The 144,179-nt window shown below is 47.0% G+C and overlaps 1 protein-coding gene across 8 annotated transcripts; it reads left to right on the top strand.

The window, feature by feature from the left end:
* Nucleotides 1–44,214: 44,214 nt before the first annotated feature.
* Nucleotides 44,215–122,480, top strand: LOC105476684 (StAR related lipid transfer domain containing 8). 8 transcript variants are annotated; one of them, XM_011732829.3, is made up of 15 exons: nucleotides 44,215–44,475; nucleotides 61,925–61,958; nucleotides 109,396–109,467; nucleotides 111,797–111,878; nucleotides 112,865–112,928; nucleotides 113,707–115,118; nucleotides 115,714–115,887; nucleotides 116,753–116,912; nucleotides 117,413–117,611; nucleotides 118,032–118,242; nucleotides 118,542–118,656; nucleotides 118,917–119,141; nucleotides 120,115–120,332; nucleotides 120,434–120,610; nucleotides 120,793–122,479. In XM_011732829.3, exons 1-15 carry the CDS (start codon nucleotides 44,431–44,433, stop codon nucleotides 120,908–120,910), a joined length of 3,306 nt encoding a protein of 1,101 aa, XP_011731131.2. In that variant the 5' UTR covers nucleotides 44,215–44,430; the 3' UTR covers nucleotides 120,911–122,479. The 8 variants fall into 8 exon arrangements, with proteins under 8 accessions (XP_011731131.2, XP_011731130.2, XP_011731127.2 ...); XM_011732828.3 differs by having other exon boundaries at nucleotides 44,332–44,475; nucleotides 113,695–115,118; nucleotides 120,793–122,480; XM_011732825.3 differs by lacking the exons at nucleotides 44,215–44,475; nucleotides 61,925–61,958 and adding an exon at nucleotides 82,893–83,058 and having other exon boundaries at nucleotides 113,695–115,118.
* The last annotated feature ends 21,699 nt before the right edge of the window (nucleotides 122,481–144,179 follow it).

Raw genomic sequence — 144,179 nt, 5'->3', positions numbered from 1 at the left:
AAGATATCACCTAGTGCCTGTTAAGATGGCCATTATTAAAACAAACAAAACGACAGGAAATACCAATTGTTGGTGAGGATGTGGAGAAATTGGAACTCTGCATTGTTGGTGGGAATGTAAAATGGTGCCACTGCTATAAATAAGAGTATGGAAACTCCTAAAAAAAATTAAAAACAGAACTACTACATAATCCAGCAATCCTACTTCTGCGTATCTATCTAAAAAATCAGAAGCAGGATCTCAAAGAGATATTTGCGCTCATATGTTCATTGCAGCATTATTCACAATAGCCAAGGGGTCAAAACAACCTAAATAACTATTGATGGATGACTGGATTAAAAACATGTGGTATACACACACAATGGAATATTATTTAGCCTTTTAAAATAAGGAAATTTTGTTATATGCTACAGTACAGATGAATCTTGAGGACATTATACCAAGTGAAATAAGCTAGTCATAGGACATATACTGCACAATTCCTCTTGCATGTGGTATTTAAAGCAGTCAAACATATAGAATCAGGGAGTAGAATAATGGTGGCTGGAGGCTTGGGAAAAGGGAAAATGTGAAGTTGCTGTTCAATGGGTGTTGAGTTTTCTTCTGCAGGATGAAAAATTTCTAGAGATGTGTTGTACAGCAATGTGTATATAGTTAATAATACTGTACTGCACACTTAATAATTTGTTAGGAGTATAGATCTCAAGAGATTTTACCACAATAAAAAGAAAACAGAATAATTTCATTTATAATAGCATCCAAAGAATAAAATACTTATGAGTAAAATTTTGAAAGATGCGGAAGACATGTACATTGAGAATTATAAAACACCATTGAAATAAGTTAAATGATGACCTAGGTAAACGAAAACAAATGCCATTCTCATGGATTGAAAGACTTAATATTATTAATATGGCAATAATCCCCAAATTATAGTACATAGATACAATGGAATATTATTCAGCCATAAAAAGAAAGTAGGTAGTGTTACATGCTGCAAGATGGATGAACCTTTATAATATACTCAGTGAAAGAAGCCAGACACAAAAGGCCTCATATTGTATGATTCCATTCATATAAAATGTCCAGAATAGGGAAATCCATAGAGATAGAGAGTAGATTAGTGGTTTCCAGGGGATGGGGAGGTAGGAATTGAAACTAGTTGCTGGGGGCGGAGCAAGATGGCCGAATAGGAGCAGCTCCAGTCTCCAACTCCCAGCGCGAGCGACACAGAAGACCGGTGATTTCTGCATTTTCAACTGAGGTACTGGGTTCATCTCACTGGGGAGTGCTGGACGATCGGTGCTGGTCAGCTTCTGCAGCCCGACCAGCGAGAGCTGAAGCAGGGCAAGGCATTGCCTCACCTGGGAAGTGCAAGGGGGAAGGGAGTCCCTTTTCCTAGCCAGGGGAACTGAAACACACAACACCTGGAAAATCGGGTAACTCCCACCCCAATACTGCGCTTTAAGCAAACAGGCACACCAGGAGATCATATCCCACACCCGGACGGGAGGGTCCCACACCCACGGAGCCTCCCTTATTGCTAGCGCAGCAGTCTGTGATCTACCGGCAAGGCAGCAGCGAGGCTGGGGGAGGGGCGCCCGCCATTGCTGAGGCTTAAGTAGGTAAACAAAGCTGCTGGGAAGCTCGAACTGGGTGGAGCTCACAGCAGCTCAAGGAAACCTGCCTGTCTCTGTAGACTCCACCTCTGGGGACAGGGCACAGTAAACTAAACAAACGCAGCAGACACCTCTGCAGATGCAAACCACTCTGTCTGACAGCTTTGAAGAGAGCAGTGGATCTCCCAACACGGAGGTTGAGATCTGAGAACGGACAGACTCCCTGCTCAAGTGGGTCCCTGACCCCTGAGTAGCCTAACTGGGAGACATCCCCCACTAGGGGCAGTCTGACACCCCACACCTCACAGGGAGGAGTACACCCCTGAGAGGAAGCTTCCAAAGCAAGAATCAGACAGGTACACTCGCTGTTCAGAAATATTCTATCTTCTGCAGCCTCTGCTGCTGATACCCAGGCAAACAGGGTCTGGAGTGGACCTCAGGCAATCTCCAACAGACCTACAGCTGAGGGTCCTGACTGTTAGAAGGAAAACTATCAAACAGGAAGGACACCTACACCAAAACCCCATCAGTACATCACCATCATCAAAGACCAGAGGCAGATAAAACCACAAAGATGGGGAAAAAGCAGGGCTGAAAAGCTGGAAATTCAAAAAATAAGAGCGCATCTCCCCCGGCAAAGGAGCGCAGCTCATCGCCAGCAACGGATCAAAGCTGGACGGAGAATGACTTTGACGAGATGAGAGAAGAAGGCTTCAGTCCATCAAATTTCTCAGAGCTAAAGGAGGAATTACGTACCCAGCGCAAAGAAACTAAAAATCTTGAAAAAAAAGTGGAAGAATTGATGGCTAGAGTAATTAATGCAGAGAAGGTCCTAAACGAAATGAAAGAGATGAAAACCATGACACGAGAAATACGTGACAAATGCACAAGCTTCAGTAACCGACTCGATCAACTGGAAGAAAGAGTATCAGCGATTGAGGATCAAATGAATGAAATGAAGCGAGAAGAAAAACCAAAAGAAAAAAGAAGAAAAAGAAATGAACAAAGCCTGCAAGAAGTATGGGATTATGTAAAAAGACCAAATCTACGTCTGATTGGGGTGCCTGAAAGTGAGGGGGAAAATGGAACCAAGTTGGAAAACACTCTTCAGGATATCATCCAGGAGAACTTCCCCAATCTAGTAGGGCAGGCCAACATTCAAATCCAGGAAATACAGAGAACGCCACAAAGATACTCCTCGAGAAGAGCAACTCCAAGACACATAATTGCCAGATTCACCAAAGTTGAAATGAAGGAAAAAATCTTAAGGGCAGCCAGAGAGAAAGGTCGGGTTACCCACAAAGGGAAACCCATCAGACTAACAGCAGATCTCTCAGCAGAAACTCTACAAGCCAGAAGAGAGTGGGGGCCAATATTCAACATTCTTAAAGAAAAGAATTTTAAACCCAGAATTTCATATCCAGCCAAACTAAGTTTCATAAGTAAAGGAGAAATAAAATCCTTTACAGATAAGCAAATGCTTAGAGATTTTGTCACCACTAGGCCTGCCTTACAAGAGACCCTGAAGGAAGCACTAAACATGGAAAGGAACAACCGGTACCAGCCATTGCAAAAACATGCCAAAATGTAAAGACCATCGAGGCTAGGAAGAAACTGCATCAACTAACGAGCAAAATAACCAGTTAATATCATAATGGCAGGATCAAGTTCACACATAACAATATTAACCTTAAATGTAAATGGACTAAATGCTCCAATGAAAAGACACAGACTGGCAAACTGGATAAAGAGTCAAGACCCATCAGTCTGCTGTATTCAGGAGACCCATCTCACACGCAGAGACATACATAGGCTCAAAATAAAGCGATGGAGGAAGATTTACCAATCAAATGGAGAACAAAAAAAAGCAGGGGTTGCAATCCTAGTCTCTGATAAAACAGACTTTAAACCATCAAAGATCAAAAGAGACAAAGAAGGCCATTACATAATGGTAAAGGGATCAATTCAACAGGAAGAGCTAACTATCCTAAATATATATGCACCCAATACAGGAGCAACCAGATTCATAAAGCAAGTCCTTAGAGACTTACAAAGAGACTTAGACTCCCATACAATAATAATGGGAGACTTCAACACTCCACTGTCAACATTAGACAGATCAACGAGACAGAAAGTTAACAAGGATATCGAGGAATTGAACTCATCTCTGCAGCAAGCAGACCTAATAGACATCTATAGAACTCTCTACCCCAAATCAACAGAATATACATTCTTCTCAGCACCACATCGTACTTACTCCAAAATCGACCACGTAATTGGAAGTAAAGCACTCCTCAGCAAATGTACAAGAACAGAAATTATAACAAACTGTCTCTCAGACCACAGTGCAATCAAACTAGAACTCAGGACTAAGAAACTCAATCAAAACCGCTCAACTACATGGAAACTGAACAACCTGCTCCTGAATGACTACTGGGTACATAACGAAATGAAGGCAGAAATAAAGATGTTCTTTGAAACCAATGAGAACAAAGATACAACATACCAGAATCTCTGGGACACATTTAAAGCAGTGTGTAGAGGGAAATTTATAGCACTAAATGCCCACAAGAGAAAGCAGGAAAGATCTAAAATTGACACTCTAACATCTCAATTAAAAGAACTAGAGAAGCAAGAGCAAACACATTCGAAAGCTAGCAGAAGGCAAGAAATAACTAAGATCAGAGCAGAACTGAAGGAGATAGAGACACAAAAAACCCTCCAAAAAATCAATGAATCCAGGAGTTGGTTTTTTGAAAAGATCAACAAAATTGACAGACCACTAGTCAGACTAATAAAGAAGAAAAGAGAGAAGAATCAAATCGACGCAGTTAAAAATGATAAAGGGGATATCACCACCGACCCCACAGAAATACAAACTACCATCAGAGAATACTATAAACACCTCTACGCAAATAAACTGGAAAATCTAGAAGAAATGGATAATTTCCTGGACACTTACACTCTTCCAAGACTAAACCAGGAAGAAGTTGAATCCCTGAATAGACCAATAGCAGGCTCTGAAATTGAGGCAAAAATTAATAGCCTACCAACCAAAAAAAGTCCAGGACCAGATGGATTCACAGCTGAATTCTACCAGAGGTACAAGGAGGAGTTGGTACCATTCCTTCTGAAACTATTCCAATCAATAGAAAAAGAGGGAATCCTCCCTAACTCATTTTATGAGGCCAATATCATCCTGATACCAAAGCCTGGCAGAGACACAACAAAAAAAGAGAATTTTAGACCAATATCCCTGATGAACATCGATGCAAAAATCCTCAATAAAATACTGGCAAACCGGATTCAGCAACACATCAAAAAGCTTATCCACCATGATCAAGTGGGCTTCATCCCTGGGATGCAAGGCTGGTTCAACATTCGCAAATCAATAAACATAATCCAGCATATAAACAGAACCAAAGACAAGAACCACATGATTATCTCAATAGATGCAGAAAAGGCTTTTGACAAAATTCAACAGCCCTTCATGCTAAAAACGCTCAATAAATTCGGTATTGATGGAACGTACCTCAAAATAATAAGAGCTATTTATGACAAACCCACAGCCAATATCATACTGAATGGGCAAAAACTGGAAAAATTCCCTTTGAAAACTGACACAAGACAGGGATGCCCTCTCTCACCACTCCTATTCAACATAGTGTTGGAAGTTCTGGCTAGGGCAATCAGGCAAGAGAAAGAAATCAAGGGTATCCAGTTAGGAAAAGAAGAAGTCAAATTGTCCCTGTTTGCAGATGACATGATTGTATATTTAGAAAACCCCATTGTCTCAGCCCAAAATCTCCTTAAGCTGATAAGCAACTTCAGCAAAGTCTCAGGATACAAAATTAATGTGCAAAAATCACAAGCATTCTTATACACCAGTAACAGACAAACAGAGAGCCAAATCAGGAATGAACTTCCATTCACAATTGCTTCAAAGAGAATAAAATACCTAGGAATCCAACTTACAAGGGATGTAAAGGACCTCTTCAAGGAGAACTACAAACCACTGCTCAGTGAAATCAAAGAGGACACAAACAAATGGAAGAACATACCATGCTCATGGATAGGAAGAATCAATATCGTGAAAATGGCCATACTGCCCAAGGTAATTTATAGATTCAATGCCATCCCCATCAAGCTACCAATGAGTTTCTTCACAGAATTGGAAAAAACTGCTTTAAAGTTCATATGGAACCAAAAAAGAGCCCGCATCTCCAAGACAATCCTAAGTCAAAAGAACAAAGCTGGAGGCGTCACGCTACCTGACTTCAAACTATACTACAAGGCTACAGTAACCAAAACAGCATGGTACTGGTACCAAAACAGAGATATAGACCAATGGAACAGAACAGAGTCCTCAGAAATAATACCACACATCTACAGCCATCTGATCTTTGACAAACCTGAGAGAAACAAGAAATGGGGAAAGGATTCCCTATTTAATAAATGGTGCTGGGAAAATTGGCTAGCCATAAGTAGAAAGCTGAAACTGGATCCTTTCCTTACTCCTTATACGAAAATTAATTCAAGATGGATTAGAGACTTAAATGTTAGACCTAATACCATAAAAACCCTAAAGGAAAACCTAGGTAGTACCATTCAGGACATAGGCATGGGCAAAGATTTCATGTCTAAAACACCAAAAGCAACGGCAGCAAAAGCCAAAATTGACAAATGGGATCTAATTAAACTAAAGAGCTTCTGCACAGCAAAAGACACTACCATCAGAGTGAACAGGCAACCTACAGAATGGGAGAAAATTTTTGCAATCTACTCATCTGACAAAGGGCTAATATCCAGAACCTACAAAGAACTCAAACAAATTTACAAGAAAAAAACAAACAACCCCATCAAAAAGTGGGCAAAGGATATGAACAGACATTTCTCAAAAGAAGACATTCATACAGCCAACAGACACATGAAAAAATGCTCATCATCACTGGCCATCAGAGAAATGCAAATCAAAACCACAATGAGATACCATCTCACACCAGTTAGAATGGCGATCATTAAAAAGTCAGGAAACAACAGGTGCTGGAGAGGATGTGGAGAAATAGGAACACTTTTACACTGTTGGTGGGATTGTAAACTAGTTCAACCATTATGGAAAACAGTATGGCGATTCCTCAAGGATCTAGAACTAGATGTACCATATGACCCAGCCATCCCATTACTGGGTATATACCCAAAGGATTATAAATTATGCTGCTATAAAGACACATGCACACGTATGTTTATTGCAGCACTATTCACAATAGCAAAGACTTGGAATCAACCCAAATGTCCATCAGTGACAGATTGGATTAAGAAAATGTGTCACATATACACCATGGAATACTATGCAGCCATCAAAAAGGATGAGTTTGAGTCCTTTGTAGGGACTTGGATGCAGCTGGAATCCATCATTCTTAGCAAACTATCACAAGAACAGAAAACCAAACACCGCATGTTCTCACTCATAGGTGGGAACTGAACAATGAGATCACTCGGACTCAGGAAGGGGAACATCACACACCGGGGCCTATCATGGGGAGGGGGGAGGGGGGAAGGGGGAGGGATTGCATTGGGAGTTATACCTGATGTAAATGACGAGTTGATGGGTGCAGCACACCAACAAGGCACAAGTATACATATGTAACAAACCTGCACGTTATGCACATGTACCCTACAACTTAAAGTATAATAATAATAAATAAATTTAAAAAAAAAAAAGAAACTAGTTGCTAACAAATCTGGTGATTATTCTTGTGATGTAAATATTCTGGTATTATATAGTGGTGATGATTGCACCTAATGAATATACTGAAAACCACTGAAGTGCAAACTTTAAAATTGTAAATTTTATATTATGTGCATTATATCTCAGTTAAAAAAACACTATGAGATACCTTAACACAGCCACCAGAACGGTTAATATTAAAAACGTTCCAACACCAAATATTATGAATGATGTGGAGCAACTGGAAATCTCATGCACTGGTGGGAATGTAAAATGGTACAACCACTTTACAAAATTTGACAGTTCTTTTGCAGTTAAACATATGCATTTCCTATGACCCAGGAATCTACACCTAAGTTGTTACTCATGAAGAATTTAAACATATGTGCCTGCAAAGACTTGTAGACAAATACTCATAGCTGATTTATTCATAATAGCCACCATCTGGAAATAATCCACATGTCCATAACTTTACAGACTGTGATGTATTCATACAATAGATACTACTCAGCGATAAAAGGAATGAAATTATACATGTAACAATATGAATGAAGCTATAACATACAATGAGTAAAAATTTATACATTGTTTAATTTATATGAAATTCTAGATTATACACTATGTTATTTCATTTCTATAAAAATGTAGAACAGGCAAAACTATTTTATGTTAGGGAAAATCGGTGATTTCTCTACAGGACTGGAGCAGGGCATTGTTGGAGAAAGGTTATTAGGGAACTTTCTGAGGTGATGCTAACATTTTATATTTTGATGAGGTTTGGGTTACACAGATGTATGCATTTTCCAAAATTTAGTGAATGTACAATATGATTTGTGCGTTTCATTTTATGTATTTTTTTGAGACAGGGTATTTGTCTGTCACCCAGGCTGAAATGAAGTGGCATGATCATGGTTCACTGCAGCCTTGACCTCCCAGGCTCAAGTAATCCTTCTAGCTCAGCCTTCTGAGTCACTGGGACTAGAGGTGTGTGCCACCACGCCTGGCTAATTTTTTAATTTTTCTTTTTGTAGCGACGGGGTTTTGCTGTGTCCCAGACTGGTCCCAGACTCCTGGGCTCAAGTCAAGTGATCCTCCTGTCTCAGCCTCCCAAAGTGCTGGGATGCTGGGATTACAGACGTGAGCCACCACACTTGGTGTCATTTAATATACATTTCTAATAAAAAGCTAATCAGTATTGAACTCTAGTTAATCATATGCATGCTGATGTGTTTACAGGGAAATGTGCTGATGTCTGCAACTTACTCTGAAATGAAGCAAAACATAAGGTGAATTAATAGACAGCTAGACAGACATATGATACAGCAACTATAGCAAACTATTCATGTTAGAATCAAAGTGATGAGTATTCACATGTTTATCATAATGCTTTCTGATTTTAATGTGTGTTTGAAAAAAATCATCATAAAATGTCAGCAAAAAATCCAGACTTAGATACATCCTTATGAAGTTCCATACCCTCAATGAGAGGATCCTACAATCTCCTGGAAACAAAACAAAAACAAAACACAAATATGGACCAAACATAGGACCAAAAATTAAAATGGCACCAAAATAAGATCGGTATTGGACCTCTCCTTAGTAACTGTGGGTAACAGAAGTCAGTGGAGAAATTCCCTCAGAATTCTGGGGAAATTAGAGTCTTGCTCTGTCGCCAAGGCTGGAGTGCAGTGGCACCATCTCAGCTCACGGCAACCTCCACCTCCCAGGTTTAAGCGATTCTTCCACCTCAGTCTCCGAGTAGCTGGGATTACAGGCACCTGCCACCATGCCTGGCTAATTTGTTTTTGTATTTTTAGTAGAGATTTGTTTTCGCCATGTTGGCCAGGATGGTCTCAAACCCCTGACCTCAGGTGATCCGCCCGCCTTGGCCTCCCAAACAGCTGGGATTACAGGCGTGAGCCACTGCACCCAGCCAGGTTTACCTATCTTTGAATTTATCACTAACAAAAGCTATAAGATTATTTACATAATGGATTAGAATAATCAGTTGCCCAGGCATAGTGGCAAATCATCTCATGACTGTGAGGGGAACACAGCCTTGGAATAAATTTGATATTATGGAGAGAGGCAGAAAGACCCCAAAACTTCGGTGTTACCATGTAATCACTGACAAACCAACCTTTAAGCTTGCCTTCTCTATGGACTTTCTCTTATGTAACCTAATGTATTTCCTCATTGTTTAAATTAAGTTAAGCTCTTTGTTGCTTGGAGCCAAAGCATCCTATCTGATACAAAAAGCATGCCTTACTTTTGTCAAAAAAAAAAAAGTGAGTAACTTCAAGAAATACAAAAGAGATGTACGAGAAAGTCATGAGCTAGATAGGAAGCAATCCATGTAGAATAAGAAAAGAGAATTTATTTGGTATTGATGATCAGAACATTCTTCAAATAGCATGGTTTTAGAGACATACAATTAGATTTCCTTCTCTGTGGGCTCAATTACACTACATGATTCTGCAGTGAACAATATTAGTATAATCCTAATAGTGTAAATACTGTTGTTTTTAGTATTTTATAAATACTAAGCAAAAGTTTAAGCAGCATAATTATAACTATAGAAAAATTTAAGTGCCATAAATCTGGAGAGTTATAAAATTTTATCTGACATAGATTCTGGAGGTAGAGGGAGGATAGGGAATGAGGGAAAGTGAGGAGTTTAAATTATCTTATGTAAAGAGAGACAAATGATAATCTCTAAGGTGAAGACTGCCTGAGTTCCAGTACTGGCTCTACCACTTACTTGCTTTGTGAACTTGGGCAAATTATTTAATCTCTCTGTGCCTCAATTTCCTTATCTATAAAATGAGGAAAATTATGGTACCTACATCACAAGATTGTTAGTAAGAGAAGTAAATTAATATTGCTCTACAGGGCTTAAAAGAATATCTGTCATTTAGTAAGTGTTCAGTAAATATAAGTACTATTGTTTCTGTTATTTATCCAGAAACTGTGGTTAAAGTATGCTATTGAAAGTTATAAAAGTAATTCATAGGAGAATTTAAAATAATATTAACTCTAAAAATATGGGAGATAGGAGTAATGTAAATGAGCTAATTTCTTACCTTTCTTACCTTGGGTAAGGTACGAGTTATTAAAACAAAGAAATAGATAAGCATATTATTTAAGGTTATAGAGTAAACCACTTGAAGAATTAAAACTAAAAATGGTTAAAGATAGCTAACTCGGGGATGTGAGCCAGGAAGAAGAGCCAGAGATTTTACTTTTAATTTCATATACTCTGTTTTGTTTGAAAATTTTCACTATTTGAATGCATTACCAATGTAAAAGCCTAATCTAATAAAATACAGCTTTTATTTTCAAGTGGCTGGCTCTCTTGTTAGGCAGTAGGTGCTAAAATGAGGGTTATGTTTTTCTTTCTTTTTTAAAATTATACTTTAAGTCATGGGATACATGTGTAAAACGTGCAGGTTTGTTACATAGGTTTACACATACCATGGTGGTTTGCTGCACCCATCAACCCATCATCTACATTAGGTATTTATCCTAATGCTATCCCTCCCCTAGTCCCTCGCCTCCTGACAGGCCCCGGTGTGTGATGTTCCCCTCCCTGTGTCCATGTGTTCTCATTGTTCAACTCCCACTTATGAGCGAGTACACGCAGTGTTTGTTTTTCTGTTCCTGTGTTAGTTTGCTGAGAATGATGGTTTCCAGCTTCATCCATGTCCCTGCAGAGGATGTGAACTCATTCTTTTTTATGGCTGCATAGTATTCCATGGTGTATATGTGGCACATTTTCTTTATCCAGTCTATCATTGATTGGCATTTGGGTTGGTTCCAAGTCTTTGCTATTGTGAATAGTGCTGCAATAAACATACGTGTGCATGTGTCATTATAGCAGAATAATTTATAATCCTTTGGGTATATACCCAGTAATGGGATTGCTGGGTCAAATGGATTTCTGGTTCCACATCCTTGAGGAATTGCCACATTGTCTTCTAAAGAGCTTCTGCACAGCAAAAGAAACTATCATCAGGGTGAACAGGCAACCTATCGAATGGGAGAAAATTTTTGCAATCTACCCATCTGACAAAGGGCTAATATCCAGAATCTACAAAGAACTTAAACAAATTTACAAGAAAAAACAACCCCATCAAAAAGTGGGTGAAGGCTACGAGCAGACACTTCTCAAAAGAAGACATTTATGTGGCCAACAAACATATGAAAAAAACACTCATCATCACTGGTCGTTAGAGAAATGCAAATCAAAACCACAATGAGATACCATCTCACACCAGTTACAATGGCAATCATTAAAAAGTCAGGAAACAAAAGATGCTGGAGAGGATGTGGAGAAATAGGGATGCTTTTACACTGTTGGTAGGAGTGCAAATTGGTTCAAACTTTTTTTCATTTTTTAAACTTTTTTTTCTGTCCCTTGTCTACCCTAAACTTTTTATTTTATTTATTTATTTAATTTCTTTTGAGACATAGTCTCACTCTGTTGCCCAGGCTGGAGTGCAGTGACATGATCTCAGCTCACTGCAACCTCTGGCTCACAGGTTCAAGCAATTCTCATGCCTGAGCCTCCCAAGTAGCTGGGATTACAGGTGTGTGCCACCACACCTGGCTAATTTTTGTATTTTCAGTAGAGACAGGGTTTCATTATGTTGGCCAGACAGGTCTTGAACTCCTGACCTCAAGTGATCCACCCGCCTCAACCTCCCAAAGTGCTGGGATTACAGGCATGAGCCACCATGCCCGGCCAAACCTTTCATTTTGAAATAATTATAGATTCACAAGAAGACACAGAGATAGCACATTCAAAAGAAGACGCAAAGATAGTACTGATTTCATTTTACTTAACTATAGAACAACCAGAAAACTGAAATTGGTCAAGACAAGGAAACTGAAATTGGTACAACACTTGTGTATAATTCTGTGTCTCTTTTTTTCTCATGTATATATTTGTGTAACCATCACAGTAATTAAGAGACAGAACTATTTCATCACCACAAAACCTCCTTCATATTATCCTTTATAGTTACATACACCTCTTTGCCACATCCCTAAACTCTGGCAACCACTAACACTAAACTGTTCTCCATCTATGTAATTTTGTTATTTCAAGAATGTTATATACATGGAATCATGCAGTGTGATCTTTTGATATGGGCCCTTTACATTCAGCACAATATCCTTCAGATCCATTTGAGTTTTTGTGTGTATCAATAGTTCATTCCTTTTCAGTGCTGAATAGTAGTCCCTGGTGTATGTCTTAGTCCATTTTGTGTTGCTATAAAGGAATACCTGAGGCTGGGTAATTTATAAGAGGTTTTATTTGGCTCACAGTTCTGCAGGCTGTACAAGAGGTGTGGTGCCAGCATTCACCTCTACTGAGGACTTCAGGATGTTTCCACTCATGGCAGAAGGTGAAGGGGAACCAGCCTGTACATAAATCACATGGTGACAAAGGAAGAAAGAGAGAAGGTGAACATGCCAGGTTCTTCTTAATAACCAGCTCTTGTGGAACTAATAGTGAGAACTCACCCTCCCTCCCAGAGGGGGCATTAATCTATTCACAAGGGATCTGCCCCCATAATACAAACACCTCCCACTAGGCCCCACTCCCAACAACTGGGATATAATATCAACATGAGATTTGGAGGGGGCAAACATCTCGGGGTGTTCAATCTTTTGGCTTCCCTGAGGCCACACTGGAAGAATTGTCTTGGGCCACACATAAAATACAGTAACACTAACGATAGCTGATTAGCTTTAAAAACGTCGCTAAAAAAATCTCATAATGTTTTAAGAAAGTTTATGAATTTCTGTTGGGCTGCATTCAAAGCTGTCCTGGACCTTATGTAGCCCATGGGCCATGGGTTGGACAAACTCGATCTAAACTATAGGAGTATAGACATGCCACAGCTTGATTAACCATTTACCTATTGAAGGACATTTGGTTGTTTCCAGTTTTTGGCTATCATAAATAAAGCCACTATTAACCATCATATGCAGGTTTTGTGTGAATGTAAATGTTCGTTTTTCTGGGATAGATCCCCAGCAGTACAGTGGCTAGGTCATGTGGTAATTATATGTTATACTTTTGAGAAACTGCCAAACTATTTTTCAGAGCAGCTGTACTATATTAAATTTTCACCAGCAATGTTTGAATGATCCAATTTCTCTGCATCCTTTCCAAAATTTGGTATTGTCACTGTTTTTCATTTTGTCTACTCCAATAAGTGTGTAGTGATATCTCGTTGTGATTTTAATTTGCATTTCCCTAATAGCTAGTGAAGTTAAATATATTTTCGTGTAGGATTTTTGCCATCTGCTTACCTTCTTTATTGCAGCATTTGTTCAAATCGTTTGCCCATTTTCAAATTGGATGTTTGTTTTCTTGTTCAGTTTTGAGAGATCTTTATATATCCTACATATGAGATCTTTGCAAGATTGGCATCTTGCAAGCATTTTCTCCTAGTTTTTAACTTCTCTCTTAATCTTCTTAGCAGAATGTCTCTCACAGACTAAAAGTTTTAAATTTTAATGAAGTCCAATTTATACATTTTTAAATAGATTGTGCTTTTGGTGTCATGTCAAAAAATTCTTCATCAGTCACTAGGTCCCAAAGATTACTGATAGCTTTATGTTTTGTATTTAAATCTTGATCTATTTTGATTTCAGTTTTATTTTTTGTCTATGGATATGCAGTTGTTCCAGCATCATTTATTGAAAATGCTATCCTTCTTCCATTAAATTTATTTGCACCTTTTCCAAAAATCAGTTGAGCATAATTTTTCACTTCTATTTATGGGTTCCCTGTTTTGTTCCATTCATCTATATGCATCTCCCTCTGCAAGCACCACACTTTCTTGATTCCTCTAGCTATATTGTAAGCCTTACAATTGGGTAGAATAATTCCTCCTACTTTATTCTTCTTTGTCAAGATTGTTTTAGTTATTCTACGGCTTGTGCCTCTGTGCATAAATTTTAGAATAAGCTTGATTATAAAAAAGTTTTGTTGAGATTTGACAGGAATTGTCAAATCTCAACAAAATTGTCAACTAACCTATAAATCAGTTTAGGGAGAATTGATGTCTTTAGTCTGTTGAATCTTCCAATCCATCAGCACAATATTTCTCTCCATTTATTAAGATATTCCTTAATCTCTTCATCAGTGTTTTCTTTTTTAGAGACAGAGTCTTGCTCTGTTGCCCAGGCTGGAGTGCAGTGGTGCAATCATAGTTCAATGTAACCTTGAACTTCTAGGCTGAAGTTGTCCTCCTGCCTCAGCCTTCCACAGGCACTCACCACCATGCCTGACTTTTTTTGGGCGGGGGGGTGGGAGTGGTAGAGACAAGGACACACTATGTTGCTTAAGCTGGTTTCAAACTCCTGGCCCCAAGCAGTCCTCCTGCCTCGGCCTCCGAAAGTGCTTGGATTATAGGCATGACCATTGCACTTGGTCTGTTTTGTATTTTTCAGCATATAAATCCTATACATGTACTTTTGCTTGTTTGTTTGAGACAGGGTCTTGCTGTCACCCAGGTTGGAGTGCTATGGTGCAATAACGGCTCACTGCAATCTTGACCTCCTAGGCTCAAGCAATCCTTTTATCTCCCCAGTAGCTGGGACTACGGGGCACGCCACCATGTCTGTCTAATTTTAATTATTATTATTATTTTTTTAAGTAGAGAGGAGGTCTCATTATGTTGCCCAGGCTGATCTTGAACTCCTGGACTCAAGCAATCTCACCACCTTGGCCTCCCAAAGTGTTGAGTTTATAGGCATGAACCAATGTGTACAGCCTTACATATGTTTTTTTGAACTTATACTTAATAAAATTTAAATACGTGTTTCAAGTTTACTTATCTTAAATTGGCATACACAATTTCAAATATTGCTTCAACATACTTATTTCATTTCTTTTGGAAATGTACCCAAAAGTGGGTTGCTGGATCATATGGTAGTTATAATTTTAATTTTTTGAGGAACCTCCATACTGTTTTCCATATTGGTTGTACTGATTTACATCTCCACTAATAGTATACAAGGTTCTCTTTTCTCTATATCCTTGCCAATATTTTTTAAATCTTTAATTAAAAAATTCTTTCATTTTAGTGTTTGTGAGTACTTAGCAGGTACATGAGATGTTTTGATACAGGTATGCGACGTGTAATCACATCATGTAAAATGAGGTATCCATTCCCTCAAGTTTTTATCCTTTGTGTTACAAGCAATCCAAGTATATTATTAGTTATTTAAAAATGTACAATTCGGCTTTCGGAGGCCGAGGCAGGCGGATCATGAGGTCAGGAGATCGAGACCATCCTGGCTAACACGTTGAAACCCCGTCTCTACTAAAAATACAAAAAATTAGCCGGGTATGGTGGCAGGCGCCTGTAGTCCCAGCTACTCGGGAGGCTGAGGCAGGAGAATGGCGTGAACCCTGGAGGCGGAGCTTGCAGTGAGCCGAGATCGCGCCACTGCACTCCAGCCTGGGCGACAGAGTGAGACTCCGTCTCAAAAAAAAAAAAAAAAAAAAAAAAAAGAAAGAAAAAGAAAAGGAAAATAAAAAATGTACAATTAGGCTGGGCGCAGTGACTCACGCCTGTAATCCCAGCACTTTGGGAGGCCTAGGTGGGTGAATCACTTGAGGCCAGGAGTTTGAGACCAAACTGGGCAACATGGTGAAACCCCATCTCTACTAAAAATACAAAAATTAGCTAGGCATGGTGTTGCGCACTTGTAATCACAGCTACTTGAGAGTTTGAGGCATGAGAATTGCTTGAACCTGGGAGGCGAAGGTTTCAGTGAGCCAAGATTGTGCCACTGCACTCCAGCCTGGGTGACAGAGCAAGACTTGGTCTCAACAACAACAACAAAATAATAAAAAATAAAATAAAATGTACAATTAAATTATTACTGACTATACTCACTTGTGGTGCTTTCATATACTAGGCCTTATTCATTCTTTTTATTATTTTTTACTCATTAACCATCCTCACCTCATCCACAACCCTCCACTACCCTTCCTGGCCTCTGGTAACCATCCTTCTATTCTCTAGCTCCATGAGTTCCATTGTTTTGATTTTCAGACCCCCAAAAGAAGTGAGAACATGTGATGTTTGTCTTTCTGTGTCTGGCTTATTTCACTTAGCATAATGACCTCCAGTTTCATCCAAGTCATTGTAAATGGCTGGATCTCCTTCTTTTTAATGGCGGAATGGTACTCAATTGTGCAAAGTACCACATTTACTTTATTTGTCTGCTGATGGACACTTAAGTTGCTTCTGAATCTTGGCTATTGTGAACAGTGCTGCAACAAACATAGGAGTGCAGATATCTCTGGTATACTGATTTTCTCCCTCCCCACCCCTCCCCTCCCCTTCCCTCCCCTCCCCTTCCCTTCCTGTCCTCTTTTTGAGACAGAATCTTTTTTTTTTTTTAATTTATTTATTATTATTATACTTTAAGTTGTAGGGTACATGTGCATAACGTGCAGGTTTGTTACATATGTATACTTGTGCCTTGTTGGTGTGCTGCACCCATCAACTCGTCATTTACATCAGGTATAACTCCCAATGCAATCCCTCCCCCTTCCCCCCTCCCCCCTCCCCATGATAGGCCCCGGTGTGTGATGTTCCCCTTCCTGAGTCCGAGTGATCTCATTGTTCAGTTCCCACCTATGAGTGAGAACATGCGGTGTTTGGTTTTCTGTTCTTGTGATAGTTTGCTAAGAATGATGGTTTCCAGCTGCATCCATGTCCCTACAAAGGACACAAACTCATCCTTTTTGATGGCTGCATAGTATTCCATGGTGTATATGTGCCACATTTTCTTAATCCAATCTGTCACTGATGGACATTTGGGTTGATTCCAAGTCTTTGCTATTGTGAATAGTGCCGCAATAAACATACGTGTGCATGTGTCTTTATAGCAGCATAATTTATAATCCTTTGGGTATATACCCAGTAATGGGATGGCTGGGTCATATGGTACATCTAGTTCTAGATCCTTGAGGAATCGCCATACTGTTTTCCATAATGGTTGAACTAGTTTACAATCCCACCAACAGTGTAAAAGTGTTCCTATTTCTCCACATCCTCTCCAGCACCTGTTGTTTCCTGACTTTTTAATGATCGCCATTCTAACTGGTGTGAGATGGTATCTCATTGTTTGAGACAGAATCTTGCTCTGTCACCCAGGCTGGAGTACAGCGGCATGATCTTGGTTCACTACAACCTCCACCTCCCGGGTTCCAGTGATTCTCCTGCCTCAGCCTCCCGAGTAGCTGGGACTACAGGCACCTGCCACCATGCCTAGCTAATTTTTTGTATTTTTAGTAGAGACGGGGTTTCACCCTGTTAGCCAGGATGGCCTCGATTGTGATCCATCTCCCTCAGCCTCCCAAAGTGCTAGGATTACAGGCGTGAGCCACCACACCTGTCATGGTTTCTTTTCTTTTGGGTATATATCCAGCAGTAGGATTGCTGGATCATATGGTAGCCCAATTTTTAGTTTTTTGAGGAACCTCCAACTGTTCTCCATAGTAGTTGTACTAATTAACATTACCACCAACAGTGTACAAGGGTTCCCTTATCTCCACATCCTCGTCAGCATTTGTTATTGTTTGTCTTTTGGATAAAGCCATTTCAACTGGAGTGATGATGAGATCTCATTGTAGTTTTGATTTGCATTTCTCTGATGATCAGTGATGTTGGACACCTTTACTTATGTCTGTTTGCCATTTGTAAGTCTTCTTTTGAGAAATGTCTATCCAAACCTTTTGCCCAGTTTTTAATGGTATTATTAGGTTTTTTCCTACAGAATTGTTTGAACACATCTATATTCTGTTTATTAATCCCTTATCAGATACATAGTTTGCAAATATTTTCTCCCATTCTGTGGGTTGTCTCTTCACTTTGTTGATTGTACCTTTGGCTGTACAGAAGCTGTTTCACTTGATGTGATCCCATTTGTCTATTTTGCTTTGGTTGCCTGGGCTTGTGGGGTATTACTCAATAAATTTTTGCCCAGACCAATGTTCTGGAGAGTTTCCCCAATGTTTACTTCTAGTAGTTTCATGGTGTGAGGCCTTAGATTTAAGTCTTTAATCCATTTTGATTTGATTTTTGTATATGGTGGGAGATAGGAGTCTAGTTTCATTCTTCTGCATATGGATATCCAGTTTTCCCAGCACCATTTATTGAAGGGACTATCTTTTCCCCAGTGTACATTCTTGGCAACTTTGTCGAAAATGAGTTCACTGTAGGTGTGTGGATATGGTTTTGGGTTCTCTATTCTGTTCCATTTGTCTATGTGTCTGTTTTTATGCCAGTACCATGCTGTTTTGGTTACTTACAGCTCTTCAGTATAATTTGAAGTCAGGTAATGTGATTCCCCCAGTTCTATTCTTTTTGCTCAGGATAACTTTGGCAATTCTGGGTCTTTTGTGGTTCCACATAAATTTTAGGATTGCTTTCTTCTATTTCTGTGAAGAATGTCATTGACATTTTGATAGGGATTGCATTGAATCTGTAGATTGCTTTGAGTAGTATGAACATTTTAACAATATTGATTCTTCCAATCTACAAACACGGAATATCTTTCCATTTGTTTGGTGTCCTCTTCAATTTCTTTCATCAATGCTTCATTATAGAGATCATTTGCCAAAGATGATTAACCAAAGATGATATGATTAGTCATTAACCAAAGATGATATGATTAATCATTAACCAAAGATGATATGATCTTTGGTTAATGACTAGATATTTAATTTTATTTGTGGCTATTGTACATGGATTACTTTTTAAATTTCTTTTTCAGATTGTTTACTATTGTCATACAGAAATGGTACTGATTTTTTATGTTGATTTTGTATCCTGCAACTTTACTGAATTTATCAGTTCTAGTAGTTTTACAGTGGAGTCTTTAGGTTTTTTCAAATGTAAGATGATATGACCTGCAAACAAGGATAATTTGACTTCTTCTTTTCCAGCTTGGATGCCCTTTCTTTCTCTTGTCTCATTGCTCTAGTTAGAACTCCCAGTGCTATGTTGAATAACAGTGGTGAAAGTGGACATTCTTGTTGTGTTCCAGATGTTAGAGGAAAGACTTTCAGTCTTTCCCCATTCAGTATGATACCTACATGTGTGTTTGTCATATATGGCTTTTGTTATGTTGAGATATGTTCCTTCTATTCCCAGTTTTCTGAGGATTTTTTATCATGAAGGAGTGTTAAATTTTAATAAATGCTTTTCAGCATCAATTGAAATGATCATATGGTATTTCTTCTTCATTCTGTTGATATAATGTATTATATTGATTGATATGCATATGTTGAACCATCCTTGAATCCCAGGGATAAAACCCACTTGATCGTGATAAATGATCTTCTTAATGTATTATTGAATTCAGTTTGCTAGTATTTTGTTGAGGATTTTTGCATCAATATTCATGAGAGATATAGGCCTGTAGTGATCCTTTTTTTGATGTATCCTTGGTTTTGGTATCAGGGTAATACTGGCCTCGTAGGATGAGTTTGGAAGTATTCCCTCCTCCTCTATTTCTTGGAATGGTTTGAGTAGGATTGGTATCAGTTTTTCTTTAAATGTTTGGTAGAATTCAGCCATGAAGCCAACAGGTCCTGGGCTTTTCTCTACCGGGAGACGTTTTATTTCTGCTTTGATCTTGTTACTTGTTATTGGTTTGTTCAGGTTTGGGATTTCTTCCTGGTTCAATCTTGGTAGGTTGTATGTGTGTAGGAATTTGTCCATCTTTTTTTTAGATTTTCCAATTTATTGGCATGTAGTTACCCATAGCAGCCACTAATAATCCCTTGAATTTCTGCAGTATCAGTTTCAATGTCTCCTTTTTCAATTCTGATTTCATTTATTTTCGTCTTCTCTCCTTTTTTCTAAGTCTGGCTAAAATTCATCGATTTTGTTTATCTTTTCAAAAAAAACAACTTTCTGTTTCATTGAGATTTTGTATTCTTTTCTTCCTTTCAAATTCATTTATTTCTGCTCTGATCTTTATTATTTCTTTTCTTCTACTAATGTTGAGTTTGGCTTGCTCTTGCCTTTCTAGTTCTTTAGATGCATTATTAGGTTATTTATTTGAAGTTTTTCTTTTTTGATGTAGGTGCTTGCAGCTATACATTTCCCTCTTAGTATGGCTTTTGCTGTATCCCATAGGGTTTAGTGTGTTATCTTTCTGTTGTCATTAATTTCAACAAATTTTTCAATTTTCTTCTTAATTTCTTTATTGACCCACTGGTCACTCAGGAGCATATTGTTTAATTTCCATGTATCTGTATAGTTTCCAAAATTCCTCTTGTTATTGATTTCTAGTTTTATTCCATTGTGGTCAGAGAAGATACTTCATGTGATTTTCAATTTTTTGAATATGTTAAGACTTGTTTTGTGACCTAACGTATGGCCTATCCTTGAGAATGATTCATGTGTTGAGGAAAAGAATATGTATTCTGCCGCAATGGATGAAATGCTCTGTAAATATCTATTAGGTCCATTTGTTGCATAGTGCAGATTTTCTGGTGTTTCTTTGTTGATCATCTGTCTGGAAGATCTGTCCAATGCTGAAAGTAGGGTGTTGAAGTCTCCAGCTATTATTGTATTGAAGCCTGTCACCTTAGCTCTAACAATATTTGTTTTATATATCTGGGTGCTTCAGTGATGGGTGCATATATATTTAAGATTGTTATATCCTCTTACAGAATTGACACTTTCATCATTATATAATGATCTTCTTTGTCCTTTCTTATAGTTTTTGTCTTGAAATCTATTCTGTCTGGTATAAATACAGCCACTCCTGCTTTCATTTTGGTTTTCTTTGGCATGGAATATCTTTTTTTATCCCTTTATTTTCAGCCTATGTGTGTCTTTATAGGTAAAGTGTATTTCTTGTAGGCAACAGGTCATTGGTTTTGTTTTCGTTTGTTTGGTTTTTTGTTGTTGTTGTTGTTGTTGTTGTTTTTGAAATGGAGTCTTGCTCTGTCTCCCAGGCTGGAGAGTGCAGTGGCATGATCTCGGCTCATTGCAACCTCTGCTTCCCAGGTTCAAGTGATTCTCTTGCCCCAGCCTCTTAAGTAGCTGGGATTACAGGCATGCACCATGATGCCCCGCTATTTTTTGTATTTCTAGTAGAGACGGGGTTTCACCATGTTGGCCAGGCTGGTCTCGAACTCATAACATCAAGTGATCTGCCCATTCTGGCCTTCCAAAGTGCTGGGATTACAGGCGTGAGTCACCACAAGATCTTGGTTTTTATCCTTTCAGCCACTCTATTTCTTTTGATTCAAGAGGTTAGTACATTTTCATTCAGTGTTATTATTGATAAGTAAGGACTTTCTGCCATTTTGTTATTTGTTTTCTGGTTGTTTTGTAGTCTTCTCTTCTTTATTTCCTTTTAGTGAAGGTGACTTTTCTCTGGAGATATGATTTAGTTGCTTGCGTTTTATCTTTTTGTGCATACATTTTATATTTTTTGGTTTGAGGTTTCCATGAGACTTGTAAATACTATCTAATAACACATTATTTAAGCTGATAACAACACTGTTTTTATAAATAAGCAAATAAACAAACGAAGAAAAGTAATGAAGACTTTTTGCTTTTACTTCTTCCCCTGATTTTTAACCTTTTGTTATTTCTATTTATATCTTCTTGTCTGTGTCGTGAGAAGTTGTTGTAGTTATTATTTTTTATTAGTTCATTGTTTAGTCTTTGTACTTAAGAGTAGTTTACACACCACAGTCACAGTGTCATAATATTCTGTGTTTTTCTGTGCACTCACTATTACCAGTGAGTTTTGTACCTTCAGATGATTTTCTATTGCTCATTAACATCATTTTCTAATTGATGTACTACCTTTAGCATTTCTTCTACAACAGGTCTGATGATCTTTCATCTTTTTGATAATAGCCATTCTAACAGGTAGGAAGTGATATCTAATTGTGGTTTTAATTTGCATTTTCCTGATGATTAATGATATTGAACATTTTTTTCATATACCTGTTGACCATTTGTACGTCTTCTTTTGAGAAATTTCTATTCAAGTCCTTTGGACATATTTTAATAGGGTTATTTGTGTTCTTACTTCTGAGTTGAGTTTCTTAAATATTTTGGATATTAACCCTTTATCAGATACGTGCTTTACAAATACATTCTCCCAATTTGTAGGTTGTTTCTTCATGCTGTTGATTGTTTCCTTTGCTTCACAGAGGCTTTTTTATTTTATGTTATCCTGCCTATTTTTGCTTTTGTTGTCTGTGCTTTTGGGATCATATCCAAAAAATCATTGTCCAGACCAAGGTCATGGAGGTTTTCTCCTGTTTTCTTATAGGAATTTTATAGTTTCAGGTCTTAGGTTTAAGTCTTTAATCTGAGTTGAGTTTTGTACATGGTGTGAGATGAGGGTCTAATTTCATTCTTCTGGATGTAGCAATTGCACTATTTTACATTCCCACCAACAATATACAAGGATTCCAGTTGCTATTATCTTTTTTTTTTTTTTTTTTTTTTTAGACAGAGTCTCACTGTGACACTCATGCTGGAGTGCAATGGTGTGATCTCAGCTTATTGCAACCTCTGCTTCCCAGGTTCAAGTGATTCTCCTGCCTCAGCCTCCAGAGTAGCACTACCATGCCTGGGTAGTTTTTGTATTTTTAGTAGAGATAGGGTTTCACCATATTGACCAGATGGTGGCTTACACCTGTAATCACAGCACTTTGGGAGGTCGAGGTGGGTGGATCACTTGAGGTCAGGAGCTATTGTCTTTTTTATTCTAGCTACCCTAGTAGGTGTGAAGAATATCACATAGTAGTTTTGATTTACATTTTCCTAATGACTAGTAATGTTAAGCATCTTTCTATATGTTTATTGGCCATTCATATATTTTCTTTGGGGAAACACCTATCCAAATCCTTTGCCCATTTTTATAGTAGATTATTTGTCTTTTTGTTGTTGAGTTGTAAGAGTTCTTTATATATTCTGGATAGTAGATCTTATCCAATATGATTGGCTAGTATTCTCCATTCTGTGTGTTGTCTTCAGTATCTTGATAGTGTCTTTTGATGCATAAAAGTTTTAAATTTTGATAAAACCAAATTCATTTATGTTTTCCTTTGGTTCCTTGTGCTTTTGGTGTCATATCTAAGAAACTATTGCCTGATCCAAGGACACTCAGATTTACATATATGTATTATTCTGAGAGTTTTATAGTTTTTGCCCTTACATTTAAATCCTTGATTATTTTGATTTAATTTTTGTATAGGTGTGAGCTAAAGATTCAACTTAATTCTTTTGCATGTGGATATCCATTTGCGCCTGCACTATTTGTTGAAAAGACCACTTTTTTTCCATTGAATATTATTGGCACCTTTGCCTAAAAGGTATCTCAATTATATTACATTGGTCTATGTATCTTTCTTTCTTTCTTTCTTTCTTTTTTTTTTTTTAAGACAGGGTCTCACTCTGTCATCCAGCCTGGAGTGCAGTGGTGTGATCATAGCTCACTGCAGCCTTGGCCTTTTGGGCTCAAGTGATCCTTCCACCTCAGCCTCCTGAGTAGCTGGGACTACAGGTGCACAACACCATGCCCAGCTAATTGTTTGTTCTTTTTTGTAGAGACAGGGGTATCGCTATGTTGCTCAGGCTGATCTCATACTACTGGACTCAAGTGATCTGCCTGCCCTGGCCTCCCAAAATGCTGGGATTACAGGCGTGAGCCACGACACCCAGCCTATGTATCTATCTTGATTCCAGTCCTATATTATCCTTTTCTCCAAAATTTGTTTATATTAAATCAAGAAATAAAATTATATGTATTTATCATGTGTAACATGATATTTTGAAGTATATATACATTGTAGAATGATTAAATCTAGCTACTTATAATATGCATTACCTCACATAGTTATCATTTTTGTAGTGAGAACATTTAGCATCCACTCTCTTAGCATTTTTCAAGAATACAATATATCATCATTAACTTGTAGCAGAAATAGAGAGTAGAATGGTGGTTACAAGAGGCTGAGGGAGTTGTGGGGGAAGGTTGGGCAAATGTTAGTCAAAGGATACAAAATTACAGTCTTATACTATCTTTATTACTATAGCTTTGTAGTAAATTTCAAAATCAGGAAGTCAAATTTCTGTAACTTTTTTTTTTCTTTTCTCAAGATTGCTTTGGCTCTTCTGAGTCTTCCATTTTCATATAAATTTTCAAATCAGCTTGTCAATTTCTGCAATAAAGGCAGCCAGGATTTTTATAAGGATCGCATCTAATCTTTAGATCAATAGGGAATATTGCCCTTTTAACATTATTAAATTTTCTAGTTCATAAACATGAGATATCTTTTCATTTATTAGGTACTTAATTTCTATTAATTGATTAATTAATTTATATATTTTAGAGCTGGGGTCTCACTCTGTCACTCAGGCTGGAGTGCAGTGCCACAATTACGGCTCATAGCAGCCTCAACCTCTTGGGCTCAAGCAATCCTTCCAACTCAGCCTCCTGAGTAGCTAGGACTACAAGCATGCACCAACACACCTGGCTATTTTTTTTTCTTTTCTTTTTTTTCTTTTTCTTTTTTCTTTTTTTTTTTTTTGTAGACAGGTTCTTACTATGTTGCCTAGGTTGGTCTTGAACTCCTGGGTTCAAGTAATCCTCCTACTTCAGCCTCTGAAGTGCTGGGATTACAGTTGTGAACCCCTGTGATGAGCCCTTATGTTCCTAATTAGGAATTAATTCCTAATTCCTAATTTAATGATTTTTTCATGAAAGGGAACTGAATTTTTGTCTAATCTTTTTCTTCAATTTTTTAGATGATCATATGGTTTCTGTTCTTCATTTTATCCGTATGGTGTGTTTCATGCACTGATTTTTATATATTAAACCAACCTTACATTCCTGGGATGAATCCCACTTACTCATTCTTTTTGTTGTTTTGTTTTTGAGTTGGGGTCTCACTGTATTGTCCAGTCTGGAGTGAGTGGTGCAATCATGGCTCACTATAACCTTGCCCTCCTGGGCTCAAGCTATCTGCTGGGACCACAGGCTTACACTTCCACGCTGGGCTAACCTTTTGATTTTTTTAGAGACGAGGTCTCACTATGTTGTCCAGACTGGTCTCAAACTCCTGGACTCAGCAATTCTCTCATCTTAGCCTCCCAAAGTGCTGGGACTACAGGCATGAGCCACTGCACCCATCCATTCATTGTTAATCATCCTTTTTATATGTTGCTGGCTCGGTTTGTTAGTATTTGGTTTGGGATTTTTGCATCTATATCCATAAGGAATATTGTTCTGTAACTTTGTTCTTATGATGTCTTTTTCTGGTTTTGGTATCAGGGTAATACTGGCCTCATAGAATGAGCTGGGAAGCATTACTTCTTCTTTGATTTATTGGAAACATTTTTAAAGGATTCGTGTTAATTTTTCATTAAATATTTGGTAGAATTAACTGTTGAAACAATTTTGGTCCTGAGCTTTTCTTTGTAGAATTTTTTTTATTATTAATTCAATAACTTTGCTTGTTATAGATCCATTCAGATTTTCTCTTTATTTTTTTCAGTTCTTTTTGGTAGTTTGTGTCTTTTTAGAAATTTGTCTAGTTCATCTAAGTTGTCTAATACTTTTGGCATAGAGTTGTTCATAGTATTCCATTATGGTATGGTTAATATTGAGTGTCCACTTGATTGGATTGAAGGATGCAAAGTATTGTTCCTGGGTGTGTCTGTAATGGGATTGCCAAAGGAGATTAACATTTGAGTCAGTGGACTGGGAGAGGCAGAACCACCCTCAATCTGGTGGGCACCATCTAATCAGCTGCCAGTACGGCTAGAATACAGCAGTCAGAACAACGTGGAAGGACTTGACTTGCTGAGTCTTCCAGCCTTCATCTCTCTCCCATGCTGGATGCTTCCCGTCCTCGAACACTGGACTCCAAGTTCTTCAGCTTTTGGACTCTTGGACTTACACCAGTGGTTTGCCAGGGTCTCTTGGGTCTTCAACCACAGACTGAAGGCTGCACTGTTGGCTTCCCTACTTTTGGGGCTTTGGGATTCGGATGGGCTTCCTTGCTCCTCAGCTTGCAGACAGCCTACTGTGCGATTTCACCTTGTGATCATGTGAGTCAATTCTCGTAATAAACTCTCCTTCATATATACATCTATCCTATTAGTTCTGTCCCTCTAGAGAACCCCAATATACCTTATAATCCCTTTTGTTTCTGTAAAGTTGGTAGTAACATCCTCTTTTTTATTTCTGATTTTATTAGTGTTCTCTCTCTGCTTCCCCCTCTCCCTAATCTGTCCAGTTAAAGGTTTGCCATTATTTTTGACCTTCAAAGAACCAACTTTTGGTTTTGCCCCAGGGCACCCTGGAAGGAGGAGCTCTGTGCTGAGCTCAGAGCCCTGGGCTGGCAGTGAGGGACTCTAGAGCACAGGCCCAGCCAGGTCCAGGCCAGAGGAGATTAAGGGGTCACTTAACCTCTCTGCCCTTGCCCTCCCTAAGCTCAGACACAGAGGTGTGGGGCAGCTCATGACTGCCTCCTGGCACTTGGACTGGGCAGGTGGAGCTGGATAACCCAGGCCTGGCTCTTTCCCAGACATGTGGGGGCCTGTCATCTCCCCTGAACCAACACCAGGCAATATGCCAGCCTGAGGGAAGGCCGGGCCCCAACATCCACTCTAGACTCCTGGGCCATGACAGTGCCACAGGTCCCATTTCATACCCAGGATGGGCCTCCGGACTGACCTTACTGGCTTATCTCCAAGGGGCCAGAGGTTTTCTGCTACAGGCAGATGGAGCACCCCCCATACGCCTCCGGGAAGTCTGTCTGCCCAGCCCTAACAAATAGGTGGGGTCACCCTGGACAGAGCACTTGGTGACCGTGGTGGCACAGACGGTCAGAGCAGGATGTCCACCCCAGCGCCCCACCGCATTCCTGCCCTCTAGAAGAAGGTCACAACGTGCAGAGGGGAGATGAGCAAAGACAAGACCGCCTCTGACACAACCCCGCACCCCACACACAGCAGGCGAGGACAGGAGCACTCCTCTCCGCCCAGCTTAGTCTCAGTCCTCAGCCCTGCAGCTTGCTCCTCCCTGGCTAGGCCCACTTTCCTCATCTGGAAAAAAACGGGGTGGGCCCTGGTTCTAGGGTCCCTTCCTTCCAGAATGCTCTGCCTCTATGAGCTCCTCTGTGTGTTCCCATGGGGGTGGGGCATCTGCAAGTCCAGCATGCACAGGGCTTCTGCAGAGCATAGGGGTGGGGGTGGCATGATAGTCCTCTGAGGATGGGGGGTACCTGGGGCCAGGGGAGGAAAGTGAGAAAAAGGAAGGGTGGGGAGCCTGAGGGGAAAGGCAGGAAAAGGGAGGGCTGAGGCTAAGCCATCCCACTCCTGGAGCCCTGGTCTCTGCCCCCAGCATTGCTCCCAGCTCACTCTGGGGCTATGGGTACCCAGAGTCCTTGAACAGCCCTCAGGATCCTGCCTCCTTGCCTGGGATCCTTTCAAGTGTCCCTCCAGGGTTGCAGCTCCCAAGGAAAATACCTGGGAAGGGGGGGAGGATCCGGGGAAGCAGAAAGAGAGGCTCTTCCTTCCCACTCACAGGCTCCATCGTCAGCCCCCGCCAAGGCCTGACCTCACACTGCCACCAGACCTGGCGCCCTGGAAGCTGGAGGGCTGCTTGTGGAGAGATGTGTGGCTTTTACACACCCTGTCCCCAGCCTGGCCCAGCTCAGCCCTGCGGAGAGGGGTCTCTAGGGCCTGACAATGTCATTTCAGGCTGGCTGAGCCTGCCCCTGGCAAACCACTCCCCCGTCTCCTGACAGGCCCCAGGATGACATTGGAAAAGGGCATGGGATGTGTTTGGATGGTTGAGGGCCACTCAGCAAAGGGTTTGGCTTAGTCTTGGAACTCCTCTGCCTTCTCAGCAGGCCCTTCCCTAAGCACAGTTCCCCCCATTCCCTTCCATACCCACACACTTACTAAGTAAGAGTTCTGATTCACCCTCAGTCAGGGCTAGAACTTCCCCACACCCATGCATCAGCTGGTCCCGTAACATCAGTAGGCATGGGCATATACCAGGATATGCGGCACATCTCATGGAAGTGTCACTTCTTTATGTTATTCACCACATACTTTTCACGTACACTATAAGCAGGTCTCCACATGGCACCTTGTGTGTATTTTCACCTTTATTTTGTGGAAACTGAAGCTTAGAGGCATGAATGTGAATGGCAGAGCTGGGCTATGACTCCCAAGGCCACACAAACTTGATTCCAGGCTCAGAGCCAGAGGGAGATGGGGAGCGTATGGTTTGCTGGAGCTGTCTGTGAACCTCTCTTCTCCCTCCGTATGAGATTTCCTCGTCCTGTGGTGTAGATTGGCAGAGAGCCTGGATCTGTGGAGATGGCTCCAGGTTGGGGCTGCAGGACTGTACCCTTCCTCCGTTCTTCTCCTTTTCCTTGATTAGCCCTAGGTCTGGCTCTTACACTCTGATCATGAAAGCAGGATAGAAAAGGTGGAATGGGAAACAAATCATGGAAGAAAGCTGCAAACAGTCCAAAAGGCAGCATTCCTCCACGGGTAAGCAAAATGGAATGATCTGATTATTACACAAGGTGGCCTGTAGTATAAAATAATTTACTGCAAAGTGAAATGCCTTTTTGAAAAGTTCCAGATGAAGAATAAAAACAAAACAGGCTCAAATATGTTCAAAATTCCAAAAAGTTAGAAAGTGGAAGGCTCTGTGAAGTGATTCTCTCTTTCTTTTTCTCCTTCTACCAAGAACTTTCCATCAATCTTCCCTGCAAATTAATGCTGTGCAACAATAAAGGATACTTTTAAAAGTGCTTCTTATAGTATAGGGGGTTCTCCTGTTTTATTTTGAAAAAGAAATGTCTGGGAGACCAGAATGGAATGATAGAATGAGCTGTGTCTTGAATCCATAAGGAAGCCTTAGTTTGAGCTCTAGCTCTGACACTAACCTGCTCTGTTAGCCAGGTCAGTTCCCTCTGGGTCACTGTGAAATGGGAGTGACGGGGGAGATGGTAGACTAAGTGATCCTTAAAGTCTGTTCTGGTTCTGTAGGTGATGCTCAGCCTGTCTCTTCTATCAAGAGTATAGTTTACTTGTTACAAAATTGAAGCATTGGGTTACATTACCTTGAAGGCCTCTGCCAGTTCTTTCATTTGTGGCCTGAGATGAGGAGATATTCCTGGCTCAGCTGTCTCCTTTACCAGCTCCCCACATGAGGCACCATGCTGGATAGCTGGTCCTTGAAGCTGAGGAAGAACTCCAGAAGAATGGGGTGTGGGTGTGTCCAGGCAAGAAAGGGAGGAAGAATTATGGCATGGTGTGGGAACTGCAGAATGCAGAGGAAGACAGATGGGTTCAAAATCTAGCTCCACTACTTCCCAGATGTTGTGATTTTAAGCAAGTCACATGACCTTTCTTAGCCTTAAACAGCCATGCTCTTCAAACTTTCATGTGCATGGGAAGAACCTGGGGAATCCTGTGAAAATGCAAGTTCTGATTCAAAGGTCTGGTTTGGGACCTGAGATTCCACACTTGTAACAAGCCCCTAGCACATTGAGGAGGAAGTGGCTAGGTGACCTCACTGGGACCATGTACCCTGAGATGATTACTTCTTTCTTGAACAAATGATTGAGTGCTAACCTTTGTTTTTCTTCTTCAACTCAAAGGCAGAGCCTAGTAGTGAGGAGAAAAGGGAAGGGACAAGGGAGTGGTGACGGAGCTGCAGTATGAATGGAATGAAGTCCTATCTGTAAAGGCCTCTCCTATCCATAGAATTCTCCCCTTTCCTGATTTATTTTTATTTATTTATTTTTTTTTTTTTTGAGACGGAGCCTTGCTCTTCTCACCCATGCTGAAGTGCAGTGGTGCGATCTCGGCTCACTGCAACCTCCACCTCCCAGGTTCAAGCTATTCTCCTGCCTCAGCCTCCTGAGTAGCTGGGACTACAGACGCCCGCCACCATGCCCAGGTAATTTTTGTAGTTTTAGTAGAGATGGGGTTTCGTCATGTTGGCCAGGCTGGTCTCGAGCTCCTGACCTCAGGTAATCCACCCTTTCCTGATCTTTGAGGGTTCCAGCCAGCATGGGGTGAAGCGAGGCACTCAGAGAAATGGGCTGTTTACCATCTCCCTACCAGCTGACTTGGTCAGTTCATTCATTTCCTTATTCATTCACTAATCCATTTAACCACCCCCTCCCCCACCCCATATGGCAGATGCACCTGAGAATAATAAATTAAGCATACCCTGAGAATGACCCTATGGTCTAAGAAGAATGTGTGCTCAGAGTTCCAAGCTAAGGAATCCAGGAGTGGCCAACCCGGAGATTCATTTCTTATCTATGAGGAACATCTCTGAACCCCTGGCCCAATTCTTGGAACACAGGACATGCAAGGAACCGAGGCCCTTTGTTTTGGGTTAGACGGAGGTTGCTAGGGGAAGAGTGCAAAGTAAAAATGCTGTATAAACTGCATGCTTTTTACAAACGGTATTGGTTTTCCTGTCAAGCCCACCACTCCTGGACCACCCTGTATGTAAATCTCCAATAAACCCTATGTCTTGTTTACCGGATCCAGCTCTCTTCTGTGGCCTCTCGGACACAGCGCCATCGCTACTGGAGTCAATAGGGGTCTGGCTTGACCCCCACTCAGTAAAAATTTACTAAGTATACTCTATTTCAAGCCGTGTGATGAGCACATTCATTCAGAAATGAATCAGATATAGCCTCATCCCTCAAGAAGCTCACAGACTAACAAATAAGTTGCAATTCAGTATGATACATTTTATAACACAATATTAACAAGATGAAACAGATTCATGAAGGAGGGGGATGTTTACCATTTCTGGGTATAGGATGATGCTTAGAAAGGCTTCATAGGGTAGGAGGTGATACTTAAGATGGGACTTGATGTAAGAGTATTTGTCATGCAGATACAGTGGAAATACATTCCAGGCAGAGAGAGGCACCAGCATGCACAAAGGCATTTACTAGTGTGTTAGGCAACCATGAATGGGTGGAATATGGTATGTATTAGTTTGGATGCTTTCAATCGCAAGTGAGTGGATATCCAACTAAAAGTATGATGAACACACGAACACATTGGCTTATTACCTCACATGATAGGTAGTCCAAAGGTAGGTGGTTCCCAGGCAGGTTCAGTGGCTCAGTGATGATGTCATCAAAGATTCAGAGGGTTTCTTATCCTTCTGTTCAATCATCCTTGATTTGTCAATGACATGCCTCTCTTTTTTTTAATTAAAAAAAATTTTTTAGAGATAGGGCCTTGCTCCATCACCCAGACTGGAATGCAGTGGCACAATCTTTGATCTGTCTTTTTGATTGCAAGATGGTTATTGTGTTGCATGCAGGCTCAACCACATACAGTGAAGAATGAGAGGACCCCTTCATTCCATGTGTGTTCTTTTTTTTTTTTTTTTTTTTTTTTTGAGACGGAGTCTCGCTCTGCCGCCCAGGCTGGAGTGCAGTGGCCGGATCTCAGCTCACTGCAAGCTCCGCCTCCTGGGTTCACGCCATTCTCCTACCTCAGCCTACCGAGTAGCTGGGACTACAGGCGCCCGCCACCGCGCCCGGCTAATTTTTTGTATTTTTAGTAGAGACGGGGTTTCACCGTGATAGCCAGGATGGTCTCGATCTCCTGACCTCATGATCCGCCCGTCTCGGCTTCCCAAAGTGCTGGGATTACAGGCTTGAGCCACCGCGCCCGGCCCCATGTGTGTTCTTACAGCAGGCAGGAAAACCTTTCCCGGAAGCTCCCCATCAGACATTCCTTTCCCATGCCCTAAATTCAAGAAAGACTAGAAAGGTAAGTTTATGGCATTTTTAGTCTTTATAGTGGGAAGTGTACCACAAGGAAGGGATGGCAGGACAAAAGTCTGAAGAAGTCAGGTCCCGAAGACCCTGTTTGCCTGGCTAAGAATTTTGCATTTTCTTATGCAGGCTATTGGAGAGAAACTGGATCACAGTAGTAATACAATCAAATCTGCATTTTGGAAAGATCATATTGCTAGATATATACATATGTGTGAAAATATATAGAAAAGGCCTGGATGACCAATGTCAAATGATGATTATCTCTGAGGAGGGGAGTGGGTTGGCAGAGGTGAAGGGGGATGTGCACTTTTTACTCTTTAGCAATTATTCCCAATGGGGGGAAATTTTGCCACCCAGGGGATATTTGCCCATGTCTGTAGATGTTTCTTAGTTATCACAACTGGGAAAGTGCTACTGGCATCTAGTGGGCAGAGACCAGGGATGTTGCTAAACATCCTGCAAGACATTGGACAGCCCTCACAACAAAGAATTATCCAGTCCCAAATGTCAATAGTGCTGAGGACAAAAAAAAAAACCCAGTCTAAAGAAGTCTATAGACTTCTTTATTGTTGATACTATTTGCTACAAAAAAGCTACTCATGTAGTATTTATATTTTTAAAGTGTTTAAAAGCCGAATTGCCTTACCCACAATTTGTAAGCAGTGTTGGAAAGCAGATTGGAGGGGTGGAGGATGGAGGCTGGAGGCAGGGAGAAGAGTTAGCAGGCTGTTGTAATATTTAACTGAATGGCTTATTTTTTATGCTGCCAGATGAAGTCCCTCTCCTCCCAAGAGCCTCTGTGTGGGAGGGCAGTAAGTCCCTCTCCCCACTAGTGGCCCGACCTAGTGCAGCTTGGCCTCCTTCTCTGAGGACCTCGGGTGGACCCAAGGAACCCATCCCATCCCAACACTGTGGCAATATATGCTCACCTTTGATGCCCAAATGACTTGACCTTCCGGACAATTAGGCCCCACTGGAGTGCATAATTCCAAATTACAGGATTCTAGGAGGAAATAACACATTTCCATGGTGTTTTTCAATTTAAAAAAATTAGATGCATTGACTTATTTAGTCCTCAGGATTAAGAACAGCTGAAGACCAGTGAGAACAGTACTGAATTGTACCCAGGTGTTTGTATATTTAAAAGTCAAGTGTGAGTTTCATTTGATTTAAATGTTTAACTTAGTAGAGGCTGATGTTAAAACCAAGCTGCTCTCATAGAGTTCCAGTCTTCTGAAAAAGGTATACATGAGTTGAAAAGCACAACGCTTTCCTTGTCTCAGTTCACCTCTCCCATAGCCAGCTTAGCTACTGGGACTACGATAAATCCCCCCTCCATTTGCATAGCACTCACAGAGCCTCAGTTGCTCTGATATCCTTTTTATCATATCATCATAAAAATAACCACTTAGGAGGTGCACAGGACATAGACTTTTTTCCAGATTTTTCAGAAGAGGAGACCTGGAATGATGCAGCCTGGAGTGATGCAGAGATTTGCCCAAGATTTCCCAGCTATCAGGGGCTGGGCTAGGACTATGAGGTACGCCTACTGCCTCTAAGCCTAGTCTTCCTTCCCTTCTAATATAAGGGTCTGATTTTCTACATATTTACTTTTTGTGTTTATAGTTTGTCTTCCCCACTGGAATGTAAGCTTCAGGAGGGCAGAGGCTGTGTTGGTCTCATTTACTATTGTGTTCTCAGTGAGTAGAACAGTGTCTGGCATATAATGGTAAATATTTGTTTAATGAATGAATGAAATGTATACATGTGAGAATTGAACTCCACAAAGAAGTGCTTTGTCCAAAATCCCATGGCCAGGCTATGTCCTTCTTCCTCCTAACTGCCAGAACAGTGCTTTCCCTGCTCGCATGGGGTCAGGACTTAGCTCTAAAACTACTCTCTGTCAATTTGGGGGCCAGGACACTAGAAGAGGGACATGAGGCTTGGTGGTCAGGTCCCAGTGCCAACAAGATGATGGCAATTATTGCAGTCTTGAGAAAGGCCACTGTGCCTTTGATAGAGGAAAGCTCTGGTTTTGGCCACAAGCTGAGCCCCAAGGCCACTCAGTAGTCTGGGGAACTGAGGTCATCCATGGAAAGTGTTTAGAGTGGTATCTGGCACACAGTAAGAACTCAATGCATGTTAGCCGTGGTTGTGGTTATTTTGTTAGAATTCATCATTATACTTTCTTCTTATTGTTCTGTTGTTATTTATTTTATTTTCACCATCCTCATCACTGCTCTTATTACTTAGTTTGCTTTTTTCTCCTTCCATGTACTCCATGCATTTTTCTTCCTCCAGCTCTATGGATTGATGGTATATAGAGAAATGGAAGCATATCAGCCTAGCAATGGCTTGTTCCGGGTCTCATGATTCATCAAGTCACCAAGAAGGCCACAGCTTCACAGCTCAGGGCTTGCTTTTGCTGCGGCTGGGCCTCTTGGGAAGCCTTCTTGCCACTACAGCATGGTCTGAGTCAAGCTGTACAAGCTGTGTTGTGTCAAATATGGGGGGGCAGGCACTTTTGGACTGACTTTTGCCCTGTGGGATGTCTACTAACTAACCTTGCCTGGTGCCCGGTTGCTGCTCATCTCCTTCCCCCATTGCTGAGAACTTCTGAGCCCCGCTTCAGGCCTAACTCCATCTCTGGCCCCCATGCTGACACTGGGAAGCCCTGGGCCCACCTGCTGGCCTCCACATCAGACTCTTGCCATGATTTGGCACTGGCCCTATGCCCTGGTTCTAGTCACTGGGCTCTGACCGGAAACAATAGCCAAGTCCCCACCTTGCCCACACCAGCTCTGATCTTTGGGTTCCATCCATGGTAAAGTGATAGCTGAGCTCTAGTTTGCTATTGCCGATCCTCTCACAGACTTAAGTCTGGTCCCTTTTCCTCCAGCAAGGTCTTGCTGCCACCTGCCCCTGCACACACCCCACTCCCTGCCCGCCCCAACTGTCTCCTAGAGTATTTGGCATCACCCATCCCTGGACTCCTCATCAGTTGCTGTGTCCTCCCCAAGACATTGTGTGAGACTGAAAACTTCTGCTGTTCCCTTGGGTGTCCCCACTTCTGGCTATTGCCTCAGCTCTCTAGAGAGCCTGTTCTATCTGTTCTGCCTGCCTGACTGCAAGTATAGCAAAGCCTGCCCAGGTCCTTCCATCTCTCAGGGCATCTGGGCTTGCTTCAGCAAACTGTGGCCATGATAACCCATAATAGGAAATCTGACTACCCACCAAGCCTAGCACAGGCTCCCAGCATTAGCTGACACTAACTCGGGCTCTCCCTGAGCTCTGTTAGGTCTTGAGACATGCCATTGGGCCATCCAGGGGCCCTAAGAGGAGGCCTAGAGTGTCACTGACCCAGACCTTGCTCCAAGCCAGTCTGTTTCTTTCTCCTGCCCCGTTTCTCAGCCCCCCTCTCCCGGTATTTGACTCCTCCCTTCCCCCCACACACCCTGCTCTCTCAGCCCTGCCAGGTTCTGGCTGACCTGTCAGAGCCAAGACGACAGCCCTGATACCAAAGCATTTGGTGCCACCACCTTGTGCAGAAATTGCTCACGTGCTGGGCTGTTGATAACCTACAATCCTACTGACAGATGCTTAGGGGATTCAGCCTCCAGTTGCCACCACTTCCTGTGAGGCCCAGCAGGATTGGCCTGTTGGCAAGTGGGCCTCTTGGAGAGGTAAAGTGGGTTGGCCCACGGTGGAGGCTGCCAGGTCTGGCTAGGAAACATAGCAGAGCCTGGTCTTCGGGGATCTCATATCCCCTGCCCTGACTCTAATTCTCAGTATAACAAGCTGGTTGGAGTAGGAGCCACAGGAGCTATGAGGTGCTGAGTTGGCCTACTTATGGGCAGTAGCCACTGTGGCGGGAGGCAGAGGCCTTGTGTTCCTGAGCTGGGAAGTCGACATTTCCCACCTCAGTCCCTGCTGTGGAAGACCAGACTTTCTAACAGCAGTAATTTCACTTCTCCAAGGAGTATCTCATATCTTTTCTAGAGATCATGCTTAGGCCTGCCTCAGTTTCAGGCCGTTGGTCTTGATGGTCCTGTGACACACTGACCACCAGTCTCCATCCCATCCCAAGAAACTCCTACAAGGCAAGGGACATTTTGCACACACACACAAAAATGATCAGCTACCTCCTATCTGCCAGAACTCCCTGTAGTATGGGCATTTGACATGGGGCCTTCTGGAAGCTGGGAGAGGAATGGAAGGGGAGTCCCAAAGTCTTTTATAGAAATGGTTGGGCCTCACTGGTGAGGGAAACTGAGGGAAAGAAGGGACTCAGGGACTTGATAGTATAAAGGTATAGCCTACCTCTCTGGTATGATCACTCTTGAACCAGTCACAAAGAATATTGAAGCTAGAAGGATACTTAGAGCCACCTAGCCCATTGGTTTTCAAACTTAGATGTTCATCAGAATCACCAGAGAACCAGATTCTTCTCCCTAAGGTTCGGATTCAGGAAATTTGGGGAAGAGTCTGGGAATGTACACTTTGGAATATAGTTGTGCACTGGGTTTAGGAACCATTGGTCTAGTCCAGTGCTCTCACATTACAGGTAGGGGAAACTGAGGCTCAGAGAGGCAAGTTTGCAAAATCATCCGGCAATGACCTAACCTGATGTTGAGAGTTCTGTATGATCTGATTTCAATCTGCCCTTTCTCATTCTAGCTTCTCATTTATGCATTCTTGGGGTTGCTGTATAAAATATAGGACCCCAGTTAAAGGTGAGTTTCAGACACACTTGTATTAAAATTTATCTGAAGTCCAACTTTAACTGGGCACCTTGTACTTTTATTTGCTCAGTATTGTGATCCTATGAACCCTATACTGGAGACATCTTGAATGAACTTCTTCATATGTAATTTCTGAATTCCTACTTTTAGACCTTTGCTTATGCTGTTTCTTCTGTCAAGAATACTCACCCCATCACTTCCCCAAAACCTGCTCATCTATCAACACGAATGTCACCTCTTCCCTCAAGCTTTCTTATTCCTTGAGTTGACCCTCATCTAGCTTCCAATAACACTTTCTCTGACTCTCTGCTTCCACCCCCTCATGCTGTATTTTGGATCAAGGCTGTTTGTCTGGTTGGCTTAACTCTCCTGTGGAGCATGAGTCAGCCCTTTGCCAGGGTGGGGGTCATATTTGAACAGTCAGCAAAGTGTAAAAGAATGGGCTCTGGAGTGGGGTGGCTTTTGCTTGAACCCCAGTTCTGTCACCTACCAGCTGTGTGACCTTGAGCAAGATTTCTTACCTCTCTGGGACTCAGTTTTCTCATCCGTGAAATGAAAATTATAAGAGTAATTTCTTCATAATGTTACTGTGAAAACTAAATGAGAGTGCTTAGAATTGAAAGAGTACACAAAAATGCCCAATAAATCTTAGCAATTGTTATAAATCATAATCATAATCATAATCATCATCATCATCATCATCATCATCATCATCATCATCATCTCTGTATTCTCAGCGCCAAGCACAGAGTGCTAATCAGTAAGGTCTACTGAATGAACACATGGGTGAAAGTAAAAGGCCTGGATATAAGATCCTGTGACCTATTAGCAGAAGGCGCTAGATGCTAATGTGTATAGCTCTGCATTGAAAATACACATGCCTTGGAAAATCATGTTCCCTCAGGAGGAAGTTTCTGCCCTTGAGGAGCTGCGTAAAATACCATATTTCTCTCTAGGAGAATAAGCTGTTGTTTGGAGATTGTTACACAAATGTTTGTCTCGTAGGAGCACTTCTATGCTTCTATTCTCTACAGTAATGATTGGAAATGGAAATCAAGACTTACGCCTTTCACAAGTCCCTGCCTTCCTGTGGAATGCTAAAAACTTTATTTTCTTTCCACCAAGCTTAGCTGTTTCCCTCTGTTATAGTGGAATGCATTAATTAAAAGATTGGCAAATGCTCAGAGACCAGGAAAAAAATGATGAAATACAAACACCAAGTTCTGTCCAAGTTTACTTTTCTGATTCTTCACTATTACTCCTGTGATGGTTAATTTTAGGTGTCAACTTGACTGGATTATGGAATACCTAGAAACCTAGTAAAGCACTATTTTTGGATGTTTCTGTAGGAGATCAGGGCATGCGTCTGATGGACTAGGTGGGGAAGATCCACTCTCAATGTGAGCGGGCACCAGCCAGTCTGCTGGGGGCCTGCAGAGAGCAAAAACAGAAAAGGCAGATATGATGAATTACCCACTGGAGCTAGGATACAGTCTTCCTCTTTTGTCCTTGGACATCAGAATTCCAGGTTCTCCAGCCTTTGAACTCTAGACTTACACCAGCGCTTCCTCCACAACACTGGGGTTCTCAGGCCTTCAACCTCAGACTGAGAGTTACACCTCAGCTTCCCTTGTTCTAAGGCCTTCAGATTTGGACTGAACCATGAACGTTACCAGCATTCTAGGGTCTCCAGCTTGCAGACCTTGCAGACCCTGCAGGCAGCCTGTTGTGGGACTTCTGAGCCTCCGTAATTGCATGAGCCAATTCTCCTGATATATATATATATCCTATATATATATGATATATATATATCCTATTGGTTCTGTCTGTCTGGAGAACCCTGACTAATATACCCTTAAACACACTCAGTAATCAAGGGTTCATTGGGTTCATGGTACTCACTAAGATGAGCATAAAATAAACAGGTAGAGATTGAAATAAAAGGAGATGAGAAAGGTACTTTTCTAGCGCAATGAGATGTATTATTCTCATCTGAAATCACTTATGATTTTTATTGGAACAAGGCACCCAGCAAATTGCCTGGCATAGAGTAGATGTCAAATAAATATTTGTCAAATGGATGAATGGATATTATTGAATGAAAAGTAGAATGTAAATAGATACATAAATCATTTTTAACAAAATAAATGAGGAAGAATTCTTCTAATCTTTTCCTGCCTACCATGTCCCTGGCTCAATGTGGAAAAGTGACTGATTTGGCCCTGCATGGGAACCCTGCCTGAACTGTGGAGTAAGTACCATTTATAGTCACCTCTCTTAGACTCTTGAACCACCCAAGTGGTTAGCTGAGTCAACCTTTTCCTCATCTGCATCTAGTGACAGGAAACTCACTACCTTATTGGCATCCATGCTATGATTCTTGGATGCTCTAAAAATATATGACTGCTGCATCAATTACTAGCAAGTAATTGCTAGTAATTGTGCTAGGACACAAGCCTCTCTATTATCCAAACTCAGGTACTCTCCAGTGTATCACAACTGACACCCTTAGAATATATAGCTGTATTTTATTCAAAGGTGGTGGGAAAATAACTTTCCTAGGAAGCAGGAAACCTGGATCCAACTCTGAGCTCTGCCACTGACTTGCTGTGTGAATTTGAGTATTCTCCTTCCTTATTTGGGCCTCAGTTTCCTTTTTTTACTCAATGAGGGGGGTTTCAAACGGGATGCTCTGCAAGACCTCCAGTTCAGACATTCCAGGCCAGGACTCTCTAATGAGGTCTAATTAAGATCTTCTAATGCAGTGGTTCTCAAATTGTGGTCCAAGAATCCCTGGAAAGCCTGGGCAACATAATGAGACCCCCATCTCTAAATATATTTATATAAAAAAATACATTAAATATATGCTATATTAGTGCACCTGTAGTCCCAGTTACTTAACAGGCTGAGGTGAAAGAGTTTGAGGCTACAATAAGCTATGATCGTGCCGCTGCACTCCAGCTTGGGTGACAGAGACCCTGTCCAAAAAGAAAAAAAAAAAAGAAAAGAAAAGAATCCCTGAAGGTCCCTGAGAATCTTTCCAAAGGTCAAGGAGATCTTTTCAAACTAACATATCCGCAGGAGGCAGAATTTTCTTCATATACTTCAATACATAGCAGAAGCAGCTATGAGAATCCAGCTGCTTCTGAATCCAGCCAAATTATCAAAGAGAATAACAACAAATGTAAAACCTCCCCACTCTTCTCGGTAAATTTATTTTTGTTTTGTAAAATATTGTTATACTTCATAAAATATTAAAAATATATTCTAAAATATATTATTTATATTAACATGTTTAATTTTTAAGCATGACTTTGACAATGAACAAATCAATCAAGCAATATTCCTTAAATGTTTCCATCTTAATTTCTAATATAGTGAATATGGATAGATGTAACCCACATAAATAAAAACTCCATGAAATCCTTCATAACTTTTAATAGTGTACAGTGGTCCTGTTCTTGTAGGTCTGACTTCCTTTCTCATTCCATATAGTTTTCTGTCTGGTCCCCCAATGGTCACAGATGTGCTCTGCTCAATATCTGGCACAGGAATGGACACAGTAACTTTGGGAGAAAGGCCATTCTTCCTTCCTCATGGGCCTCAGCCATACCAGGCCTGGCCTGTCTTCTCCTTCACCTGGGTTCCTTGGCATAGACCGGTGACTTGGGCCTTAAACAAGGCACCCCCTTGTGGGCAGTGCCAGTTCCCGAGTGGAGAAATCAAGCAGCTGATCAGGCGAGGTTGATGTGCTAGCCTCCCCGCTTGCCTGCGCACAGTTGCCCAGCCCCTCCGGGTTCCAGCTTCCCTGAATGCTACACTCTCCATACCTGCCACCCAAAGAAAGCAGATTTCATGACTGCTATGCCAGTTGTCAGGCCTTGGGTGTGAGGCAAGGGAGAACGTGCCAGATTCAGAGTCCCCATGGGGGTATGTGGGGAGAAGGGAGATGAGGAGGGAGAACTTGTGTTAACTGAGAGAACCACTTCACATCAGGTCCTGCATGTTCCTTCTTTCTTTGTTTGAGATGGAGTTTTGCTCTTGCCGCCCAGGCTGGAGTGCAATGGTGCAATCTCAGCTCACTGCAACCTCCGCCTCCTGGGTTCAAACGATTCTCCCACCTTAGCCTCCTGAGTAGCTGGGATTACAGGCACCCACCACCACGCCCAGCTAATTTTTTGTATTTTTAGTAGAGACAGGGTTTCACCATATTAGGCTGGTCTCGAACTCCTGACCTCAGGTGATCTGCCCATCTCGGCATCCCAAAGTGCTAGGATTACAGGCACGAGCCACCGCACCTGGCCTGTTCCTTCTTTCTTAATGACAAACCTGGGAGGTGAGCATAGATCTTTATCCTTATTCTCCTGTTATAGCCATGAAAACCGAAGGTTCCAGAGGTAATGTGACTTGGCTAAGGTGGTTACACAACCAAAAAAGTAGCTGGGCTTGGATCTAAATTCACATCTAATAATGTCAAATCAATGCTCCTTCTGCTTTACCAGAAGCAGGGAGAGCCAGGAGCATTCAGGAGAAGACGAGAGAGGAAGGGAGCTAACATTTATTGAATACCTACTATGTGTCAAGCATATGTTATCTCATTAACTCCTAACAGCAGTCCCCTTATGTAAGCAGTGACTCTCAGTTTACAGATGAGGGAATAGGCTTAGGGAAGGGAAGTGGCTTTTGTAAGGGTACACTGCTAGGAGGTAGCAGAACCAGGATTCAAATCTAAGTCTGTCTGGCTCCAAAGCCTCTGCTTCTTTAATAATACCAAAGGAGATTTATTTTTATTTGTTAATTGTTTATGAAGACAAACCATTTCTTAGCCCACATATTCATATTTCATAGTTCAGGAACACAGGTCAGTGACAAACTTCTGTAATTCAACCCAAAGAAATTCTTTATATTCCAAATCACTTTGTACCAGCCTTCCTCATCTCCTCAAAATCTTTTATGGAATCATAATTTCTGCAAAAATTTGCACATGCCTTCTTCCTTGGTTTGGTCAGAGCAAACACAGAGAGCTGCAACCCTCAGGGAAGCAATAAATGCTCCAATAATATGAAACCCATGCATCTGAGGTTTCATCAAAGCACTGGAAGCCACGGTAGTTATTATCCTTGATAGATATGTCAACCTTAACACCAACATCCTTCCTGGCTGATGGAGAATGAGCCACAAATAACATTTATTGAGAACTTACTTTATGCCAGACACTATACTACATGCTTTAATTCATTCTGTTTAAACCTCCCAAAGGAGGTAGGTACTATTATTATTGCCCATTTTACGCATGGGAACACTAAGGCAGTAACAGGCCCAAGGTCACCAGTTAAAGAGCAACAACTAGTGTTTGAATCCAGGCAGTCAACTTCCGAGTTCATGGCTTAAAACCACCTCAAGACTAAACTGTTGTGAGAGACCCAGAACTGAAACTGAAGTCTCCTGGTTTCTTAGCTTAATGTGGTGTGCTGTGCACTAATGCCTCCTGAATGAATGCCCAAGGGCGTGGCTGACACATCTCCCAGGGACCGGAATGGAAAGAAGGAGGTGAACTCCAGAGAGCGAAAGACTATGAGGCCATCCTAGGAGGGCAGGCAGCTTTTACTGTAATAGTTGCTTCCCAGTTCTCCATCCTCAGGCCTCTGGCTGCAGGGCAGGAGGGCATATGCTCAGAGAAAAGTCTCTGAGCTCTGACTCCTCCCGTTATTCCGCCCCCACATGCAGAGGGCTTCCCCCTTATAAGCCTGTGCTCAGCTGGAGGTGGGTGGGAAGCCACTTATCTTGGCTCTTGCTGACTATCTTCCCGACACAGCCCAACAAAACTCACATCTGAGACACCCTTGAGGTCGGTGCTAGAGAGAGGGTGAGGTCAGTGATTGTAGCCTCCTTGGTATAAACCAGGAAACTGAGGGCCACAGAGTAAGTTGTAAACAGAGCTGGGGGGACCCTCACAGAGCCTCTGGACAAACCTCCAGACAAAGCCACTGATGAAGAAAGGCCTCGAAGGCAGGCAGAGGCTTGCTTAAAGCAGCCTAGGACCTTCCAGGGTCCCAGGACCTGGCTGTTTGCCTGACTAACTTGGGTCTCTGAAACAGAAGTGAGGCCAGGGAGAGTAAGTTATTCTGGGCCTCATGATGACATGTGCCTCCAGAGATCCAAGCCTGGCCTTTTGCCATGGGGTCCCTGGGAGCCTTCTGGCCACCAGCCATGGCACCCTGCCTTCTGATGCCTGGGGAGGGGCTGAGAGAGGGGGAGGGTCAGTGCTTCCTAATGGCTTCCTGCCCAGAAAGCCTCTAGAACTTCCTACTGCTAACTTTCTTTCCTCTAAAAGAACCGACTTGAGGGCATCCAGAGGGTTCAAGTTTAGATTCCAGGCTAAACTTCTAGGCTTAGAGGGTCCTGAGCATGGGACTGGATAAAGGAGGGAAGCCATCATCTCTTCAGAAGATGTTTAGAAAAGGGCATACACCCAGTCTATCTGAGCTGGGAGAGAGCTGTTATGTCCTGAGGCAAGGGGATGGATGAAATGGCATTTTAGGGCTCCGATTCTCTTTGGGGCAAGACCTGACTTCCTATGGACTCCCAGGAGCAGCAGGGGAGTTCTGACAAGAACTGTGGTTGTCCAGAGTGAAGTTTCTTTGAGACTTGCCCTGTACCTAACCCCGAACAGATTTGAGACTTAGAGACCTCTAACCAGGCATCTCATTGTACAGCTGGGAAAACTGAGACCCAGGAGGAAGGGGCCTCTCCGAGATACCGCAGTGAGTCAAGAGTCCTCACTTTAGAGGGCTGGAGAATGATCCACTGAGGCAGGGCCAGGGCTCCTGTCTGAGAGGGGCTCCTGAGGCTGCAAGCTTTTCCCCTTCCGTGGACTGCATTCACACCTTGTTCGGTCCTGCTGGGGTCGGGGCTCTCCTTCCTTGCCCCCTTTCCTTGGCATTCTTTCCACAGGCCCTGTGTGGTCTGGGCTCTACCGAGAGGTCCCCAAGGAGAGCTGGCGCGTTAGTCAGCCAAGAAGCAAGCAGGCAGGCAATGCCAGCATGCAGGTGGCGTGGCTGGCAGGGGAGCCGGCAGGAGGGCCGGACACCCGGAGCCGGGGAACTGTAATGTTCAGGGAATTTCAGTTGGCATTGCTGTCCCGTTCCAGCCAACTGGCTAACGGTGCCGAGTTTGAATCAGTGACCCGCCTCCTGGTCCCTCCTCCTTAGCCAGCCTCTCTCCCTCCCTCCCTTTTTCCCTCCCTCAGTGGCCCTCCAGGAGGCGGGAGGCGCCCGCTGTCAAGGCAGCTGAGCCCCGGCAACCGCTGCTCTCCGCTTCTCCCCTCGCGGGGCCGCCTCATGGAGCGCTGGGCCCGGGCTGGCTCTCGCTGAGTCCCGGGCCTCTTTTAGCCTCATCCCCAGAGTGGGAGGGGACCGTGCCCGGCACAGCCCTGCCGGCCCTAGCAGCTCCCCACACGCCACCATGCCTCTGCTGGACGTTTTCTGGTCTTGCTTCAGGAAGGTGAAGGTAAGTGACTGCCCAGCCCCAGCCCATCCCGCTGCTCAGGGGGGAAGGAGGCAGATGCGGACCATTGCGCGCCAGCTGGGAAAACGGACCAGATGGGCTTCTGAGACTACCTGAGGCTCTCAGAGTTAAAAGGGATTGGGTTCAAGTCTCACCTTTGTTACTTAACCAGTTCTGTGACCTTCTGTTGCATTCCCATAAAAACAAGTCGGCTAGTTGGTTCTTTTTCATAAAACTTGCCTCTGTTGCTTCCTGGATCTTGCCACAAAGGCAAGATGCTTAACCTCTCTGAACCTCAGTTTCCTCTCAGCTTTAGAATGAGGACCATAGTAACACCAACCTTATGGGGTAATGAGGTTGGTGTTATTGTTTACATAGTAAATGTATGCAAATCCAGGAGATAATGTGTGTAAGGTTCCTAGTAGGATGCCTGGTGAGGAGCATCCACACAAGCAATGGTATCTATTATTATTATTATTATTATTAATTTCTATCCACATATATCAAAGCACATACTCTGTGCTAGGCACCATTGGAGCTACACAAAGACAAAAAAGGGCTGGACACAGTGGCTTACGTCTATAATCCCAGCATTCTGGGAGGCCGAGGTGGGAGGATCACTTGAGGCCAGGGGTTCGAGAGCAGCTTAGGCAACATAGGGAGACTGCCATCTCCATTTTTTAAAAGAAAGCAAAGAAGGACATGGCTTTTGTCCTCAAAGAGAATATAAGAAAAGTGACAAATATTTACCAGGCACCTACTATATGCCAGACATTGTGCTAAATAGTCAGTTTGTCAGTAAATATTTGTTGAGTGTCTACTATATCCTGGCCATGGGGGATACATGAGCACAGCCGAACTCACAAGGGTGTGTAAAGCATGATTCCACTTTCAAGAACCAAGAAACTAATATTTATTTAGTATCCACTATGTACCAGACCTAGGCACTTTTAATTCATTCATGTGGTGGTGATCTTCAGCACAACCCATTGCTTTCCTGCTTTTATAGATAGGGAAAGAACACTGTGAATAGTTAAGAAATATTTACAAGGTTGCTCAGATATGACTGGCAGAGCTGGGATCTGAGCTCCTAAGTCCATGCCTTTCTTGACACTGTGTGGTTTCCCACAGTACAACCCAGGAGGAAGACTTTCAAACGACTAGCCTGACTGACTGTAAGACAGGATGAAAGAATGCTGGGACCTTTGGGAAGGAAAGATCCATTCCACCGGGAGGGACTTGGAGAGATTTCACAGGAGGTCACATTTGGGCTGAGTCTGAGGCTTAAAGGAAGAGAAGAGTTTGTCAGTCCAAAAGTGGGGGAAGGGCATTCCAGGCATGCCTGGCAGAGGGAACTTCGTGAGCTAGAGTTTGGAGGCAGTCAAATGGTAGTGGGCTGGGGGAAGGGCTTCTTTCGTGATGTGGCTCAAATGTAGGGTTAGAGGGGATAGGAGCTTGAGAAGGGGAAGCAGGGACTACTTCCAAAAGGGTTTGGAATTGATCTGTGGATTCATGGTCCTCACCTAGTGGGGGTCCCGAATGAGATTTTTCAACCATCTGTGGTGGAATGAGAGAAAAGTAGGGATAATGTCGTGCAGTGTTCATAAAACTAAATTAATTCCACTCAAAGGACTATTCTTTATTTGGAGACTGTTGTGTCCTTCCTGTGGGGGTGGGGATTCAAATGATCTTTCTCCTACAAAATATGAGTGAGAAATTTTTAAAATGTCTGCCCTCAGCAAAATTACAAAGTTTGCAACATGCTGATTGTTTCCCTATTTATTTATTTAAGAACGTTTTCCTCATCCATGAAATCTGAAACTCTGGTGACTACTGTTTTGGGGAATAAGGGGCTGATTTCAGTACAATAGGGATATAATTAAGTGGACGGTTTTAGAAAAAGCACTCCAGCAGTAGTGGGCAGGGATGGTGCGGAAAGGCCCAAGCGGAGGTGCAGAGGCCAGGAAGGAGGCAGCTGCAGTGGAAATGAGGATGGGAGAGGAAGAAATGATGGAGAGCTGGATGGAACGAGAACGACGGGGGAAGGGAAAATTAAAGCGCCTTTGAGGTTTGATGCCTGAGAGGCACCTCTGTCCCCTACCCCGGTTGACTGTTCTAGGTGCTTGGCATGGATTTAAATCTCTTTGCACTCATTCCCCCAACTTCTCAGATACCCAGCAAACATGTCCTAACCCCTGTCAGCCTCTTAGAAACTGTTGGGCTAGGTTTAGGGCGGTGGCTCATGCCTATAATTCTAGAATTTTGGGAGGCCAATGAGAGAGGACTGATTGAGGCCAGGAGTTCCAGACCAGCCTGGACAATATAGTGAGACCCTTTATGAAAAATAAAAAAATTAGCTGGGCATGGTGATGCATGATGGACACCTGTAGTCCCAGTTACTTGGGAGACTGAATTGGGAGGATTGCTTGAGCCCAGGAGTTCAAGGCTGCAGTGTGCTATGATTGCACCACTACACTCCAGCTTGGACTACAGAGTGAGATCCTAACTCAGAAGGAGGAGGAGGAGGAGGAGGAGGAATAGTAATTATAGGTATGGTGTCACACCTGTAATCCCAGCACTTTGGGATGCTGAGGCAGGTGGATCACTTCAGTTCAGGAGTTCAAGACCAGCCTGGGCAACATAGTAAGACTCTGTCTCTAGAAAAAAAATTTAAAATTAGTCAGGCATGGTGATGCATGCCTGTTTTCTCAGCTACTTGTGGGCTGAGGCAGGAGGATAACTGCAGTGAGCCATGATCGCACCACTGCATTCCAGCCTGGCCATTAGACTGAGACTATGTCTCAAACAAAACAAAATAAAACTGGTGGGCTAGGACAGCCCCAAGAGAAGGTTGAGGATCTCTATCCCGGGTCCCAGACATTTGCACACATTCACTCATGTGCGTGTCCACAGAGGACATACACGTGCATTTGTGCACATTCAGCCCCACACACATATGCACAGGCACACCATTCAAGTGTGCGTACACACATACACACATAGAGACGAACACACATATACCGTGGCACAAGCAGGCAAATGCACATGTACACACAAACAGTGCACATTCCTAGCATGATGTAGACTCACACACATATGCATGCATGCATATACAGAGGTAGGCACACAGGCACATCAGATACATACCCTCCTATGCACAAGCTTGGGGGACACACAGAGACACAGCCAGGCACGTCTCCAAAAAGCCTGTAGACATACAAAAGCATGCACACGGCGTGAAGGCCCATGTGCATGCGCATGCATACACACAGGTCTGTGGTTGCGCATGTCCTTGGCAGATGTGAATCAACACACGGCTGGATCTCAGGGCTAAGAGGCAGCCTGCCAGATCCACACACACACTTGGACTGCGTGCTCCCTTTTCCAATGCTGCTGCTTCAAGGCCCCAGTCAGAAAGGCAGGCTCTCTGGGCTCGGGAGCTCAGTCAAGGGCACAGGCTGCTGTGAGCCACCTTCCCTCTCTGAGCCAGGCCCCCTGAATGTGGGAGACTGAGGGGTTTGAGGGGTGGGAAATGCCCAGGACAGATCCTGTCAGAGCTGAAAGGGCCCTCTCAGATCATCTTATTCAAACTTCTCATGGTCCTGATAGGGAAACCAAGCCCCTTGCCTCCCCCACCATATGGAGCCCCCCATCAGCTGAAGAGGTATGAGGAAGGGTGAAGCAGACAAACTTAGGTTTCAATTCCACCCCACACCCACAGGCACACATACTAGCTGTGTGCCTTTGAGCAAGTCTTCTCCGAGCCTCAATTTCCTTGTTTGCAGAATGACACTAATCAGTGCCTGCCTCATAGAAATGCCACGAACATTCGGTGGGTGGGTTGTGTCTTTTTTTTTTTTTTAAACTGAGTCTCGCTCTGTTGCCCAGGCTGGAGTGCAGTAGTGTGATGACTGCTCATTGCAACCTCCACCTCCCGGGTTCAAGCAATTCTCCCACCTCAGCCTCCCGAGTAGCTGGAATTACAGGCGCCCGCCATCACCTCCAGCTAATTTTTTTTTTTTTTTTTTTTTTGTATTTTTAGTAGAGACGGGGTTTCACCATGTCGGCCAGGCTGGTCTCAAGCTCCTAACCCTAAGTGATCAGCCCGCCTCGGCTTCCCACAGTGCTGGGATTATGGGCCTAAGTCACCACGCCCAGCAAAGTTGTGTCTTTAAAGTGCCTGACATGGAGTAGGTGGTCAATACACATGATTTGTTGGAAGCTGCTTCCGAAACTGTGTAGTGGAGGCATCACAGCAAAGAACGAGGGTTATTCCATATTTGAAAATTCCAGGGTTAGGGTCTCAGGTCTCGTCTGCTCCTTTGCCACAACTCGTCCTCAGCCCTTTACTTTGACTCTGCCTAGGTCTAGGAACAGAAGTGATCCATTTGGGAGATGAGGACTGACACCTCAGAAGCCAGGGATGGTGGGAAGGTGGCAAGAGGCCAGGTCAAGGCTCAGGATTGCTTTGAGCTGCTCTTGTGTTAGGGGCAGCCAAGGGACAAGACATTTAAGTGTGAGATGAATCCAGTATAAATAGTCCAATATGTGTCTTCTGTGTCTTTCCCTTGAGGCCACTCAGGGCCCAGAAGGTATCCATGGCCGCTTGGTACAACCAATCATGCATATGAGTCAGTTTCTCACCCGCTCCCCCCCAACACACACACACACCCCACACTCACACTCCACACACACACAGCACACACACCAAATACACACCATACACACACACCATACACATGCCACACACACCCCACACACCACATCCCACACACACACCCCACACACCACACATACACCACACACACACACCCCACACACCACACACACACCACACACACACCACACACACCACACACACGCCACACACACACACCCCCCACAACCCACACACACAGCACACACACCAAACACACACCACACACACACCATACACACCACACACACACACCCCACACACCACACACACACCACACACCACACACACACCACACACACACACCATACACACACCCCACACACCACACACACCCCACACACACCCCACACACCACACACACCCCACACACCACACACACACCACACACACATCACACACACCCCACACTCCACACACACAGCACACACACCAAACACACACCACACACACACCATACTCACCACACCCCCCACACACACCCCACACACCACACACATACCACACACACACACCCCCACACTCCACACACAGCACACACACCAAACACACACCACGCACACACACACCATACACACACACCTCACACACCACACACACCCCACACACCACACATGCCCCACACACACATCACACACCACACACACATCACACACACACACACCACACACACACACCACACAGACACACCACACACACACACCACACCACCCACACACACCCCATACATCACACACACACCACACACACACACGCCACACACCACACACACCCCACACACACATCACACACCCCACACACACACCCCACACACACACCCCACACACACACCACACACACACACCACACACACACACCCCACACACACCACACACACCACACACACACCACACACACACACCCCACACACCACACACACCAAACACACACACCACACACACACACCACACACACACACCCCACACACCACACACCCCCCCCACACACACACACCACACACACACCACACACACACACCACACCACCCACACACACACCCCATACATCACACACACACCACACACACACACGCCACACACCACACACACCCCACACACACATCACACACCACACACACACACACCACACACACCCCACACACACACACCCCACACACCACACACACCCCACACACACATCACACACCACACACACATCACACACACACCACCCACACACACCCCATACATCACACACACACCACACACACACATGCCACACACCACACACACCACACAAACACCGCACACACACACACCACACCACACACACACACACCCCACATACCCCACACACACACCACACACCACACACGCACCACACACACACCCCACACCACACACAAACACCCCACACCACACACACACCACACACACACACCGCACACCACACACACACCACACACACCACAAACACACACCACACACACACACCACACCACACACACACCACAAACACACACCACACACACCACAAACACACACCACACACACACACACACACACCACACCACACACACACCACACACACACCACAAACACACACACACACCACAAACACACACCACACACACACACACCACACACACACCACACACACACCACACACACACACCACACCACACACACACCACACACACACCACACCACACACACACCACACACACACACCACACCACACACACACCACACACACACCACAAACACACACCACACACACACACCACACACCACACACACACCACACACACACACACACCACACCACACACACACCACACACACACCACACCCACACACCACACCACACACACACACCACACACACCACACACACACACCACACCACACACACACACCACACACACCACACACACACACCACACACACACACCATACACACCACACACACACACACACAGCACACACACACCACATACATACAGAACCATTTCTTTGATATGTCCTTTGCCCCCTTCCAGCACTTAGCATGGTGTTATGCACATAAGGGGTGCCAGGAACACAAATCCTCCCTCATGTTACTTGGCTTCAGGTGGGCATATCAGGTCCTAGAGGGCACTGACTTGGGAGGTGGGAAATCTACCTGGAGCGCCATCTCAACCACGACCTCTGGATGACCTTGAGAGGGTCAATTCTCTCTCCTGTCCCTCAGTTCCCTCCTCTTATAACATAGGTAGATAATCACACAATATCAGAGATGAAAAGGCCCTTGGAGGTCATCTATTCCTCCTTCTGTGTTCCTCTCTCCAAACTACCAGTGAGGAAACTGAGGCCCAGAGAGGGAGAAATATGGCCAAGGTCTCAGAGGGCGTCAGGACACAGCAGGATTCCAATGTGGTCTGTGTAATATACCATAATCTCCCTACTCATTCTGTGACAAAATCCAAACACAACTTGTCTCTGGTAAAATCTAAAAGCAGTAGTAGGGGGGATGTCTCTACACATGCCACACACACGCATGCAAACACATATGTGTTAACAACCCTGCCGCACCTACCCATAAAGCTTCTATGGGAGTTAAAGCAAATCATGGACAGACAGTCGTGTGGACTGGGAAGGCTCATAGAGGTGAACCTCCCAGTCGTGGGCCAACGTGGTACCCCATGCTTTTCCCTAGGCACCATACTTACATACTTAGGTCTCACACATGAGTGTGTATGTGCACAAGGGCTTTCCTGAGCTCGCCCAGGCACACATTCTCAAGCACCATCTCCTGTGAATGCTTTCGTCCAAGTATGCATGAGACTTCCATGTGGCTGCTCTTATACCTGGCTTCCCAGGCACCTGTTCATATGAGTGTGAGCTTTCACGACCCCCTGTGCAGGCTCACATTCATGTACACACACACACACACTTGCAAGTGAGGTGAGCATGCATCCTCCTTATGTGTGCTTGCCCACATCCCAGCCCCTCTCTGCCCCTAGGCCAGCTCTCAGCTTCCCAATCTGCCTAGGAGCAGCCTGGCAGGATATGGGGTGAACGTGTGACGATGATAGGGTGATTCAGCAATTTCACTCCCAGCCTCCAGGATGTCTCTCCTTTTTCATTCCTTTGCCCTTGTCATCCCAAGCAAATCCAATTTGCCACATGCAGTGTATATTTGTTGTGGAAGGGGCAGGGGGAGTATAGAGAATTTAGGGGTGCACATGAATGTATACAAACTCCTGGGGCTGGAAAAGGGACCTCAGAGACTCCTCGATGCCATCACTACAGAGTTGCCTCTATCACATCTTACCAAAAGAATGGCCAGACACTTGCACACCTCCAGTGATGTGGAGCTCACCACTTCCTCAGGTAGTCTCTTTTATCTCAGGACACTGTTGCAGATCCCTTCATCAGTCTGATGTATGTGCGTGTGTGTGTGTGTGTGTGTGTGTCTGTGAATGGAAGTAGTAATGTACATGGGTACATATGAGACAGTATGTACAGCCAGCCATGTCTTAACTACTTGTTCCAAAGAAATAAATTATGACATAAGACTCTCAGGTCATGGAAAAACCACTTAGAGGGGGAAAGGCAAGGGCCTATACTGCACAGAAGGAAGGTTCACTCGGAGGACCCTCTTGGCAGAGTTCCACAGCCCACTCAAATAACGTGTCAGTTGGGTGATAGGTATTGGCCCCGTATACGTGCGAAAAATTCAGACTGTGGATTGTCCCTGACGTGGGTAACTGTAAGATGCCTAGATACTGGACATATGCTGTGTATCTTTGAGGCACAGGCCCATGGACTAGAGCAAAATAATAGGTTGTGGTAAGGTTATTGGCATAGATGGAGCTCAAGAGATTTGTGAGGTGGTTTCTGGGTGATCTAGGAAGCTTTCTGGGAGCAGTTTTTGGGACCAGAGTAGAAGGCAACTTAGTGTTGCCAAAGGAGTACTGGACACAGAGTGAGACTGACCTGGATATTACGTCCACCTCTGCCACATCTAGGCTGAGTGCTCCTGGGCATGTCACCTCTCCTCAGTGGATAAGACTTAATGGAGTTGCCAGCGAGATGATGTCTATAAAAGCCTGTTACAAGGTAGATGCTCCATTGAATCTGAATCTGAAGGAATGACCTTTGGAAGAAAAGGGCAAAGAGTGTTTTCAAGGCAGAATGAGGTTGGAGACATGTGAGGGAAGAGTCACAGATCCAAGGGACTTGTCCTCAGTGGAGGTGTTGGGAGTGAATGGAAATGGGAGGAGAGGGAAGAACAAGAGACTTTGAAATTTGTGTGTGGGACTTTGAACTTTGTGTTCTTGATGCAGTGAAAAGACCAAAACATCTACATGGAGTCAAGCCCTTCACCTATCTGAGCCATGACTTGCTAGCTGTGTTGACCATGAGAAAGTTACTTCACCTTTCTGAGCCTTAGTTTCTTGCTCCCTAAAATGTAGATAATAGTAGTACCAACCTTACAGGGTTATTCGGAGGCTTAAATCAGTTAATATGTATAAAGCTCTTAGAAAAGGGGCACATAGTAAGCATTGACCATTTTTATTATTTGTACACTGGGAAGAATGATAACTCCTACCTTATAGGGCTATAGTAAGGATCAAATGAGATAATGATCCCAAAGCCTGTTGAAATGTTTATTTGTTGTTATCTTGGACAAAATGTGAGGGGGTTTCCTTAGGCTGAGAATAACCTTAAGTAATTCATTCCTTCACTAGTTCAACCAAGCAATATTTATTCAGGGCCTACTATGTGCCAGACACTGTGTTAGATCTTAAGGAGATAGGTAATGGTGAGCAAAACTGCTGTAGGTCTTCATCTCATGCAGCTTACTGTCTAGTGGATATGAGTTTTTCACACTCAACCCCCAAGTGCCCTGTTGGTGGGCATGATTGATTTAGTACAGAAAATTTCAGTATATGAAACTGTTCAATGCGTTAACAGTTCTAGTTAATCTAGTACCTGTGATTGGAGATGCCACCTAATCCTTAAGGCAAAGGGATAGCCATGCTGAAGTCTGAGTAACTCCTGTAACAGCAAAGTCTGGAACGATCTTAGGCTCAGCCTGGGAATGGGGATGGGGACCCGCTGCCAAATTTGCCTGATCCGAAGCTCCTAACCCTTGCCCCATCATCACAACTGGTGTGTTTTCCTCGAGTCATGTGAGATTGGATAATATTTGTTCTTGGGAGTGGGAGAAATAGGGGCGAGCATTGGGAAGGTGAGATGGGAGCAGGAGGCAAGGCTTCAACTCTGACTTAAGTCTCTTTGGATACAGATTCTTACCTTGCTTTTAGTTTCTTTGATGCCAAAAGGCGTACAAGTGGGAGATCCCGGCGGGGTGGAGGATATACCTCCTATGGCTATGGTGGAGGTTGGGGGAAGCAAAAAGGAGTGGAAGGGGCTGCAGATTGGCAATACCAGACTTCTCTTTCATCCCCAAAGACTAGAGGAAGTTAGAACTAATACTAGCTAATATTTGCACTTGATCGTAGCCAAGAGGTCGGGAAGCGATACTAGCTAATATTTGTAGAGCACATACTATGTGGTGTACACTGTTCCAAACCCTCCGCATATATTAACTCATTTCACCATCACAATAATCCTGCAAGGCAAGCTATCATTTTCATCATCCTCATTTTACTGAAACACAGAAAGGTTTAGAAATTTATCCAAGATTACACAGCTATTAAGTGGTGAATTGGGGATTTTTAACCCAGGTAATCTAGTTCCAAAGTCCACTATGTTCATGTAATCTGTGCTGCGTTCCTCCACTTGTAAAATGAGGAGGCTGGATTGGTTTATCTCTGAGAGTCTTTCCAGCTCTGACAGTCTCATTATATTTCACATATACTTCTATGAACTTCCAGGCCAAATGAAAAAAAAAAAATTCTGCTCCCAAATGTCAGTGATTTCCACTAAAGTCCCTCAGGAGAAAAGCGGGGAGCCCAGGCTCAGGGAAAAGAGCCGACACTGGAGCTTGGTCTTCCCAGCAGCCTCCAGGGCCTGAGAACAGCTGGGGGCCTGGGAAGCTCTGGGAGCCAGGGCCTGGCCTGCATTTCCAAGTCACTGGTAACAATAACAAGGAGCAGCAGCTCAGGCAGCCTCTGCTGGGATTTGGGGTCAGAGGTTTCACAGTGGGTGGGGAACAGAGCTCCTCAACTCCATGCCTCTGGGCAACCCTTGAGCTGTTGCTGCTGCTGCTGCTGTCAGGGCCCTTAGAGTCCAGGTCAATCAGTAGTTCCAAGGCTGAGGCTGCCAAGGGGCAGAGGAAAGGAAGTCCTGCACTTGGGGAACGGGAGTTGAGGCCCTGGATATGGATGAGGCTGACTTTCCCTGGCCCTTTCTTCTACCTTGGGTTGGGTGCCTTCTGGGAGCTGGAGAGAAGAATGTAGTACGATGATATAATGTTGTAGATGGAAATAGGACACTGATCTAGCAGCCCAGGTTCTGCCTCTTCTTCTCTTCTCTAAGCCTCAGTTTCCTTACCTACAACATGGGGAGAATATTCCCCATTTCATAATTGATTGTGATGATGACCTATGTGAAAAGGCCTGCCACACAGTGGGTGCTCAGTAAATATGAGTTGAATGTAAAAATAGTTGATTGATTGCTCTAAGTGACGCTGGGCCCATAGGTTGGACCCTGTTTGTTCATCTATAAAATGAGGAAAAATTTTTACCTGCCATTCCCTTCATTCCCTGGCTGAGGAGAGCCTAGAATTGGGGACATCCTGTGGAAGTGAAAGGACAGTAGAAAACACAGATGCGACTACCCTGAGGTTGAGGAAGTGGGTTGTTTAGGCAATTTCCTCATTCCTCCTATCCCGGCCCCTGCTCCCATCCCTGGTCAGACTAGTTCAGACTCTGGAAAAGAAGCTCCATCCCACACTGGAATCCCCATGTCTCTCTCCTCCAGCCGCTTCCTACACTCACCCTATAGGGCGCCTCTCCCGGAAAGACTCCCAAGTTCTGGGCAGGAAGGAGGGTCCCTGTTGGCTGGTGGGAAAGTCAAGTCTTTGGGATATTACATTCCTGAGATTATCTAGAGAACCCCTGGGGGTTGCAGCTGCTGCTGACTCTCCTCCCTGGCCCTACTCTTGGCCTCTGTGGACGTGTGGACAGTAGGGCCCAAGGCAGGAGAAAGATTGGAGGAAAGGCTCAAAGGCAAAGAGTCAGGCCTGGAGCAGCCCTGCAGGCCAGGTGAGGAGTCAGGATGGGGCAGCAGGAAAGGATGTCCTGGCAGCACTGGCAGGAAGGAATTAAGAGGAAAAGCATCCAAGGCAGTAGGAATTTTTGCCAAGGGGTGACTTATAAAACCATCAGCATTCCTGAGGCTATAGGTTGGGGGCCCTTTTTGGGGGTGGATGAGTAGGTATTAAATCACAGTCGTCTTGGGGGGTAGAGATGGAAAATCAGGCTTTCTGAGAGGCCTTCTGTGAGGCCCACATACTCCAAGCCAGTGTGGGACAGCTTGCACCCTCGGAGGGAGACAGACGGGAGACAGGCGCTCTGGGGGTTCCTCAGGAGGCTGTCCCAGACTCTGAGTTCTATAAAAGCCTTTTAGAATTTATTCCTTCCATTGCTCTTTCCCAACTGGGAATGTTCCTCATTCTCTTCTTTGTGATGGCAGACTAAGAATCGTCAGGCACCCCCCTCTCATTAGGTAACAAGTCTGAAGCCCAGCAAAGAATTGGTCAAATGTACAGGGTCAAGCCCAGAATACCTGTGTCAGTCAGTCCTTCTTGAAACCAGCTCTCCTCTGCCCTTTTCGGGGACAAGATTGGCATCCTTCAGGGCTGTAGCACTCCATCCCCAGCAGACCTCACATCCCGAACATGAGCACATGTCTCCAGGTCATTGACATGGGGTTTAAAAGTGGCACCATGACACCAGTACTCCCACTTAGGACCTGGAGGTAGGCTCAATTGAGCTTCAACCCACATACCATCCTCCATCTCTACTCAGCTGTCTCTGAACTGTGAGCTGCTCTAAGAAACCAGCCTGGGTCTAATCGACCCCTGTGTCTTGTCACAGTCTGGCTCAACACAGCCCCTATTCTAGGCCTAGCCTACAGAAAGTTTGCCAAGTGCATAGAACACACATGAACTCTCATGCACGTACAAGTGGCCAAAGCCACTGTACCCACCTTCCAGCTGAGAGACCCCCAAGAGAGAGGAGTCAGCTCCAGAGTGCTCAGGAGAGCCTGCTTTCCACAGTGGCCATGGTCTGTGCTGGCAAAACTCAGGATAGGCCTGGGGGTGGTGAGAGCCCACTATGGAAGAAGGGAGGGCCAGGCTGTGAATAGGGCTCTGTGTAGCCAGGCTGAGAAGGCTGGGGGAGGCTGGAATGTGAAGAACGTGCTCTCATGACTGTGGCCCTAGGCCTGAGTCTATGGCACAGGGCTGGCTAGGAGTGACGGGTGGGGGTGTTGGAGGTGGTTAGGGAAGGAAGGGAGAGGTGGAGCAGAGAAACCAGGCAAGACAAGGACAAAAAGTCTCTCCAGACACACCTCAGATACCAGGGCAAGGGCTGGTCCTAGAGCCTGGAGGCTGAGCGAAAAGGATGCTGGGAAGAGTGAGCTCCATCCCAGCCACTTGTGGCTGAGGATGGCCCAGTTCTGGACAAAGTTTGTCCATAGCCTTTGCAGCTTGTCTCCAAACTACCCCTCTCAGACCTCCCTACTTCTCATCCAGCAACCATCTTTCTGTTTTTATTCTCCTTTTGGCTCTGGTTTTCTCCTTTGCACTCTTCCAATGTGTTTCCCTTTTCTCTGAAAAAACTCATGATCTGCCTTTTTTTTTTTTTTCTTTTTTTTAGCCGGCAACTGTATCTCCCACTAGACTGAGAGCTCCTCCAGGGCAGGAATCACATCTGCTTTTGTTCATGTTTGCATCTGCAGGTCTACCCCAGTGCCTAGTGGACTGCTCAGAGCAGATGCTCCACAGACCTTTTTGAATCCAACAGATCTAAGAGAAAATTCATTACAACAGAAAGATTCCCCCCGTATACCCACCAAATCACTTTTTCCTCTGTTCCTGACCTCAGTTAATAGCATCACCATCCACCCAGTTGCCAGGCCAGAAACATTGGGGTCATCCTTGACTCCTCTCTTATCCTCCCACATCCTTTCATTTACTTTGGTTCTACCATGTAAATTGTCCATATATTGGTCCCCTTCTTCCTATCCTAAAGACCACTGCCCCACCCAGAACCTTACCATTAACTCTCGTCTCCCTTTCTTTTCCTTTCTTTCTTTCTTTTTTCTTTTTTTTTTCTTTTTTAGACGGAGTTTCACTCTTGTTGCCCAGGCTGGAGTGCCATGGCGCAATCTCAGCTCATTGTAACCTCTGCCTCCCAGGTTCAAGTGATTCTCCTGCCTCAGCCTCCTGAGTAGCTGGGATTACAGGCATGTGCCACCACACCTGGCTAATTTTTTGTATCTTTAGTAGAGACAGGGTTTTTCTATGTTGGTCAGGCTGGTCTCGAACTCCTGACCTCAGGTGATCTGCCTGTCTTGACATAAGTGCTGGGATTACAGACGTGAGCCACCGTGCCAGGTGTCTGGTCTCCCTTTCTCTGGTTTTGCCTGAGCCCCACATTCCCAATCCATCTTTCACTCAACAGTTAGAGTAACATTCTGAAACATAAATCTGACTACATTACCTCTCTGTTTAGGCCCCCTCAATGGCTCCCCATTGGGCTCTAGATAAAGTCCCAAGTTCTTAAGATGACCTACAAGGCCCTTCACGATCTGGCCCCTAAACTGCTGCTTCAGATTCATTTCCCACTCTCTGTCTGGCACTCTGCTCTCCAGCTAGACCAAGGTCCTAAATGTGACAGTTCCGGGAAATTAGGAGATAAACTGATGGGTAGGACAAACCACAGGCTTTGATACCTCCTCATCCTTTTCTAGTCTCCCCCTTCTACCTGCCAGGCTCTTTGCCCCCTTGTCTTCTTGATGAACAACTGCTTAGCTTTCAAGACCTGTTCTAAACGCTACTTCCTTCATGAGGATCCTTATGACAATGTGCCCCCACTCCCAGCAACAACTTACTCCCTCTGCTCAGTTCCATAAAGCTTTATACTTTCCAATAGCACTCACATTGAATTGTGATGATTTGTGCATGTAATCGACTTCCCCTCTGAGCTGTGATTTCCTCAAGGGCAGGGAATATGTCTGATCTATATGAATCCCTGAGTACCTAGCACAGGGCTTACGCCTGAGGAGGTACCTAGTGAATGAGTGAATAAATAAATGAATATATGAATGAATGACCCACTAGATGAGAAGATTGTCACCACTAATCCTGGTCTTCTTCTAGAGTGGCTGTCTTTGTAACTGTTGGATTTTTGGCTTCTGGGTTCAGAAACTCCAAATCAGAGGGATATGTTCTACAACAAGGAAACAAAAAGGGCCTTCACTTTGTAGCAGAACTCTTTGATGCAAAAGTTCATAAGCTATCTTCCCCTGTAAGTCTTTCAGCTACCAAAATAGCATCAAGATTAAGGTCAAAAGCAGAGTGGGACTCATGGGCCTGATCCAATCCAGGTTATTCTGGACCTCAGAGAGAAAAAAATAGAATGCCATAAAATTGGGAGCCCTATTGACCTCAAGCATAGACTGTTGGTTCTGACACTTACCTTGACCTTGAGCAAATCATTTCACTTCTAGGCCCCATTTGCCTTATGTGTCTCATGAGGATAATAAAATCTACCATGCAGGATGGTTGTAATGGCCAAAGTAGGTCACTAATTTGTAACCTATAAATCCCTAAATTTAAGGCCTAGTTATTTCCTGAACTATCTGTAATTCTGCTACAACTATGATGGGTTGGGCTGGTAGGGTGGAGAAGTAGGAGATTTAATATGACTAGAGCATAGAGTACAGTCTGTCCCACCCATCAGTTCATCTCTTAATTTCCAAGAACTGTCACATTTAAGACCTCACAGGGGCCTGCTTTGTCCTTCTCTTCTACCCTCTCATCCTTTCTCATTTTTCTTTCCTCCCCCTTTGTCCACCACTAAGAATTATATTGACTTGCTTAATCATAGTTCCACTTTGTAGCTTTGTAGCAAACTTTCATATCTGTCGCTATTGGTCTTTCTCCTCTAGTCACGCCGATCTCATTCTAGAACTTTTTGTCTCCTTCACACTGACATCCCTCGAGGGTCTTGCCAGTGAACACTTGGGAGGACATCCCCCATCCCTCCTCTCTCCTGTGGCCCATTGTGGGCTACAAGGGTGGATCAGACCTTTAGTCATTTTAGGGTAATCTAAGGCTGAGACAAATCTTTTAGGATTAGGAAGCATTGTGGTCAAGTGTCTGCAGCTGGTATGGCAGTCATTGTGCAGAGGGTAAGAGATAGACACATACTATGGCAACTATTTTCCTGGTAACCACTTGGTTGGTTTAGAGGCTGGCTGTGTAAAAGGAGAACAGGCAAGAAGACCCTTCTACCTCTAAGAGGTACCCTTCTTTCCTTCCTTCTTTCTTTTCTCTCCTCCTTAACTATTGAATGAATGTCTCTACAACTACCATTTTAGCCCAAGCCACTGACATTGTTTGCCTCAACTGCTGCAAAAGCCTCCTAACAGATTTCCCCACTTCCACCCAGGCTCTACAGTCCACTTCCTACCCAACAGCCAGAGTGACCTTTTGAAGGTAGAAATCAGATCTTGCCATTCTCCTGCTCTATATCCCCCAATGGCTGCCTATTATAATTTGAATCAAAGTCCAAATCCTTGCCCAGGCCTTCAAAGCCTCTCATAATTTGGCCTTCGTTTCTCTCTTCACCATCTTCCTGAAATGCTCTTCACCTAGCTCTTCACACTGCTGATAACTTCTTGCCCTCTGGGTCTCTGCTCAAAGTTGAGCTCCTTAGAGAGACCCGTCTGGTCACCTCTGTATTCCCCCTACTCAATCACTCTCTACCTCATCCTGTCTTTAAAAGTTTCTCCTTCTTGGTTCTTAGTGATGCCTGAAATTTCTTATTTCTTTGTTTACTTATTTATTGTTTGTCTCTTCCTACTAAGAGTTCAGCCGCATGAGGATCTCATCTGCCTAGATAACTGCTATATCCTTAGCATCTAGCATAGTGCGCCAAAGGGCATTGGTACTGTATAAATATTTGTTGAATGCATGAATTTAGAGTGCTTAATCTTTTTAAAAAGTGTCTTTATGTATGTTAATTTGTCACAAAGCCTGTGAAGGGGGATTATTGCTCTCCTAGTCTTATAAATGCAGACACTGAGGCTAAAGAGGTTACGAGTGATGTTCAATGTCACATAATCAGTAAGCAGGGGAAGGTGGCCCTGAACTTGGGCTCTCCAATTCTAAATACTGCCCTTGCCACCAACACACCCTGCTTCTAGCTTTGTTGATGCTATACCAAGGATGGTATGTGCCAAGCAAAAGTTAACTCATTCTTTGATAATCTTTCTTATCAGGCCTTGGAACAGTACTGTGAGCTGTGGCAGAGTGTCTCCAATCCCCTGACCTGGGGGCCTTCTCCATTCAGGGAGAGTGAAGTGAACCGGCGGGATCAGCAGTGGGGTAGCAGAAAGTACAGTTGTATGGAGTAGGCATCCAGGAGTCTGTGTCTGGGCTCCACTTTGTTCCTTACTTCATTTTCCTTTTCTTTGGACCTCCATGTGTCTTTCCATTAAATGGGTGGATCGAGCTTGCTAACTTTAAGATCCCTTTCAGTTCGGATATTGCATCTCAGCAATGCCTTAACCTCTTCTCTGTTTCTTTTGCAGTGTTTCCCATTGCTGCAGGTGAAGAAGAATGCTGGTAAGTACACGAGGGGGGCATCACAAGTGGCATACAAAGAGACTGAGCTTCTCAGTAGTCCTCATGGGGCAGCCGATCAGGTCCCTGGGCAGCAGAGCCAACAGCTGAGATGCAAAAGCCGGAGACATCCTCTCTGTCTCCCTCCACTGGGCATTTACTGTCTTCCTCGGGCCCTGCTTTTTGGCTCATGTGCAGAGTCTCTTTATTTCTCAGCTGGAGGTTTTGCTCTTGTCAGAGAGCCAGGGGAGGACTTCCCTCCAGAGCTTTCAGCAAGTGGCAGCCACCCATATACTTCTCTTGTTCTCAAATGCCTTATTTCCACTGGGAAATGTATTAGGGGTGGGAGATGCCTCAGAAGAGAAAACAGGTAAGTGGAGGGTAAAGGAAGGAGACTTGGCATTTGGGGTTCAGTGTCTGTTATACTCCCAGCACTTGCTTTATCTAGAAGGCTTCCAACAGGAGGTAGGCTTTGGAGTTCATTAGACTGAGGGGATACATGTAACTTTTTCCTTTTGCTCTCTCACAAGTTTCTTTGAGCCCAACTTCCTATCTGCCTGGTGCCTCTGGTGTCCTACTTGGGTGTGGATAAGTGAACGGCATACTGGGAGCAACTACCTTCCATTGAGAAGGACACAGTTTTCTAGAGAGGGATAACAGCTTTGTGGAGGAAGAGAAAGAAGGCTACTGGCCAGGGAAGAGTTTGGTGCTGGAGCCTGAACTCCTGTATCAGCTGGGCTTTGCTGAGGTCATCAAGGCCATCCTCCTGGCTCTAGCCTGACTTCAGTCATTCCCATTGGCTCCAATTTTTCATCAGGATGAGCCCATGACTTGAATGAGCATAGCTGCTGGTGACAGGATTGGGGCTGCCAAAACAGAAAGGCATCAGTTAACAAGTGTCATGCTAAGGGTCTGTGCAAGCCATCATGGGAAGACGTTGGAAGAGAAAACCAGAACCCTTACTAATAAGGACCTTCCAAAGTATTTGGAGCTGGTTTGGGCAAATCACACCAGGATAGAGAGAGGGGATTCTAGTGACTTCCCAAGGACGTTTCCATCTTATGACTCTGAGTTTTTGGGTGGTGGCTGCTACAAAACAAGAACTGATAGGGTGGGGGGTTTATTTGCATTGCCATGACAGCAGATAAGAGAGGATTTATTTTGAAACAGGAACACTGCTTTGATCAGCATACAACATACATCTGCTTCTCCACTTCCCCACCCTGCCTTTCCCCCTCATCATCATTCCAAGGCTTCTTGCTGGGCAGTTTCTGCTTTGCAACAGAGACTTCTGGGGGCACAAGGTCTGTGCACTGCCCATACTAGGGGAAGGGCACACTTCTCCATTTCAGAGACACCAGCTGCAAAGGCTAAAAAGAAACCCCTCAGGCCCTGAAATAGTGACCCCCTCAGACGAATGCACTCACAGCTGCCAAGTTACCTCTTTAGAATGTCTGTGCCAGGCAGAGGTGCCAGCACTGAGCTCTGGGAGGGTGGGCACCAAGTGGCTGAGTGGTCTGTGGCTTCCAGAGGAGACAGGAGTATCTTTTAGGGGGTGGGGTCAGGCAGAGGAGGTTGCCATCTACGAAGTTGAGATGGGACTGGTCTTTCTGCTATTTCTTAGGTTAAAGTTTGAAAATGTCTATTTAAAGGCAAATGGGAACACGTTGTCTCAGGCTGATTCAAAAACAATCTGGCATAAATTATGAGTTTATGTGGATGTGGAAATGGTAGCAGCAAGGCACTGGGAATCAAGGCACCTGGATTTTAGCCCAAATTTCATTATAGATTCACTGTGTGAGCCCAGGAAAGTAGCTTCCTCTGTCTGGACTGGTGTCCACATCTACAAAATGGAGCTTATTGCATGGGACTCTCGTATGGATCACAATAGACAGCACATTAAAAATGTCAAAGTACTGAACAAATGCGATTGATTGTTTCTGAAATTTAGGTCGTGGGGTGAGCAGAATGCTTCATTGTTTTGTTACGTATTATTTGAGACACAGGTAATATCTTCACAGGTTTCAAAATTCAAGAGGTACAAAAATACAAAGTCTCTTCTCACCCCAAGTCCCCAGCCACCGAGCAAGCCTCTTAGAGGTGATCAGTGTTAGCAGCTTCTTGGCCCTCGATGAGTTTAGAAGGTCTGAATCAAGTGAGCTGTGTTAGATGGGACTGCGATGGGAGCTGGCACTGCCTGACTGGCCTGGGGGTGGGGCTGAGGGGAGCTGCAGAAAAGGTCATGGAGCAGGAATCCTGGGGCAGGAAATATGGGCTGGTAGAATCAGCATTCTTTTGGGACCCAGTCTTGACTGTGCCACTCATGGTGGAATGATACCAAGTAAGGGCCTTCCCCTCTCTGAACCTCAATGTTCTCATCTATACATTGAGCCTGTCCCATTCTCCTATGCCATTTCTCCCAAGTGCCACCAGAGCAGAACAGAAGTGGTAGAGGAGAGGACTAGCCAGGGACTTCTTAGTGACAAAAAAGCCAAAATACTGACTCCAGGCTGAGAGTTGTATATAATTTCTTTCTTTCTTTCTTTCTTTCTTTCTTTCTTTCTTTCTTTCTTTCTTTCTTTCTTTCTTTCTTTCTTTCTTTCTTTCTTCTTTCTCTTTCTTTTCTTTCTTTCTTCTCTCTTTCTCTCTTTATCTTTCTTTCTTTCTTCTTCTCTTTCTCCTTCCTTCCTACCTACCCTTCCTTCCTTCCTTCCTTCCTTCCTTCCTTCCTTCCTTCCTTCTTTCCTTCCTTCCTCCTCCATCTTTTCTTTCTTTCTTTCTTTCTTCCTTTCTTTCTTTCTTTCTTTCTTTCTTTCTTTCTTTCTTTCTTTCTTTCTTTCTTTCTTTCTTTCTTTCTTTCTTTCTTTCTTTTGCCTTCCTTCCTTCCTTCTTTTCTTTTTCTTTTTTTCTTTGAGACAGGGTCTCTGTCACTCAGGCTGAAGTGCAGTGGTGCAACATAGCTCACTGCAACCTTTATCTCCTGGGCTTAAGGAATCCTCTCACTTCAGCCTCCTCAACAGCTGGGACTACAGGGCTGCATCGCCATGCCCAGCTCATCTTCCTTCTATTAGGATGAATCAAGCAAAGATTTATCTGACACATCATTGCTTTTGTTCTAGTGATCCCACTGATAGAGGAAACCTTGTAAGGGCTGTCATAGGATCACTTGGTACCACCTTATAGGAGAGCATTAGGAATATCCAACTGGCTTCAACACATGTGGTGCTGCCCAGGCCCAAGAGAATGACTTTCAAAGGTGAATTACCTTTGAAGTCCCTGCTATGACAGTCCAAGAAGCCACTAGTACAGTGTTTCCCAAATGTCACTTATTTGTGAGCCAACTTCAGAATTTTTGCCATCACATCATCCATGCCATTAAGTACTTAATATTTTTCTTTAAATCAACCTGATTTTAAATAATAACCTCACCCTAAGCCATAAAATCTATAAAATTAGGTTTTGAGGCACTAGTTACATTTTTCCTGATATGTAGTAAATTAAATATATATCTATCATGATGCAGATGCCAATGTACCACCCCAAATCATCCTATGTCAACATATATATCAAACACTGAGAAACACAGAGCTAGCGGTAGTAAAACCAGCAGCTCAGGAGGAGGTTCAGGCCTTAGGGACTCACTCTAAGATGTGCTACATGCTCTCAGGCTCCCATCTTCACTTCATATTTCTTTTAGGCCTTCACACCCTGTTGCTTGAGCGCAAATTGCTCCTAAGATGGAAAGGTCCTGTAGCCTAAAAGGAACCCGTTTCCTCCAAATAAAACCCACAATTCAAAACTGCCTCTTAAGTGCTGAAGTGAGAATACTTGACTGGGGCCCGAAGCTCTAGGTTCCAGTTTTGGCTGTGACCTTTGCCAGCTGTGTGTCCTTGGGCCTGTCCCTTTCCCTCTCTGGGCCTTAGTGACTCTAACTATAAACTGAATAGCTTGCTTTAAATGACCTCTAAGGTATCTTGCTGCTCTGAAATTCAATGACTCCTTGACTTACAAACCCCATACTCCGCGGAGTTCATTAGCTCGCTTCCCAGCAGCCCACAGAGGTGAGGAGGCTGCTGACCTTCCCTCCCACCGCCTTTGCGCCAAATCTTCCCCAAGGTCCCCTGCTCCCAGTGCACAAAGCTCCTTTTGTTGCCTGGAGCCATTTGAGGCTTCACTCCAGGCTCCTGCTGAAGTGGCTGAGGTGGCCTGGTGGGGTAATAGTTTGCCTGTAACAAGAGCCCCTGCTCGCAACCCAACTGGCTCCAGTCTGGCTGCAGGCTTGGCCTCAGCATCAGACTCATCCATCAGCTGCCCCAGACCCCTCCCCCAAGCTCTGAGGGAGCGGGGAGACAGATTTGAACAGTAGAAAATAGAAACAAATACATTTATTTAACATGCTATTGGGTGTCTGTCACCTCCAAGGCTCAGAAGGGCAGTAGAAAAAAATACTAAGCATATGAAAGTCATCAGAATAATAATAATTCAATCCACATCCTTTCTTTTGAAAATGACCAAATCATTTTGATAACTAAGTCTTGACAGATCTGGTCATTTAACATTTGTTATTTTACAAAGAACAGTTGCAGGGCATGGCTTATCTAACATTTGACAGATATTTTACCCAGCAACTTGGAATAGTATAAAGATCTACTTAGTTAGGGAGCATCTGGAATTTATTATCATTTGAGACAGGAAATCTTTTAACCATGATCTACAGCGAATTCAGCCAAGGTAAAAATGCTGGACTGTGACTTGAGAGACCTAGGATCTAGTCTCATGTCCATCATTAACTCCTTCTGTGACCTTGAGTTAGTCACCTCTGCTCCCTGGGCCTCAGTTTCCTCGTCTGCAAAATGAGAATGTTGAACTAGAAGGTCTCAAGATTTTGATTTTGCGCCCCGGCCCCCTCTCTTCCAGAAGTCAGGCTGAAAGGAAAGGGAGGTGGGGGTAGGGTCAGTGGAAAGGGCAATTTCAAGATGTTCTTTGGCATGGGGGAAGGGTTTCCAGGCCTGTGGAGGAGTGTAAGGGCTTCCTTTGTGGCCCAAGGGGCTGGGAAGCCCAGGTTCTCAGTTGCTTCAAGAGTGCAAGACAGAATTAGGTCTAGGGTTAGAGAGGCAGGTCAGGTATATCTCTCGAGGTATAGCCTAGATGACCATTTTCACAGTGTAGGCCACTCCAAATCACGGGCTGGAGAGGGCGTGGGAACTTCAGGTGGAAAGACAGTTCTGAAAAGGACCTGGGAAGTGTTATTGGACTCTTCCACCAGAAGGTCCTGTGGATCCTTCAAACTCAACACTAAAGATCATAGTTCTTTATAATTTCTCTGGAAACCTCCTCTTTCTCCAGAATCTGCTTTCTTGGTTAAAGCAGCCCCATGCACCCAGCCACTCGAGCAAGAATCACGGGCATTACCTGGACTCCATCTTTCTAATTTGCTGCCATTTAGTTGTGTGCATGGGACCTCTTCATAAGGCTTCCTAAATCTACCCCTTTTTTTTGTCACTCACACTAACATAGCCCTCCATCTGGGCCCTAGCAACTCTGGCCTTGATGGTTGCGACCACTACCTAACTGGTCTTCCTGCCACCATGCTCACCCGTCCAGTTCACCCTCCATACTGCTGCCAAAGTTCTCTCTTTAAAAGAAAAACGTAGGTATCCTCAAAAATCTTTGGTTGTTTCCTACCTTTGGTCAAAGTCCAACTTCTTTGCTCTGACATTCAAGGTCTCTCAAGCTTAGGCAGCCTATCTTTCTTGCTTCCTCTCCCACCTCGTTCCTATATTTCTGAGCTCCATGGGACAACTCGCTATTTCCTAGACAGACAGTGAATTCTCGTATTGGACTCTCCCCTGAGTGTGTTGTTGCCAGCCCCCTTCTTGGCCTGTCTAACCATGCTCTGGCCTCCCTTCCCATCTTGTCCGTAGCTATTATATTATAAAACATCACACTGTTCTGCATTGGCCTCTTTTCTTTCCTGTCTCTCCCATAGACCATGAGCTCTTGGTGTACAATGGCTACATCTGACTGACCCCTGGATTCCCAGAACTAAGCATAAGGTCTCACATAAACAATGAGTCTGCCAAGAACTGGCTTTTATTTTTGATGGCATAGCAAAAGAACTTCTGGTAATCAGACTGGTGACTTCTTCCTTTCAGCAGACTTTCTTCCCTATCATTTCAGCTCTGAACTAGCTATTACAGATCAACATAGAGCCCCACTGGCTCCAGATGACAAAACCTCTTGAGACAGGGCCTTGAGGATCCAGTGGTTCCAGCCAATGGTGCAGATCCATGTAAAACACATTTTCACCAAACTCTCGAAATTTGGAGGTCGCCCACATCTCAAGGCAGGAAGGACACTTAAGGACTATATTAACCTGTGCTTTTGAAACTGAGTACTAAGGAACCCTAGTGTTCCCAGAGATTCCTTAGGGGACATGAGAGAAAGACAGAGTTATGGGATATCTCATTCCTGCTCCATTCAACTTAATCTATTTCACTTTTCGAAGGTTCCATAAACATTTCATTTGGAGACTGTAGTTGACTGCATTAAAGTTTCATTTGGAGACTGTAGTTGGCTGCATTAAATGTTGGCAATCATAGCTCAAATCTGGTGTTCAATTTTCCCTTTTTTACCTTTCCTGCTACATGCCCAACTTGGGCTTTGACCAAACTCTTCAGGTATGGTGAAGCATCCTTTTTCATTCTATACTGTTAAAAGTTCTTTATATTGAGCCAGAATCTGCCTTACAACAACTTCCACCCAGTAGCCCTATTTTCACCCCTTGAAGTCCCTTGGAAGTAGTGTGTTCCTTCTTCCTTAAGGCCAATCTGCTGGCATTTAGAATCTCCCAAAATCTAAGGTAGGAGGGATCTTATAGCTCATACAGTCCAATGTTCTCGTTGCAGTTGGGGAATGAAGCCCAGATAAGCTAAGTGATCTGCACAACAGCATAGAGCTAGTTGGCAGCAAAACTGAGACTAGAACCCAAGACTCTACTCATCTATAATGTGCTCCCCAGAATCTGTCCTTTCCTAGCTCCTAAAATCATTTCTCAGAGTCCTGGTCACTCTTCCCTACACGTACTCCTGACTGACAGTGACCAATGACTGAACATCAGCAGCTGAGTTTGTGAAAGCTCCATGGCTCCCAAGCCTTGGTCTGCCTGGGGAGAGGGCAGAGGCAAAGCAGAACAAACTGGTGTCAGAAGCAGAGCCATTCCCTCACCACAGCCTGAAAGTCATTCTCCTCATCCTCCTCTTCTTTCCATAAAACTAAATTCCATTCCAACAGCCCTCCCTCAATGGCAGGGCAGCCAAGGGGCAGCTTTCAGAGGCCCCTTCTGACCTGTTTGCTAAAGGGTTCCTGCTGTGTGACCTTCCACATCCCAAGCCCAGAAACAGGAAGAGTTAGTTTGGTTTGCGTTTTGAGAAGAAAAATGAAAACATAGGAAGTAGGGCTCCTGAGAACAGAGGCTTCCAACTCTGTGTCCATTTGTCCCTGGAGCAGGATATTTCAGGGAATACATTCCACAGGGGAAGGGAACAGCCTCCCTTACTAAAAACAAAACACAAAACCCTTCAAGGTTTGGAAAAAGAAAAAGGCCAAAAGGAGACTCTTAAGGAGGGGAGGGGGTAATTGTTTTATAATCCCCAGCCCTTCACCCCCTTGGCCACTTGGAGCTGTCATACTTTGATCTCACTACCGTTATCAGCACATCTGGCCCCCAGAGATGTCCTGCTCCCTTTAACTTATGGCCCAAGAAAGAGTCCAAGTCTCCTTTCTTGTTTCCCTGAGGATGGCCAAAGTAGGCCAGCACTCAGAGCCTTCAATTAAAACCAAGAAAAAACAGACAGAAATTAATTACACAATGCGCAAACAGCAGAACAACATTCAGGCCTTACCAAGTACGTGCTTTTTGTTTTAAGAAGCCCAGCAAAAGCAGAGAAGTGCTTTGTCAGTCCCCAAATATCTCCCAGGATAACCACTTCATTGCCCCAGATGCACTGCAGTAAGTTTGCCTGACCTTCTCCCGTCTCAGCTGTCAGTCACTGGGAGGCAGGTGCCATCTTGTTTCCCTACCACTGTTGCTAGAAGGACCAATACAACAGGTCTTTTACCAACAACAACAACAACAACAACAACAAAACAACCTTCCAGGACCCCTACGGTTCTTTTCAGTTCTAGTTTCTGGGCTGAGGAACATGGCTAGTTCACAGATAGTTGCCAGGGTAAAAGTGTGGATCATTTTGTGGTGCCAAAGAAACATATAGCCCTGCAAGGAAACCAGCTCTGCCTACAATCTGGAGCTTCTACAGGTACACATGTACATGTGTCACATGTGTAGTGTGCAAACACACACATAGTCTATTTGCCAAAATTTTAGTTTCATGAAATAACAAGGCCTTCACCATACGCAAACATACCATTGTCTCCTCTGAGGTTATGGGTAAGCAAAACCTCTTTCTAGAGGATGGCTCCAAGAGCATCTGCCTGGAATGGCTTGTTTTTTCTATAAGATCTGGGGGCGAAATTTTCATATTAAAACAAGCATATAATTGTTGTGGAATAGCATAAAAAGTTCACATGAATTAGCTGGGCACGATGGCTCACACCTGTAATCCCAGCACTTTGGGAGGCCAAGGCGAGTGGATCACCTGAGGTCAGGAGTTCAAGACCAGCCTGACCAACATGGTGAAACCCCGTCTCTACTAAAAAAACAAAAATTAGCTAGGTGTGGTGGCGGGCACCTGTAATCCCAGCTACTCGGGAGGCTGAGGCAGGAGAATCGCTTGAACACAGAGGCGGAGGGTGCAGTGAGCCAAGACTGCACCATTGCACTCCAGCCTGGGCAACAAGAGCAAAACTCCATCTCAAAAACAAAACAAAACAAAACAAAACATTCACATGAATTCATAAGATAAAGGTGGAGACTTGAAAAAAAATTCTCACTTGTGGTTGGCTGTGTGAGATTCTCCTCCAGCTCCTCGGGCCTGTGTGGGGAATAAATTCTTTGTGTTCATTGGAGGTACTTTGGGGATGCAAAAGTCTGAGAGTCGCAAAGTAAAACAGTAGGCTCCTTGAGGGTAGAAATGTCTCATTTTTCTCTGTATCCTGACGTCTGAAACAGAGCCAGCCACAAACAGAGTGCTTAGGAACTATTTGCTCCATCCATGCATCCACCTATCCATTCATCCATCTATCCATCCTTACCAAGAAACAAGCTAAAAAGGTAGCCTTAGAATGGTGGAAAGAACACAGTTTCTGGAAAATTCATAAACCTCTGGGTCTGAATTCTGACTTTGTCACTTATTAGCTGTGTCATCACATCTCTAAGCCTCAGTTGTCTCAGGGTTTTTTTTGTGTGTGTGTGTGGTTTTTTTTTTTTTTTGAGACGGAGTCTTGCTCTGTTGACCAGGCTGGAGTGCAGTGGTGCAATCTTGGCTCCCTGCAACCTCCACCTCCTGAGTGCAGTAGATTCTCCCACCTTAGCCTCCCAAATAGCTAGGATTACAGGCGTGCACCACCATGCCCGGCTATTTTTTTTTTTTTTTTTTTTTTTTTGAGATGGAGTTTCACTCTTGTTGCCCAGGCTGGAGTGCAATAATGCGATCTCGGCTCACTGCAATCTCCGCCTCCCAGGTTCAAGCGATTCTCCTGCCTCAGCCTCCCAAGTAGTTAGGATTACATGCATGCACCACCATGCCTGGCTAATTTTTGTATTTTTAGTTAAGACAGGGTTTCGCCATGTTGGTCAGGCTGATCTTGAACTCCTGACCTCAGGTGATCCACCTGCCTAGGCCTCCCAAAGTGCTGGGATTATAGGGATGAGCCACTGCTCCCAGCCTAATTTTTGTATTTTTAGTAGAGACAGGGTTTTGCCATGTTGGCCAGACTGGTCTCGAACTCCTAACCTCAGGTGATCCACCTGCCTAGGCCTCCCAAAGTGCTGGGATTGCAGGCATGAGCCACTGTGCCTGGCCCTAGTTTTCTCAGTTTTAAAATAAGAATCCAAATACCCAACTCCTGGGTTGTTGTGGAACCTTAAGTGTGATAACGGGAGTGGGAGTGCTCTATAAGATCCCAGACAGTACAGAAATTACAGTTATTTCATGACTATCAAATTACCACCATGACTAGCCCAGGCAGTAGGGTGATGGGAGGGGAAGATGTTTTCTCCAGCCAGAAGTCTGATTTGAGATTAAGAAAGCAGGAACTGAGACCTCAGGAATGAGCCCCCGGGCCTCTGGGATGGAGAGGGCAGATGTTGAATCCTGGCTTCAGCTCCACCCCCACTCCAGGAAGGCAGTATGCAGGCCAGAGGGGAACTTGGGGTGGAGTGATGGAAGGATCAGATGTGCCTCATACACTTCAGGTCTCCAAAGACCAGATGTGCTTTTCTTCTCGTGTCTGCCAATGAGCCCCTTTGAGGCCCAGTTTGCAGCAAGGGTCATTCATCACTGGGGCTGAAATACAACCAGGCATAATGTGTTGACTTGGCTGCTAACAGACTCTGCGTCCTTGGGTAAGCCCCTTTTCCTCTCTGGGCCCCAATTACCCTATCATTAAAATGAAGGGATTGGATTGGGTTGTCCCTCAGGTCCTTTGAGCTCCTACACATTATGTTTAAGACTTTTTCTGGCCTTGATTTTCTAAAAATGTGAACAATGTGATTTGCCAAAAATATAATTGGTCTGATCATCTGATAGTTGGACACTGAATCATGGATGGGTGAAAAAGTTCAAAGCAATTGTGGGGCAGGGGATAGGCCTGGCTGGGGCTCTCTTCTGTTTTTAAGTCTGCTGGTTCCTGTGGCTCCTTCTGTACGTGTCTGTGTCTGGCCAAACTGGCCCAGCTCGGCTGGACATCTCAGAGCAGGCCAAGGTTGTAGCCCAGGTAGACGGCTTATGGATACAGCAGGTGTTTCCTAAGCCCCGGGATCTGGCTCAGGTACCTCACAATATAAAATGAGGCAAGGAAAGAAAACAGGAAATCCTACCCACTATATGCAACTAATTGTTCAGGAAGAATTCCTTCTAGGCAAGCCTGTTGTCTCAGAAGTCAGCAACAGCTGCTGGGTTGGAATGGCTAACTTGTGCGGTCTCTGAGATCCTCAGGCTCCCTCCAAACCCCATCTCAATCTATTTAGACCTCTGCCATTCTCTGAAGCTCAGCTCAAATACTGTTCCCTCCCTCTTTCAAATCCCCATCATACTGTGTATGTCTTACAGCATGAATCATCCTTGTATTTTGAGCTATTTCCTTTCACATATGGATTAAAAGTAAAATACATGTTCTGAGTGAAAATTCCAACCCATAATCTTTCATTCTCACTTTCCAGAGTTAGCCACTCTGAAAAGGTTGTTTTTTTTGTTTGTTTGTTTTAGCTTTCCAGAAATCTTCTATTGCCAAAGGTATTGAAAATGTGAGGTTGGGCGTGGTGACTTATGCCTGTAATCCCAGCAATTTGGGAGGCCAAGGTGGGAGGATCATTTGTGTCCAGGAGTTTGAGACCAGCCTGTGTAACATAGGGAGACCCCGTTCCTACCAAAAAAAAAAAAAAATTAGCCAGGTGTGGTGGTACATGCCTGTAGTCCCAGGTACTCAGGAAGCTGCAGTGGGAGGATGGCTTGAGCCCGGGAGGTTGAGGCTGCAGTGGGCCGTGATTGTGGCACTGCACTCCAGCCTGGGTGACAGAGTGAGACTCTGTCTCAAAAAAAAAAAATAAAAAAAAAATGTTTTGAACAGAGCGTTGGTTCTGGAGTCTAAGCACTTAGATTTAAGTCTCAGCTTTCCGCTTGCTGGTCAGATCAGCTTCAGCAAATTCTATCACCCCTTTAACCCTCAGTTGTCTACTCTGTAAATGGGATAAACATGTCCTCTCCTCCTGTCTCACAGGGTTGGTATAAGGGCCAAATGAGAAAAGAGATTGAAGGCACCTTGGAAACTGTAAGGTGGGCCCTATTTATCTCTATGCTTGTCACTGCAACTTGACTGTAAGCACCTTTGAAACAGAAACTTGGCCCCTCGGGGGCAGTGTCCCCATTGCCTTTTGTTCCAGTTTGTCCAGAATGGGAAGGTGGTGATGCCAGGAGTATGGAACTGAATCCCCAGGGTCGTGCTACACCTGGAGGTGCTGATGCTTTGCTCCTGCCCTGGTTCTGGGCACACACCTCCTTGACCTTCCTTTGAAGCCAAACCCAGCTGAGAGGACCATTTTTCTAAAGTTACTTGGCTTGCAAAATACTGCTCCTCCACCAAGTGGGCATTGGCCCAGCCTCACTGCCCCAGTGTGCTTTAATTACTTTGAAAATTCTGCAACTCTTGTTTCACCCCCTCTACCTCCTTCAGCTCCTAGTTCCTCAGATTCTGGCTGCAAGTAACAATTTCAAAGTTCCCCGTGCCCCCTACCCACCCCGCAATGTATTATACATATATAGAGAGAGAGGAAGTAGAAAGATGTGGCCAAGAAAATTCAATATTCTCAATGGATCAGATGTAAAAGTGTTGGAAATTACAGCTGGAAAGCTCCACAGATAGCATTTAGTCCAACCTCCATCACTCCCCTTCAACCTTTGACAGACGGGAAACTGAGACCCAGAAAAGGGAAGGGACTTATGCAGGGCGTCTGTGGCTCTGACCTCCAACTAAAGGTAGGAAAGGCAAGACTCTGCAGTTTGCCAATGCACTGCTGAAAAGGTTAAAGTCAAGGAAACTAGCCTGGGGAAGGTGGGTGGGGTCCAAGAAGAGATGAGTGTGGCCAGAGAAGAGAGGATCAATCAGGAGAAACAGTCGGGACCAGCTGCAAAATTCCCCTGGAAAGTGGAAATAGAAGAAATATGAGGGTTGTGGTTTAACAAGTTATTATGAATCTCGCTGAGCAAAGAGAGGGAATAGAGAGGAAGAGAAAAGTAGAGGAGGCTGAAAGAGGAGTAAAAAGGGAAGGAGGAAAGCCAAACCAGACGAATGGAGATTGAGAGTGATAGGGTCAGTGAGTGCTTAAACGCAGCAAATCAGTAGAGTCCTGTCCCATGTGGGGCATCCAGCTACCTTATAAGTTACCACAAGCTCTGCTGCCTGGTTTCTTCTTCTAGGCTCCGAGCACATGAGCCAGTCCTTACTTTCTTAGCAAACTCAGCCCTTTTTCACTGTCCACTGTTTGGAGAGGCAGTTCCAGACGGTAGGCTTTTTACCTCAGTAGAGTTGGCACACCAACACAAGGGCACCGTGCAGCCCGGCCTGGCCGCCAGAGCAGGCTCTAGATCGCCCACTCCACAGTCATAACCTGATTTTAGTCACACAGTCATACTGTGAGTTGAACTCAGCCCATTTTACGGATGAGAGGTACAATAATTTTCAAATGAAAACAACAGCAATAAGAATAAACCTAGATATATATTGGCAAATAATACATGTACCGATTAAGAATGAGAGCGCTAGAGCCAAATAGCCTGTATTCAGATCCCCATTGTGCCCCTCATTAGTTGTGTGATCTTGGACAGGTTGCCAAATTTATCTGTGCAGGTTTGAAAGGATCAAATGAGTTGATCCAAGTATATAGCCTTTGAACAATGCCTGGCACATAGTCAGTGCTCAATAAATGGTGGCTATTCTTGTCATTGTCATTAGTATGTGCCAGATGCTGTTCTAAGTGTTTTACCTGTATTATGTTATGTAGTCATCACTCAGAAGGTAACTGAGGCTCAGGTGCAAGAAGAATATATCTGGTTCATTGGCTTTTAAAACTTCATTAAATGCAGACTTCTACCTCCAAAATTAAATCCTATGTGACACCCCAATATATAAAACAAATAAAAACAGCATGGCTCTGATTGAAGCAAGGTGGGGTAGAAGTGGGGCCTGGAGACTCCTGGCTCAGTGTTCCCTGTTCTCCCCTCCCCCAGCCTCCCTATGATAGGCTTTGAGGCTCTTCCCCAGCCACTGATCTAGTCCATCTAACCTTTTTATGCTCAGATAAAGATATTGTAACTCTGAGAGGGCAAATAACATGCCCAAGGTTAAACAACAAGTCAAAGGCAGAGTAGGGTACCAGGCATGAAGGGACAATCACTTGGTCAAAGAGAACAGTCCCCTTGGTTAAATTAGAACACAGAACATCCTGAGCTTGGGCAAAGAAGAGCTAGGAAAGGAGAGTGAGCAGGAGGGAAGGGAGGTCCCCGATGTGAGCAGCCCCACTGACTATTCATATGCTGCTGAGGCCACCCCAGACGTCAAGATAAGACAAAGCCCTATCCACATGGGGCCTCTCACTGCACAGGGTTTGGGGTTCTGTTGTGACAAGGCATGTAGCCTACTCTCCCTTAGGTGTCCGTTCTGTGGGATGCAGCTGACTGGGGCCAAATCCCACCGTCCAGGCCTTCTGATTGGGCTCCTGGCCTGAGCTGGCATTATCACAACTCTCCTTCTCCTCCAGGGTTCTGGGATGGCAGCCTGACTTCCAACCCATTGTTGTTGGCGTGGGGGAGGTAAAATGGGGAGACTTGACGCTCCACCCTTTTCACAGCTTCCATGTATGTGTGCCCCTATCTGTTCAAGGCACGCCACTGCCAACGCTGTTTATCTAAGAACCTGTGCGTCGCCAACTTTTGTTTCCAGGACTTTGGCACGGGTTACCTGGGGACACCGCCCTGAGGAGAAATTATAGGATAAATTTTTCCAGAGAACTTCTTCGGGAACTCAGGACTTCTCTGGAATCCCTTCTTCTGACTTGATCCTGTGAGCTACTCAGGTTCCGAGCAAGCCTTGGAAGACAATCTGCAGGGCCGAGAAGGGGAGGGGCAAATGCTGGAGGACAAAGCTCAAATGCAAGGCCCTGAGTTCCTTGCTTCTGTTTGGATGGGCTTCAGGATCTCCATCTGTCCCATGTGGGGCGGGCATGGATCAAGATGCTCTCTGAGGAGCCACCAGCTCCAGGCTGGGCTTACGTGGAAGCCCTGACCACTCGGTGCTCTCTCAGGCACTGGCCTAGAATCCGAGAGGGACACACCAAGTGATGGAAACAAACAGGGCCCCCTGGCTAGTCACAAGAGGGCAAGGATGAGGACACAGGAGGCAGAGTACTGACCTCCAAGCTGCAAAATGCTCCTCTGACACCAAAGTAGCTTTTCTTTCTGGCAAGGCCAGTTTGCATGAATGGACAGAGCCCTGGAATCCTGAGCCAGACTGCAAGGCATGTGTTACCGTGTGTTGGTGCTATGCCCTGCCAGGTGACAGGAAGAGGAAAAGGGGCTTATGCAAGTTCTGACTGAGGGGAAGGTGTGTGTACTAAGGCCAGGAAGTGGGGGTGGGGACAGTTGTGGGTGGGTACTGTGACTACTTCCCAGATAAAGGCAAAAGGACTTAGTGAGCATCAGATCTGAGCGGCCTATGTGATACAAGGGCAAGAAGAAAGCAGCGAGGCAGGGTGAAGGGGTAAGTGGTGACTTTTCTGTTGACAAACACTTCTTTCCATCTAACAGTTCAGGGAGCTAGGTGTTACTGTCACCATTTAACAGGTGAGGAAACTGAGGCTCAGAGGAGTTCTATGACATGTCATCTAGAAAGTGTTGAAGCTGATGTTCACATTGAAGGCTGCTTTGAGAGTTGCAGTTCTTAGGGGCCCCTTCTGTGAAGCTGGTAAAATGTGCACACATGTACACTGTTTCTGCCATCCAGCAACCTAAGACTTGGCCGCAAAGGGCTAGGAATTATTCTTCCCATTTTACTAAAGCCCTGAAAAGGTGAATGATTGGGCCATAGTCATCCATAGCAAGGTAGAGACAGGCAAAAGGCTGAGACTGGGGGCCCTCTGTTGGAAAGCTGCTGTACACTGCTAGAAGTAGCACTCCCACTGTGGTTCCGCCTGTGTCTGGTCATTTTTCACTTACGAAGTGCTCTAAGATCCGTTATCTTGAAGTTTACAGGGCAGAAAAAATAATCTTCCATTTTCTAGGTGAAGAAACTGAGCATCAGTTACTTGCCAAAGGTTACACAGCTACTGAATGGCAGACTCAGGACTTGAGACCAGAGTTGTGTCCAAACTCCCCTTTACTTTTCTGCCAAGTGCATGTGGCCAGCAACGGAAGGACAGAGTAAGTTCACTGAAACATAATGTTTGAGACCAAAAGCAACAAACCCCAACTCCCTGGGGGAGATATCTAAGCCCTTCTCTCTTTTCCATATGAACCTCTGAATTGCAGAGGCAGGCTTGCGGCCTTTGAGGGGGAAACAGAGAAGCCAGTGAGCTCAGTTCTCCAGAGCAGACCCCAAGAGTTGCTGCTGCTGGCTTTCGTCGCTAACTAGATGCCTCATCGGCCCAATGGTTTTGTGGTCAGGGTGCCAGGGTTGGTCCAGCCACACCAATGGTGGGACTGGAGGAGGTCTTCTCTCTCTTCCCCTCTCATCACCTGTGGTTGCATTTCATGCTTGGTCATTGAATCATTTTTATGCTCCTTTCCTCAGTAACATGGGGGAAAGAAAACCTCAAATCTCTCAGCCACCATTTGGTCTGGTCAAGGTTGCTCCTGGGCTTTCCACTCACCCACCCACCTACTCACTCACCCTTCAATTTTTTTTTTTTTTTTTTTTTCAAACAGAGTCTTGCTCTGTCACCCAGGCTGGAGTGCAGTGGCATGATCTCGGCTCACTGCAACATTCGCCTCCCAGGTTCAAGCGATTCTCCTGCGTCAGACTCCCGAGTAGCTGGGATTACAGGCACACGCCACCACGCCCGGCTAATTTTTGTATTTTTAGTAGAGACGGGGTTTCACCATGTTGGCCAGTCTGGTCTCAAACTCCTGACCTCAAGTGATCCACCCATCTCAGCTTCCCAAAGTGCCGGGATTTCAGGGGTGAGGCACTGCGCCCAGTGCATTCAATCTTTTAATGAATATCCTCTCAAGTACTAACGCTGTGCCAAATCCCTTCCTGAGCAATGGATATGCCATTAATAATAAAATACAGCCCCTGGCTGACAGAATTCAAACCCTTATTGGGCAGGAAGACATAGATAATTAAACTCAATATAGAATGATTGCTGATGTAACTGAGCTGTGGAGTCACCCAGAAAGGGAACAGCTTATGCTATTCATAGGAGATACTGTACTAAAAGGGTATGTTGGACTTTACCAAGTACAGGAGATACGGCAAATAATTTAATCTCTTCATGTCTTCGTTTCCTCATCTGTAAAATGGGATAATAGTACCTACAGGGTTTCTGTAAGGACTTTATGAGTTAAAATGTGCAAAAAGCTTAGAATAGTGTCAGGCACATTGAAAGCACCATATAAATGTTTGTGAAATATGTAAAGGAAATAAGGATGAGCATTCTTGTGAGAGAGAAGCACACATGTAACACATTTGGTGGGTTAAGGAGGTGTGTTCTGGGAATGCCACCTGCGTTAACCAGGCAGGCTTGTGTGGTGCTTTGAATGCCAATCTCAGAAGTGTGGACTTGTCCCTGTAGATGATGGACAGCCATTTCTAAAGCTAGATCTTTGCCACAGAGGGTGGCAGAGGACTCCTGTGTGAAATGCTAGTGCTGTATCCACCAGCTCAACAGCTGCTAGGCCCAAGAGACTGCCACCAGCCAGGAAACAGTCAGTTGCCAAATCTGAATGCTGGACCAGCCCTGTGCATGGCCCAGTCCCAGGCTTAGCATTGATATGGGGAAAGGGGCAGTAGGGAGCCCCCTTGTCTCTGCCCTCAAGGAGCTGATCTTCTAATTGGAATCAGGCCTGCTTCTGCCAAGAATCAAATCAATCATCCTGGTGGGAAGTGGTGGAGGTAGGTAGGTAAGAGAAACTCTCATGTGACCTGAGAGGCAGTGTGTATAGTGGTTACTAGCTAAAGCTGACAGTTCAAACTGTATGACCTTGGGCAACTTATTTAACCTCTTTATGCTACAGTTTTCCCATTGAAAATGGTAGCAGTAATAATTCAGCCTATCATAGAGTTATATACGATGATTAAATCATATGTAGAAAGTGCTTAGAATGCTGGCTCACATGACAAACACTCCATAAACCTTAGCTATTCTCAGTGACTAAGGGCCTATCTTTCACTGAACCAGGTGCCTGCTACCCCTGGGGTGCAAGGCCATGGCCTGGAGGCATATGAAGGTACTATACTGGTATGTGCCCTCTTCCTGGAGTGTACATTTTCCTCAAAGGCTTAAGGAAGGAAAAGATGAATTTTAATATGAAAACAAGGATGCATACGAGAGTTAACTGAAAATTCAAGTGGATGTTTAAGATAAGAGTTGGACTTCAAAGACGTTCCCACTTGGAGCCAACACTTCAGGTTTACATCATCAGCCCCCCAAGGTTTCACCACATTCTTCCCTCGAAGCCCTTAAGGGTACTTGAATACAAAAGTTACAGTAACACAAACACTTGTGAATTCAAGTAACTCTCAAGGGGGTCAATCATTCTCTGGGGGTAAGGATGATTATTACCATTATATATGGGTGAAGATGGAGGTTCAAGGTCCCAATCCTGCCACTGCCACTTATGAGCAATTTGGATTACCTTTGCTGCTCCTGAGTTTCTCCATCTGTAAACTGGGGTGATGATGATGATATATATACTTCAGAGCATTGTGGTAAGAATTAAATAAGCACTTAGAACAATGTCTGGTATAGCTTGTGCTCAATCCACATCAGCTTTTATTCGATCCATTCCTGCATCCCCTCTCACAGCACCATTGTCAACTCTGTGTCATATTATGTCCATTATCTGGAGGAGAAACTTGAAGCTGTGAAGGTTTAGTAAGGTGCCCCCTCTCCTCCTCTTTGCTAACAGCAGGCACTCCTGCCTGGAGTGGGGAGGAGGCGGGAATAAATAACCTCGAAGTTCCTTCCCAGCTCCAGGGCTCTGTGATTCAAGTGAATCTTCGGAGCTCTGGCTGGAGCTGAAGCAGCAGAACTCAGGAAATAGGAGCAGAACTGGACAGGACGGGAGATGCCTTAGCAGGGTGGGAAGTGACTGCTGCCGCCCTTCCTTCTAGGCTGCCGCCGCCGCTGCCTGGGGCTGTGTCCCACACTCCCGCCCAACCGGGGAGCAAAAGGGAAACTCCTCTGCCTGGAGGAAGCTGACTGAGGCCTCCTTTTTCGTGGGCAGAGCGGGGGGCGGGGAGGTGGGGCTGCCCCTGTGACAGGCGCAGTGCCACGAGTCAACAGAGTGGCAGCAGAAAGTTGGACCCAGAGAGGGGCATCCCGGTGACTGTTTGTCCTGCCTGGGCTAGTCCAGAATGGGGACTGCTGATAGGCCAGAGGGTGCTGGGAGAGAGAAATGGGCTTCCCATTGATTTATGGTCATTTGAAGGAAAAAGAAAAATAATTCCGTGAAGTAGAAATGACCTAGTGGAAGGAGGAGCAGAGTCAGATATGCCTTGGTTCTGAAACAACTCACTGTGCGACCTTGGACAAGTCTTCTTCCCACATGAAGAATGCATTCATTCAGACAGTAAATATTTTGTGAACACCTACTATATGCCACCATTGCCCTGGGGAAAAGGGATGCACGACATGAAGATCAACATGTCAACCGCTAATTTCCTTCCAGCTCTGACACTGAGTTCATGAAAAGTGGGTGCAAATATCATGCAAATAAGCACAAATCAACTGGAAACTGCACTTCCTTTTTCTAGCTTATCCCTCACAAATGGATTAGCTTAGCTCTAGATTCCAGGAACAAGGTATGGAGACAGTAGAGGGGAGGGGCTGTGACCTTCACCCATGTACCCCTTTATCGTTCACAATGCACATTCATTATTCCCATCGTGTCATAGGAATATTACCCTCATTTTACAGATGAGGAAACTGAGACTCAGAGAGGAGAAATCACCCAGGTTATGCCACAGTTAGTGCAGAGGCCCTATTAGAATCTTGGTCCCTTTACTGGCCACCAACAGAAGTAGAATGGAAATGACCTGGTCTGAGAGCTGTTGGTAACTTTTGGCCTTATCTCCATTGTAAACAAATTTAGACAGGACCCCCCACCACCCCCAAGTCAGGTAATGCAAGTTTGCTTGCTGTAGTGGGGATTACCTATTAGAGAAAAGGTTATGTACCTTAGAGTCCTGGTCCAGGCTTTTTTTGTGGTACATGCCCGGAGGCTAAACTCTTTGAGAACAAAAGCTAATCTTTCTTGACGGAGACTATACTCCGTGCCAGACACCATGATCAGTCCTTCAGATCCTTACAACAGTCCTGCAACACAGAGATAACTGCCCCAGCCTAGATGAAGGCCAAGTCATTTGCATTCTTGGGCCTCAGTTTTCCATCTGTAACATAAGGGAGTCTATAAGGACTGTTTCCACTTCAGGATATTCTTGGTACTAGAAAGATTTCAAAGTGTGGTTGGTGGAATCCAGCTGGTCAGTTGCTCAGGCCAGCCAGTCAGAAAACGGGGTTGAGGGGAGGAGTGAAAAGCAGGGGGCGGTAAGGGACGCCGAGGAGTGAGTCAGTCTGCCAAGATGGCCAGAGCCATTGTTTCCTTCTCCATCTGGCTGTTGCACAAGGCCTTCCTCCACGTCACATGGTTGGTGAGATTTGGGGGCAGACAGGAGGTGGAGGGGCTGACCCCATAACTAGGAAGACACCCGCACTATCTTGCACTGAGGTATGAGAACAGAAAGGGGAGTAATCAGTGGAGAGACAACTCTCGAATGGGGGCCAAGTTGGAAAAGGCTGGAAAGAAGGTGACTCCAACCTGGAAGAAGGCGTCCAATGGTGATGGGGAGGCGGAACCGCTGAGTAGATGACTGGAGGCTAGAGAAGGGGGAGTTCCTGCTCAAGGTGGGGGCGTGGAACTTTCTAGTCGCGACTGAGGGGGCGGGGAAACACAGCCATCATCCGCTCAGCCCCTCCCTCCCCGGGCTCCCCGCGGGTTCGCTCAGTTCTGGCGCAAAACTACTCGAGGCGCCAGCGCTCCGGTTCGCCAGCTCGCTCTTGGGCTGCTGAGTCGCCTGTCGCCGCGCGGCGCCCGCGGACACATGGCCCAGGCGCGGGGTTGGGGTCCGGTGTTGCGGCTCCCGAAGCCATGGACGTGGACTCAGTGGGGTGTGAAGGGCACCCAGTGGGACGCGCCGCGCTGGAATCCAGGTGAACTGAGAGCCAGGCAGCCCCGGGCGGGGAGGTCAGGGCTGCGCTGCGCTTCGCGGAGAGCTTCCCGCACTGGCTCTTCGAAGCTCCCTGCTCCCCTCTGCCTTCTTGTTTGGTTCCAGCCCGGTTTTCATCGTTGAGTCCTATGTCCGTTTGTCTAAAACCTCACTCCTGGCCGGTAGTGCCCCCTTTTGAGGCTTTCCACCCCGCACGCCTTCTTTCTTCTAACTCTTAGGCAGCTCTTGCCCCGCCCTATGGGTGCCCCATCCTCTTATCCCAGTAGTCTATCAGGTTTCGTCCCCACCCGCCTCTGTCTACATCCTCTGCTCAAAAAGAACACCACTTTGGTTACTAACACATGGTAGGCGTTTAGTAAACAGTATGTCCCTTTACATCCATTCCTCCCGCACCTTTGTCTCTGCCTTTGGTATCTGCCTGTTCCCCCTCCTGTCTTCCTGTCCCACTATATGTCTAACCCTCAGCCTATATTTTTTCCTTGTCATTGAGTTGTCCGTCTGTCCTTTCATCTCTTATTTATTTATTTATTTATTTATTTATTTATTTATTTATTTTTGATCTCCAGATCCTTAAGTGTTATCACCTACACAGTACCTCCCTACATCCCCCTATCACTCCAAAGGCCCCTTAGGTTCCTACTCTGTACCCCAGGTGCAGGACACAGCCCAGAAACCCTGGCAGCACCTTTATAACCAACTCGCATTGCCTGAGAGCTCCATCCCAAGGAATGGGACTCTGAGGGATCTCCCAAAGTCTCCGGCACTTTGTCTTTTTAAAATTGAAAAAAAAAGTTTTGGGGTACTTATATTTCCAGGCTCTGCCCACTACTTCTGAGTAATTCTCATACTCACTGTCTCTCTCTTGAGATTCGAACGTCTGAACTCAAGCAACCCTCCTCAGTCTCCAAAGTAGCTGGGATTATCGCACACAGCTCTAATTTGCTCTTGATTCCACTCAAAGGGCAGGGAGGAAATAGCGAACTGGGTTGGGTTTCTCATAGATTTAACATGGAATTGAGCACGCTGAAACACAGGACCCTTGGAGATTCTGAGAACAGACTCTCTGATTGTACTTATGTGGACACAGAGAGCCAGAGAGGGCAAGACTCTCAGCCAGGTCACACAGCTCCTCCGTGGTAGAAACAAAGTAGAAGCCAGAGTGGCAGCTGCCTGGCCCTGACCCAGGAGCCTTGGGTGTTGGGGGCTAGGACCGTTTCCTTGGGGGCCTGTTGGTATAGAGTCATCAGGTCCCATCCACCCTGGGAGCCTGGCTGCCCATCCCTCCCTGTCCTCTGGGAACTGACCTGGCTACCCACCTGCCTGGGATGGGTGTTCTGTGTCAGGGGCTGCCATTGCCTCCCCCACTGACATGGGACCTCCAGGAAGGCAGGGACCCAGGCTGTGGGCCTCCCCGCCCCACTCTCTGACCCTGTCCCTTGCCCAGTGCCTAGCACAGACAAGGTCTGGGTAACCATGTTACGGGAATGGCTGATGCATGTGTATGGGGAAGTTCCAGCCCTGGCTGAGGGCAAATCAGAACTCTTGCTTAGTAAGTGTGTGTGTGTATGGAGGGGAAGGGGGGGAGTTGCGCTTTGAGGAAAGGCCTTTTGAGAGGGTAGATGGGCTCCAAGGCCAAGCTGAGCCCAGAGCCCTTTGCTGAGTGGCCCTCAACCATCCAAACACATCCCATGCCCTCTCCGATGTCATCCTGGGGCCTCTGAGGGCTGCCCTTCACTGTCAGGAGACAGGGGTGTGGTTTGCCAGGGGCAGGCTAAGCCAGCCTGAATTGACATTGTCAAGCCCTAGAGACCCCTCTTCACAGGGCTGGGCCAGGCCAGGCTGGGGGCAGGGTGTATAAAAGCCACACACCTCTCCACAAGCAGCCCTCCAGCTTCTAGGGCGCCAGGTCTGGTGGCAGTGTGGGGTCAGGCCTTGGCGGGGGCTGACGATGGAGCCTGTGAGTGGGAAGGAAGAGCCTCTCTTTCTGCTTCCCCGGATCCTCCCCCCCTTCCCAGGTATTTTCCTTGGGAGCTGCAACCCTGGAGGGACACTTGAAAGGATCCCAGGCAAGGAGGCAGGGTCCTGAGGGCTGTTCAAGGACTCTGGGTACCCATAGCCCCAGAGTGAGCTGGGAGCAATGCTGGGGGCAGAGACCAGGGCTCCAGGAGTGGGATGGCTTAGCCTCAGCCCTCCCTTTTCCTGCCTTTCCCCTCAGGCTCCCCACCCTTCCTTTTTCTCACTTTCCTCCCCTGGCCCCAGGTACCCCCCATCCTCAGAGGACTATCATGCCACCCCCACCCCTATGCTCTGCAGAAGCCCTGTGCATGCTGGACTTGCAGATGCCCCACCCCCATGGGAACACACAGAGGAGCTCATAGAGGCAGAGCATTCTGGAAGGAAGGGACCCTAGAACCAGGGCCCACCCCGTTTTTTTCCAGATGAGGAAAGTGGGCCTAGCCAGGGAGGAGCAAGCTCCAGGGCTGAGGACTGAGACTAAGCTGGGCGGAGAGGAGTGCTCCTGTCCTCGCCTGCTGTGTGTGGGGTGCGGGGTTGTGTCAGAGGCGGTCTTGTCTTTGCTCATCTCCCCTCTGCACGTTGTGACCTTCTTCTAGAGGGCAGGAATGCGGTGGGGCACTGGGGTGGACATCCTGCTCTGAGCGTCTGTGCCACCACGGTCACCAAGTGCTCTGTCCAGGGTGACCCCACCTATTTGTTAGGGCTGGGCAGGCAGACTTCCCGGAGGCGTATGGGGGGGTGCTCCATCTGCCTATAGCAGAAAACCTCTGGCCCCTTGGAGACAGGCCAGTAAGGTCAGTCTGGAGGCCCATCCTGGGCGTGAAATGGGACCTGTGGCACTGTCATGGCCCAGGGGGTCTACCGAGTGGATGCTGGCGCCCAGCCTTCCATCAGACTGGCACACTGCCTGGTGTTGGTTGAGGGGAGATGACAGGCCCCTCATGTCTGGGAGAGAGCCAGGCCTGAGTTATCCAGCTCCACCTGCCCGGTCTAAGTGCCTGGAGGCAGTCATGAGCCACCCCGCACCTCTGTGTCTGAGCTTAGGGAGGGCGAGGGCAGAGAGGTTAAGTGACCCTTGAATCTCACCTGGTCTGGGCCTGGCTTGGCCTGTGCTCCAGAGTCCCTCACTGCCAGCCCAGGGCTCTGAGCTCAGCACAGAGCTTCTCCTTCCAGGGTGCTCCGGGGTGAGGGTGGAGGCAACCGTGAGAGTCCCCTAGGCTGTGGGCTGCGAAGGGGTGCTCCTTCCAGGATGTAGCTTTCTGTCCCCCATCCACACTCGGCAATGTATAGACAGTGAGGTGTCTGTGTGGCCCTCACCTTTTCAAACCCTTCCCCACCACTGTATGCCCTCTGTCCACATCTGCCCCTGCTTGGGCTGTCTTCTTAGTGCAAATCTCCCTCCTATGGCTACAGCTCCTCAGGAAGGTTTTTTTGTTTTGTTTGTTTTGTTTTATTTGTTTGTTTGTTTTAATGAACCATGAGTATCCTATGTTGTGGGACCTGATCAATAGCCCCCTTTCATGAGGCTGGCCGGGGGCCCCGAGCCACCAGGGAGCAGGCTTCGGTGAGGCATGCAGGAATGCGCGTACAAGTGTCAGAGCCTGTGTGTGAGGCCACCCGTGCTGATGTGCTGGGTGGGGCTGGTCTGAGTGTAATTCATTTTCCCCTCACTGCTCCAACCCCTTTTCTAAAAACTTCCCAGCTGAATTCCCTGAAGTGATTGGCTGCCGTTTCTTTAGCTCCTATGGAAAAGAGTAGTAGAAGAGTCTATCTGGTTCCTTCTGGATATTAACCCAGCCATTCCAGAGTGGGGGCATGGGTCTGCTGGCAACAGCTTGAGCAACTCCCATTCCCAGGCAGGGAGGGGGTGGGGACTGCTGGGAGTCCTTAGGTAGGCCCTTATTGGGACCCAAGCGTCTCAGAGTGAGGCTCAGGGGAATGGTATATGGAACTGCTCTTTGCCATAGCCTAGGATAAAAGGGCTGATAGGTCCCCCAAAGGTTAGCTCTATAGCACCTTCAGTGCCATCCTGCCACCTGCCACAGTCCTTTACGGTATACTTTCACATTTATTGTCTCTACTCTACCCTGTGGGTATTATACTCTAGTCTTGTTATTTATAGGTGAAAAAACTGATGGCTGGAGTAGCACAATGACTCGTCTTGGGTGGCATAACAAGAAAGTGGTAGAACTGGGGCCAGCATTTAGCTCTACTACTTCCTAACCCAGGGTTCATTCTACTATTGCTCAGTGCTTCTCACCATATCTGACGCTTATAAGCACTTACTACGTGCCAGCCATCATTCTAAGTGTTTATTTAGCCTAGTGGATCTGCTCTGCAGTGATTTAAGGTCAGTGTTGTGATGATCATCTACACTTTCCAGATGAGGAAACTGAGGCAGAGTCACACAGCTAGTATGTAGCAGAGGCCATTTGTACCCAGGCCATCTGGCTCCAGAGTCCATTATACTCCCTCTTGTGGGACTTACGTAGTCTGTGGTGGTGGTAGAATGAGGAAAGCCCCATGCCTCAGGCATAGAAACACACACACAAAAACACACACACAGATACTTTTTTTTGCCAGTCCTTGACCTGCTTCAAGCACTCTACATTCCCCTGCCTGATGACTGAGCTGGCATCCAAGGTAGCAGCAGTAATGGTACTGTAGGACACACAGGCAAGAGTGAGGTCTTGAGGAAAAGGGGAAGTCAAGAACCTAAAGCTTCCAGTTACCTCCACAGTCACTCAGGTTGCAACCTAGAAATGGGCCTGTGAAAAGGTACTCTTTTTCTCATCCATTCCAGGCATGATTAATCCTTGCAAGACTCAGGGACAGGGAGCAGGGGTTGGCAGGGGTATTGAGGGGGATGAGCTATCTTTGCCCTGCTGAACAGGCTGAGCTCTCCTGGCCAGAATAAAAGAGGGAGATCAAAAAAGACCAAAAGAAATAGCCCTGATATCGCTTGGGCCATTTCAAAATGTCACAGTGTGTGTGGCAAATATTATGATTGTAGCTTTCCCTGACAGTTGTGTTCACTGTCATTCGACAAGCATTTTTATTGAGCATCTACTCTATGCCAGGCACTGCAAAATTCTCCTTCTAAGTATTTATAGCAGTGCCCCATTGTTTGGTAGTTTTTGTGCTATACTCCCCTCCTTTTTTGTTTCCTGGTTTGATGGCTTTAAAAAAAAACAGCTGGTGTCTCAGAACCCATGATATCTGATTCAGTTAAATGTATCTACTAAAAGATAAGTTGACTTTGCTTATTAGTCATATGATTGTCATTTATTTTTGGTTGTGCTTTGAATATCTTTCAACATTTGTTCATTCATTAGCAAACAATAGTGAGGAAAGTACTGTAAGCACTGTGCTTGGTGCCTTGGAGTGGATGGAATTGACTTTGACAGGGTTTCTTGCCCTTAGGAAAATGATAAAATCATTGCAGGACCCCACTTTTTGTCCTTTTTAGCACTGTGCACAGGCCAGATGCCTTTGGCTGCAACTCAGAGCCTTAAGGATGCTTATAATTGTTAAAGCCTAGCCTCAGGAAGGAGGTCATATCCCTTCCCACCCACCAGAAGGATTTCGTTTCTGGGACTAACTTCTGGTGTACAGGCCTCATCCACAGGTCCACAGGGACTTGGCTCACCTTGAACAAATTGCTAGAGGATACGAGCGGCAGTCCTGCCATCAAGAGGAAAAGAGGGATACATGGGATACACACAGTAGTGGTAGTGTCACTTTATCATTGCTCCTCTGACTCTCATCAGGGCCAGCAGGGAAGGAATGTGGGAGAATTTCAGTTTGGCCTAGTGAACTGAAGGCTAGACAGCAGAGGGGCACTTGGAGCTGGGTTAGGTCTGGCTCTGTCTTTGCCTGGGTGACCTTGATAAAGTTGCTGCCCTCAGAGACAGATATTTTTGCTCTCATCTGTATTGGATACTCTAACAAGCAAGTTAGATGGATGCAGTTCCTGCCTTCTAGGAATGGTATGGAGAAAATAACCAGTGTACACGTATTGACCCTGCCATGGATTTTCTGGGTAAATCATTTGAGACCAGGAGTGTGAGACCAGCCTGGGCAACATAGCAAGACCTCAGCTCTACAAAAAAAATTTAAAAATTATCTGAGCATGGTGGCACGCACCTGTTATCCTAGCTACTCAGGAAGTTTAGGCAGGAGATTTTCTTGACCCCAGGAGTTCCAGGCTGGGTAGCTTTAAGTGAGTTATCTCTGCTCAGTTTCTGTCTTTGTAAATGTGAGGGATAGCAGTTGAACTGCATGAGGTCCTGGATACTCTCAGTCCTGACTAATAGGAATCCTCAATTCAACAATGAAATCAAGGTTGTGAACTTGTGTTGGACCCTTGCGATGAAAGGCCAGAGAGAAATCAAAGCTGAAGGCTCTTGTTTCTTACTGAATTTGAATGGGCTTTCTGGTGGTGCTTACTATCAGAACTCCTGGAAGCCCTCCCCTGCCACGATTAATGTTCATGCCCCAAGTTTTCCATGCATTTCTCTGCGGAGGTAGAGTTTGGACTTGGGGTAGGGGACAGAAGCCTGGGGTATTGGAGAAGTTGCAGCCACTGGGGCCTGAGCAAGGTAGGAATGGCAGCTTCCTGCTCAAATTCCTAATCATCGGGTTTTCCGCTACCAGCTGGAGATTTCACCGAAGTTAAGTCTTCTGGACATCCCATAAACTATCGAGCAAGTCACTGAATTCTCCCAGGCACATGGCATATGTGTTTAAATCCCCCAAACAGTGCCAGACTCATTCATAACTCAATAAATATTAGCCTGTATGCCTGGCCAAGTCGCTCCTTGGGCCTCAGTCGTTGGGCTTGCACCTCCTCCCTGGCAGCGGTGTGACCCCAGGGAAAGGCAGCGGCGAGGGCATTGGAGGACCGGTAGGCAGTGACCCGCCCACCCAGATTTGGGCGACTTTCTGGCGAGTCCGGTGGGCCAGACTGCGCCCCCATTGGCCGAGGGGAGGTGGGCGGGGCGTCCCTACAGCCCTGCTCGCCCACGCTCCCTCCCCACCTGCGCTGAGTGGACTCGGGTTGACAAGGGCTTAAGCAGCCGCGGCAGCTGCTCTTCTGGCTGGCACCGTTACCCCTGCCCGACCCCAGGCCCCGCGTGTGCCCCGGACGGAGCAGTCCCTCCTGGGCTCGCCTCCTGCCGGTTTGCTCTGTGTCAGCTCCCGAACCCAAAGGGGTGGACGCGGCCTCCAGGTAGGAGTAGAGGCGACGGCAGAGGGAGATCCGGACAAACTAGGGCGCCTGGGCTCCCTCTCCCCGCCTTGCCTCTCTGGCGCGCTCCGGCTCGGCCCCTCTCCTAGCGGTTCCGCCGGGCGGCGTACGCAGGACACAGGGAGGAAGCGAGCTGAACCACCTCCGCCCCTGGGATTGGGGGGTCAGAATCGCCGAAATTGGGGGACCCCCGAGCGCGCCAGCCGAGCGTCTTCCAGCGAAGCCTCGCGAGTGGGGCGGTGGAAGGCAGCTGTCCGCCTGTTACCGCCGGGCCCGTGGGTCTCGCAGCAGTCGCTTTGCGGCTTTGGAGGAGGGTTGCAGCTGGGCGGGGGCGGCAGGACTTCAGGCCCTGTGGCCGGGTCGCGCCGGGTCGCCTGCCCTCTCCTTTCTCTGCTTTCCGGGGCATTTCCAGGAAGCCCCCGTCCGGCTGTATGGGTTTTCCCGTCGGCCACTGCCTCATTGCTTTCCCTTCTGAGAAACGCCCAGGACTTCTTGGTATTAAGGTAGCTGCGGGGACCAAGCGAAAACGTTTGGACACGTCTCATCTTCATAGGTCTCATTTTCCCATAAAGTCCAAACTGGGTTTGGATTAGAGGAAAGGCTTTTCAGTGGAATTTTTGGGATTTCCAAATTAGGTAGTGTGGGGTTCACGTTCCTCCTGACACTTGTAAAAGTTGCTCGCTGAATTACGACTCAGAAAACTGGGGTTCAGCCAGTCCATGTGACCTTAGGCGAGTCATACTACTGTGTGGGCCATAATGTTTTAAGCCACACCTCGGGTGGCAGCTTGATTTCAGTATCTAAAGGGCCCGGTCTCTTTCACCCTGACATTTGGTTACTTGGTACCTGGGGTCAGGCTCCTAATTGGCAGGTAAAAAGTTGTCTCTGAGACGCTCCGGGTGGCAGCAGCTATGCACACGGGGAGCTTTGTGGTGAGTATGCAGCTAAGCCAGCTGGAAAACTAGAGTGTGCGTGGAGGGGTGGGCGACAGCAGCCAGACCAAGGTAGGGAGAGGTGGGAGTTTTCTTCCAGAGCCTGGGGCCACAGAGGTTGGGGTCCTCAGAGATTGGGCTGACTTGGAGCCTATGCTTACCCCCAAGTCCCAGGGCCCTGGCTTCTCTCCCAGTCAGAGCCTAAGCGGGGAGGAGGAGTTAATGAATCACACTCAGGGCTATTTTCAAACCCTGACTCCTCGGGTGCGACCTGCTCCCTCCCCACTCCTCGGTTTGCCGCCCCCTCTCCTCCCCCCACCCCCGCACACCTGTATTATTGCCCTCTGAGTTTTTCTCTCATTTTCATCCTCCTGGAATGAAAGGGGGACAAATCTTGTCTGCGGATGGGATGGGAAGGTGGGCAGCCCAAAGGCGTGGAGAAGGCGGCTGCAGGTGATTTCTGGGTGGCTTTCACAGCGGGAAGAGTGTGATGGGAAGGGTGGTGTTTCGCTATGAGAGTATAGGGGTCGGTAGTGAAACTCTTTCACTCTAAAGGTACAGCTGCCATCTAGCTGGACATTCTGGGCTGGTTTTCATTTTAGGGACGTGACTTTTTGTTAATGTGCTGGACTTTGGATTTTGGATTTCTGCTCCCTAGACCTCTATATTTAGTGCTAGGAAACACCACACTGGACACTGCCTCTCCTGTTTTTGAAGTATGCTAAACCTCTCTGTGCATCTACAGCTCCCCTCTCCCACCTGGAGAGGAGAGGCTGCCTAGAGATGATATCTGGAGGTGTTTAGAGCAAGAAGAGGGGCTGAACTGAAGGTGTGCAAAGCAAAGGGGCTGTGTGCCCTATGTGCTTGCTTGAGACAGGGTTTGCAGTGAGTCATGTGGGGAGGATGGCAGAGCCTTCCTTATTCAAACACAATACCTCCTGAGTTCCAGCAGAGAAGCAAAGAAGTGGCACCAAGAAGGCTTGAATGTTGTCCCTCTCTGTCCTCTTGAAGTTTTAAAATTCCATTATTGGGACTACAGATTGGAGAGGGAGCAGAGGACCCCTATGTCCAGGTTTAGAGGATAGCAACAGGGACACAAAGGCAAGAAGGTCCCAAAGGGAGGAGGGGATGGAGTCTCCAATTGGGAAGCTGTCACAGCTGCAGCTGCTTTGCTGCTAGGAGACTCCTGGAGTTCCTTATTTGAGCCATGGAAAGTTCAGGTTCAACAGATGGCAGGTTTATCACATGCAGGCTGTGCCCTCACCTCTTTTCTGGCTAGAAGAAAGAGTTGCCTCTGCCATGAAAAGAAGAGAACGACCTTTTCCCTCAGGCTCCCAGTTTGGGTAGGATCAGGTGTCATGGCCATGAGCTTTAGGAAAGCTGTTCAGCAGATAAAATAGGGACAGCAGATTTCAAAGATGCAAGGGCTTTAGGGTGGGAAGTATGAGCTCTCGGAGATCTAGGTGAGTTTTCCGTTGTTCCCCACCCAACAACAGGGTAGTTGAGCACTGGGCTGGGCACACAGTTGCTGGTGTCAACTGTTTATTAAGGGGTCTTGGTTTTGTGTGTGCACACTTGTGCATGGGCATGCATTCGGGAAGGGTCCTGGTAGATAGGAATCAGTGGACTGGAGGCCACAGCCTGGGCCCTTGTCACAAGTCTGAAGTGCTGTGTTTGTGGGTGGAGTTTCCTTTTCCCCAGTCCTGCAGGTTGGTAACTTGCATGCTAAACAGTTGCTGTTCCTGTTTACATCGACCACACACAGGAATTTTAGAACTGAATGTTAAGTTCCCTAGGAGTCCAGGGTGGCATGGAGCGAAGAACAGGGGATTGGGAGTTGGACATGGGGAGCTTTAACTCCAGGCTCTGCTGCCCCCTCAAATTCTCCGACTCTGGGTTTCTCCTCATTTTTTCCACTTCACTGGATTAAACTAGGGGATCCATGGCTAAGTGCTTTGTAAACTACCACGTGCTGTATAAATTATTAGTCATTAGGTTTCAGCTTGGTGCTAGGTCTTGTGGAGGACACGGAGTTAAAACCCCCAGCTCCAGGGAATCTACCATCTAGTTTGGGGGTTAGTGGCATAAATAATACATGCCACTAATTATTTATGTATTAAATAATAATACCTTGGTGATGGCTTTTAAAAAATTATTAGGAATAATTTCAAACATATATAAAAATAGAGACAATTAGTGTCCTAAGACCCCGTGTACCCATCACCCAGTTTCAACAGCCATTAGCCCACGGCCAATCCTGCCCTGTCTGCACTCCTATCTACATCATGCCCTTGTCATTTTGAAACAAATCCCAGATACCTTATCAGTTCATGTATACATATTTCAATACGTATTTCTAAAAGATAAGGATTCATAAAAACAGCCATTATCACACCTAAAATAATTTCTTAATATTATCAAATAACCGGTAAGTGTTCATATTTCCAATTGTTGAGAAGGACTTATTTGCCCTGGGCGTCCATTCTGCCCTGGGAATCCATTCCAGGGAGTGATTGCTTTTGACTGAGGGGAAGGTGACAGATCGAGGCAGTGACATTTGAGCTGAACCTTGGACGAGAGGCCCAGGAAAGGTCCCAGTCCAGATGTTAGCCGCCTCTAGGGCTCCAGATCTGGAGGCTGACCCATGGAGGCTTCTTGCGGAGACTTCCTGCCTTTGTTTCTCTAGCAGTAAATGACATTCTCACTCTCACACTTGCTTCCCCAGTCCAGGGCACCCAGGAGTTTGGGGTCCGCAGGTCTAGGAGAATTCTGGGAGGCTGCTCTCCACCTAGGCCCCTCCCCTGTGCCTGACCCCCGAGGCCAGTTCAGAGCAAAACAGGATGTATTCAGGATGAACGTCTTTCCCAGCTTGTCATCTAATCACCAAGGCCCAGCTTGGAGCTTCCTCTCTCATTCATGATAAAAACCCTCACTGTCTCTCTTTTCCCTTCCGCCCCAGTAAGGGTGTGCTGACTTCCTCCATATCCGGGCCAGCCCTCTACCCCCATGCGGGGCTGAGGGAGAGATTCCCTCAGTGCAGGCCTCTGCCCCCACCCACCTCACCGCAGCCTGTCGGAGAAAGAGAGAGAAAGACCCCAGGAATGTTCTCCCTGACTGCAGGTTCCTGCTCTTGGGCTGTCCTTGGGAAAAGAGCGGCCTCCTTCCAACAAGCCTGGGGTCCTGCCACTGCTTGGTTAATCATTGAGCCACATAATAACCACCTTGGAAAGTCATCTTTAGGGGATGGTCATTAACTAACTCCCTGTCCACCCCAGGCCTTAAAGAGACCGTGTCCTGAACCCTCACCTTCCCCCAAGGGAACATTGACAAACATTCAGTCACGGGACCTTCTGGGGCCAGTTAAAAGTCTGCCCCTTCGTCCTTTACTTGGGCAAACAGAAGCAATTATTCACAGCATTTGAAGGACATGGGTTCAGCTTGGATGGTATTGAGAAGGGAAGGGGAGTGAATTGATGGGGATTTGGATGGGCAGTGGGGTCCAGGATCAGAGTTAAAAAGGGGTAGGGGTGTTTCTAGGAGTAGTTGATGCCCTCATCTCAATTTGAAAGTCTAAAAGAGCAAGAAATGCCCACCCAAAGGGTCTGCCGATGCTGGGGATGGAGTTAGGCTGTCTGAATGTGTGTCTGTTTTCAGTACAGCTGTGGGTCCCTCCACACCAGGCTGCAGTGGGAATGGGGACAGCCAACCACATGGTTGCTGCTGAGAGGCCGAGGGGCTCTGTAAGTGGAGGAGGATGCCTTCCTCTGGGAGCCTGTATCTAGACAAGCAGTGGTACCTGGGAAGGGTTGGGCCAGGACCCAGACCCAGACCCAATTTAGAAAGCTCCAGACCACATGCAGTTTTCTGCAGTTTCAGTAGGAAGAGAAGGAACCACCCCGTGGGCCTGCTACAGAGTTAGGAAACGGCTTCTGGTTCTGCCCCCTTTATAGCTTTCTCTCAGTGAGTGATTTTTGCTTTCTCTGGGCCTCAGTTTCCACGACTATAAAGTGGCTAGGGCAGGTGGCAGGCAGACTCAGTGGTCTGTCAGCCTTCCTTTCAGCTATGCAAGTATGCCTCCCCACTCGAGACCCTTTTCTTGTCTTCTGGGCAATGGTGAGCTGGCTTCAAATTCATCCAGGCCCAGACACTGAATGTTCTCGGCCAGCTGGGTCAGTTTGAGCTGGCCAAGCCCTGAATTGCCACAGCTTGGGTTCTCCTTGTGCATGGGCTTTTCTGCAGTTTGCTCTCTGGCCCCTCCCCAAGCCTGTGTCTGTCCCAAGCGGCCAGCCACTCTCTGACCCATTCAGCACAAGTTAATGAGTGAACTGCTCCCCCTCGGTCATACCAGCCCACGGTGCTCCTGGGATCCCAGGTCCCTGTGGGAAGCAGCCAAGGGCCTAGCCAGCTCCAGTCACCTTTATGCTCTCTCCCACAACCCCTCTAGAGGTAGGTATGCAGGCAGAGCTCAGGGGAGAAGGACCTTTAGAGGGTACTAGGTCCAACTTTCCTTCTGAAACTTGGGGCTTCCCGACAGGTACTCGTGCAGTTCCTGCTCATTCATGTTCAATACGTGGGAATGTGGTATGTTTCAAGCAAGTTGCTTTCGTCTTTGGAATGTCTGAAAGCTTTTCTCATGTTGAACTTAACTGTGCCTCCCTGAGGCTTCTAACCCTGGGTCCCGACTGTGCCCCTTGGGACCACCTGGACCCTGTCTGCTCTCTCTGACCTTCAGGAGTCTGAGGACGGAACCCAAGTGCACCTGTGTCTTCTCTAGGCCAAACAGCCTTCAAGCATCTGTGCTGCTCCTCAGACCTGGAGCAGCACCCTTCCCAGCCTCATCATTGTCCTCTGTCCTCCCTGCCTGCTACTGTTTATGGCCCCCTTAACATGTGGAGACAGGAAATGGGGCACTGGAAACCCCTCACTCCCCTTAGTTTATTTATAGTCTGAACTTGTTCAGATGACTTCTCCATAATCCTTTTCTAGTTACCCCAGCGGGTAGACTCCTAACCCCTAGAATCTTGGGTGCAAATACCTTAGACAATGCTGATTTGTTTATTGTTCAGGTCCAGCCAGCTCTCATGATTGGAGAACCCTTGGAAGGTAGGGCCTTCTAATTGGTGCCCCCGTAGTGGAGGACAAGCCTGGTGTTAGTAGGTGTTCCCCTTGATTAGTTGAATACTATGTAATATGTGGGGGCCTTCCAGCGTACCCTGCTTTCCTGCCACTCGGTTTTATCTTTGGAGTTGGTGAGAGGTGGAGGGAAGGGGATATTTTAGGGAGTACTGAAGCCGGAAATGAGTATGAGCCATGCCCGCAGTGGGGCCTAGAAGAGTGAATCAGACAGGGAGAAATACCAACTTAGCCATTCCTTCCCCTAGCAGTTGATGATGACGACTATGAGTCCTCCCATTTCTTCAGTTTTCAAGGCACTTTCACTTCCATGATCCCATTGTGTTCTTTGAGCAGCCCTGTAAAGTAGATGGTATGATTTCCCCAGAGTGATCTGTGGTGGTCTCCACCTGAGGCCCAGGGAAGGGAGAAACAGTCTCCAGTGAGGGAGGATTTGGAGCCCAGGTCTCCTGACCCTCAGCCCTCCCTGTTTTCCCCAAACCACACCCAGCAGCCATGGCAGCCGGGGCTGACTCGGCAGCTTCCCCACCACAGAGGAACTCCTGCCCTGGCTGCAACTCTGTTCCTGTGAGAGAGTGAGCTCCAGGGGAGGTGGCCTAGGATTTCCTGTCCTTTATCTGGGCTGGCCAAAGGCTGGCCTGTCTGAGGTGTGAGATAGGCACCTGCAGCCAGCCTTTCTGCTCCAGGCTGAGGTCAAGTCAGGCTGTGGCAGAGGCTGTTGAGCTTGTGGGAAGAGCTTGTCCCCAAACATCTGTCCTGAGCAGTGCCCACACCAGCAGGGCGTTCTAAATGGGAAAAACAAAGAGGAGAATGTGGAAAAGGGGTCAGAGTGGAGCAGAAGTAAAATACATCCTGAGCTGTACACAAGCTCTCATGTTCACAGTGCTGGGAGACTTTGGGCAAATTACTTAACTTCTCTGAGCCTTCATTTTGTCAGCTCTGAAATGGAGATATGTACCCACCTCATGGGGTTGTTGAATATTAAATCCAACAATATAAATAAAATTATTGCCATGATTGTTGCTTGGTAGTACCTTCTGCAGTCCTGTCATTTTGCTGTTTTTCACTGACCTGGGGTTGTGCAGTCCTCAAACCTGCCACCTCCTGGGCATTCGGTCTGGACTTTGCAGTCATTTCAGAGTCCACCTTACCCAGAAAAGCCCCTTTGGCCATGCCCACCCACAGGGCTCCCTTCCTCTGGCCTTCTTTAGTGGCATTCACGACACTGCAACAGTTTTCAAGGCAGTGTCAATAATTTAGAAGAGTTCACTATTATTATTGGTGTCACCAATTTTATTGTTATTGGTGACACCAATAATAATAGTGAACTCTTCTAAATTATTGACACATTTTAACTTCTTTAGCATTCATGGCAATTCTGTAAGGTAGGTACTGCTATCTTTGTCTCTATTTTACTTGTGAAGCAACCGAGGTAAGTAGAGGTTAGATAAACTTGCCCAAGGTCACATATCCAGGGAGTGATGGAGCTGGGATCAGGACCCAGCTGGTCTGACTCTACCTCCTGACATCTTTAATGACTGGGCCATGCCTCTCTCCAGATGCCTGGCCAGGAGGCAAGAGCTGAAGTTCGGGTCTCCTTCCCCTCCTGAGTGCTCATCACACCCACCAGTGATTAGTCACTTCTGGGCAGGCAGTCCCCAGGTCCTTGCCTGTCTGCTCTGTGCACTTCCCCTCACCCTCCATCACCAAGGTGGACAGATGAATAGGAGGGAGGACATGGAGGAGTGGGTATTTATGCTCTAAAACAGAGCTGCATTGGGTTGGGGAGGGTGTATAGGAGGGAGTTGGGCGGTGGGGGTGGCAGTGTGGTTCTGACATCAGCACCCGGCCTGCCTGATTAGCACCTTCTAGTACTGGGGGTGGAGAGCAGGGTGCTGGGTGGCATCGGGGAAGAAGAGACATTTGAATATGCCCTCTTGACAACCAAGCTGCATTATTTAGAAGGCGTGGGTGGTTGGGGCAGGCAGGAGGCTGACTGGATTAGCTCCTATGATCACTAGCTGGCGTGTCCCATGCTAGAATTGGGTGGGAGGAGGTTGTCCGGAAGCTCTAGCCCTCCCCGAAGTGCTTCCATCTCAGGGTCCTGGGGGCTGCAACCTTCCTTCCCTCAGGCTGTACTAGCTGTCAGCTCCATTGCTTCGGGGCTTATGCCCCTTTATCTTGCTTCCAAAGCAAGCTCCAGAGAGTGCTACGAAGGCCAGTCCATGTGAGCCTCTGTCTCCTGAGAAGGATGGGCCTGGCAGCAGCTCTGGCCAAGTGCTGCAGGAGAGTTCAACTTTTTTTCTCTTTTCAGACCTTAGTACCCAGCGTAGGGCTTGGCACCAAGTAGGTGCTTGGGTATTATTAGTTGAATAAATTCACAGTTCATGGGGAGTGGATTCTAAGGGGAGAGCCGAGGGAGGGAACAGGTCAGCAGGAGGGCTGTGGGTGTTTAGGTAGGCTTCTGGCCCAATCTGTAGTCCAACAGAAGCTACTTGACCTAGTGTAACCTCAGTTCCCCATTTGTACCATAGGCATTACCTGCTTTGGACGAGTTCTTGCGGGGACCAAATGACATACAGGATGATCAAGTGCTTTCCCGGCTGATGGGAAGTTAAATTCAGGCTAACCACTCATACTGCAAAAACCCTGGTAAATGATTTTGTGTCTGCTGTGTGCCAGGCCCCAGCCTAGACAATTTCTTTTCTTTAATGAGGAAGATTCTAACTTGGTAGCTCTGACTCTAGAGCCAAACTGCTTGGATTTGCATCCTGGCTCACCACTTCTTAGTTGCTGACCTTGGGCAAGTTACTCCCTATCTCTGGGTCTCAGTTTCCTCCTCTGTAAAATAGAGATATTATTGGAGCACTTAGCTCACAGGTTTGTTGTGAAGATTCGGTAACATAATACACATTAAAAAAAAAAAAACCTAAAGAAATGCCTGGGACATAATAATGGCTCAGTACAAAGTCCGTGGCCCAGGGCACGTAGTTAGTACTGTATAACTATTAATGTCTGCTATATTTTATTAATAATTACATTCTGTATCACAAATATTGCTGTGAGTAAGAAGTATAGAGCCAGGACCAGGGGCGGTGGTGGCTCACACCTATAATCCAGCAATTTGGAAGGCTGAGGCAGAAGGATTGCCTGAGCCAAGGAGTTTGAGACCAGCCTGGGAAATATAGGGAGACACCTATCTCTACAAAAAATAAAAAAATACAAAAATTAGTTGGGCGTCATGGTGTGTGCCTGTAGTCCCAGCTACTCTGGAGGCTGAGGTGGGAGGATTGCTTGACCCCAGGAGGTCGAGGCTGCAGTGAGCTGTGATCATGCTACTACACTACAGCCCTGGTGACAGAGTGAGACCTCATTTTAAAAAAAGAAAAGGAAGAGGTACAGAGCCGTGACTAATAGGCTACGTCTTCAGGTGACTAGCCTGTTAACTCCTCTCACTGTACCCTGTAACCTCTATGCCCATAGGCCTTACAGAGCTGTAAGACCACCGTTTGGGGTTCTCCTTCCCTTGGCCCTGCCATGACCTGAGCATGCACATCGTCACCCTTGCCCCCAGAGCCATAGGCTCCGCCCCTTGCTATGTGCTCAGCATCACAGCCCTCCCTCTGACTCTCCTTGGGGCTGGGGGAGGCGTTGTGTCTGCTCCCTTCCCAGGGAGGCCACTTCTCTCAGGCCCATTTCCTTTCTATCAGAGACAATTTTCTGTGGATCTCAGGGTGGGGCCAGGCTCCTTCAAGGCATTTCCTGTCCAGGAGTTTATATTTGGCCTGAGCAAAAGGAAAGGGAAGTAGGCAAGGGGGTGGGATGCAGACGTGATGGCACAGGGTCAAAACAGACAAGCGCCAAGACTTTCCAGGCCAAGAGAGGGAGGCAGGAGGTAGGCACGCCCCTTCTCTCAGGTGAACGTGGATTCCCTCCCCTGAGCTCGGCGGAGTGAAGTGCTCCTTCAGGTCATAATGCCTCCACCATCGAGCAGAGTTCATTTTCTGTTCTCACATCTCTGAGCCTTCATTCCTGGCTATGTGGTTTCTGTCCTAGGGCAAGGCTTTGAGGTAAAGAGGTGCTCAATTCCATTTCTAGTGCTGTGGTGATACCAGACAAGGGAGCAGAGTCAGAGGCCTGTATTCTGTGTAGTGGGAAGTAGGGCTTCCTGTCTGTGTGTTGCCAGAACATTCAGTAGCCCTTAACACACTTCAGTGGCAACACAAAGACCAAAAGTACCCAGTGCAGAGAAGTCCCCAGTTGAATGGGGGATAGACTCACATGCTGCTGAGATGATCATGGAAATGTGTTAGGGGACTGCTTAATTGAACTGAGCCACTGGGTGTTAGGGGGTTGGTGAGAGGTCAGGGGAGGCTTCGTGGGAGGGGGTGTTTGATCTCCAGCTTGATGAGTAAATAGTAGTTTAAAGCTTCAAATCAGGCTGTGTCTAGATTGTGCAGAGTCTTGAGTGCCAGGGAGCAGTCAAGGCTATCTGCCCCAGGCTGTGGAAGCTCTTTAGGTTGTAGAGTAGGGGAGCGGCCAGGTTAGAACTGGGCTCTTAGAAGAAGCAGCTGGCAGGATGGCCCCTTGAAAGGAGAAGCTAGAGGCTGGGAACTTGGAGGGCTGAAATAATCCAGGCAGAAGAACCTAGAGCACAGTTGGGCAGGAAAAAAGCCCAACCATTTGATGGAAAAGTTGGTAGAATTTGGTGACTAAATACATGTGGCGAGAAGAGAGCAAGAATGACTTGAGGTTTAAGCCTAGGCAGTGGGCACACTGGGAGGCAGAAACATACGGAGAGCTGGTTTGTGGGGTAAGATGGGTTTGGTGTGCGTTACACTGAGGATCCTCGCTTGGGTCCTCAGAAAAGAATGTGAAGGAAGAAAGCTCCCCCCACTAAGACAGCCACTACCCATCACACACACCTCTGCGGCAGCTCTAGATTTTGGGGAATGGTCATTAGGAGATGGGGAAACTGAGGTTCAGACAGAGGTAATGGCTTGCCTGAGGTTATGCAAGATGCTAGTGGAGCTAAGGCCAGAAGGTAGTTCACCTGACCGTTAGTTCAATACTTTCCACTCAAACCAAAGTGGAGAGCAGTCACCACTGACCTAATATCTGCCCCAGACCGGTTAGGCTGGCATCATTTACCTCTAGGCCAGGGACTGGAGATGACGGAGTAGCACATGGCTCATTAAAACAAGTCTCTCTTTCCTAGGCACCATGACCTTGTCAGAGCACCTGGGACTGGGTTGGGGGCAGGAGGCCCTTGGGGGCAAGAAAACTAATGGAGCAACTGCAGCAGAGCAGGTGGCAGCTTTGACCTTCCTTGTCATAGGGAAACCCAGTGCCGGGGAGGAATGTCAGCTGCCTACTTTGGTCCTGCCATACCAAGCTCAAGCCCAGGAGCCTACAGGCTGGGCTGCCTCTGGACCCAAAATCTCCAGCAGCCTCAGTGGGCCTGAGGTCTGGTTTAACCTCAGGGTGCTCATGATTCTCCCTCATTTATAACTGCACACAGGAGCTAAGGCCACTGCTTTGCGGAGAGGAGTGGGGAACCACAATTGGGGGTTTCTTGTGTAACTTCCATTTTTAAATAAAATGCCAAACCAGAATTGCCGCCTCTTCCTGGCCGATCCTGCAAGGTGTCCACAGTGTGCAAAGGCTAGGGACCGCCACTGAATGTTGCACCCATTCTTCACTTCAGCCCCCAGGACATCCTGGCGGGAGGGTGGGCTGCCCAGAGGGGCCCGAGGCCCCAGATAAGGCAGAGGCCAACCCTCAGGGTCTCATGCTTCAGATCTGGGGTCAACCTTTCTTTGTCTGGGGCTGTCTGGTGCAGTGTATGATGTTTAGCAGCATCCCTGGCCTCTACTGAGTAGATGCTAGTAGCATTTCCCCCTTAACCCCCGCCAGTTGAGATGACCAAAAATGTCTCCAGACGTTGCCAAATGTCCCTTGGGGTAAAAATTGTCCCTGGTTGAGAATCCCTGTGGTAGAGACTATAAATTTTTTCTGGGGTGTGCAGTGTTGCGAGAGGGATGTTATATAGAAGGTAGAACCACACTCCTGAACTTACCACTGGCCAGCTAAAAGATTCAGTGACTTGTTTTTCCTGCCATCCTGTCCTAGGGGCCCCTCCTGGGCTGTTTGCTTTAGTGGTGCCTCATTTGTGACAGGGAGGCTCCAGAAGTGTTGCTTGTATGGGCCCAGAACTTGGCATCCAGCTGTAGCCCCAACTGAGACCGAGACTGGCATCTGAACAGGTGCAGCAGGGTGCTGAGTTCTGCCCGGTGACCTAACAAGCCAGAGGCCAGCCAGGGTCCAGCACTGCCAACCTAGGCTGGGTGAAATACAGAGGCCCTTCCTGTGGTGCCCCTCCTGTGAGGTTTGGAATGTGGGATGAGAGCTATTTTGGTCCTGTCTCCTTTCCTCCCTGTGCCGCCTCCTGTAAGAATCAAGTTAGAGTTGTGATTTCAGTGAAGAGCAGCGGGAGCAGAGAGAGGCGCCAGTGAACTGGACCACCCCATAGATAGGGCATTGCAGACCCCCTTGCATGTCTGCTTCAAGGTCAGGAGGGAAAGTCTTGGTGGCCCTGTAATCCCTGACAGCTCTTAGTACAGGTCCCTCTCCCACTGTCCCCCAGGGAGAGAGGTGGCAGAGCCAGTCAGCCACTCATTGCAGCACTTCTGCTAGGGGCACTGCCAACCTAGAGGGTAGCTTTGTGCAAATTCAAATGAAACAGCGCCCCTGAGGGATGCAGCCCTGTGCCAGGGCTCAAGGCTTGGTGGGCAAGCTTATTTTGGCCTGGGTCCCTTAGTGTTTCCTTAAGGGAGGGTATAAGGAGCTGCTCAGAGCAGTTGGGGCCACATGCTGAGGATGGTAGCTTCTGAGATACAAGCCCTCTGCCAAGAGGCCAGCACCTTCTCCTTGAGAGAGGTCCCCCTCTAGGGTTGGAGAGCAGGCAAAGGAAATGCGCCTTGTAGCAACCAAAGGAAATGGGCCTTGTAGCAACCAAAAGAAATGATCTGAGAAGCGGTTTGCCGGGTCCTAGCGTTTCTGAGCAGCAGTAGCAGGGCCTGCAGTGGTAGGCGACCCCCTGCCTGCCTCCTAGCCCTGCCTTGAGGGACCAGCCTCACAGAGCCTGCCTTGGGAACTGGGGTTGTCACGTAGATAGTGGCATCCCAGGTCTTTCTCCACCACTCAGGACACTGGCTTTTCCTCCTGCACTCAGTGAAGGTGGGAAAGACCGACATGGAGACAGATCCTGTTTTGGAGGCCCCTGTCCTCTGGTGAGCGCCATGGAGGCGATGCTTTTCCAGACAGGAAGCTAAGTCAGGTAAAGGAGGCCACCGCATGTTTAAAGTCACCTTAGGGAGCAGGTCAGCTAACTGAATGACCTTCACAAACACCCACTGCCTGCCTTCCCTCAGTCATCATAGGCATTCACATTGATGCTGGTCACTCTCTCCTGCTCCTGCACTCAGGTCTAGAGAGAACGTGGGCCTGTGAGCAGAACAGGCCTGTGACTCGGCTCTGGGTAGAATTTTCCAGGGACCTATACCTGTGGCTTTCTAGCAGGCCTTTTCTGTTTAGGGTGGTGGTCTTTATCACAGGCTGTACTTTAGAAGCACAGCAAACAAAAATGAACCCTATCCCCAGAGTGTTTAATTTAACTAGTCATGGGTGGGGCCTAATTAGTAAAAGCTCCCCAGGAGATTTTAACGTGCAGCCAGATTTGAGAGGTGAGGGAGGAATGGGACGGGACACCCAACAGCTCCAGCAGTAATAAGGGATGCTTTCATCTGTGTCCCTGTGACATCCATCCATTACTTGTCTTGAGCCTTTGTCTTCCTGCCTGGTCCCCATGCCTGATATTGTCTTTATGGTTAGGCATGAGTAGGCTGAACCCAGGGTCGGGGCAGCTGTCTTATAACCCACTGAGTGACCAGAAGATACAAGGACTGGGGTTGCCTAGTAGTGGTGTGAAGAGGGGATACGCAGCCCGAGAGTGGGGTTGGTGACACTGGCTGGCTGAGGCCTTACTTCCTGTAGTCTAGATTAGATGCCTGTTGCCTTCTCTCTTCCTCCTGGCTCTTTTCTCTCACCTCTTTGCAACTGGTACACAATCTGAACTGTGTCTTAAAGACTAGATGGGTACAAAGTTCAGCTCATCTTAATAAAAATAGCCTTCGTTAATGAGAACTTTTATATAGCCACTTTCAAAACCAGCAAAAGCCTGATCAAATCTATAAGGTAACCACAGTGGTAGACAGGAAAGTCGTTAGTCCCCACTGTATAAATTTGGAAACCAAAGCTTAGAGAATGACATGAGTTGTTTCAGATGACTCAGTGGCAAGCATGGAAGCTGGCTTGATTGGAAAAAAGCTCGTTTTCCAACTTAGTGATCATCTGCGGGCATTATTGCATCACCCAGTGAGAAATGTTGCTGCCTCTTTCCTGGGTGCATAAGCCCTATGCTTGAGTGTTTCTCAAGACCAGAAGGTCTGCTTTTTTCCTGGTTGCATCCTTCTCAGCATAGAAAACTGCTCTGTGCTGTCTCTGGGAACGTGGCCTGTGTAAATGTAGGTGCGGATACCATCATTGACCTCAGAAAGCATGTGCTGCTGCTCAGCCTTTCCTACTTTGACGCTCCCTCCAGGAGACCTGTGGGTTTGGCTCTGAGGCCTGATTGGACTCTGGAGCTTTCTAGTACGCCCTCTCCCCTGACTCTCCCAGCCTGGATCTGGGAGATCTGGGCCCCTCCCCCAGGGAGAGTCTGGGCATAAGTCTCAGTGGAATCCAGTTTGTGCCAGCTGACTGCTGTTACTGACCTACCCTGGCACATCACCTAAGCTTTGGCCAGAGCATACACCGCATGCAGAATATAGCCTTTAGAACTGCTGGTAGCCATGCCTTGGAATCTGCACATCTGGATATAGAGGTAAGGCAAGGGACCACAAACATTCCTACCTCACCTCAGCCTGCCCGTTGTCACTCTCCCCGCCAGATACATAAGCCAGTCCTCAGTCTGGGCCACCTGGCTTCAGCCCCAGGTGAATTGACTCTACTAGGGGTGGAGGTGGGGTCGCTCCTGGCCTCAGCCTGGGCAGGCTGAGACGAGTGGGAGGGACAAGGCAGAGCAGCGCAGTTCAGCCCTTAATCACCAAGACATATGTCCCTGACTGATCCATCTGGGAGGGAGCCTCAGGGCCTCCCAGCCCTCCATGAGATGGTGTATTGTGGGGAGCCAATGTCCCTGACATCCTGTTTGGTAATAACCCATTACATTCTCTAGATTCCTGTTAAGGAGAGGTGGTGGGGAATTCAGTCTGGAGCCCTACTCCAAACTTCTTTGCTCCTTTGTCTTTGGAGCAATTGCAACCTCTTTGAAACTTCTGCCTCCTTACCTCACTTCCCCCAACCATTTGGCCTCAATTCTGACAGTGGTCTGGGCAAAGCCATTGTCCAGACCCACAAGGGAATGCAGTAGCTGGGCTTCTTTCTCTAATTTCCTCTTTTTCTTTGGGACCTTTCAGAGTCAGAGTTGGGGTGGAACACATTTGTTGAGTGCTTGGTATTATGTGCCAGGGGCTTTCGCTTTCTCCAGTCTTTTATTTAATGCTGTCAGTAGCTATAAGATGTGGATGCTGACTGGGTGTGGTGGCTCACACCTGTAATCCTAGCACTTTGGGAGGCTGAGACAGGGAGACAGGAGGATCACTGGAGGCCAGGAGATGGAGACCAGCCTGGGCAATGTAGTGAGACCCCGTCTCTACAAAAAATAAAAAGAAAAGTAGCCGGGTGTGGTGTGGTGGCTGCTATTGTAGTCCTAGCTAGTCAGGAGGCTGAGATGGGAGGATCACACAAACCCAGGAGTTTGAGCCTGCAGTGAGCTGTGATAGCACCACTGCAGTCCAGCTTGGGTGACAGAGTGAGACCCTGTCTCAAAAAGAAAAAAAAATCCAAAAACATGAAAAATAAATAAAATAAAAATTGAAAAAAGATGTGGATGCCGTGGCTCCTGTTTTACAGAGGAGGAAATGGAAACCTGGAGAGGTTATACAACTTGCCCAAAGTCGAAGAGCTAGTGACTGACAGCATCAGGATTTGAACCCTGGGTTGTGACTCCACTAGACCGGAAGGAGCAGGAAAACAGCCTGGGGGGCTGGGGTTGGTTCCTGAGTCTGAGCTCCTTGCTTGGCTGGCATGAGGGCAGGTGGCATAATGCAATGGCCAAGAGCGCTGAACATGGAGTGAAAAGATCAGGGTTATAGTCTCACCTGTGATACTTTACCCTGTATGACCTTGGAAAAGTCTCTTGGACCTCAGTAGGCTTTCTACTGTAACTTTTTAAAAAATACCAATGTGGAGAGTCCTACCACAGATCAGTTAAGCCAGCCTTCTGGGCACTGGTATTTTTAAGAATAACACTTCCTAGCTGATTCTTATGTGCATCCAGGGGTGAGAATCACTGAGCAATGTGATTCAGACCAAGACTTTTCAAACTTTAATGTGTTTGCCTGAGGGTCTTCTTAAATAAAGTGGTTCTGGGTGTGGGGCTTGGGATTCTGCATTTCTAACAAGCTCCCCTGTGATGTTGATACTGCTAGTCTGGGACTACACTTTGAGTAGCGAGGGGCTACAGGGCTCTAGGTAGTCATGAAAGAACTTGGCATTGGCCTGAGTGAGATGGTCCTCTTCTGCCAACCCCCAGCTAGGGCCGATGCCTAGCATCAGGGGAGGGAGGTGCCTCTCCTATCCTCTCCATTAGCCATGAGTAACTGAGGGCTGCAGTGGGATTTTAAGGGTGTGTTCCTGGCATGCAGGCCTACCCTAGAGATTTGCTCCCTTTCCTGGGGTGGCCATACATGTGACCCTTTAGGGGCCGCTGTCTGCTCCTGTGCCCGCCTCTCTGGAAGTCCTAACCTGGTCCATCTTCTGGTACCTCCCTTTTGTCCTAATAACAGGAAAGCAGAGCTGGCTGCCAGGATAGGTGCTGAGATGGGGAAAGGGTCTCATCCCAGGGGCATGACAGGAACAGGGACAGGGAAGTGGCTGTGGCAGCCAGCTCAGCTGTCCTAGCAGCAGAACCATGTTCCTCAAAGGCTCCCTGGGCAGCTGTGCAGTCCCTTTGGACTGGTCTTACATCACCTAGACTACCACTGGCCTGGAGCACAGGATCCTTTTTCAGGCTTGCATTGCCCCCTGCCAGACAGGTGGAGGTACTGCTAGCAGGGCTCTGTCAGACACTTTTCAGGGTCCTGGCGATTCCTAGATCTGTATCTTAGGTTAGGAAGTTGCAGTAACATAAAACATACATACACACACACACACGGAGAGAAAGAGATGAGAGAGAGACAGAGACAGAGAGAGAGGCGGGTGCATGCACAGACTGAGGTGCCTGTGGGTATATACAGGTGCACAGTCCCACAGTGATCCTCATGAGTTGTGGACATGAGCACATTTGGCTACAGCTACATGTAGAGACAGATGCTGTGGTGGACACTGACCTGTTGCATGCACTCACAGAAATGCACAGATGTTCATCCTTGCCCTTACCCCCATTTGCCCCCCAAACCTGCAGGGGCTCCAGGGGCTGCAGAGCCCTCTCTTCTTTCCCTCGAATCCTCATCAGTATGTGACCCTTGAGGAACCCATTACTTTTTCTGACTGACTTCTAACTTCCCTCACTCTTCCCTCCACTGTCTACTCACCTAGCATCTCTGAAATACTGTTTTGTCCTTCATCTTATCTGTCCCAGCCACTAGGATTTCATCCTGGGTTTCCTTGTGAGTGAGCACTGGGAAGAGAGCGCTCTTCCTGTCTTGGAAAAACCTCACCAGCCTCCTTAGAGTCCTCTGGTCAGGGGGGCCAGGTGAGACTGTGGCCACAGGTGCTGAGGAAGTGGAGGACGTGTTGAGGGCAGGACTCCGTGGCCGGATCAGCTCTGCTAAAACCAGCTGACTTCCCCCACCATCCCTGCGATGCCAGGTCCCATGGCCCCAGCCCCACTCATCTTGGCATCACCTGGGTGGAAAGCAAATAACCGCCTGGGCAGGCGCAGGGCTTTACTGCTGGTATTTGGCCTACCCTGACTAGAAGTGCCTCCTCTGTGGCTTCAGTCCAGCTGCACATCTCCGCTGGCGCTGGCAGGGGTGCCCAGCTCTGTGCCAGAACTCCCAGAGCAGAAGTGACAGGCTGACCTAGCCATGTTCTTCCCCCAAGACCCCAACAGGCCAGTACTGTGTCTTCATGACACTCAGCACTGCACTATGACACAAATAGGCCAAGAGACCTGGGGCAGTACTGGGAAGCTCCCTGAGGAGGGAGGACTGGAATGAGCATGGGGATGCTGCTGTCAGACTCAGCTGGGATTCCAACCCTGGCACTGCTGCTTTGTCCACTGTGAGACCGTAGGCTGAGCCTGTTTGTATGTCTGTAAAATGGGGATAGCAAAGCCATCACCGGTTATTGTGTGTGTGAAATGAGATTTGGCTGTCAAAGTGCTGAAGAATGTTACATGTGATGATGAGAAAGAGAATGATAGGAATGGTTGAGCATTCCTATTTCCTGCCTGGACTAGGCTGGTCTACCCAGGGCCTTGGAAGGGGGTAGGTTCCTCAGAAAGGCTTGGGGGGTGGACACAGCTGTGACTTCTTATCCCAGCAGGCCTCCTTGACCCCAGATGATCCTGGTTCCTGGGCAGGGGGTGGGAGAGTGGGAGGGGTTTGGAAGAGGCAGGGAATGAGACTCAAGAAAGCCAGGGCCAGGATGCCCAGACAGTAGGGTTTGGGGAGCAGAGGGCCTCCTGGTTGGCTATGATTTGGAGCAAATGTGCTAGGACCTCTGGCCTTCTCTTGCCATTTCTGGATCACCAGAATGAGATATGCCTGCCTGCTGGGGTTGGGCAGCATACACCTAGGGCCCTGGCATCAGCACCCTCCTAACCCCATTTCTTTGCCTGTTTCTTTCCCTTGTTCTGTTTTAGAAGCCGAGGCCAAAAGAGCATGTGAGTGGCTTCGAGCAACAGGATTCCCTCAGTATGTGCAGCTTTTTGAAGGTAAGGCCACTCAATTGTTTACCCTCCCCCGTTACATACTTCCCCTAGCCCTCAGTTTTTTGTCTGTTAAATGGGGCAAGTCAGATTCTCTCTCCAACTACACACAAGCAGTGTCTCCTGGCCTTGCTCCGATTTTTTTCTGACTTTGCTCCTGCAGTTGTACCTTTCTCTCCCGCATCATCTCTACGAGATTGCTCTCACAACTGCCGCAAACTCTGCTGTTGCCCATGCCTTTAAGGTACCTTGTCTTGACCAGGGTCACCACGTGGTACCAATCCTGAGGATGCCATGTCGGCACACACGGTGTGAAGAATGCCGCCTAGAGTTGTACACCCTGGTGGCCCAGCCTTGGCCTCACTTGCCCCACAGTGATGGCCTCATTTCTCTGTTTTCCTTCATTTCTCTTTTGTGTTTTTCTAGAGTTCTTCATATTTGCTGTTTCCCTTCCCCTTTTCTGCCCACACCCCTACTGCACCCTGGCTTTGCATCCACCTCGCCTGGTCAACTTGCCTGGTCAGTTCACCAGTGACGTCCATGTGGTCACACTCAGTGGTCACTTCCCAGTCCTCATCTTGCTCCATTTCTCAGCAGCATTCAGTGCCACTGGCCACTTCTCCCTTTGGCTTCTGGAACACCCCCCTCTCCTGGCTGCCTTTCTGACTGGGTTCTGTCTCCTTAGCTGACTCTGCTTCCTCTAACTGATATCTAAAGGTTAGGATATCCCAGGGCTCGGTCCGGGGCCCTCTTCTCTCTCAACATTTCTTTCTCATGAGATCTTTCTCTAAATACCATCCATATTCTGATGACTTCCAAATGTCCAGACCTCATCCCCAAGCTCCAGATTCATATATTCACAGCTGCCAATTCAATCTCTCTACTCTGATGTCTGATGGGTGTCTCAGATTAAACAGGTCTAAAACCAACTCCTGATGGTACCACCATTTACCCACTTACTCAAGCGCCATACCCAGGAGTCATCCTTAATTTAATTCCTCCTTGTTCCCATCTCCTATGTTTAACCTTTCAGCAAGACCTTTTCCCTCCAGAACGTATCTTGAATCAATCCACTTCTTACTACCTCCACTGCCACAGCCTGGTGTGACCCAGTGTCACGGCTCACCTGGGCTAGTACAGCAGCTTCCTGTGCTCTTGCACTCTCATCTCTACACTGCAGCTGGAGGGCTCTTGTTGGCCATAGGCCTGACTGTCAGTCCTGCTCCAAGCCCTCCGATGGCCTTCCAGCACACTCAGAATGAAATACACACAGACGCTCTGTTCTGGCCTGTCACACTGCATTCTCCAACCTCCATTGATTACTCTTACCTTTGTTCACAGGGCTCCTCTCTACACTTGCTCACACCAAGCTTTTTCCCTCTTCAGAGCCTTGATGCTGATGTTCCTCCTGCCTGGAACTCTCTTTGCAGTTTCCTTGCACAGCTGGCTGCTTCTCATCTTTCAAGACTCAGCTCAGATGTCACTGCTTCAGAAAGCTCTCTGCTGACCACCTCTCTACAAGCAGCCGCCACCCCTACCAGCCTCCCTTTACACTATCATGCTGGCTGATGTCTTCCATGACATTTGTAACTGCACCATCTTGGTTTTAAGTATCGTTGCTTATCTGTTTCCTTTAAGAGCGTAAACTCCATGAAGGCAGGAACCATTTTTGTTGTGTTCACTGTTGTATGCTGTATGGTTTGCTCAAGTGCCTAGCACAAAGTAGATGCTCAATTGGATACTCATTAGTTGAATGAGTAAAGGAACAAATGGGCTTGCTTCACCAGTAAGGTAGAGAGCTGTGAGACTTCTCAGATTCTCTCTTCCATTCCCCCAACTCCTTTCTTTCCCCTCTCCCCTCCCTAAGTCCCAGGGAGTGGGCTCCTACTGCTCTGGGACACAGGGGGATGCAAGGTATTGTTTGGCTACTGTGCTGTCCTGTCCCTTCTGTCCTTGCTCCTGCCCTACTCCCCCAGGTTCACCTTGGGCCAAGGAGAAGTTTCCCTGCCTGAGCAGCCCAGGATTCAAAGGGGAATGGGGGAACCCATATTGGGCTCTTGGCAGTCACCTGGGGTCTTGGACCTGCTATCTCCCATAGACCTGCCTCACTGACTGACAGAATTCTTGGGTCCAGCTGAGCCCTCTAGGCCTCTCCCAGACCTTTCCCCTGAACTCCCTGGGCACCCTCCTTTATTCCTGACGTTTTTCCCTTCTGCTTTGCCTCTTGTCTTCCTGCTCCCCCTCCTTCCTGGCCGTTCCCCTCCAGCTCAAGGGCTGCTGAGGCTGAGTTTGTGATATACTACTGGACTCATCTTTGCTTCTCTCTGCCGTACAGAAGGTTTGTTTCCCCTGGATATTGGCTCTGTGAAGAAAAACCACGGTTTTCTGGACGAGGACTCTTTGGGGGCCCTGTGTAGGTAGGTGGGCTGAGGGTCAGGCCTGGGAAACCAAAGGCCCGGCTTGAAGCTTCCTGGTGGGAAAAAAACATCCCTTGTACCCTCTAACAGAGGAGGAGCCCAGCTTACTAACAAAGCTTATCTTCTGCGGTCACATTGCTCATTCTGTTCTTTGTGTTTGTGACACCCTCAACCACCCAGTCACTCTAGCTAGAAAGCCAAGATCTGGCCTTGTTTCTTTTCTCCTAAAGTTATAGCCTCCCAATATTCCTCTGCTTCAGTCCCTCTCTACTTACAAGAGCTTGGCCCTTGTTTGAGGCCGAACCATGGCTTCTCCTTGGATCGATCACAAGGCTTCAGCCTAACTGGCTTTAGTCTTGATAACCCATCTCTCCCCTCCCCTCTCCCCCTTCCCTCACCCCACTCGCAGATCCATCTAGATCCACCAGCCTCAGCATTGTAACAGCTCCAAATGGTGGTTCTTTCTGCTTAAAATTTGTCACTGCCTAAGGATAAAAATGCAGACTTTTTAGCATACAACCCAAAGCCCTTTGCAAGCTGGTTCATTAGCCTTAGCCCCACTGGTCTCATGCCCACTGATCTGTTTGCTGACTATATACCTACAATGTCCTGTGTAAGCTTGGGTAAGAGTCCCTGTTTCTCTCACTCTCAAAATCCCATTTGCGTCCTCCAGGACGCCTTCTCTGACTGCATCCCTCCTTCATGGAGGTTGCTTGTCTCTCCCTGTGTTTGTCTGCTGTGCCTTCTGTCTGCTCCGTCTTTGAACATGTCCCATTTCTGTAGGGTTTATTTCCACTCTCTGTAAGCTCCTGGAGGGCAGAGGCCATAATCTTGCCAGCATTGTCTCTGGTTCTTAAACCTTAGGAATATTGGAGTTTGCGAGAAGTTTTGATGGCTTGGGCATGTGAAGTGGTGGGTGCATCTTGGTAGGCTCTGCCAGGCTTTGGGGATGTCTACCTTGGGTGGACACTTCCACTTTATTACAGGAGGCTGATGACCTTGAACAATTGTGCCTCGATGAAACTGGAGGTTCATTTTCAAAGCAAGCAGGTGAGTCATGGCAAAGAACGGGTCTGTGGTCTTGTGGCGCCATAAGGAAACCCAGGGCGTATGTAAACCATTTGTAAAACTAGCTCTAGTATCCCAGGAGTCTGAGATGTCCAGAGCAGTACCTTTCCCCAGCTAGGGGTAGAGATGGAGGAGATCTATGACCCCATTCTTTCCTGGGAACTCACTTTCTTGCTTTTTTTTTCTGGGGCTTTCTATACCAGAGACCTGTAGTCAGGTGGGGCAGCCAAGTTACCAAAGCCCTGGGCTGTGAGACAGGAGGCCCATGGGGCCTGGTCTCAGCTCTGCCACTGATTGCTGAGGGATCTCAGGGAAACCTCTTCCCTTCTGGGCCTCAGTTTCCCCATTTTGCAAAGAAGGAGATGAACTAGAAAATCTCAAATTCTGTCCACCTCTGTTGTGATTCTAATCTAAGACTGCAGCCCAGAGCTTGGGAAGGTCTGTCACTGACTTAATGTATGTCATTGACCTTGGGCAAGTGGCTTCTGGTTTGTGGGTTTGTTCCCTATCTGTAAAATTGGAAGGGGGGTTAGATTAGTTACTTGACCATTACCATTACCATACATCTGGGCTCTGTCTGTGACTCCTGGCTTCCTCTGGCACTCCCAGAGCTAGCTCTACCCACCTAGGCCATGTTCTCAGCCAGAAAGCAGGGCCCTTCATCTCAGAATCCCCCAAGAGTTTGGAAGCAGAGAGTGGAGTACAAGCAAGGACTTGTGGCCTGGGCTTCTCTGACCTGACCCTGCAGTGCCTTTCCCAGAATGAAGACTCAGAAGAGGAAGAGCAGTGTACCATCAGTAGCCACTGGGCCTTCCAGCAGGAAAGTAAGTGCTGGTCTCCTGTGGGGTCCTCTGATCTGTTGGCCCCACCGAGCCCTGGCCTGCCAGTGACCTCAAGCTGTGAGAGCGTTCTCACCGAGCTTAGTGCCACCTCTCTGCCAGTCATCACCGTGAGCCTACCACCCGAGCCAGCAGACTTGCCCTTGCCAGGCTGTGCCCCCAGCTTGAGTGACCGGCCCTTCCTCAGCCCCACCCAGGGCCAGGAGGGTCCCCAGGACAAAGCCAAGAAGCGCCATCGTAACCGTAGCTTCCTCAAGCACCTTGAGTCTCTGAGGCGGAAGGAAAAGAGTGGCAGCCAGCAAGCAGAGCCCGAACGTAGTCCAGCCGCCTCAGAGAAGGTCTCCAAAGCCTCATCTTTCCGCAGTTGTCGTGGCTTCCTCTCAGCCGGATTTTACAGGGCCAAGAACTGGGCCGCCACCTCAGCCAGTGGCAGTGGTGCCAACACTCGGAAGGCCTGGGAGGCTTGGCCAGTGGCCTTGTTCCGGCATCCTCAGCGGATACACCGGGGTGATTGCCTGGTGCATGTGCCTGGGGACCACAAACCAGGCACATTCCCTCGCTCCCTGTCCATTGAGAGCCTGTGTCCTGAGGACGGACACCGCCTGGCAGACTGGCAGTCAGGTAGGCGGTGGGGCTGTGAGGGGCGCCGGGGCTCCTGTGGCTCAACGGGCAGCCATGCCAGCACGTATGACAACTTACCTGAGCTGTACCCAGCTGAGCCTGTAATGGTTGGGGTCGAGGCTGAAGATGAAGATGATGAGGACAGTGGGGGCAGCTATGCTCACCTAGACGACATCCTCCAGCACGTGTGGGGGCTACAGCAACGAGTAGAGCTGTGGTCTCGGGCCATGTACTCAGACCTGGGGCCTGGAGATGAGGAAGAGGAGGAGGCCACTTCATCAGTACAAATAGCCACAGTTGAGGTCAAATGCCAAGCTGAGGCTCTCAGCCAGATGGAGGTTCTGGCCCACGGAGAGTCCCCAGCCTGGGCCCAGGCTGAAGTCCAGCCAGCAGTCCTGGCTCCGGCTCAGGCTCCAGCTGAGGCTGAGCCACTGGCACAGGAAGAGACTGAGGCCCTGGCCCCGGCCCCAGCCCCAGCGCAGGACAGTGAGCAGGAGGCACATTCAGGCGGGGAACCCACCTTTGCCTCTAGCCTGTCTGTGGAGGAAGGACACTCCATTTCTGATACTGTGGCTTCCTCCAGCGAACTTGACAGTAGTGGGAACTCCATGAATGAGGCTGAGGCTGCGGGGCCCCTGGCTGGACTCCAGGCATCAATGCCCCGTGAACGGCGCGATTCAGGTGTTGGGGCCTCACTTACCAGACCCTGCAGGTGAGAGTTTGGGTTGGGATGGGGCGGACGCAGGGACTCCTGTTCTCTGTCTCTGAAGCTGATTTCTCAGTCATGAGGCCCAGGGCTAAGTGCTTGGGGGCTGCGTTATCCCCTCACAGCCAGCTCAGGAGAATAGAGTACAGGAGTTGGGAATCCAGAAAGTTAGGTCCAGAACCTGCCTCTGCTGTGGCCTTGAGGAAATGATGCTCTCCTCATTGGACCTCAGTTTCCTCATCTGTAAAGTGAGGGAGGGTGCTAGAGGAGATGGTCTCTGGTCCCCAGGTTTGCCCATTCAGAGTTTCTTGGAGCAGCCCCTCCACGGTAGTCTTGGAATGGGCAGGGGGCTTCACTGCTTATTGGCACTAGATGGGCCTGAGCTCTGTGCCATCCTCTCCAAGAACTTCCTGGCCCCTAAGAAGCTGAGTCCAAGCTTTTTCCACCCTGGGGCCTCAGCAGCAGCCCTGAAAGTGGTCCCAACTCCCTGCATGTTTTCTTTGGAGAGAAAAAAGGGGACCAGAATAACACACACCTTTTCTAAGGTTTAGCCAAACCTGCTCCTCTGGGCCTCTCCACCCCTCTCACCGCCCCCCACCAGGAAGCTCCGTTGGCATAGCTTCCAGAACTCCCATCGGCCCAGCCTCAACTCAGAGTCGCTGGAGATCAACCGGCAGTTTGCAGGCCAGATCAACCTCCTGCACAAGGGCTCACTGCTGCGGCTTACTGCCTTCATGGAGAAGTACACTGTGCCCCACAAGCAGGGCTGGGTCTGGTGAGTGGCTCCTGGGCCACGGAGGGTGGGAAACTGCCGACTCAGGTCCACGGCCCCAGGCAGGGTCAGCCCAGGAGGTGGGTGCAGGCAGGCAGGGCCCACAGGCCAGGGGAGCAGTGTGATATGCCAGGAGGCTGGAGGGGCTTGGTAAGGCTGGGTATGGGGCAGAGGACCTGAAGTCCTCCAGCTGTGTCTTCTCCATCCCAACCTCCGTACTGCAACTAGTGAGATTGTCCTAAAATGCAGGTGTGGTTGTCATTCTCCAGATAAACACTTTTCTCTGGCTTCCCATTGTCCAGATTCCCTCCCACCATGACTGCTTCCTGTTCTGGTCCCGCTCCATCCTTCTGGCTCTTTAGCCTACCCCTCCTAAGCAACCCCACCTTACAGACCAGTGGGACCAGTCATCCTTCCGTGAACGTGCTATGATCCTTTTCCTGCCTCTTTGCCTTTGTTTGTGCTGTGCTCTCTGCCTGTAATGCATTTTCCCCATTTCTCCTCTGGGACAATGCCTTCCTATCCCTCAAGAGCCTGCTGAGTTACCACATCCTCTCTGAAGCCTTCCCTAACTCACTAGGTACAGTTCCCCTCCCTCAATGGGTCTTCCCCTAAGTTCTTGGCCTCCTACTGGCCACATGAGTTGTTACTGCCTATTGACACAGTTATCTCCTTGGCCAGACTGAGAGCTCTCTGTGTTCCTCTGTGACTCCCTGGGGCTGCGCCCAAAGCAGGTGCTCAATGAGTGTTGACTCTGGGACAGTGGTGTGTGCCTTACCCTCTTCACCCCACCTGATCCTCTAAGACTGCAGGCAGAGTCTCCAAACTGTGTTCTCCCTATCTGATCACTTGTCATTCTCCCAAACAGGTCAATGCCCAAGTTCATGAGGAGAAACAAGACCCCAGACTACCGGGGACAGCACGTATTTGGGGTGCCACCCCTCATCCATGTGCAGCGCACGGGCCAGCCACTGCCACAGAGCATTCAGCAAGCCATGCGCTACTTGCGCAGCCAGTGCCTGGACCAAGTGAGCCCTTGTGGGGCAGCCTGTGGGGAGATGGTGCAGGGGTGGGGTGCTGGTGGGCATTGGGCCGAAGGCTGAGGAGCTGGGGAGAGGAACTGCTCTGGCCTTCCCCCTCACTTGGGCTGGTCCACCAGAGGGCTTTGCTGTTCTCAGCAAGGACCAGCAAGGATGAAACTCCTTTCTACTCCTTAGGCCCAGCTCTGTGCTACCTTCTTTCCGGCCCAGGCTCCATAGTCCTTATCTTCTGGGAGCCTGAATTTGCCTAGATCCACCTTTTCCTACTCATCTCCACAAAAGCATCTTTTCTTTTTTGTCCTGAAGCTGTAAAATTCCTTCTCTTTGGTTTTCCCATTTGTCTCCTACCCTGCCCCTCAGGAGGCCTGATAGGCTTTGAAGTCTCTGGGGTGGCCTAAGCTCCTGACACCCAGTCCAGGACTGGCCTCACATTCTCCCTCCTACTCACGCATGTCTTCTTCCCTCCCTCCCTCCCTTGCATGGACCAGGTAGGCATCTTCCGCAAGTCTGGGGTCAAGTCCAGGATCCAGAACCTGCGCCAAATGAATGAGACCTCGCCTGACAACGTCTGCTATGAGGGCCAGTCAGCCTACGACGTGGCTGACCTGCTAAAGCAGTATTTCCGGGACCTGCCTGAGCCCATCTTCACCAGCAAGCTCACCACCACTTTCCTCCAGATCTACCAGCGTGAGTCACCCACTCCTATCCCCAACAACCTGCCCCGTTCTCAGCCTCCCTGAATCCCAGGCCTTGTGGAAGATAAGCCTGGTGCAGGCAAATGTAGCTGGACCTGTGAGCTGATTGGAACAGTTACTGTCTGGAGTTGAAAAGGCCCTTGCAGAGAGACCATTCTGCTTCCCCAAACCCATTATATGGAAGGGTAGACTGAGGCCCTGAGGGGAGAAAGGGAAACTACCTAAGGTTACACTGTACGTTAGTAATAAAGCTAGATCAAGCACCCAGAGACCTCACAGAACTGAACTTTTCCCTTCCCTCTCGCCGCTCCCCTCGGGACTTCTGTGCCTTTTGCCCCCTTGGAAGCAGGAGGCTGGCTGCTAAGGCCTCTGGGGAAGTAAGGAAGGCTCTTCTTCCATTGCTTCCTCACAGTCCTCCCCAAGGATCAGTGGTTGGCAGCAGCACAAGCCGCCACCTTGCTGCTCCCCGATGAGAACCGAGAGGTGCTACAGACTCTGCTCTACTTCTTAAGTGACATTGCCTCTGCCGAGGAAAACCAGATGACAGCAGGCAACCTGGCAGTGTGCCTGGCGCCCTCCATCTTCCACCTCAATGTCTCTAAGAAGGAGAGCCCCTCTCCCAGGTGAAACGGGGCACGGCATGTCAGGGCCGGGCCAGGTCCAGACAATTTGGGCCCCATTGGACTTTTGGCTTTTGATGACTGGCACTGCTGTGTCTCGTCCTCACCGCAAGGAGTGAGCCTGACTCCTCAGGGACCCTGGGCTGGTGGGATCTGTGGAGCAGGGCCTTCCAAAAGGCAGCAGGTTGCTTTGTGGCCAAGTTTGGCAAAGTGGCTTCCTGGCAGCTACAAGGCAGCCTGTCTGTCATCTTGTCTTGTGCCCTTGTGCCATCTCTCCTCTCACCACCTCCTGCCCCATCTAGGATCAAGAGCAAACGCAGCCTCGTTGGTAGGCCAGGCCCTAGGGACCTGAGTGACAACATGGCAGCCACCCAGGGCCTGTCGCACATGATCAGTGACTGCAAGAAACTTTTCCAGGTGAGTAACCCCAGGCCATGGTGCCTACTTACCAGACCTGGGGGAAGCATCAGGCCTGACCTCGGTGCCCCAAGTCAGGGATAGGACCCAATTTGACACATACCCCTCAAGCTTATACCCCCAACTCTTCCTCCACAATGGTTCTCATCTACCTTGCTGTGGTAGCTGCACCTCTCTACTGCCCTTAACGTGAACCTGACAGACCCCATGGGGTCTCCTGCTCTCTGGAGCTGCAGCCCAGTGTGTGTGTGCCCTCTCAGGTGCCCCAGGACATGGTGCTGCAGCTGTGCAACTCCTACAGTGCAGCTGAGCTCAGCCCTCCCGGCCCAGCCCTGGCTGAGCTGCGTCAGGCCCAAGCTGCAGGGGTAAGCCTGAGCCTCTACATGGAGGAGAGCATCCAGGACCTGCTGCGTGATGCTGCTGAGCGCTTCAAGGGCTGGATGAGCGTGCCAGGGCCCCAGCACACGGAACTGGCTTGCAGGAAGGTGAGTACCACACCACGGGTGGCTGCTATGGGCCTGGGAGAGCATGGTGCAGGCAAGGGGAGTCAGGGAACCCAAAGGAAGGAGCCGGGGAGGAGCTGTCCCCCAAGTCTCACTGTGCCTCGGCCTTGTCCTTGGAGAATGTCAGAGAGTCAAGAAAGTACCTTAAGGAATCAAGAACCAAATGAGACCGAGGGAACTCTCTCAGGAACCACCTGCCAGAATGACCTTCCAAAAGCCCCATTCCAGATACGATGCTGCTTTGATAGCCTCAACTCCCATCTCTCCCTGCCCCGCAGTCCAGCTGAATCCTTGCATTTTGCACCTTCGTGCCGTCCTGCTGCCTGGACTGCCCTGACCCTGAGCATTACATTTTCCGAGGCACCTTTAGCGACAATGCAATGTGTTCCTCCTCCATTCAGAACCTTCTGTCATGCCCCAGGATGGAGGGGATTTCTCTCTGTTCCCCTCTGGGCACTGGTCATGCTCTTTCTTGGACGTGGATTCTGAGTAAGATTGCAAGCCTGAAGTGTCCTGTGTAAAAAACGGTCATAACAAAACCTCCTATGTAGGATCAGGGTGAGTGCCTGGTACATACAAAAGGCTCTGTAAGTGGCAGCTTTTGTTGTGCATGTGTTTTACTGCCTGTGCTAGATGGCGAGCTCCTTGACAGTCACCATCTTCCTGCACCTCCAAGCACTGTGCCCATCATGGTAGGGCCTGAGAGGCCTCTGGGAATGTGTGCCCCATCATCTCTTTATGCTGTCTAACAGACTGAAAAGCAGACATCCAGAAAAGAGAGAGAGAGGTCAGGGAGCATGGGAGCACTGTCTCAGTCTGGCCAGGGTTAGCAGAGGAGCTCTGCAGCCTACCCTATTAAACCTCAGGCGCTGCGGTTTGAGGCCCGGACTTAGGGCTGGAGTCAGAGTTCTCCAGCCCTGACAGCTACCCCCATCCCCACTCCTGTGGCTCACAGGCACCGGACGGGCACCCCCTGCGGCTGTGGAAGGCATCCACAGAGGTGGCAGCCCCCCCAGCTGTGGTGCTGCATCGTGTTCTCCGGGAGCGGGCCCTCTGGGATGAGGATCTGCTGCGGGCCCAGGTGCTGGAAGCCCTGATGCCGGGTGTGGAGCTGTACCACTATGTCACCGACAGCATGGCACCCCATCCCTGCCGCGACTTTGTGGTGCTTCGGTGAGGGGCCGCAGCTGCTACCCTGCTGTGCTTGGGGGGCCCGAGAAGTGGGGTGGAAACCAGCAGTAGGAATCTGAGCCTATGTGTCCTTTCTCCAATAGGATGTGGCGCTCTGACCTGCCTCGTGGGGGTTGCCTGCTTGTCTCCCAGTCCCTGGATCCTGAGCAACCTGTGCCAGAGTCGGGTGTGCGGGCCCTCATGCTCACGTCCCAGTACCTCATGGAGCCTTGTGGCTTGGGCCGCTCTCGGCTCACACACATCTGCCGGGCTGACCTCAGGTACCAGGCCTGGGACAGCCTGCTCGACCCCCTTGGCCTTGACCCGTTCCCCTGCCTCTGCCCCTCCTTTTTGCCCCATGCTGTTGATCCCTGGGGCTGGGACAAGTCCTTTCTTCCTTCTCCCTGGTGAGGGTTCCAGGGAAAAACACATTGCTCATGCCTGGTTTCTTCTACTTCCCTAGGGGCCGTTCTCCTGATTGGTACAACAAAGTCTTTGGGCACCTGTGTGCCATGGAAGTGGCAAAGATCCGGGACTCCTTCCCCACCCTGCAGGCAGTGGGCCCTGAGACAAAACTGTGAGCCTTGGGCTGGTCCCAGGGTGGCACCACTCAGGCCCCCTGGGCACCAAAGGAGTGAGGGGGAATAAGAGCAGAGCAGCCCCCTGGGTGCTGCTGTCAGGAGCAGAGCCAGGCCCAGGTGGCTCCAGCTGCCTGTCCTGTCCCCTTTCCTAAAGCTCCTCTGCACGTAGAGGGGAGAAACAGAGAATTTAGGCAACTCTACTCCCCCTTCACCCCCAACCCTGTATTCTACTCTCCCGAAAAGAGAAGAGAATCACATGAGTAGCAAGACTACTGCCGCCAGCCACCTGCCTGTGAGGCCGCCACTTGGTCTGAAGCCTCCACAGCTCCCCACCTGCAGGGGCAAAGAGGTCGACAACAGTGTGTGATCCCAGCTCTCTGCCAGACTGAGAGGGCAAGCCGTCTTGTTTCCTGCAAGGGTGCTTTTGAGATTGGACAGGAGGTTCTGGTCCTGCCTTTGGGGCCAACACTGGCCCTGAAGTGTCTTTTTCAGAGGAATTGGACTGGAGTGAATGGGCACAGGGGTGGAGTGCAGGGCAGCCCCAATCACCATGAGCTGTTTCATTTGTGTAAATATGATGCTGAATTTTAAGAGGCTGAGTTAAGAGTGGGCACTGACAGGCCCCTAATAAGCGACATGACGATTTGGCATAGATTGGGATGTGAGGGTGGAGAAGCTTCCTTTCTCAAGTCTCAAGATGCCAATGAAACCAGTTTTCCCTGACTTGGGTTTCACACTTTATCTGCCACCCCATGGGGTCCTGTGTAGCCTTTGTCCACACACTGCCACTGCCCAGGCCAAGCAAAAGCAGAGTGTGGTTAAGAGACAAGGGTCTGTGTCATCGTCTCTTTTGCTTATGGTAGTGGGCTAACATAACAGCCCCTTTCTCAAGCAGAGACCTGGCCCGTGGGCCAGACAGATGGAAGGGCCTATCTTAGCCAGCTGGAGCTTAAGCCAAACCTGTTCTGTCCCACTGGCCAGCCATCTTTGCTCACATGGAAATTCAAATGCCATTCAAAGGCCACTGGTGCTTTATTTTTCAATCTGCTGAGTAAACTGAAATGAGATGGGTCCCAACCACCACTGTAATTTTCAAGCCTATTTTATTTGTACCTGTAAATACTGTACAGTTTATATATATATATATGTGTGTGTGTGTGTATATATGTGTTTATATAGATACACACACACGTGTGTATATATACACATATATATACACACACACACACACGCATTTGCACAGACACACATATATATCAATTCTCATGAGTGTATTATAATCTCTGGTGGGGGCAAGGGTCTGGAAGGCCTGAGGGGCATTTCAGATGAGAATGGAGAGGTAGAGAGCCAGGTGCAGCAGGATCCCTCAGATCAATAAAGCATTACCAGAGATGCACTTTGACTGTGGCTGTCTTTGCTGACAATGGGCTAGGGACTGGGGACTGGGGTTGTGACTGAGGCTTCAGTGTTAGGGCTCAGAGCATTGAGCATTCACCCCACCCTCTGCTGAGTCCCAGCTTACTGGCAACAGGTCTTGGGTGAGTCCACAGGAAGAACGGGGAGGGCCTCAGCTCTTCTCTTTGGAGAGGTATTTGTGGCCAGGCATGGTGGGGTGGGGTGGCGGGTGCGCGGAGAAGGGGTGGAAAGTTAGCCAGAACTTGAGCAGAAGCTGCAAACCCCATCTCATGACCTGGCCACAAGCATGAATGACCTCAGGCATCCTAGGGAGAGATGAGCCTGGCTAAGCGGCCATTCCTTCCCCTTCTAAACAGCTTGAATGAAGAGTGAAGTCCCAGCCCCAGGAGGCTTAGGGGGCCCTGTGCCACCCGTAAGCCAACCTAAGAGGTCTGAGTGCCTCAAGGCAGCCTCTGGTATGGCCCCAGTGACCAGCAAAGCCCAGGGGCTAGAGAAACTCTTTCGTCTTGACTTTCCCAAAGGAAGGGGCTTTCCTCTGCCATATTACATGGCCATAAAATCCCAGGCTCCGAAGAGCAGGTAGAGAGAAAGTCCAGGCTTTGGACTTTTGCATCCCTGAAGTGCTCTCAGTAGCCTGGGCAAGCAAGCCCTGCTCTCTGGGTACCTCAACCTCCTCATGGGTCAAACGAGGCCAGTCCTACCTTGCCACAAGCCTGTCTCGGTAAGTGTTCAGGTTGCACCACCCAAGTCTGCACTCCGACCCAGCCTGAACAGTGAGGTGCCTGTCCAGTCCCACTGCTCTGTCACCTTCTTCATTCTGTCTTGGGCTCAGTTGTCCCTACATGCCTTGGCCTTTCTTCACTGCTGCCACCTAGGGGTCTTGGCTAGCCCTGGAAGTGAGTGAGGTAGAGCAGAGGACCCAGTCAGCCCCCTGCCTTTGGGAAAACTAAATGGAGGCCCCTTGTGTCTGAGTATGGGCTGGGAGATCACTCCGGCAGTGCTGGGCTTAAGGGATACCAGCGTGATGCTCTGGCCAGTAGTTTTTGAGGAAGGCATCGGGGCCTTCTGGCCCAGGCACTGCCCACCTTCTCTTGGAAGGAGGTTGGTGGTAGGGTACAGAGGATGAGACTCAGCACTCAGATGATGGTTGCTAGGAGACGGATAAAGAGGAGGGATCCTCTTGGAAGGGCCAGAGAGTTCCCCCAACCTTGCAGCTCTGGACTCTGCTACCCTGACCCAGTCGCCCAGTGTCTGGCAGTGTGGAAGAGGTAGCTCCAAGTAGGAGAGCTTCTGTTGGGCCTTAGCATCCTCATGTGTAAAGCAGGGCTCCCATCCCTCATCTCTGCCTACTCCACCATGCCTCTAGATGTAGGAATGAGTTTCATGATGAGGCTGCCCAGGCCTCTCGTTCCCACCCACAAAGCAAGCACCACCCCTGGCCATTTCTAGCCCTGAGTCGTGTACCTCTGCCAACCCTGAGTAGGCTTCATTTCCCTGGTGCCAGAGAATGTGCCTTCAAATTCCCAGTCCCACTGCCCGTAGTCTCTACTCTTGTGCTTTCCCTGACCCACTGTCTCAAAGAAACCAGGTCTCAGGGGAATCCTGCATAGAAATCGAACAATCTGCCTATGAGCTTTGATTATTGTTTCCTAGTCTCCAGCGCCCTGTTGCCAGAGTGACTGAGGGTAGTGGTCAGACCCAGGCTCAAATCTAGCTATATCATTTCCTGGCTGTGTGACCTTAAGTGGCACATTTAACATTTCTGATTTCTTTTCCCTCTCTGAAAATAAGGGTAAGAATCATTTATATCTTGTAAGGTTGTTGTCAAGGTTAAATGAGCCAAGAGTCGTGAAAGTGGTTGCACAGTACCTTGGACATAGCAGACATCAAAATATGGTAACCCCCTGCCTGCCCTGTGTCTTTCCTGCCAGTCAGACTCCATAGGGAGAACTTGGTCCCCTCATCTGGGATCTCCAGCTCCAAGATGGGGAGGAGTGGGTGGGCTTTTCTCCCATCAGGAGAAAGATGAGCAGCCAGCATCTGCCTGTTGTCAGTGAAGACAATGAAGAAACATGTTGCAATGGAGACTTCATGAGGGGATGGCACCATGCAAGTGGGCCCCAGTAGTGTGGATGGAGCAGAACATACTGGTAAAGACAAAGATGATGGCAAGGACTGCCAGGAGCTTTACACCTGTATGTAACAAAGCTTCTGAGCTCCTTGCTCAAGGCCTGGGGGTGTGGAGATGGGTGGAAGAAAGCCCAAGGCAGTCTGACATATAGCTACACAGGGGATAGGGTTGGGGCTATGGAGATCTAGGGAACTTCAATAGCTTATGGCCTTCACCCAGTGATGGAGAGGAGTCAGCAGTCAGGGCTATCAACAACGAAGGCAAACAGTAGAACTCAGAGACGGGCATGGGGGCTCCATTGCATGAAGCTGCAGCCAATAGGGAAAAAAGTCTCAGAAAGTGGCTTGGGGCTGGCAACCAATGCAGTGCTTTCTGGGGAGAGAGTCACTTGTGAGCCAATCAGTAGCATGGTCTGAATATTAGCTACCCACCAGGTGCCAAGGAGGGAATCAAATCAACACTTTTCCCTTCATCTAGGGCCAGATGAACTGGTCAGGAAGCTGGCAGCTTGGCCCCTGCCCATTATGTCCCCATCCTCACTCAAGAAACAGAATGGAATAGCTCAGGGCAGCTGAACTTGCATGTGCATCAAGGTGGAGAGGAAAGCAGATGCCATTGTTGCCATGGCAGTTGACCAAGGGGTCACAGCACCAATGGAACAGAATAGAGAATGCAGAAACAAATCCACACATCTACAATGAACTCATTTTTGACAAAGGTGCCAAGGACATACACTTGGGAAAAGACAGTCTCTTCAATAAATGCTACTGTGAAAACTGGATCTCCATATGCGGAATGAAATGAGACCCCTATCTCTCTCCATATACAAAAGTCAAATCAAAATGGATTAAAGATGAAAATCTAAGGTCTCAAACTGTGAAACTACTACAAGAAAACATTGGGGAAATTCTCCAGGACATTGGTCTGGGCAAAGATTTCTTCAGTAATAACCCACAAGCCCAGGTAACCAAAGCAAAAATGGACAAATGGGATAACATCAAGTTAAAAAGCTTCTGCACAGCAAAGGAAACAATCAACAAAGTGAAAACACAACCGACAGAATGGGAGAAAATATTTGCAAACTACCCATCTGATAAGGGAGTAATAAACAGAGTCTACAAGGAGCCGAAACAAATCTATAGGAAAAAAATCTAATCAAAATGGGCAAAAGATTTGAATATACATTTCTCAAAAGAAGACATAAAAACGGCAAACAGGCGTATGAAAAAGTGCTCAACATCACTGATCATCAGAGAAACGCAAATCAAAACTAGAATGAGATACCATCTCACCCCGATTAAAATGGCTTATATATAAAAGACAGGCAATAACAAATGCTGGTGATGATGTGGAGAAAAGGGAACCCTCGTACACTGTTGGTGGGAATGTAATTAAGTACAACCACTATGAAGGGCAGTTTAGAGGTTCCTCAAAAAACTAAAAATAGAGCTACCATATGATTCCGCAATCCCCCTGCTAGGTATATACCCAAAAGAAAGGAAATCAGTATATTGAAGAGATATATGGACTCCCGTAATTGCTGCAACACTATTAACAACAGCTAAGATTTGGAAGTAACCTAAGTGTCCGTCAACAGATGAATAGATAAAGAAAATGTGGTACCTATACACAATGGAGTACTACTCAGCCATGAAAAAGAATGAGATCCAGTCACTTACAACAACGTGGATGGGACTGGAGATCATTACGTTAACTGAAATAAGCAAGGCACAAAAAGACAAACATCACATGTTCTCACTTATTTGTGGGATCTAAAAATCAAAACAATTGAACTCATGTATATAGGGTGTAGAAAGATGGTTACTGTTACCAGAGGCTGGAAAGGGTAGTAAGGGGGTGGGTGGGGGGAGGTAGAGATGGCCAATGGGTACCAAAAAAAAAAAATAGAAAGAGTGAATAAGACCTCTATTTGGTAGCACAACACGGTGACTATAGTCAATAACAACTAAATTGTACATTTAAAAATAACTAAAAGAGTATAACTGGATTGTTTGTAACACAAAGGATCAAAACTTGAGGTGATGGATACCCCATTTATCCTCATGCAATTACTATGCCATGCATGCCTGTATCGAAACATCTCAATTACTCCATAAATATATATACCTACTATGTACCTACAAAAGTTTTTTAAAAAATTTAAAGAATGTTTTTGTTTGTTTTATTGATGGGATCACTTAAAACCTGGGGTCGGTGGGGAGAGAGCAAAATTCAAAGGCGCCCTTGGGAATTCATTACATGAAACAATCAGAATTTGTTATCTGGGGCAGTTGCAGGCACCGGACATAAAAACCTGCTTTCCTTTAGGCATTTGAAAATTTAAAAAAAAAAAAAAAATTGGCTTGCAGACCACTACCTTTGCCACATCTCAGGAATCAGGAAGCCCAGGTTAGGAATCATCACATCAGGAGAGTATAGGATGGGCTCTGGAGCCAGACTGCCTGGATTCAAACTCAGCACCATTACTTACTATCTCTGTGACTCTGTCATCTTCTCAAGGAGTCATGTAGCTAGTAATCCAAGTGACCATATAGCTAGTTACCCAGTCTGCCTCGTACCAGAGTGTGTGCTCATAACTCCTCCAGTGGGCTTCAAACTTCAGTGAGCATCAGCATCACCCTGGTGGACTGTCAAAACATGGGCTGCTAGGCCCCACACCCAGAGTTTCTGATTCAACGGGTCTGGGGAGAAGCCTGAGAATTTGCATTTCTAACAAGATGTCAGGTGATGGTGATGCTGCTGGTTCAGGCACCACACTTTGAAAACCAGTGATCTATAAAGTGAGGAGGTTAATTATGATGACATAAGTTTCATTCAACTGAATTCAAATCAGAAGATGTTTGAACTCCCCCTCAGTCCCTGCAGACCAAGGACTCAGGGCTCAAAGGCATTACCACTTTCTATTATAGCTGCAGGGCTTACTTATACTCACTGAACTTCAGTTTTCTTATCTTTAAAATGGGAATGATACTACCTTATGAGGAGGTTATGAGTAGTCAACTTGATTGTTTCTAGCATTTGGTGGGTACTTTCAAAGTGGCAAATCACCTGCTATTTGTCTTGTTAGTAATACTGCACATCTTCTTTTGTTACGCAGTACAGCGCCCACTGCTACGTTTAGGCAGAGATGATCTCGGGAAGAAGGGTCTGTGGAAGAGGACAGAAAGGTTGCCTGTTCTGCCATACCTTCCTCTGGCTCCAAGCTATATCACTACTTGGTCTCTGACTTTAAGGCTCTTCCCCTCTGAGACTCTCCTTTCAAGATCTTCCACTGCTCAGACCCTGATGGCTTGTGTTTCATTTTAACAATGTTGTCCATTCTCTTCGTGAAAACTATGGGAATCTCAAACTGAAATTCCTACAGGAACCAGGCAGTTAGCACAGATAAGCAAAGCATACTGGGTAAAGACCATAATGATTGCAGAGTTCATACCCCATCCAAAGAGGGCAGCAGCTATTCCCTTCTCATCTGTTATGGATAGGTGGGAATGTGGGTCCAGATGTGGATAGCTACATCTTCTGATTTTTCCAGGGAATCTAGAAATCCAGATTTGGTTTTGGGAATTTTTTTTTTTTTTTTTTTTTGAGGTAGGGTCTGGCTCTGTCACCCAGGCCAGAGTGCAGTGGTATGATCTCGATTCACTGCAACCTTTGCCTCCTGGGCTCAGGTGATCCTCCCACCTCAGCCTCCTGTAGCTAGGACTACAGGCTCACACCACCACACCCAGCTAATTTTTGTATTTTTTGTAGAAATGGGATTTCACCATGTTTCCCAGGCTAGCTTCGAATTCCTGAGCTCAAGCAATCTTCTCACCTTGGCCTCTCAAAGTGCTGGGACTATAGGCATGAACGACCACGTTTGCCCAAATCCAGATTTTTATGTGAAATCTACCCTTTTAAAATATTGGTGGCCAGGTGTGATGGCTCACGCCTGTAATCTCAGCACTTTGGGAGGCTGAAGTGGGAAGATTGCTCGAGACCAGGAGTTCGAGACCAGACTGGGCAACACAGTGAGACTCCGTCTCCACAAAAAATAAAAAAATTAGCCGGGTATGGTGGCATGTGCCTGTAGTCCCAGCTACTCAGGAGGCTGAGGCAAGAGGATCGCTTGAGCCTGGGAGTAGGATCACACTACTACACTCCAGCCTGGACAAGAGAGAGAGATTCTGTCTCTGAAAAAAAAAAAAAAAAGATAAAAAGTAAAATGTTGGTGAAAAAATTTTAACATAACATGCAGCAGGCTCAACAGGCACACATGAATAGCCCACTGGTTTGCACCCTCTACTCTAGAACGTTTTCAAAATGTGACTTTCCCTCCAGGGTTATGGCCAGGGATCCCGTCCCTTTTGGGCTCAGTCCCTACATAGGCCAGCCCCTCCCACCCCACCCAGTGCTGCCCCTGCCATCACAGCATAGGCACTGAAGACCATGGCATGGGGGCTGTGCTCAGACGCAAAGCAGGTGTGCATGCACACCTGAGAAAGTTTCCCAGGTAGGTGGCTGTATTAGTCTGCTTTCACACTGCTATAATGATGTACCTGAGACTGGGTAATTTATAAAGAAAAGAGGTTTAACTGACTCACAGTTTCGCATGGCTAGAGAGGCCTCAGGAAACTTACAATCATGGCAGAAGAGGAAAATGCATCTACAATCACGGCAGAAGGGGAAGACGCATGTCTTACATGGCAGGTGAGAGAGAATGAGCAAGAGCAGGGAAACCTGCCTTATAAAACCATCATATCTCGTGAGAATTCACTCACTATCATGAGAACAGCATGGGGGAAACTGCCTCCATGATCCAATCACCTCCCACCAGGTTTCTCCCCAAACACCTGGGGATTACAATTCAGGATGAGATTTGGGTGGGGACACAAAGTCTAACTATATCAGTGGCACAGGCAATAACCCAGACACAGATGTGAAGCAGCAGGTTCTCAAAGGAGGAGATGCTGTCTATGTTGGGCTTGCCGTTGTGCACAGTTTTGGAAGCACTAGAAGAAATTGTTGGAATAAAGAAAGCCCTTGTGAAAGCTGGCACTAGAGCGTGGAGGGGAAGCGTCAACCCCAAAACAGCCAGGTCCTGGCAGGGCCCACAAGGGGGCACTGCTGTTCTGTGTGGGAAGGTGGGCCACAGGCAACAGGAAGCTGCTGGGACTCAACCCCAGCATCTGCTCCCGCCTCCAAGTCTTCTCAGTGTTCTCCGGTTTCTGCCCCTTTTCCTTCACACGGTTTTCCAGATCTTGTTCCTTCCCCCGTTCCCTCAGTTTCCCCATCCCTCAGATCTTGCCATTCTCCACTACAGAGCCCTAAAAATTCTGTCTCCTTTCCTCCTCCCACTGGTCCCTTAGGGTTGGAGAATTTCTCTCCAAGTTGAGATTCACTATCTAGTTCATCTCCTGATTGAACAAATGAAGACGGGGATGTGACCAGGCACAGTGGCTCACTCCTGTAATCCCAGAGCTTTGGGAGACAAGAGGCTCGCTTGAGCCTAGGAGTTTGAGACCAACCTGGGCAACAAAACGAGACCCCATCTCTACAAAACATAAAATAAATTAACAGGCATGGTGGCGGGCACCTGTAGTCCTAGCTACTAAGGTTAAGGCTGCAGTGAGCCATGATTGCACCACTGTACTCTGGCCTGTGTGACAGAATGAGACCCTGTCTCAAAGAAAAAAAAAAAAAAAAAGGAAAAGAAAGAAGGAAAGAAGGAAAGAAAGAAGAAAAGAAAAGAAAATAGACATAGACCATCAGTGAGAACTGCCCAAGGTCACTAGGAGGGAAGAGGCAGTTCTAAGATGGAATCCAGGTCTGTTGAGATCCAAGGGTGTCCTTTCTAATGGGCCAGTTATTGGTTCAGCAAATATTTACTGAGTGTTTATTATGTGCTAGGCACTATTATAGATACCAGGGATAGAGCAGTGAACAAAATAAATAAGAATCCCTACCCTCATTGAGCTGGCATTCTAGAGGGATGAGCAAACGTAATTCAATGACATAGTGTGTTTCAAGGTGACAAGTGCTTTAGAAAAAAATTAAGCAGGGAAGGGGAATTGGGAGTGCTCTCCGTCATTTTAATAGGGTGATTATAGAGAAAGTGACATTTGACACAGGTGAAGTAGGTGAAGACATGAGCTGTGTGAAGACAGAATATGTCAGGCCTTGGAAGGCCAGATGTAAAGAAAATCATCCTAGTGAACAGAAACCGAGAGGCAGTGCTCAACTGCCAGGAAGAAGTCAGCCTCAATAAAACTAGCATAGGCCAAGGGTAGTGGCTCATGCCTGTAATCACAACGATTTGGGAGACTGGGGCAGCAAGATCACCAGAGTCCAGGAGTTTGAGACCAGCCTGGGCAACACAGTGAGACCCTGTCTCTAAAAAAAAAAAAAAAAATTTAATTAGCTACATGTGGTGCACACACCCATAGTCCTAGCTGGGTGGCTGAGGTGAGAAGATTGTTTGAGTCCAGGAGTTCGAGGATGCAGTGAGCTATAACTGGCCCATTGCACTCCAGTCTGTTGCTATTTTATTTTATTTTTATTTTTATTTTTATTTTTGAGACAGAGTGTTGCTCTGTCACCCAGGCTTGAGTGCAGTGGCACGATCTCAGCTCCCCGGCTTCAAATGATTATCCTGCCTCAGCCTCCTGAGTAGCTGGGATTACAGGCATGTGCCACTGTGCCCGGCTAATTTTTGTATTTTTAGTAGAGACGGGGTTTTGCCATGTTGGCCAGGCTGGTATAGAACTCCTGACCTTAGGTGATTCCCCTGCCTTAGCCTCCCAAAGTGCTAGGATTACAGGCATGAGCCACCACGCCTGGCTAGCCTGTTTCTATTTTTAATAAAAAAGCTGGAGCAGTTTACACAGGTGCATGACATGGATGAAACCTTCATGTCCTTCCAACACACTCAGTGCGAGTTATGCGAATACAGCTGCAAATGGATTGGCTTATCTGACTCCAAAGTTTGCTATAATATGTAATCCAGCTCCTGGTCTTCTGGGAAGTGTGATGAGGTCCCATGGATGGGATGGAAATAGGGAAGGCAGGTTAGGGGACAGAAGACTGGATGTAGAAGTCATAGCCAGAGCAATCAGGCAAGAGAAAGAAATAAAGAGCATCCAAATTGGAAAAGAGGAAGTCAAACTATCTCTGTTTGCTGATAATATGATTTTATACCTAGAACACCCTAAAGACTCTTCCAAAAGACTCCTAGAGTTGATAAATGAATTCAGTAAACTCTCAAGTTACAAAATCAATGTATACAAACCAGTAGCACTGCTATACACCAACAATGACCAAGCTGAGAGTCAAATTAAGAACTAAAACTACAGAAAATACCTAGAAATATATGAACCAATGAAGTGAAAGATATCTATAAGGAGAACTACAAAACACGGCTGAAAGAAATCATAGATGACAAAAACAAATGGAGATACAGTCTATGCTCCTGGATTGGAAGAATCAATATAGTGAAAATGACTATGCTGTCCAAAGCAATCTACAGATTGTAATTCCTATCAAAATAAAATACTAACGTTATTTTTCACAGAATAGAAAAAACTATCCTAAAATTTATATGGGATCAGAAAAGAGTCCAAATAGCCAACGCAATGCTAAACAAACAGAATAAATCTGGAGGTATCAGAATACTACACTTCAAATTATGCTACAAGGCTATAGTAACAAAAACAGCATGGTACTGGCATAAAAGCAGTTACATAGATCAATGGAATAGAACAAGAAAAAAGAAATAAAGCCAAATACTTACAACCAACTAATCTTTGACTAAGCATACAAAAACATAAATTGGGGAAAGGACATCATATTCAATAAATGTAGCTGGGAAAACTGGCAAGCCACATGTAGAAGAATGAAGGCGGATCCTTATCTCCCATCTTATAAAAACAATCAACTCAAGATGGATCAAGGATTTAAATCTGACCTGAAACCATAAATATTCTAGAAGAAAACCTAGGAAAAACTCTTCTTGACATTAACTTAGGCAAATAATTTGTGATGAAGACCCCAAATGCAAATGTAACAATAACAAAAATAAATAAATGAGACCTATTAAACTACAAAGTTTCTGCACAGCAAAAGAAATAATCATTAGAGTAAACAGACAACCCACAGAATGGGAGAGAAAATATTTGCAAGCTGTGTATCTGACAAAGGACTAGTATCCCAAATCTACAAGAAACTCAACCAAATCAGCAAGAAAAAAAATCCCATTAAAATGTGGGCAAAGGACATAAATAAAGATTTCTCAAAAAAAAAACAAAAAAGATATACAAATGGCCAACAAACATATTTAAAAAGTCTATGTTACTAATAATCAGGGAAATGCAAATTCAAACCACAGTGAGATACCACCTTACTCCTTACTCCTGCAAGAACGGCCATTACTGAAAAGACAAAAAAACAATAGATGTTGGAGTGGCTGTGGTGAAAAAGAAACATTTATACACTGCTGGTGGGAAGGTACATTAGTACAACCTCTGTAGAAAACAGTATGGAGATTTCTCAAAGAACTAATAGTAGATCTACCATTCCATCCAGCAATTCCACTACTGGGTATCTACCCAAAGGAAAAGAAGTCATTATAACAAAAAGACATCTGCACATGTATGTATATCACAGCACAATTCACAATTGCAAAGATATGGAACCAACGTAAATGCCCACCAACCAATGAATAGATAAAGAAAAATAAAAGAAAAAAAATATATATATATAATGGAATACTATGCAGCCATAAAAAGGAATGAAATAAATTCTTTTGTGGCAACTTGGATAGAACTGGAGGCCATTATTCTAAGTGAAGTAACTCAGGAATGGAAAACCAAATGCCACATGTTCTCACTTATAAGTGGGAGCTAAGCTATGATATGCAAAGGCATACAGATTGGTAAAATAGACATTGAAGACTCAGAGATAGGGAGAGTGGGATGAGTGAGCAATGAAAAACCACCTATTGGGTACAATGTACACCACTTGGGTGATCAGTGCACTAAAACCCTAGATTTCACCACTATAAAATTCATCCATGTAACAAAAAAAACATGTGTATTCCTAAAGCTATTGAAATAAAAAATATTTTTTTAAAAAGAGTGGGTGTTCAAAGAAAAGCATGGCTTAGGGTGTGCACTCCCACTTTGGGTGTGTAACTATGTATATCATTTTATGCTTGGCATCCAAGGTTCCATCTACCCTCTTGTCCCCCAGACCCCCACAGCCTCAGCCTCCACCATACTGGACATACCTACCTCTTCCCCAGCCCTGAGACATCCCAGTGGCCTCTTTGCACCCTAACTAATGAATTGTTTTTCACTTTTACTTCCTCCTTGAGAATTTAGCCCCATGGCCATATCTTCTTTCTTGAACCCTTCCTTCCTCCACGCTCCAAGACCTTGTCTCAATTCTTTGATCACAACCCCATTGGCCTTCTTTCCTTGCCTCCTGTCACTTCTCTTCTCCTTCAGCCTTGCCCCAACCTCAGGAATTCCTCAAAGTTCTTCTTTATTGTTCTCCTCCCTGCTTCACCTTGGTCATTAAGGACTTTGTTGATAGTCATTGTTTCAGTTTTACGCCTCTGTGCTGATGCCTCCCACATCATTACCCAGAGTCTCCATCTCTTTGAGCTCAGGCCAGTATTTCCCACTACATGAGTGGGCAGTTCCATCTGGAGGCCCCACATGCATACCAAGCTCAACAGACCCAAGCCAAGCTCATCCCACACACAATTTGCTCCCCTGCTCTGTCTCTGTTGGTGGTGCCCTTATCTCTCCAGCTGCTCAGCTGAGATCCCCAAATCAACCATAACTCCTCACTCCCTCTTGCCTTCCCCTACAACCTATGCATGCATGCTTCCATCCATTTTTCCATTCCACAAGTAATTATTGCATGTTTTCTATATGTCGGACTCTGTGTTGAGATGCTGAGAATACAGGGGTGAACAAGACAGACAAGGCTCCTACCTTTTTTTCAAGTCCCCTCTAGTAGATGGATGAGTTGGGGAGGTATGTGATAAATAAACACACATACAAGCTACCTTCCACTATTCCCAGAGCTCCGAAGGCAACAAAGCAGGATGAAGTAGTAGTGACTGAGTGGTTATTCAATCAGGTGGTCAGGGAGGCCTTCTCTGAGTAACATTTGAGCTAAGGCCTGAATGAGAAGAAGACATCAGCTATGCAAAGATCTAAATAGTGAGCATGTGCAATGGCACTGGAGTGGGAACATGATTAGTATTTTCAAGGGTGAGCAGTCAGTGTGCTTGAAGTGCAGGGAACAAGTGAAGAGCAGTAGGAGACGGGGTGGAAGAGGTAGGTAGGACCAGACCATGTAGGTCCTGATGAGGAAATGGTCAAGTCCTGTCTACTCCATCTCTGCAGCATCTCCTCTACCCAGCCTCTGCCCCAGTGTCTCCAGCACCCTAGTTCCCATTTCATTCCTTTCCACTCGGATGTCAGGGAGAGGCCCTCACCTCCTTTCTCTCTTTTCCTGCTCATTTCCAGCTATACTGGTACCAGGTGAATCTCTCTAATGATAAGTATCATTGTATGTCTTTCTGCTTAAAGCCCATCAATGTCCCCACCTCCCCCAACTGGCTACTAAATTGTGGCGTTCAGGACCCCATTATGTGGCCTTGGCCTATCCACCAAGTTTCTCTTCTTCATATTCCTTCTCCAGCCATGTCCTGAATATGCTCCTTTAGGTCCCTCTGCCAGGAGTGGAGGTAGGACGGCTCTTGGGCTCAGAGAACCCTGGTTCCATGTCCCAGCTCTGCCAGTTCTTGTCTATGGGGCTGTGGGCAAATTATTTAATCTTTAGGGGCCTCAGTTTCCCCATACATAAAATGAGGCTCAGAGAGATGTGTGGATTACTTAGCAATGTAGGTTATTTATTGCAAAGTGCTATCACCCTACCCAGGGCTTACTATATTTTAAACCCCCACTGGTCTGGCAACACTCAACTCAAATATGCCCCCACCATGAAATCATTCATCCTGAAAGCTTCCAGCAAGATATCATTTGTCTCTCTGAGTTATCATTGTGCTTGGCATCTCTTTCAAGGCCTCCATTTTGTTTATGCCTCATCTTAGGTTCCTTTGGGTAGCAATCACATTACCAGCATTTCCATTACTCTGTGAGCATCTGGGGTCACGACCCTCACAGGGTTCATCTCTGAGCCCTTCTTAGTGCTCAGCTCAGGGAGGTAGGGAGGCCTAATGAAAAGCAACTGGAGTCACACAGAGGTGGGTTCAAATCCTGGCTCTGCCACTTCTTAGCAGTATGATCTTGAGCAAACCACTTCAATCTTGGAGTCCCAGTGTTTTCATCTGTAAAATGGGTGCAGGGTTGGTGACATGGTTTGGCTCTGTCCCCACAGAAATGTCATCTTGAATTGTAGTTTCCATAATCCCCATGTATGATGAGAGGAACCTGGTGGGAGGTAATTAAATCATGGGGGTAGTTTCCCCCATGCTATTCTCATGATAGTCAATAAGTTCTCACGAGATCTGATGGTTTTCTAATGGGTTTCCCCCTTCGCTCAGTTCTCATTCTTCTCCCTGCTGCCATGTGAAGAAGGACGTGTTTGCTTCCCCTTCTGTCATAATTGTAAGTTTCCTGAGGCCTCCCTAGCTATGCTGAACTGTGAGTCAATTAAACCTTTTTCTTTTATAAATTACCCAGTCTCAGGTATGTCTTTGTTAGAAGCATGAAAACAGACTAATACAGGTGCCTACCTTGCTAGAGTGTTGAGAAGATCCTGTAAAATGTGTGTTATGCATTTATCACAGTGCCCAGTAGAGTCATAGGCATAATGTGAGTGTTTAATCACTGTTCATCATGTTGGATCATTTTCTCCAGGGCCCCATTTGGCATGCTCTCCTTTCCCTTCTTCCGGTTAATTCACATCTTTCAAGCCTCAACCACCCTTCCCTAACTAACCACCCCCCTGCCCAGAGCTCCTGAAGCATTTTTTTTTTAAGAGACAAAGCTTCCCTCTGTTGCCCAGGCTGGAGTGCAGTGGCGCGATCATAGCTCACGCAGCCTCAAGCTCCTGGTCTCAAGAGTTCCTCCTGAGTGGCTAGGACTATAGGTGTGCACCACCCATGCTCGGCTAGTTTAAAAAAAAAAAAAAAAAAAAAAAAGCTGTGTGTAGAAACAGGGTCTTGCTATGTTGCCCAGATTTGTCTTGAACTCTTGGGCTCAAGCTATCCTCCCACCTTGGGCTCCCAAAGCAATGAAATTACATGTTTGAGCCACTGTGCCTGACCTTGTGAAGCACTTTTTCAAGTGGATTTTTGTCACATCAAACTAACCTCAAATATATAAGCCGGTCTCTAGGCCTAAGCTATGACATTAAGGACAGAGCCAGGTGAGAGTCATCTCTTTGGCCCCAGTGTACATCACAGGGTCTGGTCTACAAGAGCCACTTCTTAGGGAGGTCAAGGAGTGCACACTGTATGCAATTAAATATTTGTGCGTAGGAGCAGGGAGACATGAGAGGACATGAGGCAGAGGTTGTAGAGATGGAAAGGGGCACTGGAACTCCAAGGAAACTGGGGAAGGGTGGGTGAGGACGACATCAAAAACCCTTCCGTTCCCTGGGGACGAGGGATTGAGCATAGATACTGAGTGTACACTGTAAACCAGGCACCATGCCATGTACTTTCCCAGACAAGATGTCATTTGAACCTCAAAAATCCCCCATAAAGTGTTAGCACCACTTTTTCCTCGATGGGGATCTGAGAGCCCAAGAGGCAAAGGACTGGGACTTCAACCCAGACTCCCAAGCCTGTCTTCTTTCCACAGCAGCCCAATGCAAAGGGAGAGGCGACTCTTACCTCCTGCTGGTGGTAGGAGTAGAGGAGAGAGTCTGGAGGGAAGCAGGAGTGGTAGGTGTGAGAGCTGTTGAACAAACGAGGAAATGCTTTTGAATAAGGGCTCTGGAGGAAAGCTGGCTGAAGAGAAGTGAGAGCTGGAGGCAGGAAGTGGGGCAGGGCTGCTAGGATCCACAACAGTCCATAGAGGCTGCTTTCATCCACCTCACCCCACCCTGATGGCCTGCTGGGAGTCAGACTTCTCTGCCTTGCCTCTGGGGTTCTGGCCATGGTCAGGAATTGCCCTAGGGTAGCCCTGGGCTGCTGCAGCACCTGTAAAACAGGCCGATGGTGATAAGCCTGGGACTGAGCAGAAATCAGGGCTGCATATGAATTTTCTTAAGCCCTAAGTACTTTTGCTTTAGTGGGCCCCTTCCTGCATAAACGGTATTAAAATTGTATTATATGACTGCATTGATATAATGACAAAAGTTGTCCAGACTGTACCAATCATCGTATATTTTTATTATATTCATTTTTTCTTCTTCCAATATTAAAATAAATTAAAATTAAAACACTTCTGTGAGCCCTAGGTGTTGGGCCTACTATGCCTAATGATGATAAATCAGCCCTGGCAGAGGCCAGCACAGAGACTGCAAAAGAGTGAAAACTTTCCTGCCCAGGGGAGAGAGGCACTAAGGCCTGGGCAGCTGGAAGTCTGTCTCTCCACTCAGCACAGCTCACACTTGTGACCACAGCAATACTTGCTGCCTCCCTTGATGGAGTGAGTATAGAGACTCCTCATTTCTCAACTCCACCGCAGCCAAACCTTCTAGTCCAGAGAGGCAAGTGGGTTCCTGCTAGACCCTCTAACTGGCTCTTATGACCTTGGACAAGCTTATCACTGTCAAATGAGAGCCATTTATGGCACAGGGCTACTGACTGGGAAAGGATGGAGCAAGGCCTCAGGTGGCTCTAGGGAGAGAGAGCCCCAGGGCTCCCAGACTCCTTTCTTCTCAGGGGAAGAAGAAGAGTTGAGCCCAGCCTGAGGCTGGCCTCTTTCAATCAGCACCCCCCGGGTGGGGGTGGAGAGATAGGCAGCTGAATCTGTGGCTCCACTTTGTCCATAGAGTGGAACACATTGTCCAGGCCACAGAAAAACACCAGAATAAATAACCGCTGCTTGTGTAGGCGCAGGAAATTGCCATGTCCTGGCTTGTGACAACTTTATGACGAGGGGAAGCAGAGGAGGTAGAGATGGGGAATGAGATAGGGGGTAAGAGGGCAAGGTGCTAAGGAGGGAGGCAGGGCGCTGGGCCCAGGAAAAGGAGGAGGAATCACAAATAAAAACTCTCCAAAGTGGTTGATACAGTTCTCCCACCTGTTTTCTCATTAGATACTCACAAAACCTTGCAGGTGGGTAGACTTTTGAATTCCCCATTTAGAGGTGCAGAAACAGGCTCCAAGAGGTGAAGGAAGGATCTTGCTTAATGTTATACTCAGCTAGTTAGCGATGAAGCTAGATTTAAGCAAATTAGGTCTGTGTGACTTGAAAGTATTGGGTGGGTGGGAAAAGACCAGTCAGTGAGGTGATGGTGGCGAGGTCAGAGGTGAGTGAGATGAGAGTGCCTTTTCTCACGGTTTCACCCATCTTGGGAGCCAGGTCACTCTCTGCACTGCCTCCAAAAAAGTGCACTTGATTTATTTCCAAAAGACCCTGGGGTGGGTATCAGCATAATAGCTAACATTTGTTTAGTGCCTACAATATACCAATCACTGCTTACCAACTTTACACGCCTTTCCTCCTCTAATGCAGGGGTCCCCTACCCCCAGGCCACAGACCAGTAGGGGTCCATGCCCTGTTAGGAACTGGGCCACACAGCAGGAGGTGAGCAGCGAGTGAGCATTACCGACCTAGCTCTGCCTCCTGTCAGATCAGTGGCGGCATTAGATTCCCATAGGAGCACGAACCCTATTGTGAACTATGCATGCGAGGGATCTAGGTTGCACGTTCGTTATGTGAATCTAATGCTGATGATCTTCTGAAGTGGATCAGTTTCATCTCGAAACCACCCCTCTTTCTCCCACCTCCAGGCCTCATCTGTGGAAAAATGATCTTCCAAGAAACTTGTCCCTAGTGCCAAAAGGGTTTGGGGACCACTGCTCTAACACTTACTGTGCACTTATTATGCCAGGCATAGATTGAGTGCCTTATATTCGTCAGCTTGTTTCCTTTTGCAACAACCCTGTTATTTTTTTTTTTTTTTTTTTTTTTTTTTTTGAGACGGAGCCTCGCTGTGTCACCCAGGCTGGAGTGCAGTGGCGCGATCTCGGCTCACTGCAAGCTCCGCCTCCCGGGTTTACGCCATTCTCCTGCCTCAGCCTCCGAGTAGCTGGGACTACAGGCGCCTGCCACCACGCCCGGCTAGTTTTTTGTATTTTTAGTAGAGACGGGGTTTCACCATGTTAGCCAGGATGGTCTCGATCTCCTGACTTCGTGATCCACCCACCTCGGCCTCACAAAGTACTGGGATTACAGGCTTGAGCCACCGCGCCCGGCCACAACCCTGTTATTAACACAGTCATGTACCACATATCAACATTTCAGTCAATGATGGACCTCATATGTGACGGTGGTCCCATAAGATTACAATACCATATTTATACTGTACCTTTTCTATGTTTAGATACACAAATACTTACCACTGTGTTACAGTTGCCTGTAGTATTCAGTACACATGCTGTGTAGGTTTGTAGCCTAGGAGCAACAGGCTATACCACAGGGCCTAGATATATAGTAAGCTATCTAGGTTTGTGTATGTATACTCCCTGTTGTTCACATGATGACAAAATCGCCTAATGACACGTTTCTCAGAACGTATCCCTGTGGTTAAGTGACACGTGATTGTATTTCCATTTTATGGATGAGAAAAACTGAAACCCATAGAGATGAGGGGACCTACCTTCACAGAGCTAGCAAATGAGGGAGGCTGCATTTGAAGCTTGGTCTGGCAGACTCCAAAGACCAAAGAAAGATTGGGATTGGGCAGGATGCTGGGCATTGGAACCAGCGGGATAAACTCAACAGAGTTAGAGGAACTGAAAATGGAGCATAGTCAGAGACATAGCAACAAAAGACTGAACTTAGTCTTCATCCAGAGGTTGTTGAGAAGTGGTTTTCCATGTCCATGGAGGAAAGAGAAAAGGTAGGTTTAGGGAGCCGCTGGAGAAATTGATGTAAACATTAGGAAGAACTTCCTTATTCTATGGATCACTAAAGCACTAACTTATCTGGCAGCATCTTGCTTGAACGCAAGGGGCTGTCTAAAATAACTCCCATAAGGCCAGGAGGTAGCACCAAAATTTGGAGAGAACATGCAAAGACTCAAATTCCCTGGCAAACAGCAGTGCTGAGCTCCTCTTCTAGGGAACAGTCCATGGGTACAGGTGCCCAGGTTTAAAAACCCTGGTCTAACTCAAATCCTGCCAGTTGCAGTTGAAATTAACTGGCCAAGACCAATAGGACCAAGGTCCCTCAAGCCAGGGATCGAAGGTGAGAAGGCAAAGGAAGAAGAAACAAGGAATATAAGGAACTATGTACACTACAGCCATATTCACAGAGCTCTGAAGGAGAGGCCCTCACTGCCAGTTCAGCTTGGGCATCTGGATGCAGACAGACAAGGCAGGCATGTGGCTGAGAGCATTGTTCGGCAGGCACTCAGAGGGTGGCAAGCAAGCAGGTAGGACTGAGCTCCCTCCAGGGGTTCAACATTATGCCAGCCATGCCAATGAGGCAAAATATCGAAGAATCATTTCTCACTGCCACATGGCCCTTTACACCCAACCAAGCATCGCTCTGTTTATTGGCTTACATGGGCTTCCCGAATGCTCCATGAGAGGCAGGATGAAGGTTCTTCTCTCTTCTCTAAGGCACTAGGAAAAATACTTATCTGAGAATCAGGAGCCATGGGATCTTGTCTCAACTCTATTGCTTGTGAACTCTAAGAGCAAAATCCCCCACCCTGCTCTTCCCCAAAGTCCATCAGTGGAAGTGGAGACATGGTTTAGGGAGTGGAACTAGTGCCGTTGTCCACATCCCACATCAGTCCCAGGGGGTGGACTTGGGGACTTCTTGGCCCCTGTTGTCTGGGAGGAAAGCCCTGTCCCTGTCCTGTGTGCAAGTAGGCCTATGCATACACACACCTACCCATAGACATGTGCACCATATATGCATGCCCATGTGTGCACAGAGGAGCACATATGGAGACAGGCATAGAGCTCAGATCCTTTGCTCCCTGGCTGGAGCAAATGTGAGGAGAAGAGAAGAGAGGACAGAGTCAAGAAATCACAGAAAGTACAAGGAATTCAGACCCCGGTAAGGGGTCCAGCAGATGAGATTATTGTTGTCCAGCACCCTGTGAGAAGACTACTCAGCAAAGAGGGAACAGCAGGTGGGAACTACCCAGGCAAGAGCCGTAGCTCTGTGATGGGGAGTGACCAGAGGTATGGTCTCCAATCTGCTTTTTCCCAGACTCTTGCCCTCATCCTGGACAGCCTTCAGGAAGGTGTCACAGAGTTGCCCCAACAATGGGGCCAAAAAGTTTGTGAACATCCAAGGTAAAGTCTCTTTTCAAGGATGGGCCTTGCCAGCCCTTCAATCTTGCATTATTCTCATTTATTCAAATACAAAGGTTGACTCCCAGCAACTGCTGTGTGAATTGGTCTCATTGTTTTACCATTCACTGAGTAATCAGGCTGCATGACCAAGGTTAAAAGTCATATAAGTACCCCCGACAGAAGAGACCAGTGCATGAGTCAAGGTGGTGAGAACAGACAACATGTTCATCAAGCTCTAGTGGCACAGTGTTTACCTACAGCAAGACAGAGAGTGTGTGCACAAGATCCAGGCTCTGGATTAGCACCTCATACAAGGGCTTCAGGTTGAAAAGAGTGCCCCCTTGCCCTTCCACCCTTTCTACCATATGAAGATGTGGGCTGGTTCCTCCCCTTGGGAGGATGCAGCAACGAGGCGCCATCTTGGAAGCAGAGAGCAGCCCTCGCCAGACACCAGTCTTGCTGGCACTTGATCTTGTATTGCTCAGCCTCCAAAACTGTGAGAAATAAATTTTTATTATTTATACATTCCCCAGTCTGTAGTATTTTGTTATGGCAACACAATTGGACTAAGATGCTCAGAGTCCCTTTCTTGACTCCCCTTCGTCTCCACTGCATCCCCAGAGGGAAAGAAGTCACTCACAGCCACTCCATGCAGGAAAGGTCTTGAAAGAGCTGTGGAGTCAGTGAGCAGATGGAGTTATGGAAGCTGCGGGAGCAGAAAGGCCCAAAAGGAAAGAGCAGAGTTAGGGGCATGGACAGGGCTGGGCCTGGAGTTTACCCGGGCAGTGGGTGCTCTGGAGATTCCAGGAGGGCTGGCTTGAGTGGAAAAGCAACCTCTGAAGAGTGAATTTAACTTAGGAGAGAAACACACGGTAAATTCCCAGTTAGTCATGAAAGGCACAGACCTCTTTCTCTGGTGAGTCCTTCTGTGAAACATTTGTTTTTGTAAAAGTTCCCTTTGCCTTAAAGTGTCTGCTCCTTGGTGAGCAGGTCTATGCAAACCTAAGCCCAAAGGCCAAGGAAGCTAAGAGGCTGATAAATTCAGTTTTTCAGAAATAAATATTTAATAGAGACTGAAGAACAGAAGCTATGTCTCAGACAGCTGTGAGTTGAGATGCTAGATGCCCCGCCCATACACATTCCTTGTTGTTACTGTTGCCCCCTCAGCCTCAGGGCTCATAAACCATAGGAAAATGGTAAGCGTGCTTCAAATGGATATGTAGGACAATTGCTTCAGGGCAGGATTTATGGCAAGTACAATAACATCAGGGTTGTTTTGACTTAAGCGAAGATTTGGTAAGTACATGCTCTTACATCAGGAACAGAAGATAAAATAGAAATGTCAGAGGCATTCCTGGAACTGGGGTTAGTGAGAAGTCAACATGGTGGATTAGACTCCTAGATGAAGTTGCTTTAGCCTCTACAGTGTCCTACTGCCTTCTCACAAGAACAACTCCCCCAAAGGGGCCAGCCAACTCACTGGTGCCCAGGATCGCCAGGCCAGCAGGTGAGAGGGTGGAGATAGTTCTGGCAACATATTCTCTTGCTGGAGACACAACTCACAGTCATGGTCCTTAGAGCAACAGTGGGGACTAACGCCTTCGCCATCTTTGTTAAGGAAGGACTTGGTAAGATCTGGGGTAGAGAGAGATGATAGATGTCACTCCAGGCCTGACCAGTGATCTCTGGGACTGGACACAAGTGTAACTCTTGGATACAGGGTCATTTACAACTGGGAGCTGAACAACCCCCAACCAGACCTGATACCCAGTGGCCAACAGGCATGGGTTCCAAAGAAAATACCAAGGTCACCTCAAACTCTAGTTCTTTCTGGGCTGGGTGCTCATTCTATCAATGGCTATTGGTTCTTTGGTAAATGGGCCCCATCTGTCCTACTCCCCAGCCAAAAAGCTGAGCACTTCCAAGTTTATCTATCCTCCAAACCCTCAGCCTCATCTCTACGCCCCAACCACCAGCCCCAGGCTCCTTCCAGAAAACCTAGCCCTCACGGCTTTCTCAGTTCCCACAAGCCCTCTAAAGCCTTGGAAGTGATGGAATGGATTGAATTGTCTAAAGGAAGCTATGAGCACAGAAGGGTGCTGAGGCACCTCATAGTGTCCCATACTCTCTGGCCTCAGAGAAGCCCAGGACCCAAGAAAAGAACCAGGTCTCCCAAAGCTGTCCTAGGCCCCACTGACTCTCCCAAGTTCCAGACTTTCTACCTGGGCCCGCCAGAGACCTCATTTCCTGCTTTC

This window comes from Macaca nemestrina, chromosome X (assembly GCF_043159975.1).
Source record: "Macaca nemestrina isolate mMacNem1 chromosome X, mMacNem.hap1, whole genome shotgun sequence".
Classification (NCBI taxonomy): domain Eukaryota; kingdom Metazoa; phylum Chordata; class Mammalia; order Primates; family Cercopithecidae; genus Macaca; species Macaca nemestrina.
This window is presented reverse-complemented; position numbering and strand designations above follow the sequence as displayed.

Excerpts from the sequence above, each read along its gene's own strand:
- LOC105476684 (XM_011732825.3), top strand. The coding sequence starts at position 82,950 with ATGGCCCAGGCGCGGGGTTGGGGTCCGGTGTTGCGGCTCCCGAAGCCA. Across the intron at positions 119,142-120,114 it reads CGGAACTGGCTTGCAGGAAG|GCACCGGACGGGCACCCCCT; the intron begins GTGAGTACCACA and ends TGTGGCTCACAG. Across the intron at positions 120,333-120,433 it reads CGCGACTTTGTGGTGCTTCG|GATGTGGCGCTCTGACCTGC; the intron begins GTGAGGGGCCGC and ends TTTCTCCAATAG.